The 144,179-nt window shown below is 32.0% G+C and overlaps 5 protein-coding genes and 1 long non-coding RNA gene across 6 annotated transcripts; 2 read left to right on the forward strand and 4 right to left on the reverse strand.

The window, feature by feature from the left end:
• Positions 1 to 17,165: 17,165 nt before the first annotated feature.
• On the forward strand, positions 17,166 to 22,597 carry LOC140446436 (uncharacterized). Its single transcript, XM_072538987.1, has 2 exons — positions 17,166 to 17,567; positions 22,574 to 22,597. The coding sequence occupies exons 1-2, from the start codon at positions 17,166 to 17,168 to the stop codon at positions 22,595 to 22,597; spliced, it is 426 nt and encodes a 141-aa protein (XP_072395088.1).
• A 16,949-nt stretch (positions 22,598 to 39,546) lies between these two features.
• On the reverse strand, positions 39,547 to 60,792 carry LOC140445464 (uncharacterized). Its single transcript, XM_072537493.1, has 2 exons — positions 60,682 to 60,792; positions 39,547 to 43,731 (listed from the first exon to the last, which is right to left on the reverse strand). Exons 1-2 carry the CDS (start codon positions 60,693 to 60,695, stop codon positions 41,883 to 41,885), a joined length of 1,863 nt encoding a protein of 620 aa, XP_072393594.1. The 5' UTR covers positions 60,696 to 60,792; the 3' UTR covers positions 39,547 to 41,882.
• Positions 60,793 to 64,973: 4,181 nt separating this feature from the next.
• LOC140445465 (uncharacterized) lies at positions 64,974 to 66,277 on the forward strand. The gene is made up of 4 exons (XR_011951399.1): positions 64,974 to 65,108; positions 65,254 to 65,372; positions 65,430 to 65,611; positions 65,747 to 66,277. It is a non-coding gene; the product is annotated as an uncharacterized lncRNA (long non-coding RNA).
• A 2,653-nt stretch (positions 66,278 to 68,930) lies between these two features.
• On the reverse strand, positions 68,931 to 116,831 carry LOC140446437 (uncharacterized). The gene is made up of 4 exons (XM_072538988.1): positions 116,703 to 116,831; positions 100,723 to 102,557; positions 88,869 to 89,028; positions 68,931 to 76,006 (listed from the first exon to the last, which is right to left on the reverse strand). The coding sequence occupies exons 1-4, from the start codon at positions 116,714 to 116,716 to the stop codon at positions 74,329 to 74,331; spliced, it is 3,687 nt and encodes a 1,228-aa protein (XP_072395089.1). The 5' UTR covers positions 116,717 to 116,831; the 3' UTR covers positions 68,931 to 74,328.
• Positions 82,249 to 83,898, reverse strand: LOC140446116 (uncharacterized). Its single transcript, XM_072538649.1, has 2 exons — positions 83,818 to 83,898; positions 82,249 to 82,818 (listed from the first exon to the last, which is right to left on the reverse strand). Exons 1-2 carry the CDS (start codon positions 83,866 to 83,868, stop codon positions 82,249 to 82,251), a joined length of 621 nt encoding a protein of 206 aa, XP_072394750.1. The 5' UTR covers positions 83,869 to 83,898.
• Positions 116,832 to 120,814: 3,983 nt separating the features above from the next.
• On the reverse strand, positions 120,815 to 126,081 carry LOC140446815 (ATP-dependent Clp protease proteolytic subunit-like). The gene is made up of 3 exons (XM_072539403.1): positions 125,853 to 126,081; positions 122,874 to 123,124; positions 120,815 to 121,225 (listed from the first exon to the last, which is right to left on the reverse strand). The coding sequence occupies exons 1-3, from the start codon at positions 126,050 to 126,052 to the stop codon at positions 120,855 to 120,857; spliced, it is 822 nt and encodes a 273-aa protein (XP_072395504.1). The 5' UTR covers positions 126,053 to 126,081; the 3' UTR covers positions 120,815 to 120,854.
• Between the last annotated feature and the right edge of the window lie 18,098 nt (positions 126,082 to 144,179).

The following is a 144,179-nucleotide window of genomic DNA, read 5'->3' on the forward strand; positions in this document are numbered from 1 at the left end:
TTGTTCGAGATGTAATTATAGTTACTAGTAAGCTATAACGTAATCATATAAATAAGTAATGTCATCTACAGGTTATTCCGTGTGTGTATATAAGTAAACAATGGACGAGATACATCACAGTTTAATACATTATTTAACTTCTGCGACAAACAAGATGTAGTTCCATAATATACCATAAGATTTGGATATGTCTCCAAAAGAATATATTCCTTCATTATACATTATAGCCACCACGTAGCCCAGAATTTACTCTGCATGATTTTGATGTATGGGGCGTAATAAAAAATATGTCTATAAGAATCCCATAAAAATTTGCAACCAACTATGGGAAGAAATAAATACTACAGCAGTTTCTTTAGATCCTTCTTCTTCTACTTCTTGGAGAACTTTCGATCTGTTTAATTCTGAAGCTACCTCTGGTTAATTTCCTGGGAGGTAGATTGCCAACTATCCCTCCATCTTTAAGGTGGTCTTCCGGGGGCTCTTAAACCTGGCGAGTTGTTTTCTAGGGCAATTTTTGGGAGTCTATTCTCATCCATTCGTCTTACATGATTGTACCACATCCTCTTTCGCTGCCTTCTCTATCTTATAATATCTTGAATTTTGCACTGCTCTCTGACGTTTGTATTTCTCACCCTGTCTCTTCTTGTTTTGCCCATTATTGTTCTTAGGGTTTTTATTTCGGCAACCCTTAGCATCTGTTTCGTTTTGTTGGTATCTTCGTGCACTTATATGCCATATGTCATGATCGGTCGTAGGCAAGTCTTTAGAACCAATGATGCTATTTAATATGAGACGATCTTTTATGGAATATATTGAAAAATGAATTAAAGAAAATGGTGGACAGACATATCGAACACCTACTTTGACAAAAAGTGATGTTATTTAGTTTAACTATTTCCTAATTTGGTTTGTGAACAAAATGTTTGGTTTGTAAAATGTTTTATGTGAACTCCTATTATCCTGTTATTTTGTCAAATCATATTATTAATTATACTGCTGATATATTTATTTATTTAATATTTTGTTATTAAACTATTTACTTTATTAAAGGTATTTCCTATTAAAATTCAGAAGTATTAATGTTTTTGTCTATTTTCCTTTCGTTGCCTGGAGTAATTGCTTTAAATCAGAATTATGCAGTTGATTTGCAAAATGCAATTATCTCAAAAACTGTTGAGTTTTTAAGTTATTAACAGTTATACCTTTTTTATGTTAAAATAATGTATCTTTATTATTTTTTGTTACAAATACCGATAACTTAAAGAGCAAAAAACTTAGGTGCAAATTTATGCTACATATGTGGCATATGTGTCACCCTCTATCAGCTACATCAAAGTGTGCATCAAATTATAATTTCACATATTTAAAAGACCCAGTTGTAAATTTTTATACATAAATATTTATAAACATTAAAGTTATAGTGAAAAATAAAATTTTAAATTTGAACTTTAACACCCTGTATCTTTCTTATTATTAACATTTTATTAAAGTAATTTGGCTTAAATCGTATTTTAAAGTGTGTAATCTACTGTTTCTTTTTGTACAATAACACGAAGCATATACGATTTAAAATAAGCCCTAAGAAATAATATAATAACTGGTGAAATCGTATTTCCAGAAGTACTTACAAAGCAGCAGGTTGTTACTAAAAACCCCCTTTCGGCAGTTACCCCCTTAGTTACTTAACTTACTTGTTTAACTCTTTTACAAACGATCACTTTTTTTGGTTTCTGCACAGTTGTCGTCTCAGCTTCATTTTTTTTTTCGTCTTTATAGAGGGGGGTCTGGAATCTTCAACAGACATCTCAGTCCAGGACGCCGCCTGACTGACCTTAGTGCAGGATTCGTTCTTCGTACTCCCGGCGATAGCTTCCGAGTTACTTTAAAATGCCCTCTCGTCGCCGAGTCTATGCCTAACGCATACCTATTGAATGCATTCTTAACATCAAACAACAGCAGGGCCGCCCAGCTATGCTCATCTCCTCTGTTGCGCAATGCTTCGAGTACACTCATGATTGTATCAATCGTGCTTTTCCCTTAACAAAAACCAAATTATCTCCAAGAAAAACCACCTGGCCTCTCAATCCCGTCGTCTATGCGTACTCGCAACATCCTTTCATACAGCTTACTGATGCATGGAAGAAGAAAGATGGGACTATACTTTTCCCTAGCCTTGGAGAGCAGTATTAACCTTGATGTAATCCAAGGCTCAGGAAAGGTTTGTGTTTCCAGCAGTGCATTCATGTGTTCCAGAAGCCACGCAGGCGCCGCCCGTCCTAGACGCTTTACCGCCTCAGATGGTATCTGATCCATTCAGGAAGACCTACGCGTCTTGAGTAAACCCAATGCTTTGACAAGTTCATCCATGGTAAAGGAAACCAGGAGGAAGGAGTTGAGAGCCTGCTCAACTCCTTCCTTCCTCCATACACCATGCCATCTGCCGTCCGGTTTCAGTTTCACCTAGATTTGATATTCTAGAGCCGTCGGCAAAACTTTTGTGCTTGCCCAAGACATTGTGTAATTTGTCAAAGCAAATTTACACATTATGTTCATTGAAAGATGTAGCAAGCGAGAGACTACATCCTTCTTGTCGTCTGATGCTCAAGTTAGGTGCTCGTTTTAAAAATCCTTTTATCCATTCTAAGCCGACATTCTCTATTTTCTAACCAATTATTCAGAATCCGCATATTATTTTTTTGGTTATTTCATATGCTAAACGGCAATATTTAATAGTTGTTATGCCGTAGTTTATTTTTGAGCACATTTTGAGGTATTCTGCCAGTGAAAATTTTTGTTTTTTCGGCATAATTTAGCGGCATTCATAGAAAGGTCTCATTTTGACTTGGTATCAGGGTTATTCCTTTGTTTTTTTACGCATCTGAAATAGAAAGCTTATTGTTTATTGAAAAAATAATCTTTATTTCCTTTACAATTTACCTTGCTAAAGTCCGAAATGACACCTCTTTTAGTTCCGCTGCATTTCGCAATGAAAACTCTTCTTTTGTGACCAATTCCACGGCTTTTCTCATAGATGAGATTTTTTTGAAAGATTTTTCTGTCTTTGCTACATGGTACATCTTTTTTATTGTGCTTAATTTGTGCCTATTGTGTCCATAAAATGTTACCATTGTTCATCTTCTAGTTGCCCTGGCTACATTATACGTTGAAGCTATTCTATCTTTCACATCTGCTTCACTTAAGCGATCCTAATTTGTGGTTTCTGCTCATAAACTCAAAAACTAAACATGTATCAAGAATTTTACTTTATCAAAATTGACACTAAATGTGGATTATATGTTTTTTCTAAATAAAAAAAAAATAGACAATATGTCACCCGTTACGAAAATAACAGCATAATATATTTTCTTACCATTATAAATTATTTTTTTGCAACGAACGGGGAACGAAATGATTCAGTTTTAGTTAGTTGGGGGATTACCCGCACCGTATATCAATTCTTAATTGAAATGGAACTACATTGTGTATATTGGTAAAAGTTAAATAAACGGACGGGTGAGACCTATCAGTCCATTTAGCGGTATATCTCGAATGTACATTTTTTTTCCATAAAAAAATGTGTATATCTAGATTCTTAACCTTGAAAGGTACCTAGAATACCGCACAATTTTCGGAAATAGTTGTAAAGGTGATGCAAAAAAAAGTTTTGCGTGGACTGACAGGTCTCACCCGTATAACGGAGGGTTAATTATATTTCATCAGTATGAATTATTACAGAAAACTTTTTTTTATTTAAAATTAACGTGTCTCGACAGCTTATGGTACTGACACGGGTACATTGTACAACATTATACATATTTTATATACAAGCATTTGATATTAACAATTTTTTTTGTAAAGAAGTTAAATAATAAAACTTATCATTGTGCACTGTCTATATTAGCTGAATTAAACTTGTTTATTTTAAAAATTTAAGAGCACTGTCGAAACGGTTTGGAACACTAAGAATGTCTTGATTTCCTTTTAGGTTGTGGTTGTTTCTAGAAGAATCATACTGGCAGCAGTTCATTATCACGTGTTTGATGGAAAGGGGTATTATAGTCGTGGTGTACTCGAGGGTTTTCTGACGCCATAAGGTATCCATGTATGAGACATGAGACATGAGGTGAGGAGTTTTTGTTTTATCAATATCTTAAGATCCGTATGAGTTTGGAACTCTTTGAAGGCTCAGTTAGAAGAACATGCTGCTTTAGCAGCCTGGTCTGCTTTTTCGTTTCTCAATATACCAACAAGAGATGGAGTACAGATCATTATGTCTTTTATGTTAGTAGAATATAGTTGGTTACTGATGGTATGTATTTCCTAGACTAGTAGATTTTTGAAAAAGATGCATCTTATGGAATGAATCGAGGAAAGAGAATCAGTACAAATGACAATTGGTTTGCTTTTATTTAAAGTAGGAGGAATTGAAGTCTTTAATGCTTTGAGTATTCCATATAATTTTGGCGGTGTAGATACTAAAACTTCTAGGTAGTCGCACAAATCTTATTGCCGTCGTCAGTGTGGACACAGTGCAGCCACAACCGTCTTGATTCTTGGACGCATCGGTGTACAAAATTTCAACAAATTGTGTTAAGTTGAGAATCTTTTGGAAGGATTTTCGAAGGATTGAGTTTGTGGTTTCTGTTTTATTAAATCTGCATAAATCAGTATTAAATGTTAGAAGATAGATTGTGCATCCATAGAGCTTTCGTGGGGGTATAAAGAGATGTAGTATTGGAAAGGTTAATGGAATCTAATAAAGGAGATAATCTTTGTAGTAGTGTGAGTGAGCAATTGGATGCATTTGCTTAGGAAGGTTCTATGGGATTGATTAGATTTATTATCGAGTTACTTGGGTTTGCTGATATTCTTACAAAGTACGACTATAGACGTTGCTGCCTTCTTAGATGGAGTGGTGGCTCTGAAGATTCAACACAAACACTTTCAGCGGGGTTTGCTTTGAAAGCATCAAAACATAGTCGTAGACATGTATTTTAATTCGTGTTCAGAGACTTTAGTAAGGAGCTACTAAATACCATATAAAGAATACTGCCATAGTTTAGCTTAGAGCAAATTAACGCTCTATATACATATTTTAAGGAGAGATTATTCATCAGCTTCCCAAGAGTAGCTAGCAAGAGATTTAAGTAAATCGATTCTTTGGGTACAGTTTCCTTTAAGTTCCTAAATATGCTATCTCCAGATAAGCTTTTAACCAAAGGTGATACCAAGAAGTGTCAAATAGTTAAATGTTTGTAAACGAAGTCTGTTTATAGTTGTAGAAGGTAGATTGGGTTTATGCTTTTTGGTAAAGTGAATTACTTTGGATTTAGAAGCTGAAAACACAAATCCACCAAGCGTAGACCAGGTGTCTATTTTGTTTATGGCATTTTGGAGCAAAGTGCTGGTGGTAGCGGTAACTCTGCCTTGGAAGTATAATATAATACCATCAACATATATATCGAGTACCTGACTGGTGGTTTTATATATGAGGAAAATCTTTCATGCTAAGTAAAAAAAGGTTCTGCTTAAAACTGAGCCCTAAGGCAAACCGTTATTAAAAGCATGTGGCTTTGATACTTTTTTATTTGTTAATACTCTAAAATATCGTTTTATTAAAAAAACTTTTAAAGATAAATAAATGTTACCATTTTAATTATATTCTGTTAATTTTCTAAGAATTAGAGGTCTTTAGACACTGTCGAAGGCATTTTGGATATCTAAAGTTACTGTTCTGACTTCGCTTCTATTCGAAAATGCGTTAACAATGTCAGTGTGTAGTGTGACCAAGTTATCCATTGTAATTCGATTTGATCTGAAGCTGGTTTAGAATAAGTAAGGAATATTATTTCTTTGTAGATAACATAGTAAGCGTTTATTGACCATCTTTTCTAACAGTTTATATAATGAACAAATAAGCGAAATTGGACTATATGATTTTAGAAGATTTGGAGATGAGTCATTCTTTCTGATAGGAATTGTAGTTGCTTGTCGTCATAACGTTGGGAACTGTTGACAACAGATTTTATTATATAACTTTAGCAGTTTGAGATGTGTGTCTGGATGAATATTTTTTAAGAATATTGATGGGATATCGTCTGGACCGGCTGCTGAGTTTTTTAATGAGAAAATGGCTTCGTTTATTTCTCAGAAATAAAAGGAAGATTAATAGAACTAGTAGTAAAAAATATTTTAGGGCTGGATATGTTGGTATCTGAGTTATTGGGAAGATTCGGAATATTTGATTTATTTGAAAAGTAGGAGGCATAGATATCTGGAATATGTTGATTATCGGTACCCTTTCATACGTCTTATGTTTGACCACATTTGCATGGGTAAAGTGTCTCTTGTGATTGAACTAACGTACTGATTTCATGAGGAAAACACTTTTTAATTTCTATAAATATTTGTACGTTGCAAACATAACTTTTGTTACCAAATCATTCCGATAATAATAAAAGTGCAGTTTTTGCGGGATATGCAGGACAAAGCGCCAGGCTTGTCCCATGTCCCGTTCCGCAGAAAAATTGCGGTCCCCTACCGCATCCCGTTTAGTCCCGTCGGATAAAACGCGATAAAAAAAAAGTGTGGGACGAGACTTCCCGCGTGCATTCTTAGATAAGGGTAGATGACCTAAAAAAACGATGCTGGTTCGAGATGGATATGCATAGCTCAAGATAGAAAAATGTAGCAGCAAACGACACAACACTGAGTACCTCAATACCAAAATATAATGTATAGATGTACATATATGCATTGAAGTGTATAAGAACAAGTCATTGCTTTAACATCTCTTTAATTTTGGATATTGGAACTAAGTTCAACAAATATAAATGAAAAATAAATAAATACTAGGAAAACGTTATTTGCAGTATCATCTTAATAATTAACTTTTTAATATACAGCGCTAAATATTTTACTTATTATAATACTTTTTTAATTAAACACGTACATTAAATTAAACTTGCCTTTAGAGCGACTATGGTAAGTTCACGTATAATTAAACAGAGTTTTGACGCAAAAAATAAAAGAAAAACGCGAGCCATTTCGGTTTAGAGCTTCAAAAAGAAAAAACAAAAGCGAGGGAATAAAAGTTCCTTTTTACGCACCTCCAATCACGAGAGCTCTGCGCGGCCCTTTTTCCAATGTTTATGTGACTCAAAGCGTAGAGACACACCACGTGAACTGACCCGAATACTAATCTCGGCTATCGTGCTCGTTTCATTAGATCGGGATGTTATATTATGGGTGCACAATATGGCCGTATACTTTACATTTTTGACGATTGTAGCAATTGTGGGAAATGAGATAAATCAAATAACCGTATTTTTATTTATTAAATTTTATGGCAGTCAAAATGCATTATACTTTTTATTATTTTAATTGTTTAGCTGTTTGTAGCTTTGTCTTTATTATTCTTATTTACCTGTATATTCTTCTATTTCTTTTGTTACTTTATAACGTTATAAACTTCACATGTTTGTTATTTTTCTTCAAACAATTATTTTATTGTCATGTCTTTCGATTTTATACCTTTATAAACTTTCTCTTTTATTTTAATATTTTTATTCTAAAAATAGTTGGCGCTCAACTCTTTATCAAAAATAAAAATTTATTTTTCAGTTTAAATCGTTTACTTATAATTAGACTTATACTTAAAAATATTCAAAACGCATATATTGCATATTTTGCATATTTATACAAAAAATGCATAAAATGCATAAACGTTAATTTATTTCGAACTGTAGATTTTAAACAATATTTATCGAATTGTAGATATTGGTATGAGTAAGTAACTAACAATTCCAATGTTCATTTTATTTAAATATTTCAGTCTTTAATATTACCGATAGTATCTATAGATACTACCTAATGTTCTTGGTATTGTTGTAGCAGGTAACCAATTATAATCCCGTAGAAAAAGGTTGTTTGAAAAGTTTATTGCGTTGGCCTATGAATAAAACTGTGCTTTTGCACATCATTTTGTTCTCAAAAGTGAAAGTAAAAACTTAAGCATCGTCAGTCGAGCTTCTTTAATTTGTTAATTATTTTGATCTAAAATGCCGAAATAATTAGTGTCGCTACTTGGAGTAAACCTTACAGTGAGCTATCTTTGGATATGGATAAAGTTTATTGTTTCGTTAGTGGCAAAATTGTAAGTACTAAAAATTTAATACGTTTCTGTATTTTATATGTTATTTAAAATATTTTAATGATTGTATAAATTAATGTTAATAAAACTGGAATAATATAAATAAATTTTAATATAATATCAATACTTATGTAGGTATATTTTATTATAAAATAAAAAAATTAGCTATTGCTGAAATATCAGTGACGACCATGCAATAATCGTGCTGTTACTTGAATTAAATTTCTTCTATCAATATCTTTACTTTAAGATTATAAAGAAATCTGTCTTAACTGTAGGTATTTATATTAAAAAATCTATTACAAGTGGCATGCGAAAAAAATTTTCTGATAGTCAATTCAACATGTCAGAACTGCGTCACATTTAGCCAAAAAAGACAAAACCAAATCTGGAGAAAAATATCAAGCTTTGATTTTTGTCAAAGTCTTTTTGGTCAAGTTGAACAGAAGGAAAGGAACAAGATACTTTTAATGAAAACTTGTACCGTGTATTATTCTCTTTAAAATTTCAAATTCACTGCTTTCAAAATTATCCAATAAAAACTTCTTTTTTTAAAAAATATTGTAAACTGAATATTTCAAGTAATAGGACTCTAAAGAGAAACCATACCAACTCGTTGTACTCGTTAGTAATAAATAATATAAAAACTAATATTAGTGACAATTACTTCTTCCTGTGTGTGGATGAAACCACTGATTTGTCAGAAAGATATATCGCTTATTTAATGATTGATATTCTAAGCGATCAGATTTTACCAAAATCATATTTAACTTTATGCAAGCAATTAGAAAAAACCACCTCTTTAACAGTATCACGTTTTGTATAAGAAGAAATATCAAAATTGTTGCTTCCTGCAGCTGTTCCTAGCCATAAATTGTTGCATTTTTATCCGTTGCAGCACCATATTTTATACTAACTTAATACACGTTACAAGGAATGCACAGAGTTGCCAAACAAATTAGAAAAAAGCTTATTTTTGTAAACTCCCTAATATTAAACATTCAAAAAGTATTGCTTAAATTTCCTATAAGTACTCAACTTTATAAAGAAATGCTTCCAAATATTCCACTTCTACCAGAATCCGTTCTAACACGATGAAGAACATGGTTGGAAGCCGCTTTTTTTCGAGTTAGATTATTAACCCTGGTACATCACACTTATTTTTTAAGTCATGAACTTCACACTCGGGTCTCAGAAACCCAAAGCTGTTTTTTTAGCAAAAAAAAACAGAAAATGTGAATATTTGATGGATTTGGGAGAATATCTAATCTTAGTAGAATGTGTCGAAAAAAAATTTAACCATGGTGTGGTATTTCACAAAGAGATATATTTGTTGAAATTCAAAAATAACATAAAATAATATTCAAACATAAAACATTGTTATTAAAACAAATAAAGATTAAGTTGAAATTATCGTCTACAAAATAAACCTGTATAACTATCCTTGTAACAAAAAAATAAACTCTTTTGGTAATATAAGTCTTAGTTATTCTTAACCAGGTCATCAGTTTCTTGGATCTTGATGTTCGCATTCACAGTATAGCTGGGCTCTATGTTCCATGCAATATGGTCTGCGACACTCAGAACACGCAAAACTGGTTTTTCTATCTTTTCCTTTTGCACAAAAGCAGCATCTAATTTTTTTTGTTAAATGAACCAAAGTAACCATGGTTCAATTAGACTCATTCCTAACTGCTTTACAAAAGATTTTCGATTATTGTTTCTACTTTCTAAACAGTGGGGATTTGAGAGAGAAAACAAAACCATTGCATTTATTCCACTAGCATCAAGTATATTGAAAAAAACTCGTAGCGGCCAACGTCTAGTCTTTCGTGAGGTAGTGTAAGAATGGCAGAGCTGATCAAATGTATCTGTTCCTCCCTTCCTTTCATTATAGGAATGTATAATATTGGGCTTACCCGTAATGGCATTAAGAGAATCATCAGAATGCAATGTTGACAGCAAAAGAACAATTTTGTTTTGTTTAGGAGTATATGAAACAAGAGTTTTATTTCTATCAAAAGCAAATAGCGATGTACCTACTTCTTCTTTTTTGAGGAATGTAGCAGGTATTTCTCTCTTATTTTTTCTTAAGTGTACCTCTCCTAGGTAAGTACCTAGGAGAGTTAATTGATAGTGTTCTAACATTTGTTCAGCTAAGGGAATTGACGTAAACCAATTATCAACAGTGAGGTTTCGGTTAGTTCCATGTATTGGTTGTGAAAGTTTTCGAACATAATAAGCCGGTACTGATTCATTGTTTTCTGTGGTTACTCTTCCAACGTATGGAATTGCATTGAGCATATAATATGTTTTTGAATCATTTAGCATCATTATTTTCATTCCATACTTATCAGGCTTACTAGCCATGTAGATTCGAAATGGACATTTTCCTCTATATCCTACAAGCTGTTCATCTACAGTACAGTATTCGTATGGTATATAGTACGATTTACAGTTATTTACAAAAATGTCGAATAATTCTCGTATAGGTGCAAATTTATCCACTAATTTTCTTTCTGCTCCACTGTCCTTACTATCAAACCTCAGACCTCTAAGATTTGATAGAAAGTTCATCTAAGCTACAGTTAGATACTCGTAATGCACCTGCTAAAAATAACAGCCCAATGAAAGCCTTCACTTCTGTTCTAGTTACTGGTCTTGTGTAACTCTGCTGTCTAATATCATTGCATTTACGAATGACTTCTTCATTTGAGTGCAAAACAATAACATCTATCATTTGTTCGTTGAACAACAAATTACAAGATTGTTCAGGATATTGAACTGTGCTCGCTTCTCCTTTGGGGCCAGGTAAATGTATTACAATGTTTTCTCGTCTTGTACGACCCTGTTTTGCTGGTGCTTGTGGGCTCCACCGATGACCATTTTTCCCCAGTAAACTAGGAATATTTCTAACTGGTTCATCCACTATTTCGTCTTCATTGTCTCTTTGTTCACTGTTGCTGTCTGACAGTTGCTCTTCAACGTAATCTTCATCAGACTCGTCCCCTACAAATATATCGTCTACGATGTCGTTTTCACTCTCATATATATAACGAGTTTTATATATAGCTTCCAACGCTTGCGATCGTTCCAGTCATCTACTTGTAGACCCCTATCTTCCATTGCATCTTTTACTTCTTGTCTTCACTGTAACATTCTCTTTGGCCATCGTTGATCATTCATCCTTTCTACATGGCCATACCATTTCAGCCTTTTGCATTCTATAGTTTCCAGGACGTCAATGTCTATGCCCATACGCTCTCTGATTTCAGAGAGCGTATGGGTTTTCACTCTCATTCTCCCATAAATTGTCTGCCTCTCTCTGTAATTCTACCTCAGTTAAAGTTGACGCCATTATACTAAAATAAATAAAAATAAGTTGAAACAAAATTATTACCGTAAACATCACCCTGGGGTCCGGGTACCCATGCTTGTACTTCTGGAAATATCTTACCTCGTTGTTTCACTAAAATGCAGCGGATGACCCGTATTCTAACTCGGCTTGCGACAGACTAAATTTACATAAAGTGACGACACATATAAACCACTCATGTGCATTAGGGTGGAGCTCAAATTTATTTTTTCGAATTTCACTTTTGTAGTAGATACAGTTGATCGGTGCTTAACACTTGTGTCGATTTGGAAATATCGGGTAACGCACATTTAATTGCATCAAACGGAACAACTGGTAACACTTCACAATTAGTAACTGCCTTGCCAATGGGACCTGTGAAACCTTTAGGTCCACTTGTAGTGCCATCTAAATGTTGAAAAAGGTGACGCAATGGCAGTTCATTAGCGTGTAGTTGGCATACGAGCCATTGGAGGGGACGTTGAAACTTGATTTCCAATAAACGAATAACGCTACTTTTGATTCCTGTGTTCACGGCAGACCCATCACAACCAATAGCCATTATTTGATTTGCATCGATGGACTTGGAGGAAAGGAATGTCAGAATAGAGTTGCAAATCGTTTTGGCGTCACCAGTTTTCAAAAAAATAGACTCACTCTTATACGACCATCTTCGTGTATTAACGTTTTATCTTTTCTACCATCATAAAATAATCCGATGATAGCACCAAAAATTGTAAGTTCACCTGTAAATGTAGCCCTAGCTTTAGAACGAGCTCGTCGAACTCTACTTCTGTCTATAACCCGTGATGAATCGTTTTTAGTAATGAGACCAATGTCTTGGAAAGCTGCAGAAATGATTGCAGCTTCAGCACGATCTGAAACCCCATAACGATCTAATGTTCTTGCAACAACTGGAAATGTGACATCAGTCATAGTGAGTGAAGAAGTGGAAATAATTGATTGCGATTGGAAGTCCTCAATGTCACCGTTTTTCTTTAATGTATCTGACTTTTGAACATTCAGTCATATCTTTGAGGTTGTAGGTGATTTGGAAGTACTAGGAATGGATTCAACATCTATTTGCAAGGCTCTTTGTTCTTCACGTTGCTTTTTTTGGTGTAATCTATGTAAATTCACCTCATTTTTTTTGTCGTTTCACGATCTAATGTACCAATAATCATTTTACGGTCAGTTCGTTGGTCGATTAAGAAATTTCGTTCTGGTATTGGAATTTTTCGGTTTCTAGGACAGCTGCAATCTGTGAACTCTAAACATTTGCAAGTAGCAATATCAAAAAATTTCTTGCTACTCTCACCAAACTTAAACAGCTTCTCTTTGTAACCAACTTCGTCCTTCCTGCCTTTATATGGTTTCAATAATGTTCTATACTAATCGTGGTAAGCTATAACTCTGGCTAATATTGTTTTGTGTTCTACGATGGGTATTGAAGCTCTGCGCCACATCTTCTCTACTCTTTTCGCCACAATTTCACTGGTTTTCCGCACACAGTTGTTATACTGTTTTTTATAGCTTTGAGATACGAATATAAACAGCTTCATCATATCTTAATACGTAGGTAACACATTTTTAGGGAGCTCACTACCAGAACTAAATATTGGACAAGTTACTTCACTCCGGAGTAATGCCATAGTTGTAATCTAAATATAGTAACTGAATTCACACAAAATTTTTGCAACACTAAACTTTGACGATTGAGCTTGATGCTATAGAAAACGATACTAAACCAACCGATAATCGAAACAGTACTGAATAGTGAATACAAAAGATGTACCTACTACCTACTTAGACTTGAAATAGAGTGGGAGAGTAAAGGTCGACTTCTGTGACAGGTAATAACTGGTTGGTATCTCCGTTAGGTAGGGGGCTGGTCCGAAATTCAAAATAGATCGATTTCAGTAGCACCGGGGCAGTTATTCTGATGGAGATAGCAAGAAGTGTTAATGAAGTTTTCGTTTCATATCCTAGGATCGGATTGATACCGAACCCCGCGCATTTAAATTTTTTTTTATATTTAACTTTCAAAATTTTATATCACGTTGGGGCAGATGTCAGAGTGGAAATATAAAAAGTTTGTGAAAATCGTTATTTTATTTTTCTCCATACAACAGCGCTCCACCCTAATGTGCATGTGACATTGCAATGAATGACTCTCTGGGTTTCTGAGACCCAACAGTGTAGTTCCAGGGTTAAAAATCAAATTAATTGATACAATTTATAAGGTATAACAACTGTAATGGACCACCGGAGTGTGACGTCACAGCTGTCATATTGTTATTATTACTTTCCAAACAAAAGTTTAAATTCCCAATCTCAAGACTTTTAAATTTCTATAAAGTTAACATTTTGCTTCCTCTGCTGCTTTTTCTTTTAAGTAGGTATAGTGTTTGTTACGATAATACCATCATAATTCAGTGTTCTCTTTCTATGAAATATAGTTTAAAAGTTTAAATTAAAGACATTCTAACCTTACTTTATTGATACATGCATTTTGTTGCTATTTTTATAAAACAACATGCTTTATTATTTACACAACCTTGTAAAATTGTTGTAGTAACTATTAGAATACTTAGATATTGCAAAAAGCGGAAAGATTCTGTAAAAAAAAATAAAAAAATAACGAAAAATACAAATTATCTACACTAAACAAGGTTTGTTTGGAAAGTGAAACTGACAGATGTCAATAAAATCTACGTCATCACTCCGGCAGTCCATTTCTTTGTTAGCGGTTACGTAATCTGACAATGAGCAGAAAATTGTAGTAGTAGTAACCGGTCATCCAAGGTATTAATAAACTGATTTTAAATGTCTCTTTTTTTCTATAAAGTTATTTGGAGATATACCCACATATCCAAACAATTCATTATACTAGTCTTAATGTTTGTGGACCTGATAGGGGATTCCAACACCTATTGACCAGTTGCGTTAATTTTGGAATTATCAGTTTTCCAATAACAGTTGGTAATAATGAAATATCTGGATCTTTAAATAAGCTTTTTTCAGTTTCATCGTCATGCAAATCATATAAGGCTAACGTTTTGTACCTTTCAAGTTTCTCTAATTGGGAAGTCTCGTTCAGTGGATCCTAAAAGAAAAGATTTAATCTAACTAGGGGACTGACTACTTTCGGGAGGCATATTGTAGTATACGCTTCATTATAAGACGAAATATCACTTCTTCGCCACTGTTCAAATCGGATAAGAATACTAGCCGCGGAAGAATATTCTTTTATCACGTATTCAAAGACCTCTTGAATTTCGGATTGGATCTGTTTACGTTCTTTATCGAAAACTAAGGTATCCTGCTGCTAAATTTCGTCATTGCTGGACATACCTACAAGAATAAATGTCTATGTATCGGATCATATTAAAATATATTTACAATAAATATAGCAAACAGTATTTAAAAAAAAGTATATTATCGGATAATCTGGACGTGTACCGGCAATATAATCAAGAGAGACTTATATAGCAAAAGGACAGATACCAACAATTTAAGCAACTTATACTCATTATTGTTAAATTTAGATAACCAGGAATCTACTAATAAAGTCAATTCATCGTCAACAATTAAGTTTCATTATATATGAGATATACAATATCTTTCCTACTTCATAAAATAAGTCTTCTTGACTCTTCTTATTCAGAAACTTCAGCGTCTATCAGGTATACTATGTATTACCTTTACATTGTTATCAGTTTAAGATCTAACGTTCTGTCGTTTTAAGTTGGTAGTCACGAATTCACAATCAATTCTTTTGTTTTTAATAAGAATAATTTTTACCTAAATTTTATATTATGACTAAGTACATGTTTTGTTATTATTTTATAACATAATTTTATTTAAATGTTTATGTATATGTGTTTTTGTGTTTTAAATATGTGTTTGTAAAAGAACGTTTTTTAAAACAATTTTGGATAGTTTTCGCCATCATTTGTAGGAGTCAGATAAGTTGTTCATTTTCTTTTATAAACATCATGACAACTAACCTCAATTAGTGTAAGATACAAAATAATTCTTATTCTGTAGACTAAAAGAGTATTTCTTTGTCCTATCTTCCGTTGCACACCCAAATAGTTGTGTTTTGTAGTCTAACTAATCAGCGTTAATTACAAGCGTTTATCGCTTTTTCGATATATATATATATATATATATATATATATATATATATCGAATATCGATATATATATATATATATATATATATATATAAATATATATATATATATATATATATATATATATATATATATATATATATATATATATATATTTATATATATATAAACTAAGGAACACTCGAAGAGTGGTGGGTTTTTCGGTCAAAGTGGAGAAATTAAAGACAAAGAAGGTGGCTACTTCATCTATTTATTGAAGACGTTTCGCTTTCTGCTTAGAAAGCATCATCAGTTCATCTAAAAAGAACATTATGAAAAACCAAACATACATAGAGAAGTTATAACATGTGTGTTACCTTACAAAGACATGTAGCAGTCAATAATATTAAATGTGTGAAAAAGCTTACGATACTCGACATTACGAGATAAGGTTGTATAAACAATTAATCAAAACTAGGTACAGTTTACAAATTAACAGACTTAGCAGAGCAAAAGAACATGTGATAATCATACATGTATATAAAAAATTATTATAAAAAACTTAAGTAAAAAACATTAAAATTTATATGTAGAGAACTAGAAAGATCATGAGATGCACTTCCAAAAATTTATTTATGAACAGTTAAATTTTAATTTTAACTTTAGGTAATATTATTGAATTATTTAAGATTAAAATATGGCATTTAAAAGTAAAAAATGAAGTTATTAGTCTTTAGCTTACTGAGTGCCACAGGTAAATGAATTAACAGGTGTAACACCCACGCCAACAACGTGAAAAGAAATTGGCATTGAGGTCAAAATATGACAGAACAGCAAGGAGAAATACTAACCTCTAGTGCAATAGAGCGGTACATTTAAAGAGTATGTTAAATTTGGGTGACAACTTGTCATTAAAAAGCCAAAAAATGAAAGGAAAAGGTGGTTAAGATCACCATTTTCCCCCCAGTGATTGGTTTAGTAAACCAAAGAACAAAACATGCAAGGTCAATCCAAAATATCATATATTATAATATTTACGTTGTGACTGGTTACCCAGCCAACAGGTGACGATTAATTCAACTTCCACATTCCAAGGTTCTTAGCATTTGGAGCTGTGAATGAAAAAGATTCTATGAATCAGTTTCAATTTAAAAATTTTACCAAACAAGTTAATGAAAAAATGTGTATATATATATATATATATATATATATATATATATATATATATATATATGTATATATATATATATACATATATAAATATATATATATGTATATATATATATATATATATATATATATATATATCTATATATATATATATATATGTTTAAACTGATTTTAATCAACGATGGAACTATAAATCTAATTAATATAATATAACTCAATGGTTACTGGCAAAAGCCATTGTACGACAACACTTGCCCCTTACCAACCCGACCTGAGGCAGCGTGGTAAGGTATGCCTCGTGACCCCTTATGAATAAAGGAAAAAGAAAGCCACGGCCCTCATTCTCCGTAGGCCCAACTGACCCCGAGATGGGTAGTTCTCGGGAACCAGTCAGGAGGGCAGAGGGTGCTAAGAATCTGCGGAGTCTAAACCACTACCCAGCCAGATCAACAACACTATACGTAGCGACCTATAACTGCAGGTCGTTAGCGAACCAGGCAAGACTCATAGAGTTAGAAAATGAAGCAGTCAATATTAAATGGGATGTCATCGGAATAAGCGAAGTAAGACGAAAGGACGAAGAGTTAATAGAACTTGAATCGGGCAACATCCTCTATCACAAAGGAACAGAAAATGGACGAACAAGTGGAGTGGGGTTCCTAATTAATAAGAAATGGAAGGATAGGATAGTCGACATAGCAAGCACCTCAGACAGAGTAGCTAGTCTAAGTCTAAGACTATCCAGAAGATACACCATCCAAATTGAACAAGTATATGCACCAACCATATCCCACTCCAATGAGGAAATAGAGGAATTCTACAATGAAATAACTGAGGTGCTTAACAAGAACAAAAGCCAATTTAAGTATCTAGTCGGGGACTTTAATGCCAAAGTGGGTAAACAATCAAATCAAGAACAATGTGTCGGCAACTTTGGCATTGGAGAAAGAAATGAAAGGGGGGAGAGACTGGTTCAATACGCACATTACCAGAACCTCTCAATCGCCAATACCTATTTTAAGAAGAACCTCAATAGGAAATGGACATGGTTAGCTCCCAATGCAACTACCAAAAACGAAATAGATTTCATCCTAACTAATAAGCTGAAAACCATAAAGGATGTAAGTGTGCTCAACAAATTCCGAACAGGTAGCGATCACAGACTAATTAGATCTCGGGTCGTTCTAAACACTAAACTAGAAAGAATGAAATTACTCCAGAAACCAACTGCAGGGGTAAATATCACTAACCTAAGCAACAACTCGGAACGCTATCAAAATTTAATTCAAGAAAAATTACAAGACCCAACGAATAGCACACACTTAATGGAAACAATCTTAAATTGCGCCAAAGAAGTTGGAGGATCACAAGCACACAACAGCAATAGAAAACTTTCAGATGAAACAACAGCTCTCCTGAAACAACGAAGAAAAATGAAAATTAACTCCAATATTAATAGAATTGAATATACCGAACTGTGCAAAGTAATACGGAAAAAAATCGCAGAAGATATAAAAACCTACAATGAACAACTTGTACAAAATACAATCGAAAACCATAAAAGCTATAGGAAAACCAAGAGGAAGTTGGCAATCGGTAGAAAGCAAATAATAGCATTGGGAAACAACAACGGAAGGATCACAAATAGGGATGAAATAATAAAACATGTAACCGAATTCTATGAGGGTCTATATAAAGCTCCGGAAGCACAAGAAATAGGCGAAGAAGAAATTGCGGTTCAAGAAAATGTACCAGATGTTCTCGTGGATGAGGTAGAGGCAGCTCTTAAGAGCATGAAGAACGGCAAGGCAGCCGGTAATGACGGTGTTACAGCCGAACTTCTAAAGATTGCTGGTAAAACAACTTGGAAAATCCTAGCAAAAATATACACAGACTGCCTAAAATCGAGACATATTCCAAAAAAGTGGAATTCAGCCAACATAATCCTTATTCACAAGAAAGGTAGCAAGGAAGACATTAGAAATTATAGACCGATCAGCTTGCTACCTGTGATATACAAGGTATTCACCAAAATCATTAACAACAGAATACAGAACACACTTGACGCTGCACAACCCCGAGAGCAAGCAGGCTTTAGAAGTGGCTTCAGCACAATGGATCATATTCAAACATTAAGGGAAGTAATGAGCAGAACAAAAGAATATGATCTACCACTGGCGCTAGCATTCATAGACTTCGAGAAAGCATTTGACTCCGTATACCCAAGAGCAGTCATAGAAGCTCTTGTCGACCAAGGAGTAGATAAACCATATGTCGAAACGCTAGCAAATATATACAAAGAGGCCACAGCTAGAGTAAGCATATATGAAAATACCCCAGAATTTCCCACTCAGAAAGGAGTCCGACAAGGAGACACCATATCCCCTAAGCTCTTCACTGCAACCTTAGAAAATATCTTCCGGAAATTAGACTGGAACAACCAAGGTCTATGTATAGATGGAGAATACCTAAACCATCTTAGATTCACTGATGACATCATTCTAATTGCTAGAAGTCCTGAAGAATTACAACTGCAAATTAATGACCTTAATACAGCCAGCAATGAGGTAGGCCTAAAAATGAACCTAGCAAAGACTAAAATAATGTGCAATGATCTGATCGCCAACGTGGAAATAAAAATTAATGAAACCTGTATGAATGAAGTAGTAGATGAATACATATACCTGGGACAGCTCATACATAAATCGGGATCACTACTTCCGGAAATCAAAAGACGAATAAAACAAGCGTGGTCAGCATTCGGACGAAATTCCATAGTCTTCAAGTCCAAAATGCCACTATACCTCAAGAAGAGAGTATTTGATCAATGCATATTACCCGTCTTGACATATGGATGTGAAACTTGGATATTAAAGAGAGAAATAACGTCGAAACTCCAAGTAACTCAAAGAGCAATGGAAAGATGTATGCTAGGGATAACAAAGAGGGATCGTAAAAGAATTGAATGGATACGGAGGCAAACCCAGGTGACTGATGTAATCCAAAGAATAAAATCCCTGAAATGGCAATGGGCAGGACATATGGCAAGAAGAACAGATAACAGATGGACCACTAGAACAACTATGTGGTACCCCAGGAACGCTAAGAGACCAAAGAGGCGCCCAAATCTCAGATGGGATTATGATATTAGAAAATTAACAGGAACAACGTGGTCTCGAATAGCACAAGATAGAAAAATATGGGCGCAAATGAGCGCAAATTATTAGAACAACGTATAACTAAGACATCGTCGAATAATAATAAGAACATAGAATAACATTGAAATAAGGGAGGCTGCACCGTAATTGGAAACGGTTGATAAAGCTGCACATGATGATGATGATGATGATATACATATATATATATATATATATATATATATATATACATATATATATATATATATATATATATATATATATATATATATATATATATATATATATATATATATATATATATTATAGAAATTTTCATAGATTTGAAAAATATAATTGATATTTTAAGGGATGAAAGTTCGCCATCTCTGCTAGATGCTAAACAAAATTTTAAAAACAACGTTCTTCAGCAACAAGTAAAGTATCAATCAATAAATCAAATTTTAGATTGCTTCAAATAACTCTTACTCAATTAGAATCATCAAAGTTGTCCTTGGTAGAAAGCATAGCCTTAATGAAATAAATAAGGTCAAAATGTTAAAGGTGACACTGGAAAAGATATTTTTCAAAAATTTGAAACAATAATTAAAAAAAACAATGGTTTTATATGTACACAGGGAGAAACCATAAGTTTTTATTGGAAAATTTTGAAAAACATTTGGTGATTTATTGTTTCCATAATTCTAAGGAATCGTATTCTACTTGCTTAATACTTTCATTATAATTCTTTACAACATTTCAATTACCTACTTATTTTTTAAATTAATTAATATTGTTTTCTATATATCGTCGTCTCCTTATCTCATCCCAAACATGTTCTATGGAATTAATATCTGGACTGCGAGCAGGCCAGGCAAATCGCGTAATTGAAACCTCGTCAAGATACTCAGTAACTATCCGAGCAGTGTGGGGCTGTGCATTATCATGCATAAATCTTGCATCTTGCCTAAAATACCCATAAACAGTAAAACGTGGTATTTTAGAAGCTGTTTCAGGTGACTATTACCGTGAAAACTTCTAACCATATGCCTTCACGTGCCATAACTGACCCTCCACCAAATGGAAATCGCTTGGCAATAAATGCTTGAGCACACCTCTTGCCTGGACGTAGCCACAATATTACACGTTTGCCTGAGCTCGTAAAATAGAATCTTGATTCATCGAAAAACAATACAGGACTCCAATCCGATATTCTCCAAACCAAGTTTTCTCGTGCAAAATTCAATCTTTCAATTCGGTTTTGAAGCATGAAGTCGCCTCCTCATTGTTTATTTACTCACGTTTACCTTTATCACTTCTTGCAGATGATCTCGAAGGGAAACTGTTGAGACCGTTCGGTTTCTCAAATAACTAGAAACGACGAGGCAGTCATCGTCATCTCTAGTTGTAGTTATTCTGCCTCAACCTGCACCAAATATTCGAGTAAGCAGACCAGTCTTTTCGTACTGTGGCTATGTTCTAACGCCGCCACTATTATTGCTGCCACAACAGATTATCATCATTGCAATACACTGACAGTGACAACACTACACAATAAATTTACGATTGACGTTAAAACTGCAGAAACAAAAACTAAGCTGATAATGGTTTTTGGGAATTAGGGTAAGAAGCCCGTTTTACCCTCTATCGCTTATGAAAACAGCAACAACAACATTTTTTTTAAATCCATTTCTTTTCGTTATATTTTACATTTCATTCTGTACTTTTTCCTTTCAAATTAAGCTCCCATTCGCTATTCAAATATTAAGTTTATCACTTCAACTGTTTTAGCTGCTGGTCTATTTCTTAAACGTACTTCAGATAGTTTTCTAATACCTCGAACTATTTAGCGTGCGTCACACCCACCTATTCTTCAGTTCAGTTCAAGTTTTTGTCTCATATATTTACTGCTTAAAAACGAGTGCCTTCGTAAAATTAGTTCTCTTCCAAATAAAATTTTAAAAGTTTAAATAGTTTAAAGAGTGTTTCAATAATTTTAGTTTACCTTGTGCTTTTCGGATAATGATTTTAGTGAGCAATCATTAGAAATACTTGAGATTTTTTATTATCTTTATTTCTTTTTCGCTTATTTCTATCAGTAATTTCTATGCAGCTTTTAACTGCAATTTGTACCTTAGTGTATCTTCGTTGGGCAAGGAAATTCTGTTCAGTGGTATTAGTTGCGACCATTTAACTTTAGTAAGATGATCTACTTATACGTCTACTGGGTCTCTTTGCCAAACGTGGATCTCATGTGCTCATATGCCCATAGTAATACTCACTGATTTTTTTCTTAGTCGCTGGGTAGATCCTCAACAATTATAACAACAAGACAAAAATCCAGCCAATACGTTCCGTACCGTTGCCGACAATGTTACGACAAGAGCCTGCATCTGGGCACACCTCCATCCATCAGAGGCTACACGAAGCCGAAGTCAACACAACTAACAATCTCTTATATATGTTTAAAACCATATTTTCTATTTAAAAGCTATTTTTTGTATGTACCACCCGTGGTACCCGCCGGCTATATTGAACATTCTTCAAGAAAAAACATTCTGTACCAACGGTAGACATAATGTGAAGTCGTGGGTGTCGTAGTATTTTATTGCATTTGTAACTATTTTTTGCCTGTTTAGGTTACTGTTAAAGGTTATACATGAAACCTAAACATATATACTCAGGTTAAAGGTGGTTCCAATATACCTGATAATGATTTTGGACATTCCTACAATATTTGCATGGAATTTCTTGAGGGGCTTTTGTATGAAGGACGGACACTATATATTGAAAATTATTATACTAGTGTAAATTTATGTAAACAGCTTCTTTAGTGTAAAACATATGTTTGCGGAACTTTTAGATCTATCAAAAAAAATCTCAAATCTGTATGTCAAAAAAAATTGAAGAAACGGCAAATATATGGAAAACAAATTGATGAGGGCATAAGAGTTGCCAAATGGAGGGACAAACGTCCTGTAATAATGATTAAAACAATTCCCAGCCATATAGTAAACCTCCAACCGACAGAAAAAAAAAATAAACGAGGTGAAGACATTCTAAAACCACCTGAGGTTATTGCGTATAATAAGGCAAAGAAAGTTGGTGTGACTTGTTTGATCAAATGTCTTCATATTATACCCCGTTTAGAAAAAGCATTAAGTGGTATAAGAAATTGTTTTTCGAAATTTGTCTAGGCACATGCATAGTACATACGTGAGTTCTTTTCAATAATTATGGTAATAATCCTAAAACATGCATTATGTTATCTATTCACGAAAAAATTATTGAAGGACTATTACAAGGTAAAGTTACAGAAAGTCTTCGTGAACCAGATATTGTTCCAGTGAAAAAAACCAAAATTAATTTTGGTAAAGCATATGTTACAAAAATATGAAGGTAGTGCTAGACAAACAAGAAGAAGCTGCTTTTCATGAATAATCAAACCCGAATATAGACCCTATTATATATATATATATATATATATATATATATATATATATATATATATATATATATATATATACACCGGTATTTAGGCGCCTCGCCCTTTCACTGAGCCGCAAGCCCTTATCTCTTGCTGTACTGCTCCAACATAGGTCGATCAGACACCAGCATATTCTAGTCTAAGCCGCAGATTCATTTAGAATTTTAAACTGCTGCGTTAGCCTTTTTGTTTTCTGTACGCCGAGCTGGGGATCGAACTCATATCCACTGAACCACTCGCAGTGAAGTGAATGAGAGCCGACAGCCCAGCCCGCTTGGCTATCTGACCGGCTATATTATATATAGATATATATATATATATATATATATATATATATATATATATATATATATATATATATATTGTTATAATGTGTGTTTTGTTTGAATGATGAGTAATGAGTATTTTTAATAATATAATATATAGGGTTTTTATCGCGGTTCTCAAAGAATTAGCTTGTAAGTACTTTTTTAACTATTATCTTTATTATAACTATTATGAAACACACATATATATCTAACCTAGCCAATGTAAATTTAAAATAAACTATCTTTAAATTGATACTCTTATAAAACTAATTAAATTCTATAGACAATGTAAAATTTAAACAAACTATCTTCAAAATTGAAATTGTTATGACATTAACTAAATTATATTAACAAAATTTTGTACCTTTCTTTCACTGAATGCCTAAATGAACTGTTTTCCACTATATAGATTCTAATCACCACTGAATGTCTTCGTACTTCGGTTATCCTTGTTTTTGGTGAAATTACTTTTTCCAATTATCAGCTTCTACCAATTTAAGATATATTTTTCTTCACCAGCATTTATAAACCACCAATCAAACCAGCAAACACCATTTATATTTATTCTTCTTTTCAATATACCAATATCCAATTATTATAAGTTGATTTATACTAATCTCCAATCATAATATAATTTTAATTCCTTCCAATGTCCATCCAATATTCGTCTAATATACTTTTTTTAATTATAATAAACAATTGGACTATTTGTACTTGATTCACTGACTCCAACTAACTTTCATATTTCTTACTAAACTTTTCTGACTGACTTCTTGAAAATTCTGAACAATTTACTACACTAACTAAATGTACCTACTAACTTTCATAATGAACTGGCCTGACTTCTGACTAAAAACTGCCATCTTGAATCCAAATCACGGGTATTTATATCTTTTTGGATATTCTAGAACCATCTGGTAAGAGATCATGTTCCAATCTGTTCTATTTCTTCGATATGGATGTTCTCGAAAAAATATCTGTTCCATCCACCGACATAATCATTATTCCAGAATATTCGACCGTAAACAATGGTCACACTCTGCACTCTGGAGAATTCGTTAATGTTCCATTGATAATTTTGTTGACATTTAGGCTTTTCAGATCAGAATAAACATTTAAATCATTAAATATATATAAATTAAACATTTTAAACTAACATTATTATTATAACCCCACTTATATTCGTATTATGATTAATTTCTATCTGTCAATTTACTGTATAGTTGGTTGCCTATGCACATGGCTCACTTAAATATATTTACAACATTAAAATACAACTTTTTACACTTATTATATGCTAATTTATTAAAAATGCCCTCACATAAATATATTTTTATTTAATTCTCTAGTATATAACTTATTTAAAATAATCAAATACTTTTTTATATCTAATATTATGTAGTATATAACTTATAAATTAATTTTTTTAAACAATATCATTTCAAACACCCCAAAATTAAATTTAAAATAAATAATTTACTTATTATTTTTTTAAATATTAATTTTCTTATCCACATACCTTAGTAATTATAATAAATGAAATAATTTAATTTCCTATTTTAATTGTTCTATCAAATACATCCCTGTTCGCTGTCTATGTCAAACTGTCATGTCAAATAAAGTTTGTGTGTTGTTTTATTGGGTTTACATTTTACAATGGATGTTAAGATACAAATCTAGGAATTATTTCCATTCAACAGGCTTTCATCCATATAAATTGGTAAGTTTTATACTTTATTATATTAGAAAGACATTTATAAAATCAATTTTGTATCTAACCCCCAAATTATGATTTTTAGGGTACAAAATAATTTCCATATATACAAAATTCAACAAGTATGATGTCAAATTGATTCACAACAAAGAAATCTACCATCTATGTATGAAATGGATCTATCAGTAAGTTATTAGTGTTATTATATTTGTGTAAAAGGTATAGAAAACATTATTCAATCTCTTCATATTATTGAAAAATGTCATTAATATGAAACATGCCTCTTAGTCTGTTCTCTGCATCTATTAACACATAACTATTTAGTCCATTCTGATTTTCAATTCTATATGGACCTTCAAACATTGGTTGTAATTTCTTACAACGATTTTCTTTAACATTACTTTTTCTAAGTGAACGAATTAACACTTGGTCTCCTTTTTGAAATGTGATTGGTTTTTTTATATTTCGATTTTGTCTTCTGATATATTTTTCAGCTTTCCTCCTAATTCGGTTATTCACTTTCTGCATTACTTGTTCTAACATATCCTGATTATATTCACTAATCCACTTTCTGTTTCCTATATGGCCAAACATTAAATATTCTGGTACTTCCTCTGTATTCAAATTATGTGTATTATTTAAAAAATATTCTACTTGTGGTATATGTTGCTGCCAAGTTTCATGTTGGTTTTGGCACAGTATCCTTAAATATTTTATAACTTCTTTAATATATCTTTCTGCAGGATTTGCCTGAGGATGTCTGATACTTGTAAAATGAATGTTGATTCCCTTTTTCTCACAAAATGTCCGAAATTTTAGGTTGTTAAAATATGTAGCATTATCTATTATGCAATTTCTAAATGGTCCTATTTCTTCGAAAAATTGATTAATATATAATTTTAATGTTTTAACATTTGTTCTAAAGCAGGGATATAGTTTAATAAATTTTGTATATAAATCAACTATCACTAGTATATGCTTTTTTCCTGTTGGACTGAGAACTAAATTTGAAATAAAATCCATGGAAACTGTATTTAGTTTTTCATATACAACATTAGATTTATATGTGTTCTGGTTTTTGAAATTCTTTTCTTTGTTTAGTTGACATATTGGGCATTGGGTAGTAATTTCTTTTGCTATACTTATGTCATTCTTTGTAAAATAATTGTCCCTAAATAGCATCCATAGCTTTCTTGAACCAATATGCATATAATTGTTATGTAAATTTTTCAATATTTTCTTTGCTAAAGTTCTAGTTATTACATATACTTCTATGCCATTTATTATTTTATAATATACCCCATCTTTCCTAAGGACTTTTTGTTTTTCACTCAAATTGATCTGATCTCTTATAATTTCTTCTTTAGAATATAATCCAGTACTTTCTACTAATTGATTTAATCCAATTTTTATTGTTCGCTGCCCTTTTTGTGGTATATTTTCTAACCTTGATAAAGCATCTGCCACTATATTGGATTTTCCAGAAATGTATTTGATTTCAAAGCAGTATTCACTAAGTATTAGACTCCACCGATGTATTCTACTGTTTCCATATTTGTTATTTAATATAGACGTTAAAGCTTGGTGATCTGTTTCTATTGTAAATTCATTACCCAACAAATAAAATCTTAATTTTGTGACACAGTGTATTATACTTGCTAGTTCTAATTCTGAAACTGAGTAACCCTTTTCATGTGGCTTTGTAATTCTTGAAATGAATTGTATTGGGTATTCGACCCCATCATGTATTTGTAATAATACCCCTGATAATCTCTCTATTGATGCATCTGTTCTTAATATGAATGGCTGTGTGTAGTCAGGATAGTATATTTTCAAATTTGACAGAAAAATGTTTTTAATTTCTTGGAATGCTAGTTCTCTTCTCTGATCCCATCTCCATTTTACACCTTTTCTCAGTAGTTCAAGTAATGGAATTTCTTTTATACTTAGATCTGGTATCATCCTTTTATAATAATTAATTATTCCAATAAATCCTCTTAAAGTTCTTAAATTGTGTGGTGTTTTATATTCCTGAATGACTTGTGTCCGTTCTGGATCCATTTCGATTCCCTTAGTGTTAAGTTTATAACCTAGATATATGACTTCTTTTTGAAAAAATGTACATTTTTCTTGATTTATTTTTAGTCCAACTTTGTCTAATCTATTTATTATAATTTTTAGGTGTTTCTCATGATCTTCAGCCGTTTTAGAAAAAATTAATATATCATCAATGTAGTGAATTACAAAATGTTCATATTGATCCAAAATATCATGAAGACATCTACATAGAGCACTGCAAGATGATTGAAGTCCAAATGGTACTACTTTGAATTGATATACTACTCCATCTATCTGAAATCCTGTATACTGTCTACTTTTTCTTTCTAGAGGTATTAACCAGAAACTATGCTGTAAATCGATTTTAGTGAAAAATGACATTCCTGTAATTCTTCCTAATATTCCATCTATACTCATTGGTGCTTCAAATTGCTTTTCAGTAATCTTGTTAATATTCCTTGCATCCAAACATAACCTGATTTCACCTGATCTTTTTCGTACTACTACTATGGGGTTAATAAAACGTGTGTCTGCCCTCTCAATGATCCCATCTTCTAACATATTATTAATTGTTTTGTTTACTTCTTCTCTGTATTTATATGGTATTGGGTATGATTTTGTTTTAAAATCTTTTTCTTCTTTAACTTTTATACTATGGATATAATTTTGTGCAATTCTATTTTCTTTATTGACAAGTCCCTTGTGTTGCTGCAATATGGAAATGACTATTGATTTATATTCTTCAGGGCAATTTAAAACTTTTATCATATCTTCTTCTTTACAAATCACATTATTCTTCAATATGTACTCATTATTCCTTGCTTCCAATTTTACGCACTCCGCCTCGTAGGCATCCATCTGCTTAAAATTTCCATTCCTTAAATATTCACTACCATTATTCTTTACATTCTTTTGGGACATTTCCCTATCATCAAAATACATTTCTTCTTCAAAAACATCATTATTTTCTTTTAATAATATCCTATCAACTCTTATTCCTTCTTCCACCTCATCTTTCTGCATAAATTTAATTATTTGCCCTTCCAAAGTTACCATTTTTTTTTCAAAATCTATCTTTACTTTCTTCTTTTCCAATTCATCATTTCCCATTAATATATCAACACATAAATCCTTGACAATAAATCCTTGCATATTAATTTCTTTATTAAGAATATTAATTTTAAAATTGGCTAGTTTATCAATTTCACCCAACTTCTTATTATTTGCACCAACAATTTTAATTTTTGGAATCTTTATTATATCTGATAATTTTAATGTATTAAAAATAAAATTCTCCGAGACTAAAGTACTTTCTGAACCAGTATCTATCATAATCTTAATCATTTTATTTTTGGCCAAAGCATTTATATAAATTAAATTAATAGATTCAATAATTTTCTCTTCATCTAAAGAAATAAATTCAGAATGTTTTTCATAATAGCAATGGCCTAACTTGTAATTCAGAAAGTTTACTGCACAAAATTTTGATTATTAGAATTGTCAGATTGTATCTGACCACTTGGATCTGATGTCCTATGTCTTTCCCTACTATGACTTCTACTCACATTTTCCTGCCTTGTACTACTTCGTTCCCTGTCTTCGCAGCTTCTATTCCTTCGAACACAATTTACCTGTCTGTTATAGTTAGGTCGCTCTGTATTTTTTCTATTGTTAAAATCTTGTCTATTATTATTAGTACTGTTATTAAAATGTTGTCTATTATAATTAGTATTATTAGTAAAATTTTGTCTATTATAACTAGTATTATTATTAAAGTTCTGTCTATTTGAATTACTGTTATTATTATTAAAATTTTGTAAACTATCACCATACCTAGTATCATTGTTATATGATTGTCTATATTGTTGATTATCATTTTTATTATATTGAAAGTTATTGTTGTTTTTTCTGTTGTTATTATTACTTGTCATATTGCCTCTTTGTATTCTTTGAATAAAATTAATAAAACTATCTATTGTTTGAATATTTTGTACAGTTACGGTTTGCACAACATCAGCATCAAAATGTCTAGATACATTTAAAACTGTTTCATCCTCTCTAAGTGGTGGTTCTAAATATTTTGCAACTGTTATCAATTTCAATGCATAATCTACCATATTTGATTTTAAATTTTGATTATACTTTCCAAAATATAGAATTTCTCTAAACTTGGCTTGCTCTAATTCACCCCAATAATAATTTAAAAATTTATTTTCAAATGTTTGAAAATTATCTAATCATTCTCAATACTAGCAAACCAAGTTGCTGCATTGTCATTTAATGTCATTCTAATATAATCTTTAATATCATTAATATTATTCACCAATCTTAATTTATGTTTTAAACTATTTATGTATACTCTAGGATGCAAATTTTTTATATTACCAGAGAATTTAATCCCAGTCTCATTTGTTAAATTTAAGTAAGGTCTCTCATTTGTGAAATATCATGTCTCTCATTTGTGAAATATCATCTATTCTCTGTTCCACATTTCTTATTTGATTACTATTTATTTGGATATTTTGTTGTATATCGTCTAATTTTTCTTCTGTGTTTCTCCTGTCTTCGTTAATTTTTACTTCTAAGTTAATTGCTTTAATGAAATCCCACAAAAAAAACTCAATACCCGCAAAACCCACCTAGTTTGGTATAATGTTTAAATTATCTCGTAAGTTTTGTACAATATCTATGTTATAATTTCAATAAACCATTTTTACTGCAGTTTTTTGGTGTTTATTTGTGACCATATAAATTATGATATGCCAAAACGACGGCAAACCCATATATTTAAAACTATACTTTAAGTGTGTACGCAATATAAACAACATGTCTATTAACTACAAGGTTTTAGAGAGTTAAGAACTAGAAAGGTACCGTGTACCAGCATTGGCCACAAGCGGCTGGATGAAAAGTTAGGCATGTACCACTGGTGGTACACGTCGTCGCGAACGTGTTAAACTGCATTAATTAATTACATTAATTTAAAAAAAAAAAAATAAATGAATATCTGATTTTTTTTACCAGTGTTAATAAACAAATATGTGAAGTTATTTTTGAATTTTATTGATTAACTTCCCTTAGACCCTTGGAAAGGTGATTTATTTTGGCACAGCACAGTACCCACGCCCGGTGGAGCTAGCCACTAACCGTAATAAGGTTAACAGGCTCTAATTATATTAAATTCCTCGGGTTACTCATATTAAAAGAGGAAATCAATAGAAAGAAAATACCAACTATTAGTAAGTCAATAACATATCGAGGATACATCAATTATGTTTTAAAATAATTATTACTCGTCTTCTTCAACCTTAAGTAATCCAACTTTGGACATAGGCCTCCTCAAATCAATCCAGTCTTTTCTATTTTGCTCCACTTGCTTCTAGTTGTTTTAAAATAATACACATCAGAGTTTGGTGTTAATATTGAGAGTAAACTAAATGTAAGGCTAAATACTTACCATGTCGGGATGGTATCATGAGATTTATTTCTGGTTTTTTTCTCATGATTTACTATGGAATCACTAACAGGAGAATTTTACCATTGCTTGTGGTTATCTTTTTAAAGACAAATTACATGCTATGATTGGTCTGACGAGTATTCTTAAGTTGAAGTTGATTTCATGTAATTGAATGTACTACCTTCCAATAAAAGTAGTCCCAGGAATGCAACTCATAATATTAGCAATATCATTTTAAAGTCATCTACTTTAAAATGTATAATGTAATGTCTGAATTGTCAATATGAATCAGTCAGATAACATTAAATTATTAGAAAAAAATTTTACCAAGCAACAAAAACAAAATTTGTTTAATTTATTAAACTTTTGTATTTTTCAGAACGATTTCCGAAAAAGAAAACGAAACGCATTAAATTCGCTTATAAAATCTAACCTGTTTTAAAAGTTTATTTTTTATTGCTTTTCACAACTGCTTCCTTGCTGTTCACTTGTACAATTTTGTTTAAAATTAGTCTTCGATAAAACAAGTTAAAACAAACCCTCTTGTCGAGAAACGTTTATGGGGACACAAAAGGTGTATACACACACGTATATACAGTTTAGGGTTGTTCGTTGACAAGAAACACCTGTGCACTTCCAACAGGATTATGGAAAGAAATGTGAAGGTGAGTCATCAGTTCTTTGATAAAGATAACAGCGTGCACATCTGGAGTTTACGGGGTTCCTAATTGAATGGTTTCTGGATGTTTTATCTTGTGAAATGGAAAAAGTGCAATCGATAAGGTCAACGAAAGGGAATTTTTGTTTTAAATTTTAAAAACAGTAGAATTTAGAAATGAAAAGTAAGCAAAGTAAAGTAAACGTAACAGAGATCAAGAAATAATAATATATTGACTTTAATAATAATAATACAATAAATTACGTGATGACTCAGAGAACTTAGGTTAGAACAAAGAAATAAATAAATGCGGAAAAAGTATTGTTTAAAAAGGTTTAACTAAATAAATAAATATTGTATTTATAAGAGGTGTATCAGTTATTATATATAAAATAACATCATCATAGTCATTACTTTCTTGGCAGATGTGTTGTCGTTCATCATTGAGCTTCACTAGCTCGGGCAGTCAGATTTATGATATTTATCCATTGGTCGCGGTCATCTGTTACACGTACTGGCTCAGTATACTGCTTTTTAAGAAGATTTTTTGTAATATTTGATTTCTGAGGCCTTACTTGGACTACCAACCGCTTCATTTCTTGATCATTTTGATGGATGTGACTTTTAAATTCTAGAAACAACTTTTAAATTCTAAAGTGAACAGTATTAGAGAGACGCTAATTTCATTAAATTTCATCTAGAGCCGCTATAGTCGTACGGCGAGTCATCCATGGAATTCGAAGCAGTGGTCTCCATGTTCACATTTCAAAAGCGTTTGTGCGTCGGCTATTTGAATCTTTAACTGTTCATGTCATCTATGCATAGTAAAATATGGAAAAGGCCAGAGTTGAAACGAGTCTCTTCTTGTTTGTTATAGTAATGTGACGATCACGTCAGACCCCATTTAGTTCAGTCATTGTTGCTCTTGCTAGTTGAATGCGCCTTGGAGTTTTGAGTTTACAATTACCTGTGTTGTTAACTAGAGCTCCCAGGTATATCGTAGAGAAGACTACCTCGTTTTCCGCAATATTTCAGGTTTCAGGCAACTGTTGTTGGCAATTAATAACCATAATTTTGGTTTTAATGTAGTTAACTTTGAATCCAAATTTAGTACTTTCCAAAGTTAGATATCTTGAAACCGCCTAGATTTAGTTCTCCCTAAAAACCATCCAAGACTCTGCACATTATAAACTGAATTGACGTTAAATAATAAGGAAGATTAAACGCATCCTTGACATACTCCCTCCTCCAAAGCCATCCGTTAAAAGGCATACGTACATTCAAATATATGCCAGGTTATCTTGATACAGTTTGCTAATAAGATGAGTCAAGTGTTTAGGTACACCCATCGTCGTCAATATGTTCCATAGTTTGTCGTATCTAACATTATCAAATGCTTTTGTATAATCATCACTACACAATATAAATATTGGAAGTTTTTTCTATGATGTTTCTTACACTACGGATTGGTTCTCTAGTACCTCTCCCCTTCACAGATTCAGCATGCTCAGGTGCTATTTACCAAGTTATGAAATTTTCTCGACGGTGTTACAGGATGTAGAGGATCACCTTACTGGCGTGTGATATAAGAGCTGGTAGTCTATAGCTGTTACAATTATTTGTTGAACCTTTCTTATGTAGATATATAATTATGAACTGTAATATTGAAGCTCAAGGTGCTTCAAGACATCAACAGTAATAAAATCATAGCCTGCTGCTTTGTTAAACTTGGTCTTTTTAGAGTGAATTCCACTTCGAAAAAAGTACGTTAGGTTCAGATGCAAAGCTAGTGTGGTGTGTCCCTGTTTAAGAAGAGTGGAAAGTGAAGGTTTGACATTCAGGTACATACGGGATGTCCACGGGCATCTGGTCTATATTAACGTATAAAGAATTAAGCTCTCCAAAAGTCTATAACCTTGTCCAAATTCGTCTGTATACTGCCTTCATCATCTTTCGTAGACGAAGATTTTTGTTTAAATTTACGTGTGGGTAGTAATATTTTATCAAAGAATTTTTTGGTGTTATTTGTGTCGGCGTGTTGTTAAATCTCACTGCAGATTTTCTCTATAAGCTTACTCTTGTTTTGTCTACAAAGCTGCTTGAATAGTTTAAGATAGCTGTCGGTACTGGGAATATCTAAGAGGGTTTTCAATTCCAGTAATTTTGAGTTTTCTACGTTCTTCAACGATTCAAAGGTATCTGCAGACATCCACACTTTTTTGGTCCTGTTGATTCGGAATTAGACTGTACCTTGCAGTTAATCAAGATCTGTATCAAAGTAGTTTTAAAAGATAGCCAAATCTTTCTGCAATCATGGGTGCCGATGATTGGTAAAATATTTTCCAATCTTTCATTACATTGTCCTTTTAAATTCTCGTGTACGTTTTTCGAATGTGTTGTTTCGGACCATAGCACATGCCTTGAATATTTGCTTTAGTGCTGCAAAAAGGAGTTTCTGATCAGAGCCGCAGTCAGCAGCACGTCGTGTTTTACATTGGCTAATAAATGTTTTCCAGCGATGTTTAATCATTATATATTTCATAATGATGTATAAGGTGAGATCAAAATGTACAATCTTATGGGGTTGTATTCATACAAGGAGTTTATTATTGTCAATGCAGGACTGGATAAGGCGGTCTCCCCTTTAATTATGTTCACCTATTTCATGTCTATCCACAACATTTCGTATATGTTCGTCGGCCATAGTTACACTGATTTTGAGTTGAAATCACCCGTGATTATAGCGATTTATTTATTTGGAATATTTTAGAGATATGATTTCAGCTCGTTAAAAAAAGATTCAGTTGTATTATCATCAGCAGTTGAGATAGACACATATACTTGAATCAAATAAATAATAGAGAGGGATTCATTTAATTTTAAGGATACCATACAATTAGTGATAGCTCGATAACCGAATATATAAGAAGGAAGAGATTTCGAAACCCAAAATCCAACACCATTGATACTTTTATTATTGTTGCAAAAAAAACACATGAAATATCCCAAATTATTTGTGTAGTGCCCTTCGTTACGGAAGTAAAGTTCAGAAAGTCCGGCCACAGAAATATTGGTTCGTTTCAGTTCCTTCTCCAAAATATTTTGTTTGTCCGGTTTTAAAAGACCACGGCATTTCATGTAGCTATGTAGTGTGGTTTTTGGATATTAAGCTTCTGTTTTCACCTATAGCACATTTCGCATGTAGAGCCTGATAAGTCACGTCTACATACCCGGTAACTAATTTTACATGTGTCTCCTCGGAAAAGAAGCAGAGACCAAGGCAAGACAAGGAAAGGGTCGATCTACCTCCTACACAATGAGCTGACGATTTAAGAAGACAAACTAAAAACTGGATAAGAGAGACGTACAATAGACGGGGTTGGAAACACGAGAAAGAAGGCTATGTTTATCAGATGTTTCGTATCAAATTGCAAAAAATTTTTAAATCCATCTGAACACTTGTGCGAGGCAAGGCTCCGTTTAGGGTTTACATGAAGAGTAAACCGGCAGGTACGATTTAAAGATTTTGGGGCTTAGCTAATTGTAGTTCAGCATATACAGCCAAAATAAAAATTTATTTATGTAAACTATTTCATGAATAAAAAATGCAATATTATAAAATTTATCCTTTTAGGCAAAGAAGGAAACAAACCAGAGAAAGGCCTAGGACAAAGGGTAGTGATGAACCTGGTAAATTATTTATCTACGGGATATGGAGTAACTGTGATAACTTTTTTACCAGGATTCAGTTAGCCGATAAGCTTTTAGATAGAAATATAACTTTGGGTATAATATAAATATAGATAAATTGGCAAAATAATTCACGACTCAAAGAAAAAGTAACTGTTGGCCGATGGTAACATTTTTTCATGGGCTGGACATTGGTGGTATCAACGCTTATAAACTTTGGATGTTAAAAAATACAGATTGGAAAATTAATCGGTTAGATAAGAAAGGATTGTTTATATTTAAGTTGGTCTAACAATTAATTAGGAATAATGTAATTTGTAGGTACCAAAATGAAGATTCATTAAATTACAATGTAAAACAATGCATGCTTCCTTTTTTTTCAGAACTAAACGCAAGGAATAAACAATTTGTTGCCCTTATTGCCAGACAGCAGCGATGTTTTTTATTTGAAAAAGTAAAGACAAGGAATCTCGAAAGTTTTTTATTCGATGAAATCAATACGTATATGCAGAACATTTAGAAAATATAACAGTTTGCAACAAGTGTGGTAATTAAAATAAACCGTTGATACCTTGTTTACTGTAAATTTTGACGTTTATAATTTTCATTGTTCCAATTTTAGTATATGTACCGCCGAAGCGAGTACAAAACCAAACTAAACTACTAAACAAAAATCACTAGAGGAATTGAAAATAATGACAGGAAACAGAAAAGAATGGAAGAGGTGGGTAAATGGAAATTAAAATAGCTAGCCCAAATCCGACACCCTGATAGGGTAAAAGGAAGGGGAGAAAGAAAGAAAGAAAGAATAATTTTCATTGACAGTTACATTAGCATTTGTCGTGTTGATTGATTTATTTGAATTTATGTTTTTTTGGTTTTTCAAATTATTTAACTTGTAGTCTTTGGGTATATAATTTAAATAATTAAAAAAGGATAACAATCGACGAGCATTAATTGAGCAAACTAGTATTGCTGCTCTAAAAGCCAGATTCCTTCGTAAATATATGGAAAATGTTGAAAATGTATTGAAAAGAGAAGTTGTTTTTTACATGAAACTTGGATTTACTCCAAATGAAAAAAAACAAATTCTTTGCAAGACAATAGTGCCAAAAGTGTCCAAAAACCATAAGATTATGATGGTAAACGTTTTGTAATTGTTCACACTGGATTTGTTTCGGGAGCAAATTTATTGTTTTGTTCAAAATCTAACGTAGCTGGTTATTATGGAAAAATGAACAACGATTTTTTTACTAAGTGGATAAGAACACAATTAATACCCAATTTAAAAGAGCCATCGTTGGTTGTAATAAATAATGCTTCCTATCACAGTGTCCTTTTAAATAAACCACCTTCAACTACTTCAAGGAAAGATGAAATTATTAGTTGGTTGATAACAAATAATATTAAATATGACTTACATTTTTTCTAAAGCTGAATTGCTACAAATAGCCAAAAATAACAGAAAAGAAAATTAATATGTAATTGACGAGTTGCCCTGAGAATAGGGTCATGAGGTTTTGAGACTGACTCCTTATCACTGTGAATTTAAAGCAATAGAATGAATTAATTTGGGCAAATTGTAAGTCGTATTACAATAAGTATATTAATATAGATGGGCATGGGCATTCTGATATGTGGAATAAGGCAATGGAACAATGTAATACAGATATTTGGGAGAAATGTGTCAGACATACTAATGAAATTATCAAATAATGGTATATCTGAGATAAGAGTATGGTACATTCAACCAATTATATTAAATCCTGGTAATAGCTCAGATTCAGACAGCGACAAGAATTAAAATACATGCATTTCTGTTTGGGTTGGCATTCGGTTGGCAGTTTATTGTTATATAGTTACCCAATCTTTTATTTCAGTCTTGTTTGAAGACATGTTTTGTACTTTCTCTAAGAATATGCTATGGTATGAAGCATTATCTATTATAATTATTAGGGATTGTTCAGACAAATTTTTTAATAGTTGATTTTCAAACCACGATTAAAAAGTTTGCTTGATTAATTTTTTCATGGTGGTCCGTTATAGCTGATTTAGAGGAAAATATAGCCTCTGCACTCTTAATAAAGCCATTTTTATTACCAGCATGAAGAATAATATACCTACAAAAAAAATTATTTCAACACCTTTATGTTTTCAATATGATTACGGTTATATAGTATGATGAATATAAATGTATTACAGTTTTCCATCAGTTTTAATAGATTTTACACATATTTTATTCTTATCTTGCCATAAGCGACATATAGATCTATATATCAAGTTTCATCTATAAGAACAAACTTGTACAGTTCTTCATGTTTATATTTTTTATATAATCTCAAAGATTCTGCTCTCTTTACAGCATTCTGAGATTGTTTAATCAGTCCTCGCCTTGGATCATCTTTTAGCCATTTAAAACTACTGTCTTTTAGTACTATATTGAGTAATATACGATAACCAGTAAACAGATTTTTTTCCTTCAATTGAATTCATAGATGGGTTAAAGTCACATAAGTGACAAAAGGAAGAGTGGCAATTCTGGCTTTTGGCTCCCCAGACAAAAACAAGTATTGGTAGATAAGATTGTAGTGTTAATAACTCACTTTGTGAAAAATTTGCACTTATGTCACTGTTTCCCTAAAGTGCGATATATTAAAAATATTAATTGTTTTTTTATGTAATTCACTCGATAGTTTTGTATTTCTCAACATTAGGTAATATTAAATCTTGTTAATAATATGAACTTTGTTGTTGTGACTTTTTTTAAATTTATTTTTTACCGTTCTATATTTATGTTTATACTAGTAATAGTCGGTATGAGGTTCAAGCTGTTTAATGTTAAGTCCATCAATCTCCTTAATAGTGAAAAAGAATAAAGACTTCAATAAAAAAAGAGTGTGTGTACTTAGTATCCACTTATAAGTCATACTTCTATTATATGATTTCAAGGAAATAAATATATTTTAAACAGTTTATTTGTATTTTTTTAAATATTAAACTAATTTTATTACTTACTATTTTCCAAAAAAGTCCTTGAAATAATACCAAGAATTAAAAAAAAGTAAGGCAACAACACGAGGTGTTCCACAGCTACGTGGCTCTGTAGCGGTTACCCATCCAAAACAAAACCGCATTCGACACGGCTGCTATGTGACAGTAGAATGAAATTGATACAAAACTAATTTTTTTTATCAGATTGTACAAATAATATTAATATTACTTTTTAATCTTCTTTTCATCATATTTTTATTAATTTTATTCATGACGAATACTAATCCAAATACACAAAAATTATAATAAGTAATGATATTTACTAAATTTAATTTTATAAAATACATCCACCGGGATAATAGCCATTTCGTAATTATTACATTGACAGTAGTAGGTGTCAATGATAATTATCTACACATCGACTCACGTTTAATTTAATATTTTGATTTAACTTGTTTGAAAATGAATCATGACGCACGAGAAAAGATAGAGTGGACGTACTATATCTAACACACCATTCTCTCTATGACGGTGACGTCTATGGGGGTATGAGAGATGAAATACCCATTTTCATCTAGCAGATGTCAAGTGGTCCAACGTTTTTAGGTGATCAAAGAAGTGTTTGTTATATAAAACCAAAAACTTGATTTTGTTAGTTATTTTTCAAGATAATTGAGTTTTAACCATTAATAAAGAAACATACATATTTATCCATGTTTATAAATTTCTTGTAACAAAAACATAAAAATCCATGAGAAAAAGTAAATGCATGATATATATTTGAAATATATAACATGAATTTACTTTTCCTCGGAGATTGTTAGGATTTTTGTTACAAGAAATTTAGAGACATATATATTTATCCATGTTTATGAATTTCTTGTAACAAAAACCCTAAGAATCTCTGAGAAAAAGTAAATTCATGCTATAATTATTATTTATAATGTCACAGTATCTTATTTTTTGCCTAATTAGTTTTATTGATTTTATAATCATTTCGTATTATTTTGTTAAAATGTTACTAATTGTTTATGTATATGCTGTTGATATAAAAAATATATATTTTTTATAATCAGAATGTATTCCATTTTGATATTCATTAATTGTAAAAAAACAATAAGCCAATACTATTGGTGTAGATCTGCACCCCATTCGGTATTTAATGTAAGTTTTTGACTATGAGTTTATGAAGGTTAAAATGATCACGCAAACTAAGAAAAAAACATTTTTATTTTTGTATGTGCAAAGTATTAATTAACAACATATACAATCGAGGAGTCAGGGGGAAAAAAATCATAGTCCACTGGGTCGAAATTGAGATGACAAAGTTTTCCAGTGATGAATACATATATTACTTTCGGATAGTACTGAGTAAAATGGAAAAATATTTACCGTCCTTTTATTACAAATGCTAAATGAAACGGTGTACTAGGGAAGAACCATCATAGTCCGCGCACTGCGAGGGAATAACCGTCAGGGTCCGAATGCTCCCTCTCTGCCTCAACAGGTCGGGTGCAGCATTTCTGTGATTCTCTTTCTTAGTTTAGCGACTTTATTGGTGTGTTCTAATTTGCCTAGAATTATTTGCCTAGATTTTATTTGAACAATAGTAAAATAGTGAGTACATACTCATTAAAATGGAAAGTAGTGGTAGCGATTGTTGTGATGGAGATGTGGAGACTACTACTAAAAAAGCAGAAAAACAGGCCGTATTCGTGACGGTATGAATTTCTGAGATCCTCCACTCATGAGATCAGGAGTGGCCCTGATGAAGACATTCGTGATATGCAAGTATGTTTCAAAGCATTCTTATCTATTCATGAAATTTCTGCTTTCCGGGTGCAAAGAATTCGAGAATTACTGGCCTCAACTGGCACTGTACCATTAGACGCTAGAGGTAAGTAAACACTAAAATAGGCCCCACAAAATTTTTGTGGGGCCTATTTTCGTGTTTACGAAGTGACAGAATTTATTTGATTTATTGAAGAAAATCGCAAGAAAATTTATCTCCCTAAAAAACTCAACATAACTAAGTTACGTTTTATGTACTTTCGCCAAATTTTTGAAACAAAGTTTAATATTGCATTCGGTTTTCCCAGAAAAGACAGCTGTATCTACTGTAATCCTATAAAAGCGGAAATATCTGCCCTTTCGCAGAAATTAGATGCCAACAGTGATGAATATAAAACCCAAATCTTAAAGAAATTACAAGAAAAAAAAACAACGAAAAACTACTTCATCTTGCGAGAAGTCAAAAATTTTATTATGTGAAAAAAAAAATGTCGAAAGATGTCGTCAAAAGCAATTGATACCGAAGCCATAACCATAGACTTTCAAAAAAATTTACCAACCCTTAATGTGATCCCAAACGATGTCTACTATAAACGGCAACTTAATTTTATAAGCTTTAATGTACATGTATTGACCGATTCTATCTCTGTTTTCTATACTGATGACGAATCGGTAGCAAAAAATGGGGCTGACGATGTGTGTTTGATAATTCATCACTGTTTGTATAACGTACTGTCATCTCAGATTCAACATTTGATAATATTTTGCGACTCTTTTGGAGAGAAAACTAAAAATTAAACAGTTATTCGGTTCCTTCATTATCTAGTTTAGACAAATGGACGATTTGGGTTTTGTGAAAATAATTTTTCTTATCAGAGGACATTCCTATTTAGAGTGCGACCAGGACATGAGTTTAATTAATGACAAAGCTTATACGGAAACTCCGGATGATTGGAGATAACTCCTCCGCAACAGCAGAGTGAAACCGAAACCTAAACCGTTCCAAGTGGTGGACTGTGGTAAAGATATCAAATTTGTGAATTGGACTAAGCATTTCTCTAACAAGTATCCCAAAAAATGCCCAATGCCTACAAGACCTATTTGAGTGTTGGAAATCAGGAAAAATGGCCCTCAACTTATCTTTCATAAGAATACCTGTTCTGGGATATTTGCAAGCTCGCTGTTTGAACGCGAAGTTAAACGAAACCTGAAAAGAAATTTAAGGAAAGCTCATAATATCACAACTCCGGAAGTTACTAAACACAATCATCCCGAAGCATTGTACAACGGCCAGTTCCGGTAAAAGCCGCGAAGTTACAAGATATTATCCACTTGACCAAATATTTCTTCAAATATATTAAGCAAGTTCTACACTGCTTTACAAGATACTGGACAGGGGGAAAGTTCGGAGGAAGAAACATTTTGTGGCGCAGAAGCTTGAATCACGCCGGCACAATCAATTTTTTGTATGATGTTTCGCAAATAAAATAATTTTTTGTCTTCTCTTAATTTTTTTTTGGAAACATGTCAACGTACCACTGAAAAAATATACCGATTTATACGGTTGAATTAAAAGAATTTGTTTTAATTTGAAACATTAGATATCGAGTTCCATGAAAACTGGTTTTGCCAACTCAGATGGTTTTTCCCCTGACTCCTCAATTATATAAAACTATGCAAATACTTATACTACTACAAGGAAAAATATAATAAAACATAACAATATAATCAATATAACATAAAAAGTTAAAAATATGTCCTGAATATCTCTACATCTACAAAAAAATTTCTGGATCAATTATCTAAAAGTTCTACGTTTTCTACTACGTTTGCGGCTCTATAATTATTGTTTTTAAATAAAACATAACCAATAAGTAAAGCTATCAGGCATAGTAGTATTATAAAAACAGTATTAATAGAAAGAACTGCTACCATTTTGTTATATCCATTAGTTTCAGTGTTGATTAATTTTTCGGGATTCAAAATATTTGTTTTTGTCTCCTGGGAATGACTTAATTTATCTATATATCTATACAATTTTGCATTCTCTTCATTGTCTACGTTAACGATTTTTTTCTGATTTTCTATAAATTCCCTAAAATAATTTGTGAAGTTTTGGGTATTTTTTATATTGTCTTCTAAATACTTGTCAGTTAAGGATTTATTTGAACTTATGTTTTTGGAATATCCCACAATTTTTGCTTTTTCTGAAGAATAGATATGTTCAAGCACTTTGTACAAACTGCTATTTTTTATTTCATCAAAATAATCTTTCAGAGTGTCGTTATCAGTTTTATTAAGAGTTTTTGGTACGGGGGCAATCTCTGGTGTATCTAAACAAGAGATTCCATGGACGTTGGTGCTATTTCGTAAATTATTGTGTAATATTTTAACATTGGAAGATTTTAGCTGTTGAACAACATTAACAACATTGTCACAAGATAGATTATTATTATCAAAAAATATTTGCTTTAGTATTGGAAAATATGTTTTAAGTTGATCAAAATTTATATCTTGAATATGATTATTTTGTATGAAAAGTTGGTCTAGATTCTTCAAAGAATGTAAAGAGGTACTTATAGTATGTAAATTGTTATTGGAAATATCGAGATAATTTAAAGTATCTAAGCTATCAAAGGTACCGAACTTAAAATCTTTTAAATTATTATATGAAATATTCAGGTAGTGTAAATTTGACATGTTGTAGAACACTCCCGGTGACAGTGAACTCAGGTTATTATGGTTTAAGTTTAGATGTTGCAACGTAAAAGCTTCTCCGAAATAAAAGTCATCTATTCTACTAATATTATTATAACTGACATCGAAGTAAGCTAACTCATTACTTTTTGAGGTACAAAATGTCGAAGAAAGATTTTTTAAATGGTTGTTTTTTAAACTAAGGGTGGTAAAGAGATGTGGACAAAAATTTAGCTCATTCAGCTCATTATTATTTAAAAATAGACTCTTTATCGTAATTTTTATATCTACTGTTAGGTGTGATATTCTGTTAAAATCTAAATTTAGTGCATCCATCGAGTGAATATTAGGATCTAAAACGGTATAGGAAAACGTCATTAAATTATTGTGTGACAAATTTAGTGTTTTTAAATTTGTCATCCCACTAAAGGACTGAGCTTCCAACTTTGATATTTGATTAAAGGATAAATCTAGAGTGTTTAGATTATCCAACGAATTAAAAACACCTAAGCCGATCTCAGATAAACGATTATTTGACAGATAAATTGCAACTAACGATCGTTGAACAAAAGCACCAGGAGAAAGTTTTAGAATATTTAAATTTCTTAATATAAGTTTGGTAATAGTTCTAGCATCTGCTAACGATGATGGAGGTATTTCAGAGAGATTTGATGACAAAATTGTAAGTGTTTGTATGCAGTTATTACAATAAAAATCTACGACACAATGTAAAGGTAATATGACATTTTTGCAGGTTATATCTAGTGCAGTGACAATTTCCTCTCTTTGCTCAGGAACACGAATAAATCTCCATGGTCGTCGCCGATCTCTCTCGCTATGCCCCGGTATCAATTTTGTTGTTGTTTTGAATTCGTTCTTGCAGTCTTCTATACATATAATTTCCATAGCATAAAAGAAGGTCATAACGTACAGGAAAAGCCACTTCCTAGAAATAAAATAACATTTCGTCAATCACAATTTTTGACAAAAGCTAAAAAAATATATAATTACAAATATACACAAATATATAAATGTGAAGAAAATATTGATAAGGATTAGTTTGGGTTTAAACATGGTTTCGGAATAAAAGAAGTGTACTGTATCCATTAAGAAAAAGCATTTTGAACGCTGAACATAAAAAGTTTCATTTTCATTGTCATTGTATCATATTAAATTGTTATTTTAAACTCTAAAGCATCGAGTTAGAATCTATGGAGAGGGCATCACGTGACTAAAAACGACCTCACTTCGGCCATATTGTTTTGACTACGTTTGTTGTTTTTCGAATATTTTTAGTTTTATAATACTTTTATAGAAACTGTAATAATATATTGTGATAGTGGCAGAAGCAATGTTAATAAAAAATCTGCAGGAATAACGTTCTACAGGTTAGTATACAAATATGTAAACAAAGTAAAGGCCCGTACTTCAGAGAGTAAATTATTAATAGTATTTGACTGTATTAATTTATATTTATGTATAATATATCGTGTTTTTAGTGTTTACCGCGGGATAAATAAATCATAGTTTATTAAAAACGTATTGCACTTTGTAGATTATGATTAAATCTTCTAAATAACTAGTCATATATTTATAGTAGTTTTAATATCATTGAGTCCGGCCATGATCCCACCGCCATATTGGTATCACCGTTAGCCACGCCCACCTACGCCGTTTTTAATACACACGTTAATATGCTCATAGCTTCTCCATAGATTCTAACTCGATGCTCTAAAGTCTACATGTATTGTAAATTCTTGTTTTTATTTATTTAGAATATGTCATACAATCTTTAACAATATAAACGTCACACGTTTGTTATTTTTCTTTAAATAATTATTTTATTTTAATTTCTTCCGATTTTATTGATTTATTAACTCTTAAACGGACAAATATGATCAGACAAATAGCATTCAATAACGGTCAATAATGGATATAATCACAATATCGTCAATAAACTCATCCATAGAAGACGTCTTAAAACCCTACAAGAGACTGCGTTCACCAGAGACCTTACTACTAAACTTTTTGGATATATTCGTAAATCTCCAGATAAATCTAATAAAACGTTTAGTTGAAAACATCCACGTTTCTTTTAAAGTACTCAATAATTTGGGCCAGTGTATATTTAATTCCAAATTCCATATCAATTTATATGAACCGTAGTGGTGTTTATAAACTAAAATTTTCAGATTGTGGTGCCACCTATATAGGAAGAACTTGTAAATCACTGTCTTCACGCTCTTTAAAGCAAACAAAAAGAGAAAGCACTTCCAGTTTTTCTCAACACCTAAAAGAACATAATCGCACCCTCAATATCCCAGAAGATGTATCCCTTATTCATAATATTCTCCAAAAAGACTTACTAAAACTTGACTTATATGAAGATCTTGAAATTATCAAAGAAAAACAGAGAAGTCCAAATTGTGTTAATCGATATGTTTCATTCAATTGAGACTTCCTTCCTCTCTATCGCCAACTATTCTCATGATCTATATCCTTAACATCTACTCTTATATCAAAATCAAACGTAACGTCATAAATCAAACGTAACCTCAAAGTTAATTACGTGTATTTGTTATGCTTGTGATTAATTTCCCTAATTAAACTAAAATAAGTGATTAAAAATAATTACACTCATAAACAAAAATATCGAATATTTTGGAATTTTCTAATTTTTGTTTTTTCAAAATAAATTCTGGTCAATCAAGTCGTTTATTGTAAAAAAAGGTTTATTTTAATAATGTTTAATGAACAATTTTAAGTTTTTATGCGGAGAAAATTGCGAAAAAATAAATGTTTAATATTAGGTCAGTAAGGTTATTTTACTCTAAACTTAAATGATAATTTAAATTGCTTAAACAAGTCGTTTTAACTGAAAGAAGTGCATGATCAGTAACGAGTTTTCCCCCCTTTCGCTCTTATTAACGCTTGCATCTTTCTCAGCATGCTTGCAAGTAAATTTTGGACATATCCTTGGTAAATTGCATTCCATTCATCCTGTGGGATGGATTTCTTTGTCGTATGCTACGTTTTAGGTGATCCCACATGTGCTCTATTGGATTTAAATCCGGGCTAAACGGTGGGCAATCCGATCTTCGAATTTAAAACTCATCAAGATAATTACTCACTATAGCAGCAGCATGTGGTCGAGCATTAACGTGAATCTTTCACATCCAATGTAACCAACATATGTCAAAACATGATCTTGCAGGATGTTTTAAACATAAGAATCACCAGTCATCCGTCCAATCACTTTTACAAGTGCGGTACGTACTTACCAACTAATACCTTTCCAAAGAATTATGCCATCAACTCCGAAACTAACAGTCTGGGCGCCACTGCAGTTGGCGAATCGTTCTCCAACTTTTCTGTAGATGTAGATTTGACCAGCTGGCTTCCATAATCGGATTCTGGTCTCATTAGTGACAAAAACGTTTTTCCAGTTGTCGATATTCCACTAAATATGTGTTCTTGCAAATTCCAAATGACGAGCTTTATGATTTTGAAGGAGACGTTAAACTTTGGCGGGTCGTCTGGGCTTTCAGTTTGCTTCTTTTTATCTTCGTCGTACTGTTTGTGAACTCACATTAACTTGTCTAACATTAAATAGCTCATTTCTGAGGTGTATCGATGTAAATGAACGATTTAGTGTAGAATTAAGAACCAAAAAACGGTCATCAATTGTGGTTGTGCATCTTGGGCGTCCTTAACCAGGCCTTCGTACAAAATTTTCTGTTTCGCGGTACCTTTTTAGAGTGTTCGAAACTATAGATTCAGTTCTGCTGAGACGTCGTACGATACGTTTTTGTACATATCCTTTCTCGTACAAAATTACAATATGTGCTACTTGGGCTTCATCGCAGTGTCGAATTGGTGGGATACTTGTTTTAAACTTAGTTAAATTAAGACAATATTTAATTAAACTTAATAAATTAAACTAAAAATAACCGAATTCGTATGATTTCTGCTTTACGTGAAGAAGGATTTTTATGATGAGATGTACGAATGACACTAACCACTGAATAAACGTCAAAATAAAGATCAAAATATCTTAAACAATCTCATCATGTGGCAATTACTTGTGATCTCAGAAAAAACCTTTAAAATTTCCTCGTTGGTTTTCTGCAGATTTAAAAAAACTTGTTATTTCAAAAAAAACTGCTCATGCTAGATTCAAATATACTCAGTTAGCAGCTGATTATACCTTATTTTCAGATCTTAGAACACAATGCAACATATTAACAGATCAATGCTACAGATCTTATAGCTCCCACATTGAGGAATCTATTCACTCAGACTCAAAACAATTTTGGAACCATATAAACTCTTTGAATAAAAGCCACGGAATTCCAAATATCATGCATTTTAATGACTTGTTAGCAATCAAGTAAGGAAATAGCAAAATTGTTTGCGAGCTATTTCTCTAGTGTCTATCGCTCAGACAAAGTTAATTTAAGTAACTTTAATTTTAAAGTAAAAAATTCTGTTGACATTCCATTTGTCCAAGTTTTACTTTCTGAAGTCTTTGAGTCTATAAATGGTCTAAAGGATAAACTGAATTATGGCCCTGATAATATTCCTACATATTTCTTAAAAAGATGTGTTTACAGTCTATCCAAACCTTTACATATATTATTTAATTTATCTTTGAGACTACACACCTTCCCTAGTAAGTGGCGTGATTTAAAAACGGTGACAGAGACAATATAAAAAATTATAGGCCTGTTGTGTTATCTGCCATCCCTAAACTTTTTGAACTAATTCTAAACAAATATCTTACTTGGCATTGTAGGAATCTCTTGATTAATGAGCAACGTGGATTTAGGCAAGGTTAATCTACATCTACAAATCTTGTTTTGTATCATGATTATATTATCAGGGCTTTCGAGGATGGGTACCAAGTGGACTCCATCTATACTGATTTCTCGAAGGCCTTTGATACAGTAACCCATTAACTTATCTTTAAATTAAGATGTATTGGCTTTCCTGAGTGGTTTCTTTTATGGTTAAGTAGTTATCTTGATGAAAGAATTCAGTTTGTTTTATAAAGGATTCACTTTCAATTCCTATCTTTGTCAGTTCCGGGGTCACACAAGGTTCACATGTGAGTCCTCTTCTCTTTAATTTGTTTATTAATGATATTTCTGAGGTAATAAAGGTTTGTCAGTTTTTGCTATTTGCTGACGACCTTAAGTTATATTTCAAAGTTTAAAATCTATCTAATTGTATAAGGATCCAGGAAGACCTTACTTCACTGTATAATTGGTCTCTTTCCAATGGTCTCCAGTTGAACAAAGATAAGTGTTTTGTTGTATCCTGTAGCAAATCTAAAAATAATGTTGTGTTTGACTATCACATTAGTACAAGCCTTCTATCAAGAGTGACTGAAATAAAAGATTTGGAAGTGTTATTTGACAGTTCCTTGTCATTGATCCCCCACATCAACAATTTGTCAAATAAAGTTTACCGAAATCTAGGTTTTATCACAAGAAACTCTCGAGATCTTTCAGTACCCACATATAGAATTTTATATCTTACTTTCATCCGTAGCATTCTGTCTTATGCTTCTATAGTTTGGTCACCATACTATTTTAACCATATTTACCATAGCACTGACTGTTCTGATTTATTAAGTCTTATAAACTTTAGATGTAACACTAGAATTCTTAGAGACATGCCTTTGTTTTCTATAAAACACTATCACACTAGCTATGGCAAATTCTCTCCTATTAACAGGATTCAGATCCTGGGAAATTACTTTAGCCAATTTCATGATCTAATGGATATAAAATATCTTAGATTTAAGCACTGTTTGACTGAGTATGTTAGGAATCAAAGATGAGTGACATTTAAATTGAAATATTCATTTCATTTCATTTTATTAAGATCTTCAGAATTTAAATTAAATTTACCTAATTTTATCATGTGTTTAATTTACTTAATTTAATCATTTGTTAAATTTACTTAATTTAATCACTTGTTTAATAATAAATATTTAATCATTATTTAATACTTAGTTTTAGTATGTACTTGTATTATGGTTAACATATTTTATTTTTGTTAAATTTTGTAAAATGGGGACATCCCGTAAATAAATAAATAAATAAATAAAATTTACAGTAATTTCTCTCCTTTTGTCATTTATTTATTTTTCTCAGCCCACTCCAAATCACTCTTTCTTAACGTATCTAAATTTTTCATCATGTCCCACTTCTTTCTAGTATTCTAAACTTTATCTCTGACCCTTGTGGATAATGTTCTCATCCACCATTGCTACATAATTAAATTGAGATTAGACAATTATATTCCCCCTGTATAAACTATTCACAATCACACAATAATTTAATCCCTCACTTATATACATCCCCTTACATTCACATAACCAGATAATTTTATGGTCCATCTAAAGCCAAGCCACACACCTGAATCTCCTCTTATCAATCACAACACTTCAATAACGTCTTGTTCAGTTAATTTTTCCTATCACAACAACAATAAAACATAACAAATCATACCTCTAAACAAATAGATTCACCCTATACCCATCAGTTTTGTCAATCTTCAATAATCTGTCAACACATATTCAACAAAATTTTTAATCAACTCTTGCCATTTCCACACATTCATAAACGTATAACTTAGATACCCAAAAATTTTTCAGGATCCAAATGTAATAGTTAATAATATAAGGCCTTTTTACCTAAGTTTTGCTTCTTAATCAAGAAGCATCATCAGTTCAACTAAAAAGAACAATATGAAAAACCAAACATCCATGGAAAAGTTATTATAAGTGGGTTACCTTAAAAAGATATGTAGCAGTCAAAGATATAAAATGTGTAAAGAAGCTTATGATAATGAAGATTAAATATTATGTTGTATAGACAATTAATTGAACTGAATGAAGTTTACAAATTAACTCAACTTAGCACAGCAAAAGACATGTGGTAATGGTACATGTATATAAAAAATATGTGAAAAAACTTAAGTAAAAAACATTAATTTATATGTTGTTTGCTTTAAAAATTGTCCCCTAAGGTGTAGTTTCTATTATATTTTCATATTAAATAATTTCAAATAAAATAAAATAATTTCTTACTTTACTTACTTAGATTTATTCAACTTACATTTTATTAATTATTTTGTCAATGTTACTTTTACATATTGAAATAATTGTTTCTGTTCAAATAATTTATTAAAATTTTATAATAAAATAGATTCATAAAATCTATATTATTCTCAGGTCCAAATGTACGAACCTTGGACTGATGGAGGTTAAATCAATCTTCACCTGTTGCTGGCTATTCTGCCACAACATTAACTTTTTAAAAAATGCCTTGCTGTTCTGTCAAATTTTTGACCTCAAGGTTACTGTCTTTTCTCGTTCGGTGTGGTACCTAAATTCCGGTCGCATTTCACCGACAGCGACTGAGAAGCTTAAGAGTGGTATCTTCATTATATATATTTTTAAAATATCTATAATTCAATTTTAATAATGTTACCTAAAGTTAAAATCAAATTTAAATAATTATATACTATTGGAAGTGCATCATATAAGTTGAGTTAATTTGTAAACTGTATTCAGTTCAATTAATTGTCTATACAACATAATATTTAATGTCCATTATCATAAGCTTCTTTACACATTGTATATCTTTGACTGCTACATATCTTTTTAAGATAACCCATTTATAATAACTTTTCCATGGATGTTTGGTTTTTCATATTGTTCTTTTTAGATGAACTGATGATGCTTCTTGATTAATAAGCGATACGTCTTCAATAAATAGATGAAGTAGCCACCTTCTTTGTCTTTCATTTCTCCACTTTGACTTTGACCGAAAAACTCACCACTCTTCGAGTGTTCCTTAGTTTATATATATATATATATATATATATATATATATATATATATATATATATATATATATATATATATATATATATATATATATATATATAAACTAACTATTACATATATATATATATATCGCACCCTCAGTGCAAGACTGCAGTAACTCAAAATTTTATGAAAATGAAGTAATCATGGAATTCGATTGTAAACATGCATATCTATCCCCTGTAAAACTTTAGTAACTTTCAAATGCTTAACCGGCTAAATATTACAACAACAACAGTTTAACTATTTTGCGTTTTTGTACATAAGTTCCGTGCAAAACTGTTGTAACTCTAATGTAACAGAGTTACAACAGTTTTGCACGGAACATTGCAATGGTTTCGATAACAAGCAATGAAAAGCACGAAAAAAGTGAGATATTTGTCATATTTGTTACTTTAATATGTATATCTGTGGTGTTTAATATTAATATACAGTGTGTCTACGTAATCCATTAACGGTCGAGACAATAAACAAAGATTAACGAGACCAATCTATTCATGTAAGTTTTATGTCCTTTGTGTGTCATTATATCTTCCATAAAATGTTTGCGATGTCGTTTGACCATTTATTTATTAGATTGGATTAAAAACACATAAATTAAGACTAATTATTTACAGCCAAAAAGTATTTCTTTTAGGAAAGGAAAAACAGTTATCTTAAAACTTGTGTATTAACAATACTGACAGGTTAAAAATATCTATTATCAGAAAACTTTATATTAAATCTTCACGTAACCTTCCGGAGCGATTGTCATCATATTATTGTCCCCACGTAATTCCCAACTTTTACTAAGGTAGTGAATTCCAATCCTTTTGTTAATCACTTTACTCAAGGTAGCCTGATTTGCATATTTTTATTATAGTCCTTTTGTTTTGAATTTAAATAAAAATATTCAAAGTTTTACAAATAATGTTTCTACCTTGTTATGGCATTTTCACTACAAAGCGAAGGATTTGTGGCTATCAGAAACATGTGCAGAAATAAAAATATTAAATTGCCGCTAACAATAAGCCGTTTTATTAGGTATAATACCTATTTATTCTAGGTAGCTATCTGATTTCTTGGACTCTATTAAATGTAAAGTTTATTACCATACTAAACCACGATTGCTGTTGGGGATTATTTTTTCTTTACTTACCCGATGATTTATTGGAATTTATTAAACGTATATACTAAACCCCAGGAATTACTTTCCCTTTATCTACCAGGTGATTTCTGTGAATACATTAAATGTAATGTTTAGTACTATTCCTATCGTTGTTGGAGATTACTTTCTCTTTACTTACCCTATTAACTCATTAGAAACGAGTTCTCAGGGAAGAAGTACAAGTAGGTACATTTTAGTAGTGTAGTTTTTAATATAATCTGTTATTAGCCCTTGCAAGTGATAGATGCAGAATTAACGATTTCGAAAATGTCAAAATTTAATAGTTCCAGAACATTGAGGATTTTATCCCTGTGTGCGCAGACAAGTGAGGATAGCAACGACATGCAGAGTAAGTTGAATTTAAATTAATCGTTGTATTATAATCTATTTATCTACTCTCGATTTCAAATTCAATGGTGAGATTTTCTACGACTAGTGTAAACTGAACGAAATAGGGGCGTTCAAAAAAATACTTCTGATTTAAGCGAAATGATTAAAAGTACATAGACACAATGTATTAGAGAAACAATAATACTAAAGTTTATCTATCAAAATAATTTTGTATTCGAAACCGCACGATAACAATATTACTACTTATTTACAGAGATTATTTCAACTTCTTCTTTTTCTTCTTCTTTCGGTGTAGTCATGTTTACCTGTTTTTTCAATGCGTGGTCATTATATTCTATTCTTCTGTTTCTTACTCAATTATTGTTTGTTTTAACTTTAAAATCATTAATATTTTCAGATGCTATAAATGGTACTTCATTAACTGCTATCGGTGATCAAGTTCAAATTTTAACGAACGCTGAAATACCGAGAGAGGACTTAGAGAGATATCTCCCAGAATCAATTCCAACTTATGACGCTACATTAATGGAAACAAAAAACGAAGCTACTGAAGATATAGAAAAGGACATTTTGACCAGTGAAATAGGGATTCAACAGAGATACAATGGTGCTGACAACGTTGTAGACGGGGAACAGGTTGATGCAGAAAACGACTTTTCCAATGATGATTCTATGCAAGATCTCCCATATCTCCCAGAACAAATTCCAACCTATGACGCTGGATTAATGAAAACACCAATCGAAGCTACTGAAGATAGTGACCGTGAAAGTGACAGTTACAATGTATCTTGTGCGAGAAAACGAAGTGCAAATCCTGAAGAATGGAGACGAAATAAGGTCAAGAAACTTCGCAACTCTGGTAAGTCCTACAAGTCAAATAAAGGTACAATCATGCACGCTCGGCAGATGAAAGAAACTTGTTCTCAAACTTGTCGTTTAAAATGTTTTGAAAATTCTGTGGATATAAGAACAAATATTCATCGAAAATTTTGGGACCTGGGTAACATAAATTTACAAAGAGACTTTATATCACGACACACCAATGAAGTTAGACCTAAGTATCAAAATAAAACACCTGGAAGCAATCGCAAACATAACTTGCAATATAAATTTAGGATTAATGACAAGGACACTCGAGTATGCAAGACGTTTTTTCTCAATACTTTGGGAGTGAGTGATCGATATATTTACACCACATGGAAGAAAACTGATGATGCTGATATCCTCGAAGATGATCGAAGAGGGAAGCATGTGGCTCATAAAAAATCTGATAAAGTTGCCTTGGAAAAAATACGTCAGCACATAAAGATGTTCCCGACCATCGAAAGTCACTATTTAAGGGCTCAAACTAGTAGAGTTTTTATTGATGGTAGCTTAACCATATCCGAAATGTATAGACTATACAAAGATAAGTGTATTTCAGACGGCGATATTTGTCTTAAGAAACATCACTATGAACGCATATTTAATTATGAATTTAACATTGGATTCTTTTCTCCTAAAAAAGATCAATGTTCAGAGTGTGAAGTGTATAAAAACTCTAATGAAGAACAGAGAAAATCATTGCAGGACAACTACGACTTGCATATTAAAAACAAAAATCAAGCACGCGAATCAAAGAAACAAGATCTAGAATTAGCTAATGATGTAAATCAATATTCCGTTTGAGATTACGATCTTCAAGCTGTATTACAGACGCCATGCGGAGATGTATCAATGTTTTATTATAAGCGACGTTTAAATGTGTATAATTTCACATTATTTGATAACGTATCCAAACAAGGATACTGCTTTATGTGGAATGAGTCTGTAGCGAAACGAGGAAGTAATGAAATTGCAAGTTGTGTCTATTATTACATGACAAATCATGCAATAAGCAAAAATTTAATTTTTTTTAGCGACAACTGTGCCGGGCAGAACAAAAATAAATTTATCGCCTCTATGTATTTGTATGTTGTTACTAATTTGAGTCATATAGAATCGATTACCCACAAGTTTTTAATAACAGGTCACACACAAAACGCTGGTGACAACATGCACTCATTAATAGAGCGACAAAAGAAAAGAGTGCTGAAGACCGGTCCAATTTATGTTCCTACTGAATGGGCAACTGTAGTGAAATGTAGCAAAAAAAGTGGTTCACCCTACATAGTTCGAGAAATGGAAACAAAGGACTTCATTGATTTTAAACATGTTTCCTTTCTGTTGGGAAACAATTATAAAATTGATGAAAATAAAAAAAATGTGAAGTGGACAGATATAAAAATTCTGCAATGTAGAAAAGATAGTCCGCACATAATTTTCTTTAAGTACAACTATGATGACGAACTATGGAATTCTTTTAATCTAAAAAAATCATCGCGGACTACACATAATATACGAGAAGTGTTACTTAAACCTGCCTACAAAGAACAGCCAAAAATTCAAATGGCCAAAAAGAAAGATTTGGTATACTTATGCCATTCGAGTATGATACCAGAAGCTTACCATAGTTTTTATGAAAATATTTTGGCCCAAGATGATCAAGAAGAGGACAACAACTAACAGAAAGTGTGTCTACACTTTTTACAATTTTTTCCGTGCAAAAGTGTTGTAACTTTAAAATTCCTAATTTTTTTAGCATTAATATTATTTTATTTAAATTTTTATTTTTCGTTAATGTAATATAGGCTAAAAAGCATGCAAAATAATAATTAAATGTTAATTTTTCTTTAAACTTGTGTCTTATTTCACCCATATTAGCACGAAAGTAAACAAAATCGTCTTTATCTCGAAACTTACGTATTCTGACTTACTGCAGTCTTGCACTGAGGGTGCGATATATATATATACTTTATATTTAAGTTATAAGTTAAGTAATATATACGCAGTATTTAAATTAACCAATCATTCTGACCACCTTCTATATCAAACACATAATAACGTACATCAATCAATATTTCGCTCTGAAAAATACATATAATTCACAATATTACAGTAATCCCCACATTTTTAACACATCTGCTGAACTAAGATCATCTTTCCATTTTTCTTTATAAAATACTTTATTTTCCTTATCCGCATATACTTCCTTCAGGTTATGCTTTAGTACCTCTGTAAAATATGCATATATCTATCATCTAAAAACCTAATAGATAAATTCACAGCAGAAACAAAGAAGATGATAGTAAATAGAAATACATTAGAAGCGAGAAGGTTAATAACTTCATCAGATCGCTTAATTATGGCCAATGTATGTCCTCCTAACTTAATAATGGACGAATTAATAAAACTAGGTTTAAATCCTCTCTCACATATATCATACCTACGGATAGGAGCAACCAATCCTGCCTTCAGTCATATTCTAAGCTTCCGAAGACAAATTTTCGTTTCATCTTTTCCAGACAACTTTGTACTACCTGAATCTTTTATCATCGAATTGGAAGAAACGTCATACCGCATATTTATAGTCCAAAATAATATATGCTGGACATCAGGCAGCTAATTGTCCAAATATTTCACCTTCTAACCATCCTCACAATGATAGTGCAATGCAAACAGAAATGAGACAAAATTTATCAATAAATCATACTCAATAAGATAATCTACAAAATACTCCCTCAATCATAAATACCACTCTGTCCACACTTTCTACGTCTTCTAAAATTACATTACAAAACAGTAGCAATCCCAAATTTATCAATAAACCAAACCCAACAACGCTCACTACAAAATACATCTATACCTTTGACCACTTCTTTAGTTAAAACTACAATCGCAACACCTACATCGTCTGAGTCATCCTGTAATACCCAAAAACATAAATCAACCGCACCCGAAACAAGTCAATACTTACCTACAAATAAAAATACACATATGAATTCTCACGAACCCCAGATAACTTCGAACAAAGCAACCGGAAAAAGAACCCTAGAAGATGCAATCACGCCACCCGCCTAAAGAAATTTTGTAAAACCTAAGCTTCAATTAAAAAATAAAACCAAAACTGATGACAAAAACTTAAGAGATGAGATACCACATTTTCAAACATTACTAGAACTAGTTAGAGAATATGTAGAAAGGGAAAAGCAATTTTTAAGCTTCGATCAATTAGTGGATCTATTCGAAAATGTATAAGGATCAAAAGACATAATCAGCGTAACAAAATTGTATTCAGAAGACTCTCATGCACTTATAAAGTTTTTAACGGAATTACATCCATACTACATCGACAAAAGAATGAAAACCAAAAGCACCAAATTAATACGAAAACTTGTCAAACATGTCAGCGTTAATTCTGCATTACCGGCCGATCTTGAACCTTAGCCAAGACCGGAAATATTAGTCAACTGTCAATTTTTTTCTTATCTAATGTCAACTGTCAAATTCTTCTCCGTCTGTAAACTGTCAATTCTTATTCTTTATCGTAGCTAATGTCGGAAGAAAGCAACCAACCAATGAGAACAAAGTCCCGTCTATAATAAAGTGCCGTCAACCGACACCACAAACCATTATGGATGATAATAATAATAGATGTACAAAGCATTAAAGAAGAAGACCTTATCAAATGTCAGTGATACTAAAAATTCATTCAGCTAAAATACGTAGATCCGTTGAGGCTACAAATTTAAATTAGTAATTCATATACCTACAGGATGTCCCAACTTGGATCAATGATGTACATTAAATGTCAAAACGTAGCTGCTGCCCAAGTTAAAAGTTTATTTAAAAGAAAACTACGTTGCAACTGGACAAACTTTCTAAATAATCTTACAAAAAATTCACCTATGACGTAAATGTAAAAATTTATTAAATCTTTTAATAAAAAAGAAGCGAGTAAAGAGAGAAAAATAAAATCAACTTTAAATATACAACAGCTAAAAGAAGTATTGTTGTGTTAAAAAATAAATTTTTAGAATAATAACATCAGTATTTGCTTTTATAAAGAAAAATATAAAATTATGCGTCCAAAATTAAAATAAGTTACTTTTGCGCCGGGTCCCTTAGACCGAATGTTTCCCATTATGTACTATAGATACATACTTCCGTTTAAGATTTAACTTGTCTCTTTCATTTTATTATTTTTATTCTAATAATAGTTGACGCTCAACGCTTTAAGCAACTTTTATTTTCACTTAATATTCTAACTTTTGTATTCAGATCCCATAATGTCTTATGAGATAGAACATATATAAATTGCTATGCCTTACTTTAATAGATAAAGTATATCTGTCAGTTGGCAACTCTGTTCTGTCATGTCACTTTAATTCTGTATAGGTCGATTATAAATATTTTTTTCATATTACGGAGCTAGTTATATTGTTACCCATTGGCACTCACCGTTTCTGATGGGTCGTTCGATGGTTCTTCTTCTTTAAGTACTGAATTTTAATCAGAGGTAATACTATTATCACTATATTTACTTTATCTTCTGTTGCTTTGAACAAGAGGTTTAGTGCTTTTTAGTGCTTCATTGCCTTGCCAATCAAAAGTGTCTAAAAAAATATTAAAATCGGTTTAAATATAAGATATTCTTCTTTTCATCCTCCTTGTTTTCTTTCTTTAAAATTACTTAATATTTCCGAAATAAGCTCATTTTGAACTTATGCCGGATATAAATGTTTTGAACTGTCAATAGGCTGTCTCGCTCTCCAAACGGTTAATATTGTTAGGTTACACCAAACGATACATACCATACATCATACAACATCACACCATACGATAATAAAGAATGTACAGATCTACACATAGTTTTTATCGTTTCTGCTTAATTTTGTATTTAAATATTACTTATTTTTTGTCTGATTTTACCAAATCCAAAAAGACCTAATTATGAATGTACAAAAGAATACTTTTTAGAAAGATTGTTTATTTTCTATTTTTAATTGGATATGCATAAAAAAACTAGTAAAATAATTATATATAAGTAAAACTGAATACAATGTTATGTAGTAAAATAATATGAGTTTTTCCAGTTTTAAGATGTGTACTCCCCTGAATTAGTCTCATTAATACCTATGGACTGGCAGTAACGTTTAGTATTAAAACAGCCAAAATTTTGCCTAAAAAAACATCACAAAGTTTGCTTTCATTTTTAAAGTAACCTATGTTTTGAGAGATCTTCGTATCAGAACAAGCAATGTTTAAAAGAGAGATATTTAACAGCACATTAATCGAAATTTAAGAACTTTTAAGTCAATACAAAAAATGGATATTTCACCCGTGCCAGTAATACCAACTAAATTTCGAAAATGAATTAGACAACCTGAAAAATCTAAATGTAATGTTAAGAAACGTCTCAGGTAAGTGTACTATTTGTAACAGTATTCTTTAAACCACTATTTCAATTTAAAATCTCTTGTTTTTGACCCACCAATTTTTCAGGAGATCCAAAAACAGTTTTCTTTGAAAACAACCGCAGTGCCAGCACAAATCAACAGCTTTTGAGTGCAAAAAATTGAAACTAAGTGAACTTGCAGAAGTTAACATACCATTTTACTTCAATTCAACAAATATTGCGCAAGATGCATTATTATTAAATAGTATTGAAATACAGGATATAAAAAGACGACGTAAGCATCAAGAATTGCAAAAAAAAGGTCCAGGAGATCAGCGACAACAACGGCGTGCAAATATCTTATTAATTTAATTAATAATACGATTGTAAATGTCTGTCTAAAGGCATTTTTGAATATATTTAGTATTAAACGACAAAAAATTAGAACAGTCATTGAAAATTATAAAAAAGACAATAATGTACCTATTGAAAGAAGGGGTGAAGACAGAAAGACAACACAATTTTTAACTAAGAAGCAAAGTGTTATCGTTTTTATAATGAAGTTAAAATTTATTGAGTCACATTCTTGCCTTGGCAAATCCGAACGCTGATATCTATCTGAAAACTTAAACATTACTAAGCTCTACCGTTTTTACTCGAGTGATTCGTCAAACAAACCTGTCAAGAGGGGCTTTTTTCGGGAGGTTTTAACAAAAATTTCAATTTAGGCTTTCGTACACCACGTACAGATATGTGTTCCACATGTTTATCACTAGAAGAAAAAATTAAACAATCTGAAGAAGTTGAGGAAGCTAATTTAATATGTCAAAAAAGAATTTAGGCTACGAGCTAGGGCATTCTATAATTTACTGAATGAATAACATACGAACCCAATCACTTTCTCCTTCGACCTTTAGAAAAACTTGTCCTTAACAAAAGTGCCCGATCAGCAGGCATATTACAGCAGGCAACTTTGTCGTTCAGGGATACTCAAAGACTGCACTTGGGCCACAGAACTCATTCAGCCATTGCTTGACTGAGGACCAATACGGGAAATCTTCCAATCATGTAGCATCTGCAATTTGGTACCGTTTATGCCAAACAGATATGTCAAAGGTTACTACTGTGAGACTTGTGTGTGATGGATGTGGCGGTCAAAATAAGAATAGAATTGTGCTTACTGTGTGCTTAACATGGTTATGTAAGCGAGCTTCAGTGAATATAAAGACAATGAAGCGATTATTTCCTATTAGAGGGCACTAATTTATACCTCCCGATAGGATATCTGGATTAATTTAAAGAAAAATAAAAAAACTTAAAGTTGTAGCAAATCTTGCAAAATACTATACAATGAAATCAAATATTACACCACGGTTTTGTTAGCTGACCAAGATTTTAACTCTTTCGACTAAAAGACAGAGGCTGACAGCTTCATTTAAGCAACAAGGCAGTGTTATTTTAAAATTACTGAATGTAAACTACTTTATCTAAAGCAATCCATTAAAAAACCTGGAGACATTTTGGTGAACGGTAATCCAAATTTCAAAGTTTCAACTGAACTCTGTCGAATTTTAGCCAAGATAAAAGAAAGGTTATCTCGTATCAATCCTACCATACTTGAAGCCAACAATATAAAAAATTACAGGCAGGAGAAATTATAATACGTCAAGAATTTGCTTGAAATTTATTTGAGATACACTTGGGTCCAAAATTCAAGGTTGAAATACTACAAAGCACCTTTACCAAACATAGATCTACCAAGCATACCTAATCAAGAAGACTCATTCTGTGGTCCACAAAGTGAAGAAAATATAGCACTATATGTGTAATTTCATTAAAATTTTATTAAAATAAAATAAATTTTGATAAGAATGACTTTTGATTTAACTAGACCCATTTTAAATGACCTGGAGGCAGCGAAATTTGTATTAAAGTAGCTAAAGTTACAGTCTTAGTATCACAATCACCAATGTCCATTTTTCTTTTTGAATTTTCCCAGTAGATTTTTGACAGACCATAAAAAATGTGTGTGATACAAAATCCTCAGTACATATTTACAACAAATTATAATAATTAGTCAAATCATAACCGAAATAAAGCTACCACAGAATTTAGCGGTTCCTGTGAAATTGTTTAAGGTGGAGATTAGCGACTTTGATAATGGGCGACTCATATACTTACTGTTTTTATTAATGTACAGTGGACTTTTATTTTAACTTTAATCGATGTTAATTATGCTTACCTTAAACTTGCCATGGTTAGTATATTATTATGTGTAACAAATATTGATAACAAATTATTTTCTAGAATAATAGATTAATAAACAAACACTTCAACATCAACAGAATAATTGCAGCTTATTGTGAAGTGTCCCGGAAGCCATTGGCTGATAATATAATTATCTTCAGTTTATCTTTAAATAAAAAAGGAAATAGAAACAATGAAATATTTTTTTACAAAAAAAATTGTATAAATATAAATATTGAATTAATAAAATTTATTGTCTGTAATAGTTGGCACAGACCACGTATTATATTGTTCAATTACTTTTATTAGTATTTTCGTAGTAAGAATGAAATATGTATCAAAATCCCAAACCAAATTGGCCCATTAAAAGAAGTAAAGTTCAGATGTCAAAACAAATATTATAGTAAGATTTACTTAGTTATAGAGAATATTTGTTTTAATTGCATGATTACTAATGAATATTACTTTACTTTATTTTAATCATTATTTCTAGTCGCCCTACTTTTGTTCTTGTTTCAATTATCAGCAGTGTACTATTGCCATTCTTTCTTTTTCGTTCTTGCAATACGACACGACCGAAAGAGTCTTTTTGTTTGAACAATATTGCTTATTTCTATTTTTCCACACAAGTCCTGGACAATACCCGGACAATATATTAGCCCAAGGAACTAAGCATTTTTTCATGACACTCGTCCGGCCAGGCAAACGGCAGTTGTCCAAACGCAATTTTTTTGCTTTTTTCGTCTATCAGCAAAAAGTGAAGCATTTTAAATAAATTTCAGAAGAGAAGAAACTTATATAAGTCATATAAAAACCTCCAAAATGGCGTTTTCTAAATGTTTCTATCCTTATTTTTTGCTTAGAAAGTTGCAAAATAAGTCAAAAATGTCGGTTTTTTATAAATATTAATAACTGTTTTAATATTAATAACATTTACATTTCATGGAATGCTGTGTCTTGTAGTGCTTAAAATATGGTTATAATTTCAAAGTGATCGGTCAAATAGTTTAAAAGTTATTTTATTTCTTTATCCCAAAACAATGTAAGTCAGAAAATTATATAGTTTTAGTAATTGTAAAGGCAGTTTCTGAACCTAAATGTCTGTAAAAGACATTTACATTAAAAAAAAATAAGAAAATTAATTTTAAATATTGCAAAATAATTTTGGAAAAACATGTCGCTTTTTTGCTTATAAACAGTTAGAATAACTTTTTAACCATTGCCTGTAAGAATATTATTTTTTTATATTTAAAAAGCCTAATTTTTTTCACAAATTTAGTAGAAAAAAAATTTGTCCTAAAATAATTTGGAACAAAGTTAGCCTCTTTTATTATTTAATTCATAGCAGCTTTGTTTATAACAATTAAGAAATAAAATTAGCGGTATTTAAAAGCACATACTTCCTAGTTTTAACGTACCAAATTCTAAAAAGGTTGTCTTTTAATGAAATCGTCCACAAAGCTTCAAAAAGTGGTCCTTAAAATCTGGCTGGCTTCGAAACTCACAGGAGCCGGTGGGAGGGGGAAGGGAAAGCCGAACGGAATATGCATTATTTCAATAAATAAATTATTAAATAAACTATCTTATTTGTTTAAACAATTTTTTTTTCAAATTTGTATTGTAATATTTGAGATAATTTTTATTTGAAAACATAAATATTTATGATTAATTTATACTTCTTTAATAAAATTGTAAATAATATTTATAATAGATTTTATGAAATCCAAAATTGTCATATTCAATTGTTTCTAAAAATAGTATTGGAAAAGTTATTAGAAAAATGTTCTACCAAGTAACCAAAAACAAAATTTGATTAATTTTTTAATGTTCTGTATTTTAAGAAAGATTTTCGAAGTAGAAATCGAAACATTAAACATAAACTTATTATACACTTAAATTGTGGCGTATTCCTCAAAAAATAGGAAATGGCATTAAGATGTCACAAGAAAATAGCTTCAGAACAATATTAGTTATTAACATTGTATTGAAAAAATTATTAGGTATACTTGTAAATGAATGGTAATGTAATCCTAATAATAAATTAAGTTGAAAAAAGAGTTAAAACATATAAAAATAAAACTATACCTTTGAACAATTTCTCCTTCTGATTTTCTTTTTCCTTCCCTTTCTAAATTCATTGTGAATTCGAATTTTTGTCTTCAGATGGTCCAACAAAATGGAATGTTCCATTTACTCGACACTAGAAGAGTCCCTTACAACATGTAAAACTTTCATTTTGTGAATAACATGATCTTTGAATGTATATTTGAATACTTGCAATTATTGTAATGACAAAATTAGAAGTATTAGAAGTATTAGAAGTATTAGAAGTATTAGAAGTATTAGAAGTATTAGAAGTATTAGAAGTATTAGAAGTATTAGAAGTATTAGAAGTATTAGAAGTATTAGAAGTATTAGAAGTATTAGAAGTATTAAAAGTATTAGTAGTATTAGAATTAGAAGTGTGGGTAGTAATATTTTATCAAAGAATTTTTTGGTGTTTGTTATTGGCGTGTGGTTAAATCTCACTGCAGATTTTCTCTATAAGCTTACTCTTGTTTTGTCTACAAAGCTGCTTGAATAGTTTAAGATAGCTGTCGGTACTGGGAATATCTAAGAGAGTTCTCAATTTCAGTAATTTTGAGTTTTCTACGTTCTTCAACGATTCAAAAGTATCTGCAGACATCCACACTTTTTTGGTCCTGTTGACTCGGAATTAGACTGTACCTTGCAGTAAATCAAGATCTGTATCAAGGTATTTTTCATAGCACATGCCTTGAATTTTTGCTTTAGTGCTGCAAAAAGTTTCTGATCAGAGCCGCAGTCAGCAGCACGTCGTGTTTTACATTGGCTAATAAATGTTTTCCAGCGATATTTAATCATTATATATTTCATAATGATGTATAAGGTGAGATCAAAATGTACAATCTTATGGGGTTGTATTTATACAAGGAGTTTATTATTGTCAAATTATTGTCAATGCAGGACTGGATAAGGCGGTCTCTCCTTTAATTATGTTCACCTATTTCATATCTGTCCACAACATTTCGCATATGTTCGTCGGCCATAGTTACACTGATTTTGAAATGAAATCACCCGTGATTATAGCAATTTATTTATTTGGGATATTTTGGAGATATGATTTCAGCTCGTTAAAAAAAGATTCAGTTGTATTATCATCAGCAGTTGAGATAGACACATATACTTGAATCAAATAAATAATAGAGAGGGATTCATTTAATTTTAAGGATACCATACAATTAGTGATAGGTCGATAGCCGAATATATAAGGAGGAAGAGATTTCGAAACCCTAAATCCAACACCATTGATACTTTTATTATTGTTGCAAAAAAAAACACATGAAATATCCCAAATTATTTGTGTAGTGCCCTTCTTTACGGAAGTAAAGTTCAGAAAGTAAAGAAAGTCAGGTATAGTAGATATACCAAGGATGGCGTGGGCAGCGTCGCATCTGTGAAATAGAACTATTATCTATTAATGATGAAATTCGTAGATAAATATAAATACCTACGACATGAAATTGTGATTGTCAGGGATAATCAGACCCATGAATTGAAGACAAGAATCAGTCTTGTGTGTGCAGCATTTGGAAAACTGAGAGAAACTTAAAAGTGAACTCCTCACATGCCTGAAGAAAAAAGTATTTCATCAATGCGTCCTCTCAGATACCAAGGCAAGACAAGGAAAGGGTCGATCTACCTCCTACACAATGAGCTGACGATTTAAGAAGACAAAACAAAAACTGGATAAGAGAGACGTAAAATAGACGGGGTTGGAAACACGAGAAAGAAGAGAGAAAGGCCTAGGACAAAGGGTAGTGATGGACCTGGTAAATTATTTATCTACGGGATATGGAGTAACTGTGATAACTTTTTTACCAGGATTGAGTTAGCCGATAAGCTTTTAGATAGAAATATAACTTTGGGTATAATATAAATATAGATAAATTGGCAAATAATTCACGACTTGAAGAAAAAGTAATTGTTGGCCGATGATAATATTTTTTCATTGGCTGGACATTGGTGGCATCAACGCTTATAAACTTTGGATGTTTAAAAATACAGATTGGAAAATTAATCGGTTAGATAAGAGAAGATTGTTTTTATTTAAGTTGGTCTAACAACAGTTAGACCAACCAGTTAGCTCTAAATAACAGTTTGCAACAAGTGTGATAATTAAAATAAACCGTTGATACCTTGTTTACTGTACATTTTGACGTTTATAATTTTCATTGACAGTTACATTAGCATTTGTCGTGTTGATTAATTTATTTGAATTTATGTTTTTTTTTTGGTTTTTCAAATTATTTAACTTGTAGTCTTTGGGTATATAATTTAAAAAATATATTTTCAAGCATAATTATTGTTAAAACGACTGCTCTCTTAATTTGATTACTTCCGGTATGTATTTATTTTTAAGCTAATCAGAAAAGTAATATTTTCTAATCTAAAAATTGTCATTATACTACATGAGTCTGGCTATAGTTCCGTCGAACGGAAACTTATTTGTATATTTATGAGATTATTTATTATTATTATTTTTAAGATATACCTGGAAAAACGCTAAATTCCAAAGCGCAGCAACTTGTGTTGTATTTATATGAATATTTTGAGTTGGAAAGAAGTAATGGAGGACCTTAGGAGCCTTTTACATCTGTTCAAGAGGTAAAATATCAAATGCATATTTGTTAATCAGTTACTATTAAATAATTATTTTTTAAGAGAGTTTTCGCTGTATTAAAAATATCACGGCGGACAATATACTCAATAAAAAAAAGAAAACAATCCCGTCCTTTCAAAACCAGGCAAAACTAGGCGTCGCGTCGTCTTAAAAGTAAGACGACTGATATGATGTCTCGGGTATATGGCAATACGGACTACGTCGTATGACATATACCAACACAGTAAGTATTGATTTTTTCAGTATGAATTTTATGATAAACAAGAACCTGGGTAGGTACTTCAATTTTCATGAAATTTTCTATCTACTTATTTTTGGCTATAAAAGCCGATAATAAATTCTTTTTTTTTTTTTTCAGAGAAGCATATTACTCTGCAGAGTTTGACCTGTCAATTAAGGGGTAAAGAAGTAGTGGATATTGTAAAATCATCGCTTAGTACATTGTTAAAAGACATTGGATTTAAATTAAAAAAAGATGACAATCGACGAGCATTAATTGAGCAAACTAGTATTGCTGCTCTAAAAGCCAGATTCGTTCGTAAATATATGAAACATCTTGAAATTGTATTGAAAAGAGAAGTTGTTTTTTTACATGAAACTTGGATTTACTCCAAATGAAATAAAACAAATTCTTGGCAAGACAAAAGTGCCAAAAGTGTCCAAAAACCAGGAGGTTATGATGGTAAATTCAAGGGAAGATGAAATTTTTAGTTGGTTGATAACAAATAATATTAAATAGGACTTACATTTTTCTAAAGCTGAATTGCTACAAATAGCCAAAAATAACAGAAAAGAAAATTAATATGTAATTGAGGAGTTGCTCTGAGAATATGGTCATGAGGTTTTGAGACTGAGTCCTTATCACTGTGAATTTAACGCAATAGAATGAATTAATTTGGGCAAATTGTAAGTCGTATTACAATAAATATATTGATATAGATGGGCATGGGCATTCTGATATGTGGAATAAGGCAATGGTACAATGTAATACAGATATTTGGGAAAAATGTGTCAGACATACTAATGAAATTATCAAAAAATGATATATCCCAGATAAGAGTATGGTGAATGTTGACATTCAACCAATTATATTAAATCCTGGTGATATCTCAGATTCAGACAGCGACAATAATTAAAATACATGAATTTCTATTTGGGTTGGCATTCGGTTGGCAGTTTATTGTTATATAGTTACCCCATATTTTATTTCAGTCTTGTTTGAAGACATGTTTTGTACTTTCTCTAAGAATATGCTATGATATGAAGCATTATCTATTATAATTATTAGGGATGGTTCAGACAAATTTTTTAATAGTTGATTTTCAAACCACGATAAAAAATTTGCTTAATTAATTTCTTCATGGTGGTCCGTTATAGCTGATTTAGAGGAAAATATAGCCTCTGCACCCTTAATAAAGCCATTTTTATTACCAGCATGAAGAATAATATACCTACAAAAAAAAATATTTCAACACCTTTATGTTTTCAATATGATTACGGTTATATAGAATGATAAATATAAATATATTACGGTTTTTCATCAGTTTTAATAGATTTTACAAATATTTTATTCTCATCTTGCCATAAGCGACATATAGATCTATATATCAAGTTTCATCTATAAAAACAAACTTGTACAGTTCTTCATGTTTATATTTTTTATATAATCTCAAAGATTCCTCTCTTTACAGCTTTCTGAGATTGTTTAATCAGTCCTCGCCTTGGATCATCTTTTAGCCATTTAAAACTACTGTCTTTTAGTACCATATTGAGTAATATACGATAACCAGTAAACAGATTTTTTTCCTTCAATTGAATTCATAGATGGGTTAAAGTCACATAAGTGACAAAAGGAAGAGTTGCAATTCTGACTTTTGGCTTCCCAGACAAAAACGAGTATTGGTAGATAAGATTGTAGTGTTGATAACTCACTTTGTGAAAAATTTGCACTTATGTCACTGTTTCCCTAAAGTGCAATATATTAAAAATATTAATTGTTTTTTATGTAATTCACTCGATAGTTTTGTATTTCTCAACATTAGCTAATATTAAATCTTCTTAATAATATTAACTTTGTTGTTGTGACTTTTTTTAAATTTATTTATTACCGTTCTATATTTATGTTTATACTCGTAATAGTCGGTATGAGGTTCAAGCTGTTTAATGTTAAGTTCATCAATCTCCTTAATAGTGAAAAAGAATAAACACTTCAATAAAAAAGAGTGTGTGTACTTATTATCCACTTATAAGTCATACTTCTATTATATGATTTCAAGGAAATAAATATATTTTAAACAGTTTATTTGTATTTTTTTAAATATTAAAATAATTTTATTACTTACTATTTTACAAAAGAGTCCATAAAATAATACCAAAAATTTAAAAAAAGTAAGGCAACAACACGAGGTGTTCCACAGCTTGTACGTGGCTCTGTAGCGGTTACCCATCCAAAACAAAACCGCGTTCGACACGGCTGCTATGTGACAGTAGAATGAAATTGATACAAAACTAATTGTTTTTTATCAGATTGTACAAATAATATTAAAATTACTTTTTAATCTTCTTTTCATCATATTTTTATTAATTTTATTCATGACGAATACTAATCCAAATACACAAAAATTATAATAAGTAATGATATTTACTAAATTTAATTTTATAAAATACATCCACCGGGATAATAGCCATTTCGTAATTATTATATTGACAGTAGTAGGTATTAATGATAATTATCTACACATCGACGCACGTTTCATTTAATATTTTGATTTAACTTGTTTGAAAATGAATCATGACGCACGAGAAAAGATAGAGTGGACGTACTATATGTAACAAACCATTCTCTCTATGACGGTGACGTCTATGGGGGTATGAGAGACGAAATACCCATTTTCATCTAGCAGATGTCAAGTGGTCCAATGTTTTTAGGTGATCAAAGAAGTGTTTGTTATATGATACCAAAAACTTGATTTTGTTAGTTATTTTTCAAGATAATTAAGTTTTAACCATTAATAAAGAAACATAAATATTTATCCATGTTTATAAATTTCTTGTAACAAAAACATAAAAATCCATGAGAAAAAGTAAATTCATGCTATATATTTGAAATATATAGCATGAATTTACTTTTCCTCGGAGATTGTTAGGATTTTTGTTACAAGAAATTTGGAGACATATATATTTATTTATGTTTATGAATTTATTGTAACAAAAACCCTAAAAATCTCTGAGAAAAAGTAAATTCATGCTATAATTATTATTTATAATGTCACAGTATCTTATTTTTTGCCTAATTATTGATTTTATTTTATTGATTTTATAATCATTTCGTATTATTTTGTTAAAATGTTACTAATTGTTTATGTATATGCTGTTGATATAAAAAATATATATTTTTTATAATCAGAATGTATTCCTTTTTGATATTCATTAATTGTAAAAAAACAATAAGCCAATACTATTGGTGTAGATCTGCACCCCATTCGGTATTTAATGTAAGTTTTTGACTATGAGTTTATGAAGGTTAAAATGATGACTCAAACTAAGAAAAAAACATTTTTATTTTTGTATGTGCAAAGTATTAATTAACAACATATACAATCGAGGAGTCAGGGGGAAAAACAATCATAGTCCACTGGGTCGAAATTGAGATGACAAAGTTTTCTAGTGATGAATACATATTACTTTCGGATGGTACTGAGTAAAATGGAAAAATAATTACCGTCCTTTTATTATAAATGCTAAATGAAACGGTGTACTAGGGAAGAACCATCATAGTCCGCGCACTACGAGGGAATAACCGTCAGGGTCCGAAGGCTCCCTCTCTGCATCAACAGGTCGGGTGCAGCATTTCTGTGATTCTCTTTCTTAGTTTAGCGACTTTATTGGTGTGTTCTAATTTGCCTAGAATTATTTGCCTAGATTTTATTTGAACAATAGTAAAATAGTGAGTACATACTCATTAAAATGGAAAGTAGTGGTAGCGATTGTTGTGATGGAGATGTGGAGACTACTACTAAAAAAGCAGAAAAACAGGCCGTATTCGTGACGGTATGAATTTCTGAGATCCTCCACTCATGAGATCAGGAGTGGCCCTGATGAAGACATTCGTGATATGCAAGTATGTTTCAAAGCATTCTTATCCATTCATGGAATATCTGCTTTCCGGGTGCAAAGGATTCAAGAATTACTGGCCTCAACTGGCACTGTACCATTAGACGCTAGAGTAAACACGAAAATAGGCCCCACAAAATTTTTGAAGTCAAAGTGACAGAATTAATTTGATTTATTGAAGAAAATCGCAAGAAAATTTATCTCCCTAAAAAACTCAACATAACTAAGTTACGTTTTATGTACTTTTGCCAAATTTTTGAAACATTGCATTCGGTTTTCCCAGAAAAGACATCTGTAGCTACTGTGATCCTATAAAAGCGGAAATATCTGCCCTTTCGCCGAAATTAGATGCCAACAATGATGAATAGACTTCGGCAAATATGCATATTGCATATTTTGCATATTGTGCATATTTTATGCAAATATTTCATATTTTGGCATATTTGTATAAAAGTTTGCATAAAGTGCATAAAAGTTCAGATTTTTATACTGTATTTGAAAATTTTTAAACATACCAATTTATTTCAATTCTTGTATAAAATTTTGTAGTCATTTTAATCAAGAAATGATCTAAGTACGTAATCTCTACAGGTGCAAAACATTTACAATTTCAAAGAAGATCAATTTAAGTAGCCCTCAACATTCTTAGGAAGTCTCGGTCACTGAGGCATTCAGTTATTGGATAATCGCTAAGGGTTCGCTCATTTGCATTTTATGATCTAATCCCCAAATCTATCTACAATTTATTGTATCTTAACAGCAGGTAAACGGCTAATAGTTTTGTTCCTAATTTAGGGATTTTCCAAAATCTCCCAGTTTATTGAATTAGGTACCTAAACATTTCTAATTTGATGCTCAGATTTGTAAATCATTTTTGTTTTGATATTCAAAGCGTAAACACTCGTTGTGCGTAACAAAAAGGAAGATTGTGATTTTATAATGCCTAAAACAACCAGTGCTCCAACTTGGATTAAACCTTATAAAGAGCTGTCTATGGATATGGGAAAAATCTACTGTTCAGTCTGTGGCAAAATTGTAAGTATCTAATATTTTCTATTAAATATCTAATATTTCATACATACAGGGTGTTTCCAAATGACACTTACAACGTTTGACTGTAGATACTTCTCGAAAAATTGAACAAAACGACGTAGTTAATGAGGGGTCAAACTTATTTACTTTTCGAGATACAGGGTGTTAAAATTAAAAAAAATTAAATTCTTTTAGTTAATAACAACAATAACTTTAAAACCAATAAACGTATTTACTTGAAATTTAGTACTCGTAGGTTGTTTTTAAATGAAAAATAGCTTCCTTTAGTGAGAAAAAATTGTCCATGGTACAATACAATGGTGTGTATTTAGAAAAATTTTTCACCTTTACTTTTTTTTATGAAGTCAGCTATTCTAAAACACAATTATTTTTATTGTAATTGAATTAACAAAAAAAAAACTTTTGTTGAATTTTAAAATAAGTTATATGATGTACTAATGGTTAGTAACAAAAACTAATTTGTGGATTAATACTGCATTTAAAACACTTAGCGAGTGTTTTTTTTTCCAAACCAGTAATTTGATTAACCAAAAACACCTTGTATATTTTTATATTTTAAAGGTTGGGTTAAAATAAAGGCTTTTATTTTTATTTATAGATAGCATGTAAGAAGAAATTTCAGATAGACCAAGATGTGAGAACTGCTTCACACATTGCAAAAAAAGGAAAAATAGGAGGAAAACATCAAACTTCAATGGCTAAATGTTTCCAATCTACTTCAAAAAAATTAGATGAGCAAGAAACTTTTAATGAAGACTTGTGTCGCGCATTAGTGTCTGCAAACATACCGCTTTCAAAATTAGCAAATGTAAATTTTAGTTCGTTTCTAAAAAAATATTGCAAACTTAATGTTCCAAGTGATCGGTCTCTAAGAAGAAATAATGTGAACGGGCTATACTCGTCGGTGTTAATTAATATTAAGGAAGAAATTGCAGATAATTATTTTTACATATCTGTAGACGAAACCACTGATTTTTCAGGAAAGTATATTGCTCATTTATTGATTGGTGTTCTTAAAGAAGATACCTTACCAAAATCTCATCTTATTTCATGCCAGCAACTTGAGAAAACAAATGCTTTAACAATTTCGCGTTTTATACAAGAAACATTAGCAACTTTTTTTCTTCCGACAACTATTCCTTCTAATAAATTACTGCTTATTTTATCGGATCCTGCTCCTTATATGGTGAAAGCAGGACAAAATTTAAAAATATTTTTCCCAGATTTAATACATGTTACTTGTGTAGCGCATGGATTAAACAGAGTTGCAGAGGAAATACGAAAAAAGTTTCCTCTTGTAAATACAATGATATCCAGTGTCAAAAAAGTATTTCTTAAATCTCCTATAAGAATTCAACTTTATAAAGAAATGCTACCTAACATTCCTCTTCCACCACAACCTATTTTAACGCGATGGGGAACATGGTTAGAAGCAGCTAATTTTTATGCAGATCATTTTGTTAAAATAAAGAACATAATTGATACGTTAACAGATGAACGTTCCCAATCTCTTTTGGATTCTTAACAAACTTTTCAGAGTAACTTGCTTTAACAAGAACTTTCATTTATAAAATCAAATTTTAGTTTTGTTCAAAAAACAATTACTCAGATAGAATCACAAAAACTGTCATTGTTCGAAAGTACAGCATTAATAAAAGAATTTGCGTCATGTTGTCGGAACGTTAGAGGTAATATTGGAAAAGATATTTTAAAAAAATTTGAAGCTACTATGGAAAAAAATAAAGGTTACCATATTCTTTCTGAAGTATTCAGTGTTCTAGCTGGAAATATCTCGGAAACAATTAATTTAGAACCAAATGTTTTGGTTAGTTTGAAAAATGCTCCCGTTACATCAGTTGATGTTGAACGAAGTTTTTCCATATATAAATATATGTACTCAGACAGAAGCCACAAGTTTTTGTTAGAAAATTTTGAACACCACTTGGTCATTTATTGTTACCATAATTCTAAATAAATTTATTCATACTTAAAAATGATGTAGTTACTTAAAATAAATGGTAAATCTTAATGAATACTAGGAAATATTTAGTTATGTACACTTTTTTTTTAAATAAAATTGTTACTATTTTACGATTTTTTTATTTATTTGTATGCATATTTTGTAAAATATTTGCATATTTTCGGGTAAACACGTGCATATTTATGCGCATATTTTCTACATTTTTATTTGCATATTTGCCGAAGTCTATGATGAATATAAAACCCAAATCTTGAAGAAATTACAAGAAAAAAAAACAACGAGAAAAAAGCAATTGATACCGAAGCCATAACCATAGACTTTCAAAAAAATTTACCAACCCTTAATGTGATCTCAAACGATGTCTACTATAAACGGCAACTTAATTTTATAAGCTTTAATGTACATGTATTGACTGATTCTATCTCTGTTTTCTATACTGATGACGAATCGGTAGCAAAAAATGGGGCTGACGATGTGTGTTTGATAATTCAACACTGTTTGTATAACGTACTGTCATCTCAGATTCAACATTTGATAATATTTTGCGACTCTTTTGGAGAGAAAATTAAAAATTAAACAGTTATTCGGTTCCTTCATTATCTAGTTTAGACAAATGGACGATTTGGGTTTTGTGAAAATAATTTTTCTTATCAGAGGACATTCCTATTTAGAGTGCGACCAGGACATGAGTTTAATTAATGACAAAGCTTATACGGAAACTCCGGATGATTGGAGATAACTCCTCCGCAACAGCAGAGTGAAACCGAAACCGTAAACCGTTCTAAGTGGTGGACTGTGGTAAAGATATCAAATTTGTGAATTGGACTAAGCATTTCTCTAACAAGTACCCCAAAAAATGCCCAATGCCTACAAGACCTATTTGAGTGTTGGAAATCAGGAAAAATGGCCCTCAACTTATCTTTCATAAGAATACCTGTTCTGGGATATTTGCAAGCTCGCTGTTTGAACGCGAAGTTAAACGAAACCTGAAAAGAAATTTAAGGAAAGCTCATAATATCACAACTCCGGAAGTTACTAAATACAATCATCCCGAAGCATTGTACAACGGCCAGTTCCGGTAAAAGCCACGAAGTTACAAGATATTATCCACTTGACCAAATATTTCTTCAAATATATTAAGCAAGTTCTACACTGCTTTACAAGATACTGGACAGGGGGAAAGTTCGGAGGAAGAAACATTTTGTGGCGCAGAAGCTTGAAGGTACTGGGGAAGAACTTTCATGGTCCACACTTTCATGGTCCTTTCATGGCCGGCACAATCAATTTTTTGTATGATGTTTCGCAAATAAAATAATTTTTTGTCTTCTCTTGATTTTTTTTTTTTTGGAAACATGTCAACGTACTACTGAAAAAATATACCGATTTATACGGTTGAATTAAAAGAATTTGTTTTAATTTGAAACATTAGATATCGAGTTCCATGAAAACTGGTTTTGCCAACTCAGATGGTTTTTTCCCTGACTCATCAATTATATAAAACTATGCAAATACTTTTACTACTACAAGGAAAAATATAATAAAACATAACAATATAATCAATATAACATAAAAAGTTAAAAATATGTCCTGAATATCTCTACATCTACAAAAAAAATTTCTGGATCAATTATCTAAAAGTTCTACGTTTTCTACTACGTTTGTGGCTCTATAATTATTGTTTTTAAATAAAACATAACCAATTAGTAAAGCTATCAGGCATAGTAGTATTATAAAAACAGTATTAATAGAAAGAACTGCTACCATTTTGTTATATCCATTAGTTTCAGTGTTGATTAATTTTCGGGATCCAAAATATTTGTTTTTGTCTCCTGGGAATGACTTAATTTATCTATATATCTATACAATTTTGCATTCTCTTCATTGACTACGTTCACGATTTTTTTCTGATTTTCTATAAATTCCCTAAAAGGAGTAGTGAAGTTTTGGGTATTTTTTATATTGTCTTCTAAATACTTGTCAGTTAAGGATTTATTTGAACTTATGTTTTTGGAATATCCCACATTTTTTGCTTTTTCTGAAGAATAGATATGTTCAAGCACTTTGTACAAACTGCTATTTTTTATTTCATCAAAATAATCTTTCAGAGTGTCGTTATCAGTTTTATTAAGAGTTTTTGGTACGGGGGCAATCTCTGGTGTATCTAAACAAGAGATTCCATGGACGTTGGTGCTATTTCGTAAATTATTGTGTAATATTTTAACATTGGAAGATTTTAGCTGTCGAACAACATTAACAACATTGTCACAAGATAGATTATTATTATCAAAAAATATTTGCTTCAGTGTTGGAAAATATGTTTTGAGTTGATCAAAATTTATATCTTGAATATGATTATTTTGTACGAAAAGTTGGTCTAGATTCTTCAAAGAATGTAAAGAGGTACTTATAGTATATAAATTGTTATTGGAAATATCGAGATAAATTAAAGTATCTAAGCTATCAAAGGTACCGAACTTAAAATCTTTTAAATTATTATATGAAATATTCAGGTAGTGTAAATTTGACATGTTGTAGAACACTCCCGGTGACAGTGAACTCAGATTATTATGGTTTAAGTTTAGATGTTGCAACGTAAAAGCTTCTCCAAAATAAAAGTCATCTATTCTACTAATATTATTATAACTGACATCGAAGTAAGCTAACTCATTACTTTTTGAGGTACAAAATGTCGAAGAAAGATTTTTTAAATGGTTGTTTTTTAAACTAAGGGTGGTAAAGAGATGTGGACAAAAATTTAGCTCATTCAGCTCATTATTATTTAAAAATAGACTCTTTATCGTAATTTTTATATCTACTGTTAGGTGTGATATTCTGTTAAAATCTAAATTTAGTGCATCCATCGAGTCAATATTAGGATCTAAAACGTTATAGGAAAACGTCATTAACTTATTGTTTGACAAATTTAGTGTTTTTAAATTTGTCATCCCACTAAAGGACTGAGCTTCCAACTTTGAGATTTGATTAAACGATAAATCTAGAGTGTTTAGATTATCCAACGAATTAAACACACCTAAGCCGATCTCAGATAAACGATTATTTGACAGATAAATTGCAACTAACGATCGTTGAACAAAAGCACCAGGAGAAAGTTTTAAAATATTTAAATTTCTTAATATAAGTTTGGAAATAGTTTTAGCATTTACAAAAGATGATGGAGGTATTTCAGAGAGATTTGATGACAAAATTGTAAGTGTTTGTATGCAGTTATTACAAGAACCCTTTACGATATAATGTAAAGGTAATATGACATTTTTGCAGGTTATATCTATTCCAGTGACAGTTTCCTCTCTTTGCCCAAGAACACGAATCATTCTCCATGGTTGTCGCGGATCTCTCTCGTTATGCTCCGGTATCCACTTTATTGTTTTGTTGTATTCTTCGTTGCAGTCTTCTGTACATATAATTTCCATAGCATAAAAGTAGATCATAACGTACAGGAAAAGACACTTCCTAGAAATAAAATAAAATTTCATCAATGACAATTTTTGACAAAAGCTAAAAAATATATAATTACAAAATATACACAAATATATAAATGTGAAGAAAATATTGATAAAGATTAGTTTGAATTTAAACGTGGTTTCGGTATAAAAGAAGTGTACTTTATCGATTGAGAAAAAGCATTTTGACTACGCTGAACATAAAAAGTTTTATTGTCATTATCATTGTATCATATTAAATTATTATTTTAAACTGTAAAGTCTACATGGATTGTAAATTCTGGTTTTTATTTATTTAGAATATGGCATATAATCTGTAACAGTATAAACGTCACATGTTTGTTATTTTTCATTAAATAATTATTTTATGTTAATTTCTTCCGATTTTATTGATTTATTAACTCTTAAACTGACAAATGTGATAAAAAAAATAACAGTCAATAACAGTCAATAATTAATATGGTCACAACATCATCAATAAACTCATTCATAGAAGACGTTTTAAAACCCTACAAGAGACTGCGTTCAACAGAGACCTTACCACTAACCCAAATTACGTTTTACTTCCACATCATCATAAGAGTCTTTCTGGAGATATTCGACTATAAGATCTTGAAATTCTCAAAAAAAACAGAGAAGTCCAAATTGTGTTAATCGACATGTTTCATTCAATTGACACTTCCTTCCTCACCATCGCCAACTATTCTCATGACCTATATCCTCAACATCTACTGTTATATCAAAATTTACACTAATTTCTCTCCTTTTGTCATTTATTCATTTTTTTCAACCAACTCCAAATCACTCTTTCTTAACTTATCTAACTTTTTCATCATTCCCCACTTCTTTCTAGTATTCTAAACTTTACCTCTGACCCTTGTGCATAATGTTTTCATCCACCATTGCTACATAATTAAATTGAGATTAGACACTTATATTCCCCCTCCATAACTATTCACAATCACACAATAATTTAATCCCTCGCTTATATACATCCCCTTACATTCACATACCCAGATAATTTCATGGTCCATCTAAAGCCAAGCCACACATCTGAATCTCCTCTTATCAATCACAACACTTTAATAACGTCTTGTTCAGTTAATTTTTCCTATCACAACAACAATAAAACATAACAAATCATAACTCTAAACAAATAGATTCACCCTATACTCATCAGTTTAGTCAATCTTCAAGAATCTGTCAACACATATTCAACAAAATTTTTAATCAACTCTTGCCATTTCCACACATTCATAAACTTATAACTTAGACACCCAAAAATCTTTTAGGATCCAAATGTAATAATTTATCATATAGGATCTTTTTACCTAAGTTATATATGTATATATATATATATATATATATATATATATATATATATATATTGTTATGATGTATTGTTTGTTTGAATGATGAGCAATGAGTATTTTAATAATATAGGGTTTTTATCGCGGTTCTCAAAGAATTAGTTTGTAAGTACTTTTTTAAATTATCTTTATTATAACTATTATGACACACACATATATATCTAACCTAGCCAATGTAAATTTAAAATAAACTATCTTTAAATTGATATTCTTATAAAACTAATTAAATTCTATAGACAATGTAAAATTTAAACAAACTATCTTCAAAATTGAAATTGTTATGACACTAACTAAATTGTATTAACAAAATTTTGTACCTTTCTTTCACTGAATGCCTAAATGAACTGTTTTCCACTATATATATTCTAATCGCCACTGAATGTCTTCGTACTTCGGTTATCCTTGTTTTTGTGAAATTACTTTTTCCAATTATCAGCTTCTACCAATTTAAGATATATTTTTCTTCACCAGCATTTACAAACCACCAAGCAAACCAGCAAAACAGCATTTATATTTATTCTTCTTTTCAATATACCAATATCCAATTATTATAAGTTGATTTATACTAATCTCCAATCATAATATAATTTTAATTCCTTCCAATATTCTTCTAATATACTTTTATAATCTTCAATAATTATTTGTGTATAATTCTAAATGTTTATAATTTTTAGTCTTCATTTAACTCACTATATTAAACAATTGGACTATTTGTAACTGATTGACTGTCTTGAAAATTCTGAACAATTGACTTCACTAACTAAATGAGTCTATCTTCTACTAACTTTCATAATAAACTGGACTCATAGTATTTTTTTTTCATATTTCATAATTCATCATATTTTTTCTGTTCTAGAATCATCTGGCAATAAATCATGTTCCATTTGTTCTATTACTTCTATATGGATGTTCTCGAAAAAAGTACCTATATGTTCGTTCCACAGACATAACCATTATTTCGAGAATGTTCGACCGTAAACAATGGTCAAATTCTGCATTCTGGAGAATTCGTTAATTTTCTATTGATAATTTTGTTGACATTTAGGCTTTTCAGATCAGAATAAACATTTAAATCATTAAATATATATAAATTAAACATTTTAAACTAACATTATTATTATAACCCCACTTTATAATTCGCAAATTATTAATTCCTGTCTGTCAATTTAAAGAGTATTTTTGGTTGCCTAGTCACATGGCTCACTTAAATATATCTACAAAATTATAATTACTAAAATACAACTTTTTACAATTATTATATGCTAATTTCTTAAAAATGCCCTCACATAAATAATTTTTATTAAATTCTCTAGTATATAACTTATTAAAATAACCAAATATCTAATATTATCTAATGTGTAACTTATAAATTAATTTTTTAAATAATATCATTTCAATATATATATATATATATATATATATATATATATATATATACTTTATATTTAAGTTATAAGTTATGTAATATATACGCAGTATTTAAATTAAATAACGTACATCAATCAATATTTCACTTGGTAAGAATACATATAATTCACAATATTACAGTAATCCCTACACTTTTAGCACATCTGCTGTACTAAGATCTTCATCCTTCCATTTTTATTTATAACATACTTTATTTTTCTTATCCACACATACTTCCCTCAGGTTATGGTTTAGAACCTCTGTAGAATATGCATATATCTATCATCTAAAAACTTTAGATAGATAAATTTATAGCAGAAACAAAGAAGATAATAGTAAATTTAAATATACTAGAAGATTAATAAATTATGTCCAATGCATGTCCAAGTATACCTCCTAACTTAATAATGGACGAATTAATAAAACTAGGTTTAAATCTTCTCTCAGACATATCACACCTACGGATAGGAGCAACCAATCCTGCCTTCAGTCATATTCTAAGCTTCCGAAGACAAATTTTCGTTTCACCTTTTCCAGACAACTTTGTACTACCTGAATCTTTTATCATCGAATTAGAACAAACATTATACCGCATATTTATAGCCCAAAACGAAACATGTTTCAAATGCAAATTAACTGGACATCGGGCAGCTAATTGTCCAAATATTTCACCTTCTAACCATCCTCACAATGATAGTGCAATGCAAACAGAAATGAGACAAAATTTATCAATAAATCATACACAACAAGATAATCTACAAAATACTCCCACAATCTCAAATACCACTTTCTCCACATTTACTACGTATTCTCAAATTACATTACAAACAGTAGCAATCCCAAATTTATCAATAAACCAAACCCAACAATGCTCACTACAAAATACATCTATACATTTGACCACTTCTTCAGTTAACACTACAATTGCAACACCTACATCGTCTGAGTCATCCTCTAATACCCAAAAACATAAATCAACCGCACTCGAAACAAGTCAATACTTACCTACATATAAAAATACACATATGAATTCTCACGAACCCCAGATAACTTCGAACAAAGCAACCGGAAAAAGAACCCTAGAAGATGCAATTACGCCACCCCTCTAAGGAAACTTTGCAAAACCTAAACTTCAAGTAAAGAAAAAAAAACCAAAACTGATGACAAAACTTAAGAGACGAGATATCAAATCTCCAAACATTACTAGAACCAGTTAGAAAATATGTAGAAAGGGAAAAGCAATTGTTAAGCTTCGATCAATTAGTGGATCTATTCGAAAATATACAAGAATCAAAAGACAGACATAATCAGCGTAACACAATTGTACTCAGAAGACTCTCATGCACTTATAAAGTTTCTAACGGAATTACGTCTATACTACATCGACAAAAGAATGAAAACCAAAAGCACCAAATTAATACGAAAACTTGTCAAACATGTCAGCGTTAAATCTGCATTACCGGCCGATCATGAAACTTAGCCAAGACCGGAAATATTTGTCAACTGTCAATTATTTTTTCTTTTTCTAATTTAATGTCAACTGTCAAATTCTTCTTCGTCTGTAAACTGTCAGTTCTTATTCTTTTCCGTAGCTAATGTCGGAACGAAGCAACCAAACAATGAGAACAAAGTCCCGTCCATAATAAAGTGCCGTCAACCGACACCACAAACGATTATGGATGATAATAATAATAGATGTACAAAGCATTGAAGAAGAAGGCCTTATCAAATGTCAGTGATATTAAAAATTCATTCGGCTAAAATATGTAGATTCGCTGTGGCTACAAATTTAAACTAGTAATTCATATACCTACAGGATGTCCCAACTTGGATCAATGATGTACATTAACTGTCAAAACGTAGCTGCTGCCCAAGTTAAAAGTTTATTTAAAAGAAAACAACGTTGCAACTGGACAAACTTTCTAAATAATCTTACAAAAAATTCAAATGTAAAAATTTATTAAATCTTTTAATAAAAAAGGAGCGAATAGAGAGAGAAAAATAAAATCAACTGTAAATATACAACAGCCAAAAGAAGTATTCCTGTGTTAAAAAATAAATTTTTTGAATAGTTACATCAGTATTTTCTTTTATAAAGAAAAATATAAAATTATGCGTCCAAAATTAAAATAAGTATTTCTATGTATACACTTTTGCGCCGGGTCTCAGTATAGACACATACTTCCGTTTAAGATTTAACTTGTCTCTTTCATTTTATTATGTTTAGTCTAATAATAGTTGACGCTCAACGCTTTAAGCAACTTTTATTTTCACTTAATATTCTAACTTTTGTATTCAGATCCCATAATGTCTTATGAGATAGAAAATATATAAATTGCTATGCCTTACTTTAAGAGATAAAGTATATCTGTCAGTTGGCAACTCTGTTCTGTCATGTCACTTTAATTCTGTATAGGTCGATTATAAATATTTTTTTCATATTACGGAGCTGCTTACGGAGCTAGTTATATTGTTACCCATTGGCACTCACCGTTTCTGATGGGTCGTTCGATGGTTCTTCTTCTTTAAGTACTGAATTTTAATCGGAGGTAATACTATTATCACTATATTTACTTTATCTTCTGTTGCTTTGAACAAGAGGTTTAGTGCTTTTTAGTGCTTCATTGCCTTGCCAATCAAAAAGTGTCTAAAAAAATATTAAAATCGGTTTAAATATAAGATATTCTTCCTTTTAACCTCCTTGTTTTCTTTCTCTAAAATTACTTAATATTTCCGAAATAAGCTCATTTTGAACTTATGTCGGATATATATGTTTTGAACTGTCAATAGGCTGTCTCTCTCTCCAAACGGTTAATATTGTTAAGGCGCATAAACATTATGCCATACCTTGCCGATCGGTATTGCCGATCGGCAAAACCGATTGGTGTCGCTGGTGTCCACACAATATTTGTAGTGTGTACGTACGTAGCAGTTGTACAGTGTTGCGTGTCAATAATGAGTTCAGAAGAGGATGATATGATTCTTGCGGCTGCAACTGTTGCTGTAATAATTGCCTCTACTTCATATAAACGTCCCTAAAGGTTTTGGGTTCGCCCAAGCCTCAAAAGTCGTAATAGGTACAGTGCCACGGATCTTATGAAAGATTTGTTTTGTGACGACGCAGATGAATTAAATTTGGAATATAGATGTGACGCAGGATTCAGAAATTTTTTTCGAATGACCAAAACAGATTACCAAACATTGTTAGATTTGATTGGACCTGTTATTTCAAAAAAAGATACGTCATTTAGAGCAGCAATTCCTGCCTCTGAACGACTTGCAGTTACGCTACGTTTTTTTGCCAGTGGAGATTCCTACCATTCTCTCATGTATACCTTCAAAATATCTAAGCAAACTATTTCAAAATGTGTTGCAGAGGTATGCAAAGCGCTCATAGATGCTCTTCAAGATTACGTAACGGTAAGAAAAAATAACTATTCATCGTAGTTTGTTATATATTTAAAAATATAAGAAATTACAACTGCAATAAGAGAGTGTGAATGTCCTCATCTTGATTAATAGTAGAAGTTGATGTCGAACTCCGACCACTTAATGTATTGGGGTAATGTCCTGGAGATGGTATTGAATTATGGGCAACATTGAATGATTGCAGTGGATATGCTTGTGGAGTAGATGGATGAGAATGATTAATGAAATGAGGATTATCGTATTTGCCCATTTCTGCTTCAAATAGAACAGTATTAATTATATTCTGAACGGAAAATCTAGCAAATGGCGACACAATTTTTCGAAGCTTCATTGCAACTTGTTCACCAAACAATGAAAATTCATCCTTTTCAGCCCTTTTAGTAGTAATAGATCGCATAAGATTCACTGCCTCGTTTACAATTGGTAAATTAGTAGCCATACTTTTTCGACCACTGGACTTCACAATGTTAATTGAGTTTGATTTAGATTGAGATTGAGCTGTTGTTCCAACATCATTTTCGGAACCATCAATGCTCTGTTCCAATACTTGTAGCGACTCTTCTCCATCGTCTGTTTCTACTTCTTGTGAATCTTCTTCCTTTCGTTTTCGTTTACCCTGAAACAAAATATTAATTTCTAAATTAATCCACTTTTTTGCTTTGCAATTTATAGTTCGTTCGTCTGTTTATGGTATGTAACTTTTATTTTCAGATGACTAAAACTAACGAAAGTTGGTACTTTATAGCCAAGCAGTTCAACGACAAATGGAATTTTCCAAATTGTGTCGGAGCTATGGACGGCAAACATATATCAAAACAAGCTCCTATAAATTCAGGAACCGATTTTTTCAACTACAAGAGCTTCTCATTCAACTACAAGAGCATTGTCTTGTTCGCTGTTGTAGACGCAAATTATAATTTTATATATGCAAACGTGGTATGTCAGGGACGAATATCGGACGGGGGAGGTATTCCTACCTTCCACCTGCTTGTTCATTACTAGGACGAAGCACTGATGTTCCATTTGTTTTTGTGGCGGATGACGCATTCCCACTATCAACAAACATAATGAAGCCATTCGCAGGACATCAGGAAAAAGGTTCAAAAAATAGAATATTCAACTATCGATTGAGCCGCGCAAGAAGAGTGTCAGAAAATGCTTTTGGCATTTTAAGTGTTGTTTTCCGAGTGCTTCGTAGGCCCATGTTGTTGGAACCAGAAACTGCAACGAACGTAGTTTTGGCCTTAATTCACATACACAATTTCTTGCGAAAAAACACTTCAAGAAATCTTTACACTCCATCTGGAATGATTGATGTAGAATGTTCGGATACTAGAGCAATTAATCCTGGGCTTTGGAAACGAAATGCTTCCTCTAATGAATTGCTCAGTTTTGGCAGAAGGGCAAGAAGGAGTGGAGCTGCGGCACAAAATGTGAGAAACGAATTGGCCGAATTCTTCATTTCTCAAGAAGGAGCATTGCCTTTTCAATATAATAAATGAAATACGATATACCAATATGATTATATCAATATTTTCAAATTTATGTATAAATATGAACTCAATTATTAAGAATGAATAAAGTATCTACTACAGTGTAAATATGATATACATACCTCTGAATCTTGCGTTACAATAGGTTTATTCTTATCCTTCAGAAATTTCATTAACTTATACGCAAACCATTTACTTTTGTAAGTTTCTTCGGTTCCATTACCACTTTTTTCTGAATCTTTCTCTTTCTTTACTTCCCGTGCAAAGTGACTTAAGAGATATCTAATCTTTTTTCGATTTCCTCTTTCTCCACTCCAAAAGATACGCTTATTTCCAACAATGCATCGCGACGTTTGTTCCGGTCTTTATAATCTGCCAATCGGCTGTTCCACAGAACAGGGCGCCATGATACATTTCAAGTAGGTTTTGTGTATTTTCTTCATTCCACTCCATTTCCCGAATAACAATCAAGCACGCAATTATTGTGAATCGACAGGCCACGAGATGTCTTCGTGATCAATTGCACTGATCCCTCACTGAATGCCGACGAGGATTGCCTACATACAAACGTACACACTACACTGATCGGTACGGTTCTCTTTCATCGAGACCGCCATCAATCGGGTTTGGAATCGGTTCGGCTTTCGGCCCCGAACCCAAGCCGCAATTGCGTCCGTACCACATAAGGCATGGCATAATGTGGATGCGCCCTTAGGTTACACCAAACGATACATACCATACACCATACAACATCACACCATACGATAATAAAGATTGTACAGATCTACACATAGTTTTTATCGTTTCTGTTTAATTTTGTATTTAAATATTACTTACTTTTTGTCTACCAAATCCAAAAAGACCCAATTATGAATGTACAAAAGAATACTTTTTAGAAAGATTGTTTATTTTCTATTTTTAATTGGATATGCATAAAAAAAACTAGTAAAATAATTATATATAAGTAAAACTAAATACAATGTTATGTAGTTAAATAATATGAGTTTTTCCAGTTTTAAGATGTGTACTCCCCTGGATTAGTCTCATTAATACCTATGGACTGGTAGTAACGTTTAGTATTAAAACAGCCAAAATTTTGCCTAAAAAAACATCACAAAGTTTGCTTACCGTTTCAAAGTAACCTATGTTTTGGGAGATCTTCGTATCAGAACAAGCAATGTTTAAAAGAGCCAATTTAACAGCACATTAATCGAAATTTAAGAACTTTTAAGTCAATACAAAAAATGGATATTTCACCCGTGCCAGTAATACCAACTAAATTTCGAAAATGAATTAGACAACCTGAAAAATCTAAATGTAATGTTAAGAAACGTCTCAGGTAAGTGTACTATTTGTAACAGTATTCTTTAAACCTCTATTTCAATTTAAAATCTCTTGTTTTTGACCCACCAATTTTTCAGGAGATCCAAAAACAGTTTTCTTTGAAAACAACCGCAGTGCCAGCACAAATCAACAGCTTTTGAGTGCAAAAAATTGAAACTAAGTGAACTTGCAGAAGTTAACATACCATTCTACTTCAATTCAACAAAGATTGCGCAAGATGCATTATTATTAAATAGTATTGAAATACAGGATGTAAAAAGACGACGTAAGTATCAAGAATTGCAAAAAAAAAGGTCCAGGAGATCAGCGACAACAACGGCGTGCAAATATCTTATTAATTTAATTAATAATACGATTGTAAATGTCTGTCTAAACGCATTTCTGAATATATTTAGTATTAAACGACAAAATAACTGAAAATAACTAGAGAGTTTTATAAAGACCTCTATACCAGCCAAAGACCACAAGAAAATTTACCAACACGAGTAAAGACTCTCATAAATCAGGGATCGGAAATACTTTTACCCATTACTGTGTCAGAAGTAAGATCAGCTTTAAAGGAAATGAAGAACCATCGATCGCCTGGTGACGATGGACTCGTTATTGAGGCAATAAAAGCAGGAGGAGAAATTCTATTAAAATCAGTAAGCGAACTGTTTAATAAATGCTTACATGCGGGTACGATTCCTAAAGACTGGAACAATGCAGTGATAGTCTTGTTACACAAAAAAGGTGATATTACTAAATTAGAAAATTATAGACCCATCAGCCTCTTGACACATATGTATAAACTCTTTATGAAAATCTTAACAAAGAGACTAACACCTTAACTTGATTTCTATCAGCCCAAAGAACAGGCAGGCTTTAGGAGAGGATATGGCACAAATGACTATTTGCATACCATAAAGATCTTAATTGAAAAATGCATCGAGTACAACATACCACTGGTTCTTGCATTTGTCGATTACGAGAAGGCTTTTGATACTGTAGAGTTAAAACCGTACTGGAAGCCCAAAATCAAAGTCGAATAGATTACAGGTACACGTCACTAATCAAAAACATCTACGAGAACGCTACATCAAGTATACGACTACACGAAGACACAGAAAAATTCAGCTTAGGTCGAGGAGTAAGACAAGGAGACAATATTTCACCAAAATTGTTCACGGCAGCTCTAGAGTCAATATTTAAGAACACCCAATGGCAAGATATGGGCATCAATATAGATGGAGAAAAATTAAATCATTTGAGGTTTGCAGATGATGTCGTATTAATCGCAGATAACTTACAGGATACAGTTTCTATGCTACATTCGCTTAAAAGTCTGTCTGAAAGAGCAGGATTAAAGATAAACTTTGAGAAAACTAAACTTATGACAAATCTCGTAATGAGTGGAAATATAACTATCGACAATAATACCATACAACAAACAGACACTTACAAATATCTGGGACACGAGATCAAAATAAACAGAGACAATCAAACAAATGAAATACAGAGGCGAATAGGCCTGACATGGGCAGCATTTGGCAAACTAAGCCATATTCTAAAAAGTTCAATTCCCATGTGTCTCAAGCGAAAAGTTTATAACCAATGTGTTTTGCCTGTACAAACTTATGGAGCAGAGACTTTAACACTCACGCAGAAATCTGCGAATAAACTAAGAGTTACACAACGAGCCATGGAACGTGCAATGCTGAATGTGAGCCTCCGAGACCACATAACAAACCGACAAATCAGGCAAAGATCAGGAGTTCAAGACGTCATCGAAAGAACCACGAGACTTAAGTGGAACTGGGCAGGACACTTAGCCAGAACACAAGATGGACGATGGACAAGACGAATTATGGAATGGAGGCCCAGAAATTATAAAAGAAGCCGAGGACGACCACCGACTAGATGGACCGACGACATAAAAAGAGTAGCGGGAAACTGGCTACAAGCGGCCCAGTGTAGAGAACACTGGAAAGAACTGAGGGAGGCCTATGTCCAGCAGTGGACGGGATTGGCTGATTGATGAAACGACAAAAAATTAGAACCATCATTGAAAATTATAAAAAAGACAATAATGTACCTATTGACAGAAGGGGTGAAGACAGAAAGACAACACAATTTTTAACTAAGAAGCAAAGTGTTATCGTTTTTATAATGAAGTTAAAATGTATTAAGTCACATTATTGCCTTGGCAAATCCGAACGCTGATATCTATCTGAAAACTTAAACATTACTAAGCTCTACCGTTTTTACTCGAGTGATTCGTCAAACAAACCTGTCAAGAGGGGCTTTTTTCGGGAGGTTTTAACAAAAATTTTAATTTAGGCTTTCGTACACCACGTACAGATATGAGTTTTACATGTTTATCACTAGAAGAAAAAATTAAACAATCTGAAGAAGTTGAGAAAGCTAATTTAATATGTCAAAAAAGAATCCACAAGCTACGAGCTAGGGTATTCTATAATTTACTGAATGAATAAAATACCAACCCAATCACTTTCTCCTTCGACCTTTAGAAAAACTTGTCCTTACCAAAAGTGCCCGATCAGCAGGCATATTACAGCAGGCAACTTTGTCGTTCAGGGATACTCAAAGGTTGCACTTGGGCCACAGAACTCATTCAGCCATTGCTTGACTGAGGACTAATACGGGAAATCTTTCAATCATGTAGCCTCTGCAATCTGGTACCGTTTATGCCAAACAGATATGTCAAAGGTTACTACTGTGAGACTTGTGTGTGATGGATGTGGCGGTCAAAATAAGAATAGAATTGTGCTTACTGTGTGCTTAACATGGTTATGTAAGCGATCTCCAGTGAATAAAAAGACAATGAAGATATTATTTCCTATTAGAGGGCACTAATACCTCCTGATAGGATATCTGGATTAATTTAAAGAAAAATAAAAAAACTTAAAACTGTAGCAAATCTTGCAGAATATTACAATGAAATCAAATATTACACCACTGTTTTGTTAGCTGACCAAGATTTTAATTCTTTCGACTAAAAGACCGAGGCTGACAGCTTCATTAAAGCAACAAGGCAGTGTTATTTTAAAATTACCGAATGTAAACGACTTTATCTAAAGCAATCCATTAAAAAACCTGGAGACATTTTGGTGAAGGGTAATCCAAATTTCAAAGTTTCAACTGAACTGTTTCGAATTTTAGCCAAGATTAAAGAAAGGGTATCTCGTATCAATCCTACCATACTTGAAGCCAACAATATAAAAAATTACAGGCAGGAGAAATTATAATACGTCAAGAATTTGCTTGAAATTTATTTGAGATATACTTGGGTCCAAAATTCAAGGTTGAAATACTACAAAGCACCTTTACCAAACATAGATCTACCAAGCATACCTAATCAAGAAGACTCATTCTGTGGTCCACAAAGTGAAGAAAATATAGCACTATATGTGTAATTTCATTAAAATTTTATTAAAATAAAATAAATTTTGATAAGAATGACTTTTGATTTAACTAGACCCATTTTAAATGACCTGGAGGCAGCGAAATTTGTATCAAAGTAACCAAAGTTACAGTCTTAGTATCACAATCACCAATGTTCATTTTTCTTTTTGAATTTTCTCAGTAGATTTTTGGCAGACCATAAAAAATGTGTGTAATACAAAATTCTCAGTACATATTTACAACAAATTATAATAATTAGTCAAATCATAACCGAAATAATGCTACCACAGAATTTCGCGGTTCCTGTGAAATTGTTTAAGGTGGAGATTAGCGACTTTGATAATAGGCGACTCATATACTTACTGTTTTTATTAATATACAGTGGACTTTTATTTTAATTTTAATCGAAGTTAATTATGCTTACCTTAAACTTGCCATGGTTGATATATTATTATTTGTAACAAATATTGATAACAAATTATTTTCTGGAATAATAGAATAATAAACAAACACTTCAACATCAACAGAATAATTGCAGCTTATTGTGAAGTGTCCCGGAAGCCATTGGCTGATAATATAATTATCTTCAGTTTATCTTTAAATAAAAAATGAAATAGAAACAATGAAATATTTTACAAAAAAAAGATTATATAAAGATAAATATTGAATTAATAAAATTTATTGTCTGTAATAGTTGGCACAGACCACGTATTATATTGATCAATTACTTTTATTAGTATTTTCGTAGTAAGAATGAAACATGTATCAAAATCCCAAACCAAATTGGCCCATTAAAAGAAGTAAATTTCAGATGTCACAACAAATATAAGATTTACTTAGTTATAGAGTATGCATGATTACTTAATCAATATTACTTTACTTTATTTTAATCATTATTTCTAGTCGCCCTACTTTTGTTCTTGTTTCAATTCTCAGCAGTGTACTATTGCCATTCTTTCCTTTTTCGTTCTTGCAATATGTCACGACCGAAAGAGTCTTTCTGTTTGAACAATATTGCTTATTTCTATTTTTCCACACAAGTCCTTGAGATAATAGTTGTGCCAGGCCATATAGTTGGGGTGTAGCTGTTTCTTTTTTTTAGGTCACGTATCTAACGCCATACTGTTATAAGTATTGGAGGGAATGTTATTTTGTTGGTAAGAGCATTTACCGGGGCATTAAAATCTCCGGTAAATGCCTAACTGATAGTGACGAATGGGTCACAGCTGATCTAAAAATTTAGCCAGCTCTGCCAACGAATCCTACCTCGTACGTCCACGAAGACATAAGTCATGTAATCCCCGGGCAATATATTAGCCCAAGGAAATTCTTTTCATGACACTCGTCCGGCCAGGCAAACGGCAGTTGCTTTGAGTAGTATGGACCTCTGTTACAAAAACCTATATGTTTCCTGCAGTCGAGTTTTTGGACTTAATTAAGTATTAACAAATTAAGGTCAAAAAACGGAAAATTTTTGCTTTTTTTGTCTATCAGCAAAAAGTGAAGCATTTTAAACAAATTTCAGAAGAGAAGAAACTATATAAGTCATATAAAAACCTCCAAAATGGAGTTGTCTAAATGTTTCTATCCTAATTTTTTGCTTAGAAAAATGCAAAATAAGTCAAAAATTTCGGTTTTTTATAAATATTAATAACTTTTCGATATTAATAACATTTATATTTCATGGAATGCTGTGTCTTGTAGTGCTTAAAATATGGTTAAAATTTCAAAGTGATCGGTCAAAATAGTTTAAAAGTTATTTTATTTGTTTATCCCAAAACAGAAAATTATATAGTTTTAGTAATTGTAATGGCAGTTTCTGGCCCTAAATATCTGTAAAAGACATTTACATTAAAAAAATTAAGAAAATTAATTTTAAATATAGCAAAATAATTTTGCAAAACCATGTCGCTTTTTTTCTTATAAACAATTAGAATAACTTTTTAACCATGGCCTGTAAGAATATTATTTTTTATATTTAAAAAGCCTAAATTTTTTCACAAATTTAATAGAAAAAAAAAAATTTTTCCTAAAATAATTTGGGACAAAGTTAGCCTCTTTTTTTATTTAATTCATAGCAGATTTGTTAATAACTATTAAGAAATATAATTAGCGTTATTTAAAAGCACATACTTCCTAGTTTTAACGTACCAAATTCCAAAAAGGTTGCCTTTTAATGAAATCGTCCACAAAGCTTCAAAAAGTGGTCCTTAAAATCGGCTGGCTTCGAAACTCACAGGAGCCGAACGGAGGGGGAAGGGAAAGCCGAAGGGAATATGCATTATTTCAATAAATAAATTGTTAAATAAACTATCTAATTTGTTTAAACATTTTTTTTTCAAATTTTTATTGTAATATTTGAGATAATTTTTATTTGAAAACATAAATATTTATGATTCATTTATACTTCTTTAATAAAATTGTAAATAATTAATTTATAATTGTTTCTAAAAATAGTATTGGAAAAGTTATTAGAAAAATGTTCTACCAAGTAACCAAAAACAAAATTTGATTAATTTTTTAATGTTCTGTATTTTGAAAGATTTTCGAAGTAGAAATCGAAACATCAAAAATAAACTTATTATAAACTTAAATTGTGGCTTATTCCCCAAAAAATAGGAAATGGCATTAAGATGTCACAAGAAAATAGCTTCAGAACAATATTAGTTATTAACATTGTATTGAAAAAATTATTAGGTATACTTGTAAATTAATGGTAATGTAATCTTAATAATAAATTAAGTGGAAAAAAAGAGTTAAAAACATATAAAAATAAAACTATAGCTTTGTACACTTTCTCCTTCTAATTCTCTTTTTCCTTCCCTTTCTGAATTCATTGTGAATTCGAATTGTTGTCTTCCGATGGTCCAACAAAATGGAATAGTCCATTTACTCGACCCTAGAAGAGTCCCTTACAACATGTAAAACTTTCATGTTGTAAATAACATGATCTTTGAATTTATATTTGAATACTTGCAATGAAAAAATTAGAAGTATTAAATTAGATTTATTTACAGTATTGTAAAAAATAGATTGATAAATTTACATAGATAGGATAAAAAAATATATGAGTAAAATTTGTAGGAAAAGAAATTATTCTGACTTTATTTACCTTAAATTATTAATAAATTATTTACAATTTTATTAAAGAAGTATACATTAATCAAACTTAACTAAACAAATTACGTGGTTTATTTGACAATTTATTTATTGAAATAATGCATATTCGTAATGTACACAAAAAGTACATATAAGTTCAAAAAGAAATGTTGAAATACAAAATAAAGGACCAGGGATACAGTTAACAGCGCCTTCCCCCTCCCCTCAACTCCCGCGAGTTTCTAAGCTGGCCGATTTTAAAGGCCAAAACACATTTTGAAGCTTTGTGGACAATTTCATTAAAGGGCAATATTTTTAAAATTTAGTACAATAAAACTAAAGTATGTTCTTATAAATAACGCTAATTAGATTTCTTAATTGTTATAAACAAAGCTGTCATGAATTAAATAAAAAAAGAGGCTAACTTTGTCCCAAACTATTTTAGGGCAATTTTTTTCTTTCAAATTTGTGACAAAATTCAGGCTTTGTAAATATAAAAAAATAATATTCTTACAGGCAATGATTAAAAAGTTATTCTAATTGTTTATAAGCAAAAAATTGAAGATGTTTTTGCAAAATTATTTTGCAATATTTAAAATTAATTTTCTTATTTTTTTTTAACGTAAATAATAGAACAAGTCTTCTTCTTCCAGAAACTACCCTTACAATTACTAAAACTATATAATTTTCTGACATATATTGTTGCAAAAAAAATTATTTTGGAATAAACAAATAAAATAACTTTTAAACTATTTGACCGATCACTTTGAAATTTGAACCATATTTTAAGCACTAGAAGACACAGCATTTCATAAAACATAAATGTTATAAGTTTATTTTCAAAAAAGTTATTAACATTTATAAAAAGCCGAAATTTTTTACTTATTTTGCAACTTACTAAGCAAAAAATAAGGATAGAAACATTTAGAAAACGCCATTTTGAAGGTTTTTATATTAATTCCTATATAAGTTTGTATAATTATTATTTCTCTTTTAAAATTTGTTTAAAATGCTTCACTTTTTTCTGATAGACGAAAAAAGCAAAAATTTTCCGTTTTTTTACCTTAATTTGTTAATAACTAATTAAGTCCAAAAAATCGACTGCAGGAAATATATACGTTTTTGATACAGAGGTCCATACTACTAAAAACAACTGTCGTTTGCCTGGCCGGACGAGTGTCAAAAACAGGGTACTTTTTTTGCTTATTTCCCTGGCCGATATGGCGTATTATGGAAGTAAGTTACATAGCAGAAGAAGAAGAATAAAAGGCGGGTTTCAACGCCTTAAAACCGGAAAACACTAGCGAACCCTTACTAACCCGCACCGAGGCAGCGTAATAAGATACGCCTTATAACCACTAACATGTAAGGCACACTCAAATCATGGTCCTCATTTTCCGTAGGCCCAAATGGGCCTAAACTAGGTAGCTTTCAGGATCAGGGCAGACTAAACTACCGCTAAACCACTACCCAAATAAAACAACAACGCTATAGATAGCGACATTTAACTGTCACTCAATCAATCCAGACTTGTAGAACTAAAAAAGAAACTGAAAATCTAAAATCAGCGAAGCACGACGGCAAGATGAAGAGCTATTGGAATTGACGTCAGGAAATAAATTTCAACAACAAGGAATATCCATGGGCCGAACAGGTGATATTTTATTCGTATTTAACAAAAAATGGAAACGAAGAGTAGTAGAAATAACTAGTATCTCGGATAGAGAAGCTAGCCTAACCTTATAACTATCAAAGAGATACAATATACAAATATACGCCCCAACGATTACTTACACTGACGAAGAAAGAGAGTACGGCTTAACTCAGACGTACCACTTTCCGACTACATTAGAACCACAAAAAAGTGGTTGTGTGTTGAGAGTATACAATTTGTATGAAATATCGTGGTAGCACTCAGACGGACGACAGACTGTGGTCGGTATCAACAACTGTCGTCGTCGGTGGGTGATACCGTCCACAAAACTATCGCCGATGCTGCCCGTCCTGCGCTCACATGGGCAATTCACCGACCACAAGCCGACCAGAGGCATGGTAAAATGAATACAGATGTACCATGGACCAGAGGCACGGCATCTCTACCAGCACAGCGACTCCCTAGCCAAAGCGTCATTCACGGGGTGATTGTTAAATATTTGTATTTTTTTATTAAGACATGGCTGGCACAGAAGATAGGTTTGATACGGAAGCCTTTATTTAAGAAATTCATAATCTGCCGTGTATTTGGGACTATACCAGTGCTGTTTATAGCAACCGGATAGAGAGAACAAAGGCATGGGAAAATATTTGTATGAAATTCTGTGAAAACTTCAATGAAAAGGACAAAAAAGAAAAGAATAAGTGTGGTAAGTACAGTTTATTAAAATGTAATTATGTAGTATTTAGTTTGAAGCATTCTCAAAATATATTATATACTTTTATATTGCCATGGTAATTCGCCCTCAGGGCTTACAAAATAATCAGCGTACTTATCTCTTATCGAATTTATTGTCCATTGTTCCATTGATAAAGTATCTTCATACTCATAACCCTCTCGATTGCGTACTATATTATGTAATATTGTACATGTCTTCATAATTTCTACCGCAAAGTCGATTGATACATTTAATGGTCTATGCAAAATTCGCCACTTAATATTCCAAAAGAGCTTTTCACATTTCTTCGAGCCCGCGATAATCTGTAGTTGAAATGCGTTTTTTAATCGATACTTGTTTTCCAACGTATGGTCCTAATAAATCTTTATTTAACCCAAAGGCTTCATCTCCAATAAACGTATACGGCAAAGGACTACCTTAAGTGCTAATTGGTTCTGCTTTTGGTAAATCTAATGCATTACTTTCCATTAATTTGTACAAGCTACTGTCTTTCCAAATAGTAGAATCCGCTGTTTTCCCATAAGCTCCAACATCAACATATACGAATAAATAATTCGCGTCACAAACAGCAAATAAAACAATAGAAAAGAAGTGCGTAAAATTAAAATATAAAGAACCACTATTTCGTGGATGTATGATCCGTATATGTTTCCCATCTACGGCTCCTACACAGTTTGGGAAATTGGTTTTATTTTTGAATTTGTTGGCTATATCTCGCGACAATTCTGTATTAGGTTTTGGTAAATAAATAGGTTGCAATTTAGTCCATATCTGGCGACACACGTCCCTGAGTATTTCACTGGCAGTTGTTGGACCACATCTAAACGTATAGTGTATTTCCTTAAATGAACATCCAGTTGCTAAGTATCTGTAACAAATAAAAAAATATATTTTCTTTTTGTTACAGCTGTACAACTGCAACGGAAGTGGCGAACTTTTGTCGAGTGTTACAATAGAGAAGTAAAAGCAAACAACACACAAAAGAGTGGATCTGGGACATCTTAACGAAGAAAATATTTGTATTTCGACAGTTTAAATTTTTAAAACCCATAGCTGAGAGGAGGGTTACAGAAAGTTCCATTCAAAACCCTACCCCTACAAAAAGTGAAAAACAAAATAAAAATAATCAACGAGAGAAATATATTCAGAAGAATAATATAAAAAATACAAACCTAGATACAGATCTAATAAACAAATTGTCAAGCCGTCTATCCGATAGGATAAGTGACGAATCAAAGCCAGCTTATTACAATAATAGTGATATGCACTTTTTGATGTCGTTACATGACCGCTTTAAAGCGATAGACAGCCGTGTTAAAATGGATGCTCAAACAGAAATTTTAAATGTTATTAAAAAATACTCTTTTTCTGAACCCATGAAGACCTACAATGTGAGAGATAGAGGTTCGATGGTTACCACGGGTATGGTTACAATACGACTAATACATATCAAGAGAGATCACAGCTGTTTCCCGAAGACCGCTATTTTATCCGAACTGACCGACCTGAGATCCGGCATTTCGAGATCCGATCGCCAAGAGTTCAACCGGAATTTTCACAAGGAAATAGTCTTCAAGCATCACTATCTCCAACAGAACCGGAGCTTTTGCCACATGAGATTCCGGGACAAGCTTTGTCGTCAAGTCAACCGCAGTTTTCACCACTTTCCCAGGAGTCGCTTTTATCTCAAATTTTTGATTGACGTCATGTTTATTGGGTAAATATTTTAATAAACATTTAATAATAAAATGGTTTTACTGACCTTGGAGCGATTGCGAGGCGTTCGTCAGAAGGAATACTTGTCCTCATGGATGTATCTACTCGTTTCAAATTATCCTTAACTCTGTTAACAAATAATCGAAAGTACTTTTGCTCATTCAAAAATAATTAAAAAATTTGTCATCATACAGTCTTTAATGATGATAAAGTTGTTGAAACTGACTTTCCTCTTTATTTTCGATAATATAATGAACTTAATACAATCTATTACGACGACGCCGTCTTTTTTGGCGCAGTAAAAGCCACAACAATGCTTTTTCTTCAAAATCCATCGCTGTACTGTGTGATTTGTGTGGTTCATTTGTGGTTCATCCAACCACAGCACGTCCACAAAATTGTTGACGGATAGTGGTCGTTTTAATCGACAAGGCAACCACCGTACGAACACTGTTTTGTTGGTGGAAAGTGGTACGTCTGAGTTAAGCCTAAATCTACAGTAACATAACTTAAGCAGTAAATAACAATAAAAGTCATTTAAAGTATTTATTTGGTGACTTTAATGCCAAAGTAGTGAAGAAAAAAGACAAGAAACAAGTCATGGGAAAGTATGAAGTTGGTGTGATAAATAGAATGGGAGAAAAACTGGTTCAGTTTGCACACCACCAAATCATGCATATTACAAATACATTCTTTAAGAAAAAATCGAACAGAACAAGAACTTGGCTATCACCAAATGGAACCACTAAAAACAAAATTTACTTCATTCTAACCTACAAGATTGCTACAATAAAAGGTGTCACTGTAATTAATAAATTTTAAACAGGGAGCAACCATAGACTAATTAGAGCAAACATTGTTGTAAGTCTGAAACTTGAAAGAATACAATTAATCACAAGACCAACAGAAACGAGTATAAATATTAACGATCTAAAAGAAAGCTTAGATCACTAACAAAGGAAAACTGATAAGATTTGCCGATTATTAGCAATCGATCCGATTGCTAATAATCCTGCAGAATTACAAAAAATAAACGTCCTCAATATGCGAGATAAGAGATAAATAAGATAAGATTTAAGCGAGCTAAGAGGTAAACTAATAAGCGACCTCAATGCAGCTAGGAATGAAGTAGGCCTAAAAATGAAATTGATAGAAATACAAACCATGCACACCACGCTAGTGGATGTGTAGGATGTAATAATAACAACACTGCACTAGAGGTGGTAGACGAGTCTGTATCTGGGAAAATGAATACATGAATATGACTCCTTACTCCCAGAAACCAGCAGAAGAATGAAACAGGCTTGGGCATCTTTTGGTAAAAATACAGTTATATTCAAATCCAGGACGCCACTCCATCCGAAGAAAAACGCATTAAATCAGTTTATACTGCCAATCATCACATACTTGATTTAACAGAACAACCGTAATCTTATTCAGAGCAGAGGCAAATCAAGTAAGGTAAGGTAAGCATACAAACATAGGATTAAAGTAGGTTTTATATCCTTTAATCAATAAAATTGAAACATATAAAAAAAACATAAATTTCAAATTTGTTTTTATGTACTTTTATTTTCTATCATACAAATAAATTACTATTTTGTAAAATGTAAAACAACATATTAAATGTAACAACATTAAAATGATTAAATATAACAACAGGAAAATAAAACATTGGAGGTTATTTGACTGATACAACGATTTTAGTTTATATATGTTACAACAAATATATAGTGTTTCATTTCAATTAACCAACAGTAGATTTTAGACAACTTTTACATTGTGTACATTAGTCGTCTCGTTATCTGTGGTATCGTTATCCCCGGTATGTCACAGCCGTGTTAAAAAATTGAATGTTTTCTTTGTTCTATTTCACATTACCAAATAGTCTCACGTTTAAGAATAGTCGGAATATTCTAATCTACAATCTAATAATGCAGTAACTCAATTGCTGTTTCTACTGTGCACAGAGAGGATAGTATTGATGAAGATAGTGTGATAAAAAAAAACCGGAAATAGATATTCCTTATAATTCCACAATTAATTCTACATAATCTACAGTGAAGTAGCAAAAGAAAACAGGGCCAAAGAAGGTGTAGCCTTACTAATATACCAAAGGTACCAAAATCACATTAAAGAGTGTCAATACATATCAGAAAGTACTGTAACAGCAAAGATAAGAATGGAGAAGGAATACCTGAACATCATCAGAGTATAAGGCCAAAAAATAACAATCCTTAAAAAACAAGGGAAACGTTTTATGACCAATTACAACAAGTAGTAGATCAAGTGAGAGGGAAGATGATAATGTTGGGGGATTTTAACACTCGAATATTCAATCAAATACTACCCGGAATTAAGAAAAACATAACGATGATGTTAAAAACAAAAATGGAGAACTGATGATAAACTTCTGCTTGAATAACGAACTTGCCTCAACTCATCAGATGTAACATCCATAGCCTAGTATGATGTAAAATTAAAATCATCCTGAAATACTTTACACCCAAGAGAGCGGCGCTAACACAAACAAAAATCAATGTAGAAGGAATAAATACAGAAAACACTTCACAGAATACTTATACAGAAAAAGAATTTCAGAGAAGATCACTGGGAATGAAATATTAGAAAACAATAACATCGAGGAAAGCTGGGAAAACTCAGAAGAAACATAATTAACGCAGCAAAAGAATCACTTGGAGAGACGAAAATAACGAATAATAACATATCAAAACAGAAAACACCATGGTTTAGAGAGGAAGTGAGCACATAATGTGAAGAAAAGAAGAATACTTTTTACAATACAGAACTCAACAAACAAAACATTCATATAACCACTATAAATGAATCAGAAGTAAAACGAATACTTTAGTTAGACAAATAAAAAGGGAACACTGGCAGAGCTTCTCACGAACTAATAAAAACAAAACACGTTTAAAAGGAAAAATGGGTAGAAACCACCAACAGCTGAGGTGACGACAAACGAAGAAATAAATATTGAGGAAGAAAAGATAAAGGAAGCGTTAAGGAAATTAAAAATTGAAAATCACCAGGAGCGGAGAAAATACCGAACGAACTTCTAAAGTACGGAGGACAAGAACTGACCAAACAAATTTTTAAAAGTAATTCAAAAAATAATAGAACAAAACAGAATTCCCCAAGAATGGAGATCAAGCATCCTTATACCTCTCTTCAAAAAGGGAGACAAATCGGACCAAGAAATTTACAGAGGAATGAATTTATTAAACACAACACTAAAATCAACAATCAAAGTGATAACAAATAAACTGAATAAAATTTTAACACTAGCAGAAGAACAACAAAGTTTTAGGTCGGGATAATCATGCACCGACACTATATTTATAATGAGGCAAGTGCACGAGAATTCATTAGAATACAACAAACCGGCGTATCTAAGTTTCGTAGACCATAAGAAGACATTTGATCTGGTCAAATTAAAGGACGCTATCCACTTATTGCACGCAAGATAAATACCTTCAGGAATAATCAAAACGACCGAAAATATCTACCAAAACAACACAATAAAAGTAAAAGTAACAGAAGAACTAACCGATCCTATTGAAGCTGGAAATGGGATAACACAGAGAGATTCCTTGAGTCCTCTATTGTTCAACCTGTTTATGGATGAAATAATAAAAAAAATAAGAACTAAAAAAGGAGAAAAAATGGGAGAAAAACAACTTAAAATAATCTGCTATGCAGACGACGCAATACCATTATCTCTAAATGAAGTCGATTTACAACATATGCTGCACAAATTTAATATAACCGCCAGAAAATGTAACATGTTAATTACCCCAAAAAAGACAAAATGCATGGTTACAACAACAAATTTACTAAGATGTAAATTTGAGTTGGAAGGTCAGATAATAGAACAAGTGATGGAGTTTAAATATCTAGGCATCATATTATCTAGCTACAGAAAGATAGAAACTGAAGTATAATATCAAGAGAATAGAACAGTGAATAGAATCAAGTAAATGTAGCAAACAGACTGCCTGAATGAAACAATATGAAGAAATAAAAATATCGGGAAAGAAATGAATGCCAGAATTTACAAAACAGTCCTCAGGCCAATAATGACATACGCAGCAGAAACACGATCTGCCACAGAGAGGACAAAAATGATGTTAGAAACAGCAGAGGTGAAATCACTTGATAAAAAATTGATGGTAAGACACTATATAAAAGAGCTAGAAGTACAGATATACGACGTAGATGCTAGGTAAAGAACATCAAGAGCTGGGTAAGACATAGAAGAGTAGAATGGAACGATCATATAAGCCGAATGACAACAAATAAAATAGTAAAGACGGAGAGAGACGGTTCCCCAATAGGAAGATGACCAGTAGGAAGACCACGAAAACGATGGAACGACAACTTACTGGAGTGACATTAAAAAACAGACCGAGTCATGCCCACATAAAAAGAAGAAGTAAAAGAGGATTTCCACAAAAAGTGGAGTAATGTTTTAGATAGAATGATCACATCATATCTAATGTTTCCAAAAATACGAAAAGTTGGCCGATGGTGGTATTTTATAATATCTTTAATCTCTCAGCAAATAACGCATTTGTAATCTACAAAAACAACAGCTCAGATGGAGAACTTTTAAAAACGCGAAGACAATTTCAAGAAACCTAGGTATAGAATAACTGGTACAACAGAGTATACGACGGAGAGCAGTTGACAAACATTCGTCAAAAGCTGTGCGTGCTTTAGCCTTAAGACTCTTAGGCATTGAGGTTGAAGTTGTACCAGAGTCCCATCATGCTAAGAGAGGAAATTGCAAAAGACGAGAAACTCTCTTTTTTGCAAAATTTGCAAATCGTGGACATGTTGATGCAAAATTAGCACTAAAAGGTATGCTGGTGCTTGGGGATGGTATTTTATTTTCGTCCTTACAGACCAAACTCGACCGAAAGTGTTTCAGAATAGGAATCCGATGAACGGATAGTTAACCGCGATTATATGAAGCCACTTTATTGTGGGGAATGTATTATTTATGGAAATTGGGGCACTTACTTTGTATATTTATCTAGCATTTGCTGACAAGTTCTACCTGTTCTTGTGTTACGATTTTAGACGACTTTTTAATATAATATACAATGGCAACTAAAATAGATATACAAACAAATATAAACAGAAAGGTATTAATTGAAAGAAGGACCATAATTTTTTCATATTCATTTCCTTCTCTGTCAATAATTCTATCTTCTTTATTATCAGTTAATTTTGATGGGATAGTCTCTTTCAAGCTATTTAAGTAACTACTTAAATTTACTTCATTCATATATTCGACCGAATCTTTCTCATCATTATTCATATTTTCTCTAACTAAGTATTGCCTCAATAGATTTGTTAGATCATTAATATCTTTGGAGTTTTCCTCTAACTTTTCTTCTAATTCTGAGTTTTCTGTAGGGGAAAAAGCTTCTTGTTGTAAGTTTGCTATAGTAGATAGTTGAAAGTTATTTAGCAATTTAAAGAAATTGCTATTTTTGAAACCATTATCGAAATAATTCTGAAAAACAGTTTCGATAACCTGATTAGAAGCATTTTCATATGGCGGAAGTGATGACACAATTAGTTCAGGATTTTTACACGAAATACCATGAACACTAGAAGTATTTTTAACAGTCTTGCTTATTAACTTAACATTTCTTTTTTTAAGAACACGAAATAAATCTACTAAATTATCACAAGATAAGTTCATGGTACTCAGTGATATCTCTTTTAAAACTGGAAAGTCATCACAAAACTTTGGATCTATATTTAAGATGCCGTTGTTTTCAAGATATAGTTCAGTTAAAGTACTTAAAGAATGAAGAGACTTTGGATAACGATCTAATTCGTTATTGGAAATATCCACTATTTCAATATTTTTTAAATTATCAAAGATACCAAATTCACAAGTTTTAATGGAATTATGCGAAATGTTTAACTCTTTTAATTTATTTAGATTGCCAAAAATCTCTTGCGGTAGAATATGTATGTTGTTGTTATTTAATTTAAGTCTAATTAAGGTATTGGCATCTTTAAAATAAGTAGGATCAATTTTATCAATATTGTTAAAGCTTATATCAAATTCTATTAATCTTGTTTCATTCGTACTGCATTTTTGAGAATCAAGGCGGTCTATTTTGTTCGTACTCATTTGGACTTCGTTAAACATCAGTGGGCAAAAATCCATCGAACGCAGGGAATTGCTCTTCAATATGATCTTGCTAATGCTTATTTTGACGTCAACTTCAAATTTTGAAAGTTTGTTATAACTTAAATCCAGTGTTACCAGGTTATGTAAGCTTGGATCGAATATAGTGAAATAAAAAGCAAGTATCTTGTTGTGTGATAAATCTAAAATTTCCAAATTTGTCAAACCAGTAAAACAATGGTTAGGTAACGTGATAAGTTTGTTTTTTGATAAATCAAGAATTTTAAGGTTATGAAGTGAGTTAAAAACCCCTAAATTAATTTCTGATAGATTATTACCAGAGAGGTAGATCTCGGTTAATGTTGTTTGTCCAAAAGCACCTGGTAATATCTGCGAAATGTTTAAATCCGACAAGAATAAAAAGGAAACCTGGGGTTCATTACTAAATGCTAATGGTGGTATCACAGTCACATTGGATTGTTGAATCTTAAGAGTCCGCAGGCAACCATTACAAAAGCTCTGGTGTGATGCGTTTAGAGGCAAAGTAACGTTTTGGCAAACTGTATTAATTTCGTGAATGGAATTGGTTGTGTATTCTATTGGTTGTGAATCATATTCATCATACGAGGGTAAAATGGTGACAGTTATATTGACGTCGTCATGACAAGTTGTTCCAGCCACTTCATAGTTACTAAGATACATTCCAATAATAAGTATAGTACAGCAATAACTGAAAAATGAAAGAAATAAAATAAAATAAAATAAAATAATACAATTAAAACATAAAAGTATCAAGTGGGATATGTACAAAAAAAATAACAGCGATAATTTATAAATTTGTTTTAATTGTCATCATAAGTATAAATAAAACAAAAATGGAATACAGAAACTTTTTTTGTATTTTAGCCTTGGTTTAGAATCTTTAGCCAGGTAATTACATACAAATATTAGTATTCATTCATTCAGGATTGTACAGGAAGGACAGTTTCTACGCTCATGGGTGTTATGAAAGTACCTTTAGAAAGGAGGCCGCTATGTTTTACGTTATTTTCGGTTATCTGTGTCATGTCAATTGTGAGGGGTCAATAAATAAGTTAGTTGAAGTTAGTTGAGTCTTATTTATTATATTACTATAAATATATAACAAATTTGGTGACATAGATAGTCAGATCTACGGGCCGTGGAAGTTATGGCTTTAATTGGTAATATTGAGCAGTTTAACCTTAACAGTTCTGACATAACCTCATATATTGAGCGTATGGAAGAGCTTTTTGAGTGTAACATGGTGGAAGATAATAAAAAAGTATCGATGTTCCTCACTTTCATAGAAGGGGAACCGTATGAGGTATTAAAGGATTTGTTAGCACCAGAGTTACCACGGATGAAAACATATCAGCAATTGAAAGATGTTCTTGTTCTGCACTATAGTCCCAAACGATTAATCATTGCAGAGAGGTATAACTTTTATTTAAGCAAACAGGAGCCAAATGAACCATTAAAAGATTATGCTTAAAAGTTGAAAAACCTTTCCAAGCACTGTCAATTTGGTAACTTCTTAAATAAAGCCTTATGAGATAAGTTCGTTTGTGGGCTGAAATCAGATACAATAAGAAGAAAATTACTGACTAAAAGTAATTTAACATTCGAAAAAGCTCTTCAAGAAGCCCAAAGTATGGCGGCGGTAGAAGATCAATTAAGATTTTTGGAGTCAGATACAGACTTGTCAAAGTTGGGTGCAACAAACAGCAAAAATTTACCAAAACCAAAGGAATCATAACCAAGAAAGTTGTCCTGCGAAGAACTGGGAGTGTTACAATTGCCACAAAAGAGGCCACACCAGTCGTGCAATACAATCATAGTGAGTGTGAGGAAATTTCCTTAGAGTTAAGTTTTATTGATAATGTAGAACAAGACCATGAGAAACCATGTAAAGTCACATTAGATATAGAAGGTAAGCTTTTAAATTTTGAAGTAGATTCTGGAGCATGTAAAAGTGTTATTCATGTTAAAGATGATGAAAAAGAGTTGTCATTTTTAGAAATGTATCCTGTAAAGTATAAGTTGAAAGTTGATACTGGTCAGAATGTAGAAATCTTGGGAGAAATTAAGGTAATTGTAAGGGTTAACCTGTTTGTTACTAATACAGGCTTTCAACATCACCCAAGACGACTATACACTTGGGTATCACCAGGAAATAGATACAGAAATCAGATAGATTTTATACTGGTAAAAACCCGTTGGAGGAGCGCTGTTAAGGATGTTAACCAGTCCAGGAAAAGATTGTAATAGCGACCATAAATTTTTATCAGCTGAATTCCGCATGAAGTTAATAAACAGTCCAAAAACAGGAAATACAACAACTAAATGGCATCTAAGATATAACGATCTGTACAAAAAAGCCGCAATGTAAAAGCTATGTGACCTCAAACAATCATTAAATCCAGAAGAGTCCTCAAATAGCATATGGACAAAAACAAAATCCATATTGCATAATGCTGCGAAAAACATTAAGAGTGATAGAGAAGAAAGAAGAAAACAATGGATAACAGACTCCACGTGGACTAAAATACAGGAGAGGAAGTGCTTAAAAGCCACAGGACTGAACAGTGAAAGTGATAAAGAGGCCTATAAAGCGCTGAACGGTCAAATAAAACGACTCTGCAAAAAGGACAAGAACACACACTTGAACAAAATCTGCATGGAAATAGAAGGGACATCATAAAACCAAAACTAAGACCAGAGAAATGTTTAAAAAAATTAAGCAGATAACACGTTCCTTTACACCAAACTACCTTGCTATCAAAGATGATAACGGAACTCTACTCACTTCTAAAAAAGATATTTTACACAGATGGAAAGAATACTGTGGACGACTGATGATGGAGGAAAGCACAGACGCCCCATCACAACAAGAAGATGCCAGTTTTGTGACGGAACCTGAAGTACTCAAAAGTGAAGTTGAAGCAGCAATTATGAGGCAAAAAAGTCAGAAAGCTGTCGGTCTAGATAACATACCTATTGAAATGATTTGGGCCCTAGATGACGTTGGAGTGGATATCAAAGAGTGTGGGAGACAGGTAAATGGCCGGAGGACTGGACACAATCACTATATATTCCCATACATAAAAAGGGAGCGAAAGATTTATGTAGCAACTATCGCACAATTGCTCTAATTGCGCATTGCAATAAGATACTCTTACACATAATTCTCGAGAGGATAAAGCCCTTTTTACTACCTAACATTGCGGAGGAACAAGCAGGTTTCGTCCCCGGACGCGGTACTAGAGAACAAATTTTAAACGTACGGCAGATTGTAGAAAAATCCAGAGAATTCAACATCACCACATATTTGTGCTTCATAGATTATAGTAAAGCTTTCGATTTGGTCAACTGGAGTAAAATGTGGCAGGTTTTGTCTGAAATGGGAGTCCCCAATCATCTGATACTGCTAATTAAAAGCCTGTACAATAACAATTATGCCAGAGTTAGAATAAATGGGGAATTAACCGATAGTTTCAGGGTCACAAAGGGCGTGAGACAAGGCTGCATACCAAGCCCAATTCTATTTAACATCTATGGTGAATGGATAATGAGGAAAGCTACTGAGGACTGGAACGGTGGCATCACCATTCGCGGGAAGAAGATTTGCAACTTGAGATATACAGATGATACTACTATCCTCGCTAGTTCTGAAGCTGAATTGATTCACCTACTACAACGGATAGAAGACGTAAGCTTAACGATGGGACTTAAAATAAACAGAGATAAAACGAGAATCATGATAATTGACAGAGCTAACAACAATCAAAATCATCTGGTCATGATAAACAATATCGCTGTTGTAGATAAATTTGTGTATCTGGGCTCATTAATAACCAACAAAGGAAGCTGTACTCAAGAAATAAAGCGGCGGTCAGCAATCGCAAAAAGCGCTATGGCAAAATTAACAAAAATTTGGAAAAGCCATGAAATAACTACCGATACAAAAATGAGACTAGTAAGAAGTCTAGTTTTTCCAGTTTTTACTTATGCATTGGAATGCTGGACCCTTACTGAGAAAGACAAAAAGAACATAGATGTATTTGAGATGTACTGCTGAAGACGAATGCTGAGAATACCATGGGTGGCCCGAAGAACAAATGAATCCATACTGGACCAGCTAAACATAAAGAAAAGACTAAGAACACAAATATCAGAACAAATAATAAGCTATTTTGGACATGTGCTTCGAAGAAATGGTCTTGAAAAACTTACCATCCAGGGAAAAGTAGAAGGCAAAAGAAATAGAGGTAGATCTCCCACACGATACACGGACCATATTGTTGCTACCATTGGCGCTCCATTGTCAGAATGTGCTCGAATGGCAGAAGATAGAAAAACGTGGAGGAACATTGAGAAATTTAGCTAATAGCTTCATGATATCACGATACCTGCATCAGGTCAACGACTAAGAAGAAGAAAAAGTAAGGGTTAATAATTAGGCATTTTGCTTACCTTTGGTAGTTATAAATTGCAATCGTACATTCTTTCCCTTACTTGGACGTAACTGGTTATGTGTTATTTTACCAAATTGGGAAACAAGTTTTAATATAAACGGCATCAATATTGAAAGGTTAGATTCAATAAGCAGTGAACATCAAGGTAAAAATGATAGCAATAAACTGGAGGTTTTAGTAAAACAAGTTAAAACAAAATTTACCAAAAATTTTAGAGAAGAAGCCATGTCTTCTATTAAAGATTTTAAAGTACATATAAAGTTGAGGGATGGTGTGAAACCAATATTTCACAGAGCTTATGAAATGCCATATGCATTGAAGCCAAAAGTAGAGGAAGAGTTAGGTAGAATGGTCAGTATGGGTATTTTATCAAAGGTAAAGAGTAGTAAGTGGGCTAGTCCTATATTTATTGTACTCAAAAGGAATGTAAATGAAATTAGAATTTGTGTTTATTTTAAAAAGACGTCAAATACAGGCATAGATGGAGATCACTGTGTATTACCTTTGCCTAATGATATATATGCTAGTTTGGCAGGTAGTAAATATTTTACAGTGTTACACTTAAAAGGAGCATACCAGCAACTTGAAATAGGGGAAAAATCGAAAGATTATTTTAGTATTAACACCCACTTGGGGTTGTTTAGATATAACAGACTTACTTATAGCGTAAGCTCAGCCCCAGGTATTTTCTAAACCATAATGGACACAGCGCTGGCCAAACTTCCAAAGACTAAATGTTATTTAGATGATATTCTACTTCATGGTGCAACTGTAGATAAATGTCATTAAAATGTAATTAATGTTTTAAAAAAATTGGAGGAATACAATATAAAAATAAATGGTAGTAAATGTAAATTTTATAAATTAAGTGTAGAGTTTTTAGGTCATATTATAGATACAGGTGGTCACATCCAACGAAAGAAAAAGTCGTATGTATTAAAAATGTTGCAGCGCCAGAAAATATAACGCAGTTAAAATCATATTTAGGTCTTCTTAATTTCTATGGGAAATTTATTAGTATGTTGTCTACAAAGCTTAAACCATTATATGACCTACGCAAAGCAAACACGAAATTTGAATGGACTAAGGAAGCTGAACAAACTTTCAGCAGAGTAAAAAGTTACTAATGTAAAACGATGTATTAACTCATTATGACCCTCGCCTTCCAATTGTTATTACTTGTGACGCTAGTGGGTATGAAGTTGGAACAGTATTGAGTCACAAAAAAGATGGTGATCTAAAACCTATAATGTTTGCATCTAGTACAATATCAACAGCTGATCAACGGTATTCAAATTTGGAAAGGGAGAGTTCAGCTATAATATTTGCCTTAAAACGTTTACATAAATATATATATATGGTCGAAAGTTTGTATTGTTGACTGACCATCAACCTTAACAATCTATTTTCGGAAATAATAAAAGTATTCCAGTAGCTGCAGCATCTAGAATCACTCGATGTGCTATTATTCTATCTGCTTATGATTATGAAATACAGTATAAAAAGGGAAAGATGATTGCAAATGCTGATGGTCTATCAAGGTTTCCGATGACATCAGAAACAGAAAGCTCAAGTTCTCTTTATTCTTTTAGTTTAGTTAATAGTATTCCGTTAAATTTTGAAGATATAAATGCTACTAAGAAAGATTTGCTAAGAAGATTTGCTAGGAGTGGTACGAACAAAAATGTTAGTTAGATCTTACTGTTGGTGGCCTAAGTTAACAGATGATATTAAAAATTTTATTAGTTCTTGCAGTATTTGTCAAGAAACACAAAACTTTTCTTGTTCTAGTACATTTTTGCCTTGGCCAAATGCTCCCAATAATTTTTATAGTCAGTATAAATTTCTTTCATAAGCATAATCACACTTTTTCAATACTAGTAGACAATAAATCCAAATGGATGGATGATAAAATGATGGACAGGAGTACAAATGCTTCTGAAACAATTATTAAATTAAAATTAAGTATCTGCTGTGTTTGGGTTAACAATTGAATTGGTTTAAGATAATGGACCACCCTTTAGTTCCAGTGAATTTATACAGTTTTGTCAAGCCAATGGGATCATACCAATAAAGGCACCACCTTATCACCCACAAAGTAATGGCATTGCGGGGAGGGCAGTGCAAACGGTAAAAAAGGGATTGGATAAAACATTAAATTTTGGAAGAAGCGTTCTAATAAGAAAACAGAGCCAGTTGTTAAAATTTTTGTTTACATATAGAAATATGCCATCAACGGTTACAGGCATAAGTCCATCAGAGAACTTATTTAAAGTTAAGTCTAGAACGCGATTTGATTTAATTAAACCTAATAATAAAACTCGTATTGCAAAATTAAGTTCGTCCAATGGTATATAACTATATAATAGTAACTAAATTGATTGTATATGTAAAGAATAAATTAACCAAGTTATGGTACAGGGGTAAGATAGTACCAGTTGTAAGTGCGTAACATATTTCGTACAAATAGGGGAAAATTAAGTTTTGTACATGCTAGTGATACTGGTAAATGTAAATTTGAGGAATATACCATTACTGAACAAAAACCGATAGTTTCCAATAATGAAAAAGTTGTAAATGATTCTGGGAAAGAATCTGTTACACATGTAAACCCTAATAATGTAATGTCGAGAGAAGTATTAATATCAAATGAAGCAGCAGAGAGTCCTATTAGTAATAATAAGAATGAATTCAATAATTTTAATGAAAATACTGAAAGAATCTTTGATAAAACTGAGGTCAGACTTTCTACTACTCTAAAAACTACTGCTACTCGTTCAGGTAGAGTAATTAAAGCTCCTACCAAACTTAATTTGTAAGATTTGTTTATTTAATTATTCTTTTTTACTTTTTTAAGCAGAGAAGATTGTTATGAAAGTACGGCCAGTAAGTTTTATGTTATGTTAGGTTATCTATGTCATGTCAATTGTGAGGGGGTCAATAAATAATTTAGTTGAAGTTAGTTGAGTCTTATTATATTACTAGGAATATATAACAATGGGTTTATCAGAGCGAATTCATTATAACACACAAGACATAAACCACGGTTAGATAGGTGGGCAACAAATAGGTACACATTAAGAAAATATCTATTCAAACGATTAAATTTTTCATTTAGACGTTAAATTTAATTTTTGCAGAAATACCATAATTAATTTAAAAATATTTGTATTACCTTTACTTAATAGTAGGTACATTTAAGTTTAATGGCGTCTTTAAACCTGCGTTCAGCAATTATTGAACCGGCCACGTACTTGTATTGACATGTAAGGGACAGTTAAACAATATGTGATTTAGATCAGCTACGCTAGTTCCACACTCACATTTGTCTGATGGAAAACTCAGATTTTATGTAGATGATTCGGAAAACATCCATGATCTACTTTTAATCTTAGGATGGTCGACACTGTATTTCTAGTTAGTGCAAGAACTTTGTAAAATTGGTTTTGAACCACTGTTGATTGTAATTTAAACAAACTAGTTCCTGTAGTTTTACCAAACTGAATACAACATTTATTTCATTTAAATTTAATATGCTTTTTTACATATGCAAGGAGATCACATGTGTTAAATTCTTCTATCAATATAAAGGGTGTTTTTTTAGAGGTATAGAACTTTTAAATGAAATAAAATAGTTTTTATAAATTGACATAAAATTGACTTTATTCGAAGGATAATCTCTTGACATTATAATTTAAATATGATTTCTGGCATATAACCATCATGGCTGGCTCTGACGTAGTCTAATCTGGAAATCCAATTTTCGATCACTTTTTCCAATATTTGTCGCTGTATGTTGTCCTCCAAGTGGTCAATCGTTTTATACTTATCGGCGTAGACTAGCATCTTCGCATACCCTCACATAAAATAGTCTAGCAGTGTTAAATCGTACGATCTTGGAGGCCAATTCACGGTCCGAAACGTGAAACTATGCGGTTACCAAACGTTCCCTTCAATAAATCAATTGTGGCACGAACTGTGTGACATGTTGCGCCGTCATATTGAAACGTCATATCTCCTGTACATCATGGTTGTTCAATTGGGGAATGAAAAAGGCAGTAATCATGGCTCTATAGTGGTCACCATTGACTGTAACGTTCTAGCCAGCATCGTTTTTAAAGAAGTACGGTCCAATAATTCCACCAGACCATAAAACACCTCAAACAGTCTATTTTTCTGGATGTAATGGTTTTTCAACATACATTTGAGGATTATCTTAACTCGAAATAGGGTAGTTATGAAAATTGGAATCAACGGCAATCTCGTTTTTTACACACTCACCGAATCTACGAACCTACGCCTTGCTAGGTGATGATGTACCTTTAATTCTTGCATGAGTTGGATTTTTGTAAGCACGCAAAGCAAGATATTTCCGCATTAAATCTTCCATTAAGTGGATGGACACGTATCCAACTGCTGTGCACGATGGCAGATAGACTAATTCGGGTCTTCCTGTATGCGACGCTCTACAGCAGCAACAACTTCTTCTTTAGACACTGTATGACATGTCTGTGGATGCATATTATCATTTAGAATAAACGTGGTGAAAATACGTTTCATGTTTAATCGAATTACTTGCTCTGATGAGCTATTATGTTGACCATAAAATGGACGGAATTTTTTAAAATAAATTTGTAAAATTTATTTTTAACATTTTTAATTTAACAACACCCTTTATGTGGGGGCTTTAGTGGATTTGATTTTTAGCTATTGAATCCGCAATAACATTACCCAATAATATCCCTTAAGTGACTTTAAAGTCTTGTAATACATTTAATACTAATAATAAATCAGTGCACTTGACAATTTTTTCCCCTGGTTTACACAACACCATTCAAGGGCTTTATATATAGCCCATGCTACAGCGGAAAATATGCTGGATTTATTATTTAAAGTAAACGCTTTTTTAGTCTTCGTTTTTTGTACAAAGTAAGCATGGTTGTACATGTTACTAATTTTGACCCATCTGTATAGATTGCAATGCAATCTAAATAGTTACTTAAGATGTCTTTGAGAGTATTATGATAAAATTCAGTTTGGAATTTAAGAATTATATTGTGTGTAGATGAAACAATATGGAGAAATAAAAATATTGGGAAAGAAATGAAAGGCAGAATTTACAAAAACTGTTATCACAGAGAGGACAAAAAGGATGTTAGAAACAGCAGTGATGAAAATACTTTAAAAAATTGAAGGCAAGACATTATGGGTCAGAGCTAGAAGTACAGATATACGAAGTAGATGCAAGGTGAGAACATTCAGAACTGGGTAAGATATCGAAGAGTAATATGGAACGATCATATAAGCCGAATGATGACAAATAGAGTAGTAAAGACGGCAAGAGACAGTTCCCAAATAGGAAGACGATCAGTAGAAAGACCACGAAATCGATGAAACGACAACTTACTGTGTAGAATGTATAAATTCCTTATAACTATCAAATCTTCAATGTGTAAGATTTATTTGGTACGCCCTGGCTAGGACAAAAATTCCTTTATAGGAGTTTTTGTTTATATACAAGTGTTTTGCGACGCATGTAAGGGAAATTTTAACTGCGTAGTTAAATATTTGTCATATTACGTTTTAACCTCTACAATTTTCAAAGCCAAGCAGTGCTAAAGTTCATATTCTCCCGAAAAGCGTCATTCAAAAAAATTCCGATTGGCCAGCAGCGAGAACTGGTCGAGGGTGGTAAGAGGCTAGAGAACCGAGACAAGAGAGTCAAGTCGAGGTCAAGTTAAGTTGGAATTTAAATCTTGAAGGAACAAGATTCGGCGTGTGTAGTCTTTAAAAAGCCGGCAAATTTTTATGTGGAGAGGTGAATTTTATACTCAAATGTAATTTGGTACTTTTTTGTTAAGTTTAATTATCGATTGTTGCGTGCTGTGCCCTCCATCCGGCTCGCGGAGATAAGAATACGGCCGGGGTCAGAAAGCCCTGCCTGTCGTAAGAGGCGACTAATGGGTAGGAATAGGGAGGTGGAGAGCCGTCGTTTGAGGTGTCGGGTTGGTAGAAACGCACACGGTCGCTTCGGCGACACGGTCACCGGTCTACATTCCTAGTATCCGAGACGAGACTCTCGTGGGACCACTCTACTCCCATTCCAAAAGAGCCTGGTGAGGTTGAACGAGCTGGGCCCGTATATACCTCTCCTGACCTCGATCAGGCGTGGTGTGGGTGCCCCGGCACGTACCCACCAGGAGATCCAAGAGTGGTAGAGGAGAGATCCTCGGCGGCGACCTGTCTACGTGTGAGGTGGAAATTCCTCCGCTTGCCGAACCTGCCCGCCCGTGGTGTGGGAATAACGGGTAGGCAAGGTACTCACAACACAGGTACTTAGGGGAAGGTGGAGCCCCCGCGGGTCGTGTGTAGTAGACGTGTCGTGGTAACCCCACGGGGGGACCCACGGGACGTTTTTGGTACGCGCCCCGTGGCACCTTCACTTTGGTGTCGGACTCGTAGGGGCAGAGGTTTCACTAACGGGCGTATGTCGAGAGATAGGTAGCCCAGGGTCCTGCCAGGTTTAATACTTGGAGGGCACGCCATTTAGCAATGTGCCTTATTTGAGAGATTTGTAAGACGGCGTTTTCAACTATTTGAGAAGTCCAATGGTTTAAAGAAGAACTTGAGTGGCCGAGTTTTGAAGATTGCAGTTTCTTAATCAGAAGCCAGAATCAGTTCCAACTTCTAAACAGTTGTCTATTTTTATGTTCCATGGTAAACCAATTCCAGCTTCAGTGGGACCAAGTTGTGTGTTTACAGTGTTCCGTTTTCGATTCCAAAAATTTTCTTAAAGTAAATACAAGTTGTGTTTGTTTGCAGTTTTTTTAGATACAGTCCCAATCCCAAAAACTTTCTTAAAGGAAATACATCAGCCAGAGTGATATAAGGTAGTTTTTGTTAAAATTTTACTAAGTAAAAATAGATCTTTTTAATTAATAAAAAAATTGCTTTCATGACAAGTAAAAAAATTGTAATAAATAAAGTTTTATGGATTGCTAATTGTCATATTATTCTTCTTTTAAATGTATATACTTTTAAAATTTAATTAATAATTGAAAATTTTTGATATTTCATTTTGACATATAACAGTTGGTATTATCTTTTTCTGAGTATAGAGAGTTAGAGCAACGATTAAGACAAGAAATACCTCCAAGGCCACATAATAAGAAGTGACAAATATAACCTGCTACGATTAATAATTGAAAGGATGATAGAGGGTCGAAGAGGAGTAGGCAGAGGACCGATAGCATGCCTTCGAATTATTAGAACTTGGACGGGCATGAACACTTAACAATTACTAAAAGTAGCGCAGAATAGAGAACATTTTGATGTAATGATCGCCAACCTCCATCGCAAACCTCCATGAGTGTACCAGAAAATTAAGAAGAAAGTCAGAGACTTATGAGTTACAATTATATATAATTCATACACAACACAAAGAAAAACATATTTATATATATGTACATAACATAACATGCAATATACATAATATACAAACAAATAATACAAAAATACAGAAGATAACTAGAATTTATATCCTGATGGCACAAATTCCCCTCAGATTTTCTCAATTAAACCGTAGCTACTACCTTCAAGATCAAGGCCAAGTAAGTTAACCGTCAGTTTTACAAAACATAACCCGCGTAACAACTTGTTGGTTATGCAATTCACACAATTTTTAAAATAATTTTTTTGGAAAACGATTTCCGGAGTGAAAGTCAAAACGTCAAACACTACATACTAAAAAATGGAATTTTCATTACAATCAATTGTGGCTTAATCCTATTAAACATATTATATCTTTAAATTCATACTGATAAATTTTAAATAATGATAATTGGAGTTAATTTTTTCTGTCACGATGCACGTATTTTGTTGTCTGTTCATTTCATTATTTTCCAAACCTTATATATTAAGTTGAGGAATTTTTTATAAGTCACTATTGGTAGTTATTCGTATTCAGTGGATATTTAGCTAGGGTACTGTGAACACGTTTAAATTAGAAATCAGACTCCACATCACCGGTAAGGTAAATTTTGTGATGGTTATAAAATTTTTTATTTTTTTATTTATTTATTTTATTAAAATTTTTGTGTAAAACCTGTTATTTTTAGATGTTTTTGGTTCCTAGTACATCAAAAGAAGTTAATCCATTAGACAATAATTTTAAAAGTACTGTTTTAAGATGGTATAATGAAGAAGAATCAGATTGTCTGAAATGGAAGATGGATATAATATCCAAGAACATGAACATCGACCTTTAAGTTAAAGTGCTGATAATGAACAATCTGTTTTAAATGAAGAAAATATTGATGAAGAATTAGACCAAAAGAATGAGAATGAAATTGGAAAAAGTACTATTATAGGAAATATCGACAAAAGTGGGCAGTAAATGAACTTGTAAAGAATGTGTGAACTCCACAACATAAAATTGTCATAACCCTACCAGGATTAAAAGCTCCTCGTAATCTAGAAGATGAAGTCACTTCAGAAGGTATACAAAACCTTCTTATCTCTAAAGCTATGATAAATACTATAGTGCAGTATAAAAATATAAAGATTGCAGAAATTAGAACAAGGTTTGCTGTAGGGAAACGAACAAATTTGAAACATATGGATAGTTCTGAAATAAGAGTTTTGATGTACCTATTGATATATACCGCTATCTATAAATCTAATGATGAAGATATTGATGCCATGTTTACCGCAGATGGATTTAGTGTTTTGATAAATTGCTTGAGGTTTGATGATGAATGAAATCTATCAATGAATCATTTATTAAAACTGCTGTATTTAGGAATTCGTCTTTTTGTTGAAAGAGTCTTGTTTGAAGCATTCATTATTCTCTCTAAAATCTTTTTCATATAGTAAGTAACAGTACATACTAAAATGTATCAAGTTTTTGTGTAAACCGGCAGCTTCGGACCTATAAATGGTTTTTCATCTTTTTCATCCACAAAAATGGTTTCATCCACAACGAAAAGCTCAAAAAATGACCGGAATGCACCTTAGCGATTAGGATTTAACATGGGGAATGAGCCATAACAACGAAAATATGATTTTTTTATTTATTCTGTAAATTCACGTTTGAGAGATGACAGACGAAAAGAAGAATTGACGCAATTTTCACGTTTGAGGGATGGCACACAAAAAGAAGAAAAATTGACGCCATCTTCATGTTTGAGAGTTGACAGGTGACATTACAGTCGACAGCTGTCCACCGCCATTTTCTACTATTTACATTTTTACAAATATTTTTACACCGGAAAAGGTTCGGATGGAATTCTTTCAAATTCAGAAAAAAAATACCAAACCCAAACAATGGGTAATTCGTCTATCAAAATCTCTATTTGGCCGGAACTATGGAAAAATTAAAAGGGGAAATACCTTCCGAAGTTAGAGCAAACAAACAAAAACAAGTTGATTCTGCATTATATGATTTTTCAAAACATAAAATGCTAGTTTCATATATTCTTAAGAGAAACAAGTCTGTAATCCTAATTTCCTTTATGCATTATGTGTGTCAATGCATTTGCCTGTTTGCCATGTCTAATTGTTTCAAAAAAATGAAAATACATCCCGAATCAAATTCATGAAGGCACTAGCGAAGAGCCTGACAGAACCTTTTATGAGGAAACAATTTGAAAATCCTAGAAAAACCTAAGAATACCTGCACTCTAAGAACCAGTAAAATTTATACCCGAAGAAAAATTAGAAATTCGGAAATATTGTTATTTATGCCCATGTAAACTTTATAAATATTATTTTATTTATGTTATGATTGTAAAAAGCCTATATGTTTATCATGTAGTAAGAAAATAGCACAAAATGTGGCTTAAAATAATGGTAACGAAAATAAATTTTGTTTAAAATTAGTGTAGTTCTCCTATTGCCAGAGTATTTTTTGTTCATAATAATTTGTTTAATAAATTTGTTTATTTTATGCATAAAAATTAATGATTAGTATTCCCTTAAACCTAATATATATTCTAAACTTCGCAAAACAAAATACTTCTTTTTTAATTGATGAAATTATGGATGCTTGTTATAATACGGAGAAATTTAAGTACTATTGTAAAATAAAGGTATTTAAATAACTTTTTTTTACATAGTACTTATATACCTATGAGCGAATAAAGTTCATCCAGCTATAACTTATTTCAGTGAATTTTTTTTAATACCTAAATTCTTTCTAAAATTGTACATAGCTTATTCTGGAATCTGTCTCCGTTAATTTTTAAAAAATTTTCTATATCTCTTGAAAAATTCTGTCTTTGCGACTTACAGAATTTTATGATTAAGTCGACGATATGACAATATCATTCGAAATACATCTGTAAAATGTAATACTAGGGATAATAAGGGATATAGCTTACCTTGGAAAAAGCATATTTATTTCTTGTGTTCTTTATTATGAAGAGGATTTAACATGCCGAAATAGTCACAATATAGGTTCTACCAACACATTTGAAACACTTTGTACTTTGTGGAATGTGGAATGTCTGGGAAATAAACTGATAAGGAATATTTTAGCAGTTATCTAATATGCTGAATATACGAACCCGATCGTAGGAGCTAACGGAAGCGTTTTAGTATATTATTTATAAAGACACTGCTCACCAAAACGAATGCATAATTTAAAATTAAAATTTTAGATGTCTTTACTATATACAAAGATATACTGGCATATATATATATATATATATATATATATATATATATATATATATATATATATATATATATATAATATATATATATATATATATATATATATATATATATATATATATATATATATATATATGTATATATATATATATACGTCTGTCAGTCTATTTTACCTGGTGCAGCGGAAGAGGAAAAGATAAATTTTGTGCTGTGTAGAAGAAGTCAGCTAAAAGAGGTTACCAACTGTGAAGTGATAAAGGGTGAGTGTGTAGCTAGTCAGCTAGTCAACACAGACCGCTGGTAGTGGATACGGAGATAAAGGTAAGGCGGAAGAGAAAGCATGTTAGACAACAGAAGGTAACGTGATGGAAGTTAAAGGATAAGGATTTTGAAAAATTAAGGCAAATATCACTATTTTAATAATCAAATCTTGCCCACGTTACAGCGTCATCAGGGGCATCTGAAATAAGCCAAGAAACGTTTTTTTTAATGAAGAGAATTAATTAATTTCGATAAAAAACTCGAAGTTAATGGATGACAAAAGTTTTTTGTGATTAACGGTTTAGACTTATTTCGTCAAATTTGAGCTATCCAGCAAGGGCAGAATGTAATAAACATGAAATTAAACCTAAACTGTACATAACACTACACCAAAACAAGGACAAACAGTTTAAAATTATTTAAAAAAAATTATTCTACCCTACATTCTTGTCGGCAACAGAAAAGAGAATGGTATTTAACGGAAATGTTAAGGTGACATGTGACATATGACAGCTTTGATAAGCAGTCACAATTATGGATTTGTGATCTGCACATATTAAAATTCTGTGTAAGTAAGCTGGAATTGACCAAAGGTCCAACTAACACTACTATAGAAAATCAGCTTATGAAATATGACATATAGAATATTTTAATTTAACTAGATTACATAATCCAGATCTCACACTTACACCTGTCTGTAATAATAAGGTTATTAGTTTGAGAGCAAATGAAATGGACATAAAGTGTGAATGAAAAAAATAGACTAAACAATCTGTTAGACAGTGGGTGGTTGACTACAATAAAATGGTCTACCAGGCACTATCAATACTGTAAAAAAGAGAAGAAATCTGACTATGAAATTGAAATACTAAAAATTAAAACAAAATTGAAAGCAGTGTATAAATGGGGTATAATTCAAGTAGTTTAGTTAAACCCCCAGTCAATGGGAGAACTATAAAACTAATATGTAAAAGCGTTACTAAAGACCAACTGACCAACAGCGGGATATGTTGAAATATACAACTATGGAATTGGTATATCTAAATTCCGCAGAGGTGTGGAGAGTGTAAATAACGCCAACCATAGATCAATTAAATCTGAGCAAGCTAGTTTTGTAAATTGTTGAAGAATACAATAGTAATGATGATCAAGGTATGAAATTAATAAATTCTTAATGGGTATACTCAGTGCAGGAAGTCTAAACAGCCAAGCTGGGTCCACTACGAGGTGAAGCTACAATAAAGTTTTAAAAATAGGTTTAAACTTGGGGTGGAACGATGAAGTGCAACAGAAGGTTAGAGAGAAGACAGAGGCTAGAAAGAGGTATGACAGGTATAAAAGAGAGGAAGATAAAGATATGTACAACTTCATGCAAACTCCTAGGTTGGAAGAGTTGGAAACACCCTAGAAGATTTGCTGAGCATTACTGAAGCAAAGGACAAGTCATCAAAAGTCATTTGACTTACGTGCGGCAGATGAAGAGTGCGGATGGAAGAGTATTAAAAACCGATGTTGAAATAAAGTGAAGATGGTATGAGTACTTTAGGTAGTTGCTAAATAAAGAACACTAGAGGGGAGACAGAGGTGAATCCCAAAAGACAATGTAATACAGGAGATAGTAAGAAATGAGGTTGTCGAGGCGTTAAATGGAAATAGGAATGGATAGGAAAGAAAAGGATAGGATAGGAAAGGATAAATAATGATAAGGCAGTAGAACCTGATGAAATACCTTTGGAGGTTTGGAAGGCTTTGGGAGACAAAGGGTTTGATATTTTTTGGCAAATGATAAGTAGAATATATGAGAAATAAAGGATGCCCAATGTATGGAGAGTGTGGTGGTATCATTTTTAAAGATAAAAAGGAAATTTGGGACAGTAAGAACTTTAGAATAATAAAGTTAATGTCGCACACAATGAAAATTTGAGAGAGAACTGTAGAGCGAATGTAACGGAGAGACATCGATAGGAGAAGAACAGTTTGGGTTTATGCCTGGAAGGAAGACAACGGATGCCTTGTTTGCTTTGAAAGTTTGAAAAGAGAATTAAAGCGAGAAGAAAAAAGGGCTACATTTAATATTTTTAGAAGTTGATGTAAGGAGAGGCAGAGGAAAACCAAGGAGAAAATGGAAAGACTGTGTGGCAGAGGACTTGAGAGGGAAAGGTTTAGGTGAAGAAGACTCGATGGATAGAAATGAATGGCAATGAAGAATAAGGAACAGTTACCCGTAAAAAGGGAAAAGCTGAGAAAGAAGAAAAAAAGATAAGAGAAAACGCAAGATAACGAAACCTATGAACGGACCGAGAAAAATGGTATCGGTTTGGTATCGGAAGACGTAGAAAAACGTTTTAAACTGATATGTATATATACTTATCTACAAAATGGATTTTTAGACCGTTATAATTTTAGAATAAGCCAAAATACGATAAGAAGCAGACTTGTCGAAAATGATCTGCGCTCTGGAAGGGCACCCACTGGCCCAGTATTGACATACTATTGCCCGTATTACCGTATTGCCCGTATTGCCCGACATACTATTGACAGTATTGCCCATAAATGATAAAGACTGCATTTCGCTCGTAAAAATGTTGTTTAGAATAATGAAGATTTGGAAAGAATAGTATTATACCAATGAATCCAGATATTATCTTTTTTCTGATACAGGCGAAATCGAATATGCACGATCGAATAATAATAATATAATTCGATATACAGCATTTTAGAAGGACATGTTATCTTGCCATTTGCACTATTTATTGCGGAGAAATTCATACTCATTCATGGTAATGCCACACCACACATTGCAAGAATATATTAATAATAATTGTATAGCCATATCTTCAGGAGGTTGAAATTTCTGACATGGATTGAGATACAGTCCAATAGAACATATTTGAGATATCGTAGGGAGACAACTACGATAAATATCCAACCCACCAAATACATTAAACCAACTGGTTTTTGGGATTAGTTTGAAATTTGGATCAAATGGATCAGTATGAACTACCAGTAATTCTTAGTGTCAGTGATCGTTGTTAATCAATAATAAACACTAAAGGAGGCAATACTCGCCTTTAATTTAATTCTTTTATTCTTAATAATTTAAAAACCTTAAACTATAAAATAAAAATAAAAATTCATTCATTTGTACTAAAACTAAAATTTAAAACTTCGTTATTTTTGGTGTGCAGTGTATATTGGCTGTATTTTAAAAGCAAGTTAGAATTCAATATCGTAGTATTAATATCAAATATCAGCAATTTCTTAGATAGATACAAATGTTCAGCATTTTTAACCGCAAACTACAAATTCTGGAACTTATTTTAAGTATGTTAATTTAATTTGTAGTGAATCATCGAAAAATCATTCCCAAAATACAAAACGCCAAAAAAAAAAGCTTATTTTAATCTGAAATTGTAGTTAATTCTCAATAAAAATAGTAATTAATATTAAAAGACCAGATTACAAATAAAAACAAACAAATTTTAAACATGATGTGTAAATCCCGGTAATAATGTCAAACAATAATACTTTATAAATTGTTAAAACGAAAGGAAAACAAATGCTTTCGAGAATATATTTATTTATTGAACATAATATTAATTCTCCTTGCAAGGTTCTTTTTTAAGAACTGACTTTGAGACATCAATGAAAGGAGGATCAATTGGTTTTTGATCATGAACTTTTTTCTTTATATCCTTATTCGGAAGAGGTTTAGTTGAAACTTTATCAATTAAGCCAAATAAGAGAGCTTCAGTAGGAGTCATGAAATTATCTCTTTCCAAGCTGGATTCAACTTTTTCTACAGGCATCCCGGTATGTTTTTCATATAGGTGATTTATTTGTTTCTTAATCTTCAGAATTTCCTCTGCTTGTATTTTGATGTCAGTAGCCTGACCCACTACTCCTCCAGATGGTTGGTGAATCATAATCCGTGCATTGGGTAAGGAACTTCTCATTCCGGGTGTTCCTAAAACATTTTGTCAGCTAATTAGGTCATTCTAATGTCATTGGTCAGTTCCAGATTTATAGTAAATTCTAAACTGTAACTGGACAGGAAATATAACGAAAGCATAACGAGAAGCCAGAATAACATTGTAGAAAATTGGCAAAGTAAAAGAAGATGAATTATCAGATACTTATGAAGAATAGCATGGATATTACACCCGATAGTGAAATTAAATATAAGTTAATAGTTGATTTTAAATGTAGAGGGATATCTATCCTAGTCTAAGTTAAATGCAGTGAAATATTTATGTCAAATTCAAATGAACAAAACAATCTATTAGAACTTTAATTTCTGTGGCTAAATCCAAGATAAAAAGTTATATTGTAAAAGATGTTCAAAAAAAGTTAATGAATACCGTATAATGTTAATACTCGTTACGTTAATAATATGTAGTGTGATCAAACTGTTGAAACACCTTTTGGAACTCTAATTAAAACACATCTTTAGTTTGGCACCGTGTCAGAATACTCTTAAATTGACAATTTAATCTAAAATTATCAACTTAACAATATCAACTTGACCTGGACTGTGGATCATATATTTTGTAGATTTGGCATTGTCACATTTTCACATTTTTTTCACATAAGAAATTTGCATGTAGCACTAGCGATTATGTAATTACAGAAGATATAATCAATAATTATAAATGATTTTAACTCCGCTATCGTTAGTCCCAGCCCTCATGAGAAAGGAGGAGAGTGAATGGTTAGCGTATGGGTTTTGCTGACAGTATCCAAGCCAAGTGGATACTGTCAATAAATGCCATGAAATTTTCAAGTCTACACTTGTAAAGGCCACTAGAAAATCCTACCGTCAAACGAATGGGTGAAAGCGAGTATCCAGCGCCTCAATCTGGAGTACATTGGCTAAGGGAGTAAATTTCAACAGAAAATCCTAATCTTATTTATAGATGCTTGGACGTAAGACCTGCTCCTATTTACCTGTAAAAAATCAACTGCAAAAATCTAAAATCCAACCTCGGAAAACGGGCGGGAAAAAACGAAGACGACGTAGCAAACGAAAAAAGACTTTGAGTATAAATACATGGTATATCTAAGGGTGTCAAATGAGGAAATCCATCATAGAAAAAAATAATTAAATAAGATATTACAGTTTTTACCGAGACACAGAAAAAAGGCCAAGGTAGGAAAGATATGGTAGGTTTTATATATATTTATAGTGGAGAAGAGAAAGACAAGAGGCCACAAGAAGAGCACAAGGACCTAGCTGCTTGGTCAATGAATTTATTCACATGAAACGGGCAGTAGTTAACAAGTACTAGAGATGATGAGACCATTCTAGCGTCCATGATATCACTTTTCTTCTTACAGCGCCGCAGCGCAGAAACTTTGACCAAAAACACTGCTTTTTATTTTTTCTGCCTTATACTGTATTCAATAGATAAGTTAGCTTCTTTCTGAGTTGACAATTATAAGTAATGCCAACCAATTGCTAATTTTATCCACAATCACATGTTTTATTTTTTTCGTTTAATATTTTAATTAATAAACCAGCAAATTTTAATACGTCCTACTTTTATCATTAACATTAAAGTATACAACTAAAATTTATCACTGAACGTAGTTATTAAATTGGAAAAATCACTTACCTGCAGCTAACAATAAAGATGCCATACTGCAAGCTTGTCCCACGCACCAAGTAGCAACTGGAGGTAGAATGTACTGCATTGTATCATATATTCCCAATCCTGATGTAATAACACCCCCAGGGGAATTGATGTACATATGAATAGGCTTTGAAGATGATTCAGCTTGAAGGTATAATAGCTGGGCAATTATCAAAGAACTGCTTATGTCATTAATAGGTCCCATTAAACATATTATTCTTTCTTTTAATAATCTGTAATTGACGCCTTTTTATATTTATGTACCTACACAAAATATTGTTAACAATAATCCAAAAACGGATATATAAAAAAATAGATGCTAATGTAACTAAAACTCAATTTGGCCTCAGAAATAACTTAAGGACCTAAGAGAGAACATTTTGCTATCTTTGTACATCTGTGAATAGAAAGACATCTAGATATAAACTTTGGTATTTGTATGTGTTTTGTTGACTACCAAGAAGCGTTTGATATACTAAAGCGTGATTAACAGCTAAAAGTATTAAAAGTATTAGAAAATAAGAAGATTGATAGCAGAGATAGAAGAAAAATAAAGATTTACTAGAACCAAAGAGAAATAGAAATCTAATCTGTACTCCCAAGTATATTTTCAATATGGAAGCGCTACAAGACCTGTAAAAAGTAAGAAATAGAGCCAGCAATTACCATGGACTTGAAAAAGCTTAGCTTAAACCTGGAAAAAACTATAAGATAATTAGTAAAATAGTTATTGACAATATTATGCCCGTAAAAATAAACTATTCTATTATAAAACAAGTAAATAATTTTGTCAATGTCAAGGAACAACACTAGAGTTTACTCACAATCAAACCATAAAGATTTCCAGGTGCAGTTAAAGGCCAAGAGTTATATTTTATAAAATAAGATGAAAAAATGCGAATGACCTGGTACTACGTCTACTCTACATTATTATATGGAGCTGAACTTTTGACCTTGGAAAGATCTAACATCAAAACAAAATGTGGACATATAGAAGCTTGTTAAATATTTCTTGGACTAAACGTTAAAAATGAGCAAGTATTAAGCCTCATACATATTAACTATCCAGAAAAGGAAGATAAAATATTTTAGTCATATAATGAGATGGCAGAGATATGCCATACCTTAGCTCATCATTAAGAGCAAAATAAAAAGTAAAGTAATTAAAAAAAAGATTAAGAATCTGATCGTAAAGAAACTTCTGTATTTCCTTCTTCATCATTACAGCTCATTTATTTAAATTTCCGTAGAAACCGTTTCGTCCTTAGCATGACAAAATCTGCAATCCGCATTTTTTCTCAGTCCAATTTTACACATCCTTGTAGTAACTGCTGCTCATTAATGATCTACTTTATATTATCCAGCAGGTTGTTGGCCGGCATATTTATATTTTCATATTATTAGTGTAAAATGTTTTTGCGTCGACAGTGGCAAATACTTTGATACTATATCTGTTAAATTTGTTTGGAATGTACATGTGGAAGCTACACCTTTCACGAAAAGCAAAAAGCATCTCATCGAGAGTTACATAGTCAACAACGGTATAACAAGATTGACTGTTTTTTACAAATGTTTTAAAAATATCTCTTATCGGAGCTAGTATATCGATTTTGAGTCTTTCGTCTCTGGTTTCTTTATTATCAAAACGTATTACTTTTAACAAAAATATAAATCGTCTTTGTGCCATGATCGCTACAAATATTTCTGATCACATGCCATCATCTGCCGAAAATTCTTCTAAATTTTTTTAGAGTCGTGGTCTAAACCTGCTAAATACAACACACCAATAAAAGTCTCATTTCCAGAACATATGTAAGTTTGACGTCGTTTTGATTTTTGTATCTTGCAAATAGGTATGTCTCTAATATAAATATTGGTGTATTATACTACAAGTTCAATAATATTTTGCATTAAAAGATCCCACGATTCAATGGGATTGCGTTTTTGCTTCTCGGATAGCTCCTGATAAGTAAGAAACTACCTATATTCTCCCATCGTGTGCGAATATTTGTAGGTGGTGCAAATTTCTTTCATTTAGTTCCATCTTTCGTATAATAATGTAATCTCCTGTCAGATTGCTCCTCATTAACTGTTTGTTCTTCAATCGTTGGTGTTGCTTCCGGGATATTCTCTTGTTTAGATTCCGTGTAATGACCCTAAAATTTTTTCTATAATCGTCGGCAATAGGGCTTTATTATCTTAATCATTTGCTACATTCGAAGTTACTCCTTCATATAGAGTAGTTAGACGTTAAATTTCTCTTTCATAAGGATCCATCACTGAAATAATTGTCTTAAGTTTCAATGTTAACAATTAATAAAAACCTACTAAAATTAAAGACAGGGTACGCAAATTAATGAATTAAGCAACCAACTGCTACGTATAGTTCTGGCAAAATCATTTTATTATCAGACGTATTTCACACAGAACCAAAATAACAACTGAGGCATATTTAAGAATTACACTGCATATTCTCGATATGCAGTGTAAAGGCTGGGGGAAACCCAGCCCAGTGAAATGTATATGAAAAAACCCGTTTCCTATTATATATTTATGAAAAAACTTATATAAACGAACGACGCCGACGGTGGTCTATCTGGACAAAGTAATTTTTTTTGTAAAATATAATGTAAAATATGGGTGTTCATTTTTATTAAAGGTACTAAAAATCTCGACAATGTAGATTATTTATTTTTAAGAAAATACCGTTTTTATGTCTTAGGCTTGGCCTGACAGTTAATGATCGCTTCTCAATATTTAAATCTTAACATTTTAGTTGATGTCACGCTCCTAATATGAAATATTAAATTGCTTTTTTTTAAATTTATCTATACCATTTTCTATACTTAAATAGAAATATGAATTTCTTCGTTTTATATTAGCATTCTAACATAAAAGGTTTGCTAAGCATAGTATTGCAAAGCATGTAAATAATCAATATATAATACACCATGTTTTTACCTGGAATATATATCAAATGCCCTTTCTCCTCTACTAGTCTGTTCAACAACAATCGGCACATGATGAAATGCTGGAATATTTGCCATCATAGGATTAGGAAGTCCTGCGAATTCTAAAGATTTTGAACACAATCGAAACATATTTCTACGGACCATTTTCAATTTAGAAATTACTTCTAGACGTTTGTTAGTATACGTCATGTCAGAAAGACATTTGTAAAAGTTGTCAAAACCTTTTCATGTTTCCCCCTAGAAGCACGGTGCAATGATAAATAGGCAGAGTGAAAAACAAACTTTATTGATCTGTATTCTTTTCACAGTACCAACTATCTGGTATATTTCACAATTAATTTTTTGATATGTTGAAAAAATTTTGTCTTCCACTGGAATTGGCTGAAAGATACTAAACAACCCAACATATCTGCTCATAGTCAATATTAATTGTAACCATGTTAAAAATTATCCATAATTGTGCAAGTTATCAACAAAATAAAACTGCATCAATTAAAACAAAGTTTTTATTGTTTATTTTTGAAATTTTTGAGTCGTTTGTAGATTAGTATTTACAAATAAAAAGCTATTAATCAAAATTAATAAATATAAACTACTAATATTCACAATTAATATTTTTCTTTTTTAAATTAAGGTTGTCTGCACCAATAGGTTTATCCAGCTAATGCAAATATTTGTGGTAGGCATCTTTGTGTTGTATGTTTCCGACAATGACTCTGTCAAAATATTCCCGAGCTAAGTAAACTAAACCGATTATAGTAGATTTAGTTAAGTTGTGTATAGTAGTAGATGGCAAACAAACTTTTGAAAATACGTTTATTACACCTAGCCTGAAAATAATTTTCAAATCATATTCGATCTATAATATAATGTATGGTATGTGAAAGAGAATTATATAAAGGACGTTGGTTGTGTAACAATTTCATTTTTTTAGTCAACTGCCCTAAAATTTTAATTCTGCTGTAATAATTGGACATTTACGGTCATGCCATAGCGTCAAATGGCGTGATATACAGCCAAATATTGATCGTGAGTGTTGAAACATGATCGCTTTTTTGGCGTGATGCGATAATCTAGGTTTCCATGCGTTTCGTAAAACTAGGCATTCACAGCCAATCCATTTGGAGCCATGCCAAATTACTTCAGTCAAATGGATTGACGAGAAAATCATAGCCCATTCACGATCACTCCAAATCGGTTATCATTTCGTATTTGACGTTGTTCAGTGAAGACGCACAATGTCGGACTCCGAAGAAGAACTTTTACTTTGTGTGGCTGCTGTTTGTCATCAAATAATTATAAAAAAAAAAGAAGAAATGGTGTGAAGAGTGGTTGCGAAAAAGAAGTACGTTCACGCACGTGAACTTATTAAACGAATTGTCTTTGGAGCCAAGTGATTGGAGAAATTACCTGAGGATGGACGAGCCAGCATAGTTCAAGTTACTGGAGCTCATTACTCCACTTATAAAGAAACAAGACACCAATATGACAGAAGCTGTAACTTTTTATGAGAGGTTTTGTGCAACGCTTCGGTTCTTAGCTTCAGGTATGAATTACGAGGAACTTAAGTTTCCAACCGTAATATCTTGGTTACTTTTGGGGGTCTTAATTCCAGAGACATATAAAGCAATTCTCAGCGTATTGCAGGATTGTATAAAGGTAAGTACCTGTTGTCAATTAAATAATAAAATAGGAGATGGTTGAATGCTCGAGTATATGAAATATATGGAAATAAAAGGCAGATATTTTAGTATAAGCGCGTAATATCTGCCTTTTTTCCATAAAATTAAATATTATACCAAATAATACAATGAAAGTAATGTCTATTGAATTATTATGTTATTAATCTTATTTATGTAAACCTTTAATATAGTTATGTAACATGGCATCGTCATTATCGCAGATGTTTTCAGTCATATCCTGGTGATGGGTCGATGGTGGTGGAGGTGGCAAATGGGCCGGTGGCTGTTGGTATTGTGGGTACTGCGTGACAACGCGTGTAATTCAAAAAACCGCAGCCGGTTTATTTTTTCACGGTATAACGCCTTATCTTCTGGCAGTGATCTCAATTTTTTAGCCACATTCTCGCCGAAAGCACTGTACTTCGATTTAGGAGCATCTAGTCTCCTAAAAAATTTTAAAAAACACCTAAGAAGCAGTATTCTTTATTTTTCTTTTCTTATTCTGCGACACGTTCTGATTTTCGCTTCTTTGATAGTACATCGAGACATTTGTGCTAGTTTTGCTTTGGGACAAGCTAGATGAAGAAGGGTCCCCTTCTGTGAAGTCCTCGATATCCTGAAAAATATGTAAAAGTTGCTTCATAGCAGTACTACGCTTTTGTTTAGTTCTGTAGTAATTATCTGTCACCTTCCACAAGCATTCAAATTCCTTGTACTTCTCAAAAAATGCAATCAACGATTCACGTCCAGATGCCATCTTGGTCAGTAATTCTACTCTGTGTGTGTTAATTCACTATTCATTACAAAGCGATGTGGCGTGCTCAACGTCTCAGAGTAGAATGTAGAATGAACAATGAACGAAAAATGGACGTGGGTTTGGACATTGACGGGTGGGTGGCGCGATGGCATGACGGTGTATCGCTACTTACGAGCAGACGGCAGATGGCTTATCGTGAAGCAACGGAACGACTCGATGGATTATTATGAAACGAATGGAAATCCGGATTTTGGCATCACGCCAAAAAAGCGATCATGAGTCAACACTCACGATCAATATTTGGCTGTATATCACGCCGATTGACGCGATGGCATAACCGTGAGTGTCCACCTTAATCCATCGTGTCATATAAGGCAGATATTGAGCACCTATACTAAAATCACAATAAAGATGCATTAGAAATAAACAAACCAAGACAGGTAGAATGTTATGAGGAGAACTCCGGAGTCATGATTTACTATGTACAAACTTTGTAAATCATTATTTGGCATTTACAATGTATATACATGTAACACGTATATACAATATATATGCATTGTACAACTTCATTGAACCTCCACCTTCGATATGAGCCCAACTTAGTACCGCCATTTATTTTAATTTTAACCTGTTTGTCCAGTGTTTGTTATAAGTTACTTTCCACCTCATTTCTTAAATGAAACAAATGTTGCTCGAAAACGATGCTCTAGGAGCAAAAGTATATTGAACCATCTCCTATTTTATTATTTAATTGACAATAGGTACTTACCTTCATATAATCCTGCAATACGCTGCGAATTGCTTTATATGTCTCTGGCATTATGATCTCCAAAAGTTGCGAAGATATTACGGTTGGAAACTAAAGTTTCTCGTAAGTCATACCTGAAGCTAAGAAACGAAGCGTTGCACAAAGCCTCTAATGAGGACTTACAGCTTCTCTTATATTGGTGTCCTGTTTCTTTATTAGTGGAGTAACGAGCTCCAGTAACTTGAACAATGCAGGCTCGTCCATCCTCAGATAATTTCTTGAATCACTTGGCTATAAAGACAATTCGTTTAATAAGTTCACGTTCCTGAGTGTACTCCTTTTTCGCAACCATATTCCATACTACATTATTTTATAAATTTTAATTACAGACAAAAAATAATATTTCCACTACATTAGAGAAGCTGATTGACAAACAGTGGGGAGGAACTGCAATGAAGTATAGCACATATGTCATCTTCTTCTTCTTCTTGTGCCACTCCTATCGGAGATTGGAAATCATCAAGGCTGTCCTGACCTTGTTTACAGCTGACCTAAAGAGTTCATTAGTGGTACAGCCAAACCACTCTCTCAAATTAAGCAGCCATGACATTCTTCTACGGCCTGGATTCCGTTTTTCTTCCATTTTTCCTTGCATTATATTTTGAAGTAATGCGTATTTATGTCCTCTCATCAGGTGACCCAGATATTCGAGTTTTCTTCGTTTGATCGTTGACAAAATTTCTGGGTCTTTTCCCATCCTTCGCATTACTTCAAAATTTGTAACTCTTTCAACCCAACTTATCTTCAGCATTCGACGGTAGCACCACATCTCGAAACTTTCAATATTTTTTATATTGTTCTGCTTGAGAGTCCAGGCCTCTGCACCGTATAATAGCGTGTTAAATACGTAGCCCCTTAGCATTCTTAATCGGAGAGGGATGTTTATATCTCTGTTGCAGAAGAATTTCCTCATCTTTATGAAAGTGGCCCTGGCAATTTCGATACGTCTTTTTATTTCATTGTTTTGGTCTTCAGTTTCGTTTATTGAAGTACCCAAGAAATTGTAACTTGATACTTTTTCAATTTGAATGCCGTTTATACTAATATGTGCTGGTTGTGTCATGTTCTTACTGAAGACCATATACTAAGTTTTTTTGATATTGATACTTATGCCATAATTGTTGCAGGCAATATTTATATTTGTAAGTAATCGTTGTAATTCTTTTACTGTTCTTGCAACTAGTACAGTGTCGTCTGCGTATCGAATATTATTTACAACCTCTCCATTGATTACGATTCCTTCGTTTGCTTGCAAAAGGGTTTCCTGGCAGATGCTTTCACTATAAACATTAAATAGCAGCGGTGATAAAATGCATCCCTGTCATACTCCTCTACGTATTTCTATTGCTTGTGATATCTCATTTTCTATTTTGATGTTAGCTTTCTGATTCCAATATAGATTGAGGATTATTCGCAGATCTTTATTATCTATTTCATTTCTTTCAAGAATGTCTTTTAGCTTATCGTGGCGTACTCTGTCAAACGCTTTTTCAAAATCGATAAAACATGCATGTACTTCCTGATTAACGTCTAGGCATCTTTGTGTAAGAACATTCAAACCGAAGACAGCTTCTCGAGTACCTAATCCCTTTCTGAACCAAATCTGTGTATCACTAATATCTGAATCCAACTTTTGATAAACTCGGTTGTGGATGACTTTTAGAAATATCTTTAGTAGATGGCTCAATAAAGATATTGTTCGATGTTCTGAACATTCTTTTGCATTGGATTTATTTGGCAGTGTAACGAATGTAGACAACAGCCACTCTTGAGGTATAATACCAGTTTTGTATATTGTGTTAAATAAGTGCAATATTATACCTATTGAGTCATCATTCAAGAGCTTTAGCAATTTAGTAGGAACCTCATCAGGTCCATTTGCCTTTCCAGTTTTGGAATTTCTAAGTGCCGCTTCTACTTCACATTTTAGGATTTCAAGTCCCGTTTCACCATTTACCTGAACAATGTTATTTCTGTTGTCCTCAAACAATTCTCTTATGTATTCACTCCATCTATTAATTTTTTCTGTTAAACCTATAATAATCTTTCCGTCTTTGTTCTTAAGCAAACTTATTTGATGTCTTCTTTGGGTTCCTGTAATTTCTTTTACTTTTTTATGTACATTGAATGTTATATCATATTTTCGTTCATAGTTTTCCATTTCTACACATTGTTCTTCAATCCATAATTCTTTGGCCTTCTTTATTCTTTGCTTTATGTTCTTATCAACCTCTCTGTATTTTTGTGCATTATTCTTCATTTTACGTCTTTCATCCATTAGTTCTAGTATGTCCGGTATCATCCATACCTTGCGTTTCTTTGCAGATCTGGTTAGGTGTTTCTTTCCCGTAGTTCTTATTGTAGTGCTTATATACTTAAGTTTGTCATCTATGTTGTCTGTTCTGCGGATTTGACTTTCTGCTGTTCTGAGGCTGGTGTTTATTTCTTCTTGCACTGTTTGTCGTAGATGTTCACTTTTTAGCTGGCTTAAGTCTAACGCTGGGATGATGGTTTTTCTTATTTTCTTTAGTCTAGCTTCTATCATAGATACTGGATTATGATCCGAACCGATATCAGCTCCAGGATTAGTTTTAGTAGATTTCTCGGCATTACGGTATCTTTTTGTCACCATTATGTAATCTGTTTGGTTTCTGATTACTTTTTCTTGAGTATGTTGAGGTGACGTCCACGTATACAGTCGCCTTGGAGATAATTTAAAAAATGTATTAGTTATTATTTAATCTTTACTTTGACAAAACTGAACTAAATGGTCACCCCTTCATTTCTGTTACCTAAGCCATATTCACCGACATTTTCTCCAACTTTACCCTGACCTACCTTGGCGTTCAGATCGCCCATTACTATGTTAATCTGTTGTCTCTTTGTTGTTTTCATCGCCTCGTTTAAAGTATTATAGAATTGTTCTATTGACATATGTCACAATATATTCTATGACATATATGTCATAGAATATATCTATGATGGAATTAGCTATGCTGTCGACATAGAACAGTATATTTAGTCTACCGGACAACAAGAGAGAGAGAGAGCGAATATTTATTCTACCAGACAGAAAGAGAGAGAGAGGGCGCCAACTACTTTTTTGAAGAAAAAAGAGTAAAAAAGAAAATGAATGTAAAGGATATAATAAATTAATAAAGATGTGACGTATATAACGTTACATGCTTTATCGAAAAGTATACCTACGCCTGCTCGTGCTCGGTCTTCTTTCTTTACTCCACTGTATGTTAGAAAATATTGGTTTTATTCTCTTTGGCCTTTACCTTTCTGCTTGGTTTCTTGGATTGCACAAATGTCTATGTTTTTATTTATTAATTCTTTTATTATTTCTTGGTCCTTGTTGTTAAAATAATTAATGTTCCATGTTGCTAATCTGATTGTGGGCTTATTTTTTCTTTTAGTTTTTTTTTTCTTTCCACGGTTTGTCATCTTAGTTTTCGTCTGGTTCCGAGACCTTATATCGGTTCTTTAAGCCTTGTTTTCTTTTACAATGGGTAGGATGCTAACCTAGTTCATCAACCCTTCTCTTTTATTCGGGTTTGGGACTAACTGTGGACATGAACACAGCTTCTGAGCTACTCAATCCACCCAGTCCTTACGCGGATAACCCACAGGCAGAGTTATATAATAAACTTATAAAGTATAAATAATGGACAGACACCAAGATTTCAGGCAGATTAGTTTTCTCGTCCGATGATATAGATGTTAAGTGACCAAGCCGTATTTTAAGTGTAGTACCTATAGTGTTGATAGCTCCTATGGCGAGTTCCACCGTGGGGGTGCATCTAGAGGCTGCAAAGCCCACATCTTCAAACATTAAGTCTGCTGTTTTATTGTGTCTGTGGTTTGAAACGTTGACCAGATAAGATTGAATTGTCGACTTGCATTTAAAACGTGTTGTGGATGCATTTTTTAAGAAGCACTCTTCACTACACGTGGCTTGGGGGTAAAAGAGTGCAATAGTTGACTTTTGAATTTCGAGAAAAAATTTTAAGGAGATTTCAGGATAGATTTCTAAAGTTAAATTAAAAATATATGCGTATAATTTATTTTACGACTAAGTAATAAGCTCATTTATTTATTTTATATATTATGTCTTTAATTTACAAACCATTTTTTTGTCGAAAAATTGTGGTCAATATCCCTCATTACTTATTTTTTAATTTTTTAAATTGTACTGTTCTTGAAATAATCTAATCTAATTCTAATCTCGTGATCGGATAATATTTAATAAATACTATTTGTTGTTGTCTATACCCATCTTTAGCCATAGTTATTACATAGTTTTTTTTTAAGTTTATTATCTTTTTATGATATTATTTGTCTGTTAACGTTATTAGTTTGGTTTATGTAAGAATTTGATATGGTTTAAAACGTAATTTAAGTCCTTTATAAATCTCTGGTTAAGATTTATTGGCGTCCATTAATCTTTGCAGTTTTGGAGCATTCCGTATTTCTTTTCTTTCTGTCAAACTGTCATTTATCTTCATACCCACTTTTGAAGCTCCAGATAATGAGCAACAAAAATTCTTAACATATTTACGTTATGACCAGCTTACTACCACATTAGATCATTTTTTTGCCGTGTAAGGTATATACAGGGTGGTCCTTAAGTAATTGTACAAAAAAACAATAGATTCTACACTCTAAAATATTGCGATTTAAGCCAAATTGCTTTAATAAAATGTTGATATTAAGAAAGATACAGGGTGTTAAAATGCAAAATTAAAATTATATTTTTCGCTATAACTTTCATGTTTGTAAACATTTATATATAAAAATTTGCAACTGGGTACTTTTAAATATGAGAAATTATAATTTGATGAACACTTTAATGTAACTGATAAGAGGGCGCCACTTATGCCACATATGTGGTATAATTTTGCACTTAATTTTTTTTCTCTTTAAGTTACTTGTAGTTGGGATAAAAAATATTAATGATATATTATTTTAACAAAAAAAAAAGGTATACTTGTTAGTAGCTTCAAAACTCAACAGTTTTCGAGATAATCGCATTTTAAAAATCAGCTGCATAATTCTGATCTAAGGCAATTACTCCAGGCAACGAAGAAAAAATAGACAAAAACATTATTACTTCTGAATTTTGGTATAAAATAACTTTAACTAAAGTTAATAGTTAACGAAATATTAAATAAAATAAATATATCAGCAGGATAATTAATAATAAGATTTGACAAAATAACAGAATAATAGGATTTTACATCAAACATTTTACGTTTTATGTTAAATTAAAGTCACAATCAAAACATTTTGTTTACAACCCAAATTAAGAAATAGTTAATCTAAATAACACAACTTTTTGTCAAAGTAAGTGTTCGATATGTCCACCATTCTCTTTAATTTATTTGTCAATATATTCCATAAAAGATCGTCTCATTAAATAGCATCATTGGTTCTAAAGAAGCTGCTGCAGTATTTATTTCTTCCCATAGTTGGTTGCGAATATATGGGATTCTTACAGACACGTTGTTTTATTCAATTCAAATATATTATGTTAAAATCAAGCGGATTAAATTCGGGGCTACGTGGTGGCTATAATGTATATTGGATAAATATATCGATGACGTTACTTGTTTATATGATTACGTTACAGCTTACGAGTAACTATAATTACATCTCGAACAAATGGACTATTATGATATGATTTACTAACGAACTTATATTATGCTGAACTAAATTGCCTGTGTATTTACTATATTAATAACAATTTAGGTTATTACTGTTCTTGCAACTAGTACAGTGTCGTCTGCGTATCGAATATTATTTACAACCTCTCCATTGATTACGATTCCTTCGTTTGCTTGCAAAAGGGTTTCCTGGCAGATGCTTTCACTATAAACATTAAATAGCAGCGGTGATAAAATGCATCCCTGTCATACTCCTCTACGTATTTCTATTGCTTGTGATATCTCATTTTCTATTTTGATGTTAGCTTTCTGATTCCAATATAGATTGAGGATTATTCGCAGATCTTTATTATCTATTTCATTTCTTTCAAGAATGTCTTTTAGCTTATCGTGGCGTACTCTGTCAAACGCTTTTTCAAAATCGATAAAACATGCATGTACTTCCTGATTAACGTCTAGGCATCTTTGTGTAAGAACATTCAAACCGAAGACAGCTTCTCGAGTACCTAATCCCTTTCTGAACCAAATCTGTGTATCACTAATATCTGAATCCAACTTTTGATAAACTCGGTTGTGGATGACTTTTAGAAATATCTTTAGTAGATGGCTCAATAAAGATATTGTTCGATGTTCTGAACATTCTTTTGCATTGGATTTATTTGGCAGTGTAACGAATGTAGACAACAGCCACTCTTGAGGTATAATACCAGTTTTGTATATTGTGTTAAATAAGTGCAATATTATACCTATTGAGTCATCATTCAAGAGCTTTAGCAATTTAGTAGGAACCTCATCAGGTCCATTTGCCTTTCCAGTTTTGGAATTTCTAAGTGCCGCTTCTACTTCACATTTTAGGATTTCAAGTCCCGTTTCACCATTTACCTGAACAATGTTATTTCTGTTGTCCTCAAACAATTCTCTTATGTATTCACTCCATCTATTAATTTTTTCTGTTAAACCTATAATAATCTTTCCGTCTTTGTTCTTAAGCAAACTTATTTGATGTCTTCTTTGGGTTCCTGTAATTTCTTTTACTTTTTTATGTACATTGAATGTTATATCATATTTTCGTTCATAGTTTTCCATTTCTACACATTGTTCTTCAATCCATAATTCTTTGGCCTTCTTTATTCTTTGCTTTATGTTCTTATCAACCTCTCTGTATTTTTGTGCATTATTCTTCATTTTACGTCTTTCATCCATTAGTTCTAGTATGTCCGGTATCATCCATACCTTGCGTTTCTTTGCAGATCTGGTTAGGTGTTTCTTTCCCGTAGTTCTTATTGTAGTGCTTATATACTTAAGTTTGTCATCTATGTTGTCTGTTCTGCGGATTTGACTTTCTGCTGTTCTGAGGCTGGTGTTTATTTCTTCTTGCACTGTTTGTCGTAGATGTTCACTTTTTAGCTGGCTTAAGTCTAACGCTGGGATGATGGTTTTTCTTATTTTCTTTAGTCTAGCTTCTATCATAGATACTGGATTATGATCCGAACCGATATCAGCTCCAGGATTAGTTTTAGTAGATTTCTCGGCATTACGGTATCTTTTTGTCACCATTATGTAATCTGTTTGGTTTCTGATTACTTTTTCTTGAGTATGTTGAGGTGACGTCCACGTATACAGTCGCCTTGGAGATAATTTAAAAAATGTATTAGTTATTATTTAATCTTTACTTTGACAAAACTGAACTAAATGGTCACCCCTTCATTTCTGTTACCTAAGCCATATTCACCGACATTTTCTCCAACTTTACCCTGACCTACCTTGGCGTTCAGATCGCCCATTACTATGTTAATCTGTTGTCTCTTTGTTGTTTTCATCGCCTCGTTTAAAGTATTATAGAATTGTTCTATTGACATATGTCACAATATATTCTATGACATATATGTCATAGAATATATCTATGATGGAATTAGCTATGCTGTCGACATAGAACAGTATATTTAGTCTACCGGACAACAAGAGAGAGAGAGAGCGAATATTTATTCTACCAGACAGAAAGAGAGAGAGAGGGCGCCAACTACTTTTTTGAAGAAAAAAGAGTAAAAAAGAAAATGAATGTAAAGGATATAATAAATTAATAAAGATGTGACGTATATAACGTTACATGCTTTATCGAAAAGTATACCTACGCCTGCTCGTGCTCGGTCTTCTTTCTTTACTCCACTGTATGTTAGAAAATATTGGTTTTATTCTCTTTGGCCTTTACCTTTCTGCTTGGTTTCTTGGATTGCACAAATGTCTATGTTTTTATTTATTAATTCTTTTATTATTTCTTGGTCCTTGTTGTTAAAATAATTAATGTTCCATGTTGCTAATCTGATTGTGGGCTTATTTTTTCTTTTAGTTTTTTTTTTCTTTCCACGGTTTGTCATCTTAGTTTTCGTCTGGTTCCGAGACCTTATATCGGTTCTTTAAGCCTTGTTTTCTTTTACAATGGGTAGGATGCTAACCTAGTTCATCAACCCTTCTCTTTTATTCGGGTTTGGGACTAACTGTGGACATGAACACAGCTTCTGAGCTACTCAATCCACCCAGTCCTTACGCGGATAACCCACAGGCAGAGTTATATAATAAACTTATAAAGTATAAATAATGGACAGACACCAAGATTTCAGGCAGATTAGTTTTCTCGTCCGATGATATAGATGTTAAGTGACCAAGCCGTATTTTAAGTGTAGTACCTATAGTGTTGATAGCTCCTATGGCGAGTTCCACCGTGGGGGTGCATCTAGAGGCTGCAAAGCCCACATCTTCAAACATTAAGTCTGCTGTTTTATTGTGTCTGTGGTTTGAAACGTTGACCAGATAAGATTGAATTGTCGACTTGCATTTAAAACGTGTTGTGGATGCATTTTTTAAGAAGCACTCTTCACTACACGTGGCTTGGGGGTAAAAGAGTGCAATAGTTGACTTTTGAATTTCGAGAAAAAATTTTAAGGAGATTTCAGGATAGATTTCTAAAGTTAAATTAAAAATATATGCGTATAATTTATTTTACGACTAAGTAATAAGCTCATTTATTTATTTTATATATTATGTCTTTAATTTACAAACCATTTTTTTGTCGAAAAATTGTGGTCAATATCCCTCATTACTTATTTTTTAATTTTTTAAATTGTACTGTTCTTGAAATAATCTAATCTAATTCTAATCTCGTGATCGGATAATATTTAATAAATACTATTTGTTGTTGTCTATACCCATCTTTAGCCATAGTTATTACATAGTTTTTTTTTAAGTTTATTATCTTTTTATGATATTATTTGTCTGTTAACGTTATTAGTTTGGTTTATGTAAGAATTTGATATGGTTTAAAACGTAATTTAAGTCCTTTATAAATCTCTGGTTAAGATTTATTGGCGTCCATTAATCTTTGCAGTTTTGGAGCATTCCGTATTTCTTTTCTTTCTGTCAAACTGTCATTTATCTTCATACCCACTTTTGAAGCTCCAGATAATGAGCAACAAAAATTCTTAACATATTTACGTTATGACCAGCTTACTACCACATTAGATCATTTTTTTGCCGTGTAAGGTATATACAGGGTGGTCCTTAAGTAATTGTACAAAAAAACAATAGATTCTACACTCTAAAATATTGCGATTTAAGCCAAATTGCTTTAATAAAATGTTGATATTAAGAAAGATACAGGGTGTTAAAATGCAAAATTAAAATTATATTTTTCGCTATAACTTTCATGTTTGTAAACATTTATATATAAAAATTTGCAACTGGGTACTTTTAAATATGAGAAATTATAATTTGATGAACACTTTAATGTAACTGATAAGAGGGCGCCACTTATGCCACATATGTGGTATAATTTTGCACTTAATTTTTTTTCTCTTTAAGTTACTTGTAGTTGGGATAAAAAATATTAATGATATATTATTTTAACAAAAAAAAAAGGTATACTTGTTAGTAGCTTCAAAACTCAACAGTTTTCGAGATAATCGCATTTTAAAAATCAGCTGCATAATTCTGATCTAAGGCAATTACTCCAGGCAACGAAGAAAAAATAGACAAAAACATTATTACTTCTGAATTTTGGTATAAAATAACTTTAACTAAAGTTAATAGTTAACGAAATATTAAATAAAATAAATATATCAGCAGGATAATTAATAATAAGATTTGACAAAATAACAGAATAATAGGATTTTACATCAAACATTTTACGTTTTATGTTAAATTAAAGTCACAATCAAAACATTTTGTTTACAAACCAAATTAAGAAATAGTTAATCTAAATAACACAACTTTTTGTCAAAGTAAGTGTTCGATATGTCCACCATTCTCTTTAATTTATTTGTCAATATATTCCATAAAAGATCGTCTCATTAAATAGCATCATTGGTTCTAAAGAAGCTGCTGCAGTATTTATTTCTTCCCATAGTTGGTTGCGAATATATGGGATTCTTACAGACACGTTGTTTTATTCAATTCAAATATATTATGTTAAAATCAAGCGGATTAAATTCGGGGCTACGTGGTGGCTATAATGTATATTGGATAAATATATCGATGACGTTACTTGTTTATATGATTACGTTACAGCTTACGAGTAACTATAATTACATCTCGAACAAATGGACTATTATGATATGATTTACTAACGAACTTATATTATGCTGAACTAAATTGCCTGTGTATTTACTATATTAATAACAATTTAGGTTATTAGGACAACGATGATGTTTTTGTAAAAATGCTGAGCTTTCAGGTTAGATTTGTAGCAAAAGTATTATGAAACAGGACACACATGTGTTAGTCAATACCTGTGCTCTAGTTTCTATTTGTCCCAATAAAAAAATAAGTATTCTTTTCGTATTTTTTATGAATTAAATAATTATATCAATATCTCATCACATTGCCAAGGAATATGACTACCACGACCAATCCAACGTTCAGAAAAGTTGTATTTAAGTAGGTTCTAACTGCCTTCTCTTTAGAATGTGGTTGTGTACCTTCTTGCATAAACCACATATTTTGGGTTTTTAGCATTTTACAATAGAGAAAAAGTAATAGAACGCCATTATAGAAACTTAAGAAGCGATAGCAAGGGGAAATTGTAAACATGATGACGGCCAACGTCTGAATACGGACACGGCACCTAGAGAAGAAGATGAAATATATTTTCTTCAATAAGACATTTAGCACATATAACAAAGCATTTTGTGATGTTAGATTATCATCTTTGAGGTGTTTTAATAAGAATAAACTATGAATTATGCTTATCTACAGGTATTCAGTGCTTTACCGCACGAATATCAAACTAAGAATTATTGTGCAGCTGACTTATAAAATGCATTTATCTCGAAAACAATTGAATTTTCAGGTTACTAACAAGTATACCTTTTCTTTGTAAAAATAATGTATCTTTAATATTTTTTAACACAAATAGAGCTAAAGAGCAAAATAGTTAAGCGCGAATTTATGCCACACATGTGGCATATGTGGCGCCCTCTATAAGTTACATTAAAGTAAATATAAAATTATAATTTAGCCTACCCAAAAGCATCCAACTGTAAATTTTTTTACAAACGTAAAAGTTATAGCGAAAAATATAATTTTAAATTTCCACTTTAACACCGTGTATCCTTCTTAAGATCAACAATTTATTAAAGCAAGTTGGCTTAAATCGTAATATTTTAAAGTGCAGAATCTACGGTTTCTGTTTGTACAATTACTTATGGACCACCCTGTATTTTAAATTTCTTCTTTTTCTGTCTTGACAGATTTTTAATTTTTATTCGTGTTATTAACCATTCATTGTTTTTCTAATCTTTTTTTATTCTTCTTTTAGTGGGTGATTCTGCTGGCAATCTGTAATTAGTATACTAGCTGCTCGCCCCGGTTTCGCACGGTTGGCATCTTATGAAAAAGATACATATTGTTTAGAAATAAATTACAATTAAAATAGAAAAATTTTAAGGTACATAGATACTCTATTATAGTATCTCACAGTATACAATAATTTTAGTTTTTCCATATGTACTCCAGTCGTCAGAGACTAAAATGCCACAGAACCTCTAAATATCATAAGAACAAGCTGAATTTTGCCGAGAATATTAATTTTGGGACCCCAAAAAAATGCAAAAAGGTTTACCACTTTTACCCCTGGACTTCTTCCTAAAACTCACCTCACAGGGTAAAAACGCAAAAAAATCCATTTACCAAGAATTTGAACAACGTAGAAAAAAATATTTCAAATTAAAAATATAGCTCAAATAAATTTTAATATTGTTTACAAGCATTTGTTGTGTAGAATGAACCGTTCTCTTAGAAACAACCTTGAAGCGACCGTCGATTTTGCATGTCAGTTGCGCACGCGAAATCAAGGTTCTTGTATCAGCTCGACGATAAAAATTCGATATCTTTTGATTCAAGTGACCTATCGACAAAAATCAAGATGCATTTTAAAGGTAAAGAGTGCAGATTTCGTATGCAGTTTTTGAATTTGGCCGAAAATAAACCTAGTTTTAATAAAGATGTTAAAAAAATTAACGTGAATGTTACGTGAATAACGTAACATTTGATTTTCAGGGCAGCACTCTGATGAGGACAAGGCTGTCGTTTTGAAATGTTTCATGCAGATATCAGCTATTATGTGAGTGAGGCGGATCCCAGTGGATTTTATTTGACAATAGAAATGATTTTGGAATAAAAAGTATGTATTAGGCATGCAGTGTTTTATAAGAGATAATGTGTCTTGGGGGATTTGATATTTGGAGTCCAAGATGATGGTTTCATCAATAGGTATGTTGGTGAATAAAGAAACAATGTCAAAACTAACTAGTACATCTGAGGGCGAAATAGAAATGTTTTTCAGAAGATCAATGAAATGGAAATAATAATTGAAAAAGGACGAGGCGTTTTAGGCTAACGGTTGTTAGGAAAAGGTAAGATATTTTGCCAATTTTTGAGTGAGGTAGTTGTATACTTTGGCAATGGGTCTTAGGGGGCATTGGGCTCATGTATTTTTGGCAGGTCGTATATTCTTATAAGAGATTTTTTGATGTCTGGAGGTAGAGTGGACTTAGTAGTTAGTACGCAGAGTAGATTCGAGTTAATATCGTTCACGTCTGTCAACTCTTACGTCTTGCACTAGTGAGCTTAGTTGTTTATTTAAAATGACATAGTCTATTATAAAGCTAAGGCCTCTTGCATAACCTTTTATATTTATTTATATCTTTTGCATTTAAAAACTAGTCGTAGTTTGTAGGCCGTTTAAAATTGTCTTAATTCTTGTTCGTTGTTGCATTCAGTCTTCTATGTAAATCTTGAGTGCTACCGTTTTATAAGCTTACGGCATTTTATTGATCTCCTTTTGATTTAGTTTTGTATATTTGAACTTTATTGCTTTAATGTTTGTATGACTGTTTGAACCCTTACGCATAACAATTGGTTCTTAAATAAATTTTATAATATCTACTGTATATTCTTTAAAATGTGTTACGAAGTTGAGAAATTCTTATGGCTAGCTATACTTATCCATTATATGCTTGTCACGTATCAAAACGTCTACCGTTCGTGCACATATTTTTTAGAAGGACTTCTTTCGAAGGATAATGCAGGACACGCAGGAGCAGCCACGCGGCACGCATGAACATGCACTGCCGCAGGCGACTGCGACTCCTGTCTGTACCTTTCAGAAGTTTTTCGGTTTCCTTGCGGGATCCCCTGTCAGCGACAGTAGGATAAAGCTTTTGCTGGGTTTGGTGTCTCGTAATATTGACCTTTCCAGACGTATACGTGATATTTATTTTAAAAGAGACTTACGGCATTGAATTACGTTAATTGCTAGAGCGCAAATATAAACAGATAGAATATTTTATACAAAATAAAGACTAACGAGATGTATTTTGTTTAAAATAATATATAAATATAATATAAATAAAGGAGGTTCTGATAAGTAACCTCGTTTGAAATCAAAACCATGTTTTTCCAGAAAATTATTTTATTTAATTCAATATATCCTCCTTCTAGCTTAATATAACCATACAACGATTTTCCGACGTCTTCCTATCGTCCGAATAATAGAATCCTGAAAGTTTTACAAAATTGGCATTTGTTTTATTAATTGTCTCTTCGTTTGAGAAGAATCCGTATAAGCCACACCAAACTAACACACAGCTTCCTGATGATATCAGATGTCCAGCTTATCTCTCAAACATGCCAGTGCCAACTAATAGTGAAACACATTTTTATCGAATGTTGTGAATAGTGTGAACTAAGACGACAGCTAAATCACAAACCGCAGCTAGGCGACATTCTCAGTGAGTTAGAGAGTCCGTCAGTTTTTTAGAAAAATATCATTGTATGGTAAACTCCAAAATATTTTTGTATGACATAACTTATTAATACTATTATAGACCTGTTGTAAAGTTACGAAAGTCAAAGCCGAAAACGGTTTTTTAAAAAATTGAACTTTGTAACAAAATTTATTTATTAAGAACGTACAAGTATGGTAACAACTACAAAACAAAAAGCTAGTAATCTAATTAAACACTGGTATATATAGTGTTTCTATATGTCGTCACACATTGAATAATCCAGGGACGTAACTCCTCCGCCCTTAGAAAATAGCATATCTGTGAGGTGTGCTTCTTTACACGATAAATTCTTGGGTTCCTTCTTTTCTTTTGGAGGAATAACTTTTGGAAGATTTATATGACCAAAGTGACTTTTGTTAATTTTTTCTATTTGGAAGACTTCATTTTGGATTTTTACTGTACATTCGGGAACTGATTCTAAAACGTAGCTTCCATGTATTGGTAAATTTTCTTTTGAGTTTGGACACTCGATAATTGCTAATTCTTCTTCTGGAACTGTAACTATCCATTTTCCGTAGGTGATTCTTGTAGATTCTATCTTCTTTATCTTTACCTCGAAATATTCACATGACCATGCCTTTTTCTTAAAATTTATTAATTGGACTGCACAAGGAGCTTCTTCGGTTATCGTTGGTCTATTACTTCCTTTACATATGTACTCTTCTGAGTCTATTTCCGGGCATATATCTTCCATGTAGATATAGGTTAATTTATTAAGTGCAAGGAAAGGTTTGTAAGGTAAATGAATAAGATAATTTGAGTTATTCATAGGAATAGGAATAGGGAGTAATTGGTAATAATCATATATTTCCGATTCAACTAATGGAATCTCTAATACAAATGTAATTATAGAATTTACTGAATAGCTCTTAATATTTATTATTTTCTCGTACTGAGAAAATATTCCTAGTGTAATATCAAAAGGCATCAATTTTGACTTTGTCTGAGATTTTGCTTTCTTAATTTCATTTAAAAGTTCAACTGGATTTACTATAGAATTGTGCTAAGTATTTATTTAGGCAAATGAGATTGCAGTTTCTACTTTTTTAAAAATATCATAA

Source organism: Diabrotica undecimpunctata, chromosome 7 (assembly GCF_040954645.1).
Source record: "Diabrotica undecimpunctata isolate CICGRU chromosome 7, icDiaUnde3, whole genome shotgun sequence".
Classification (NCBI taxonomy): domain Eukaryota; kingdom Metazoa; phylum Arthropoda; class Insecta; order Coleoptera; family Chrysomelidae; genus Diabrotica; species Diabrotica undecimpunctata.

Coding starts and splice junctions, on each gene's coding strand:
- LOC140446437 (XM_072538988.1), bottom strand. Junction 89,029..100,722: donor AGAACAGGTAGAACTTGTCA/GCAAATGCTAGA, acceptor GATAAACTGAAG/ATAATTATATTATCAGCCAA. Junction 76,007..88,868: donor TCAACCATGGCAAGTTTAAG/GTAAGCATAATT, acceptor TTTTATTTCTAG/GAAGTGTCTTTTCCTGTACG.
- LOC140446815 (XM_072539403.1), bottom strand. CDS start 126,052: ATGACGTATACTAACAAACGTCTAGAAGTAATTTCTAAATTGAAAATG. Junction 123,125..125,852: donor GCATTTGATATATATTCCAG/GTAAAAACATGG, acceptor CGTCAATTACAG/ATTATTAAAAGAAAGAATAA. Junction 121,226..122,873: donor ATCTTTATTGTTAGCTGCAG/GTAAGTGATTTT, acceptor AAAATGTTTTAG/GAACACCCGGAATGAGAAGT.
- LOC140446116 (XM_072538649.1), bottom strand. CDS start 83,868: ATGAAATTTCTGAAGGATAAGAATAAACCTATTGTAACGCAAGATTCA. Junction 82,819..83,817: donor TTGTAACGCAAGATTCAGAG/GTATGTATATCA, acceptor ATTTTGTTTCAG/GGTAAACGAAAACGAAAGGA.
- LOC140446436 (XM_072538987.1), top strand. CDS start 17,166: ATGGGTAGTTCTCGGGAACCAGTCAGGAGGGCAGAGGGTGCTAAGAAT. Junction 17,568..22,573: donor ACACCATCCAAATTGAACAA/GTATATGCACCA, acceptor TTGCCTGTTTAG/GTTACTGTTAAAGGTTATAC.